At 40.1% G+C, this 144,179-nt stretch overlaps 3 protein-coding genes across 4 annotated transcripts; all 3 read right to left on the reverse strand.

Moving 5' to 3' along the window:
- Positions 1–631: 631 nt before the first annotated feature.
- On the reverse strand, positions 632–4,653 carry LOC101794964 (cystatin-B). The gene is made up of 3 exons (XM_027449724.3): positions 4,521–4,653; positions 1,983–2,084; positions 632–1,336 (listed from the first exon to the last, which is right to left on the reverse strand). Exons 1-3 carry the CDS (start codon positions 4,584–4,586, stop codon positions 1,208–1,210), a joined length of 297 nt encoding a protein of 98 aa, XP_027305525.1. The 5' UTR covers positions 4,587–4,653; the 3' UTR covers positions 632–1,207.
- Positions 4,654–6,218: 1,565 nt separating this feature from the next.
- On the reverse strand, positions 6,219–79,025 carry CASR (calcium sensing receptor). Its single transcript, XM_027449712.3, has 7 exons — positions 78,798–79,025; positions 44,334–44,778; positions 35,386–35,692; positions 31,231–32,112; positions 16,578–16,808; positions 12,228–12,351; positions 6,219–9,372 (listed from the first exon to the last, which is right to left on the reverse strand). The coding sequence occupies exons 2-7, from the start codon at positions 44,516–44,518 to the stop codon at positions 7,922–7,924; spliced, it is 3,180 nt and encodes a 1,059-aa protein (XP_027305513.2). The 5' UTR covers positions 44,519–44,778; positions 78,798–79,025; the 3' UTR covers positions 6,219–7,921.
- A 23,093-nt stretch (positions 79,026–102,118) lies between these two features.
- Positions 102,119–118,752, reverse strand: CD86 (CD86 molecule). Of its 2 annotated transcripts, none has more exons than XM_038173079.2 (7): positions 118,629–118,752; positions 116,304–116,635; positions 114,243–114,292; positions 112,509–112,850; positions 107,710–108,021; positions 105,256–105,387; positions 102,119–104,525 (listed from the first exon to the last, which is right to left on the reverse strand). In XM_038173079.2, exons 2-7 carry the CDS (start codon positions 116,450–116,452, stop codon positions 104,506–104,508), a joined length of 1,005 nt encoding a protein of 334 aa, XP_038029007.2. In that variant the 5' UTR covers positions 116,453–116,635; positions 118,629–118,752; the 3' UTR covers positions 102,119–104,505. The 2 variants fall into 2 exon arrangements, with proteins under 2 accessions (XP_038029007.2, XP_038029006.2); XM_038173078.2 differs by having other exon boundaries at positions 116,304–116,455; positions 118,629–118,747.
- Between the last annotated feature and the right edge of the window lie 25,427 nt (positions 118,753–144,179).

The following is a 144,179-nucleotide window of genomic DNA, read 5'->3' on the forward strand; positions in this document are numbered from 1 at the left end:
CCAATGTTCTATGTTGGGAGTGTGGGAGGACTCTTTGGGTTGATGTGAGCAAAAGAATATATGCAAAAAAGTAGTCTGAGCTCCCTGAAGTTTCCCTTAATGCTTTAGGAAGCAGAACATGCTCTAAACCGTGCTAGTTCCATGCTCACACAGCATTCCTGCCCCAAGAGGCATAAGAATGTGCATGTGTAGTTTCTTCAGTGTGGAAGCAAGAATCTGCCCTGGTGTCATACACACGTGGGCTGTTTCTTCTCAGTTCAGAATGCAGCACCACCTCTCCCAAAGTAAAATATCAAAATTTCCAACACACACACACATACACCTGACCTCCAACCCCTATCCTTCGTCCCCAAAGCCTTTGTTGTTGCCTCACCCAATTAAAACAAAGTATTTCTAAGTAAAACAAATATTCATGTAAACATAGATGTGGTGCTTAGTGGCACGGTTTAACAATGGAATTGGCAGTGTTAGGTTAAGGGTTGGACCAGATGATCTTAGAGGTCTTTTTCAACTGAAATGATTCTTATTTAGTCATTTGGAATGTGAAAAAGGCTCACGGAAAAAAAAATGAAAAAGATAGCAACTATTATTGAAAAAGCAGTAAAGAAGACAGAGAAATGCCAGTGAAATATACCGTCTAAATTTGAGAGAAGTATTTATTGTTGTCAGTGCAGAAATGCTTGTACAGTTCGAATTTCTACGACTTTCTACGACTTCTCCTTAGGACTCAGAAAATAAGCAAGTTTTTTAAAAATCTCATACACCCTCTACTGGATATTACATCCTACTGCTGCAAGAGAAAAAAAGATTAAGGGAACGTTCTAAAGACTACAGTACTCCTGATCCTCTTGCTTTCAAAGTCTTTTCTGTTCAAGTCTACCTTCCACGAGTGTTACTGTCACTCCCCTGCAACTTCCAGACTAGGGAAGTCCACAAACACGACTCAGGCACAGTATTCTGGTTGAGGTGCACTGTAGCCAGTGCAGCTCCTTGGGTTTGCATTAGCAAAGGGTGAAAGGAGAGCTATGTGATTCATTTAGATATTGCACTGTAAGAAAATGGCAAAAAGAGAAATGGATTTTCTTTCCAGCTTTGTTAAAAAGAAAGATATTTTCTTGTTCTTTGTTGGAACAGGAATCAACATTTTGCAGCCTATAGAAAATATACATAAGAAATCATTAGGAAGTCACATAGTCACATAAGTTTGCTAGAAATAAGTCAGTTCATCATGCTTCAACTTGCTGCTCTGGTATCCGTGGAGACTCAGTGGCTTATTCTCATGAGGAAGGCTTTTGAACACCCGCAGGTGCACAAACTCATCATTTCCAACATGGACCTGAAAGGCATAAAAACAAGTGAATGCTATGGAGTAACAGTCGCCTTCATCGGGAGGGATGATTTAGGTTGGTGTGTTTGAGGCTGGGGAAGCAGAGACACAGTAAGGGAGAACATCACCTCAGAAGGTGTGGCCTTGCTTGAGGCAGACTGAGAGTTGTGACTTTGTGGAAACACCACCTGATCTTTCTGTCTGTTAATCCTCCCTTCGCCTGAGACAGGGAATGTGTCTCAGAGTTGCTGAGAAGTGATTAAATACATGAAAAATACTCTAATCTTATCCGGAAGAACAAAGACTGAAATGCTTTGATCACAGTTGCTTATTTTTTTTTGTGTGACATCACTATACACAGAGTCAAAGCAGGTTTGATGCTTAACTGTATCCTTCCACATTTGGACTTCACTTAATACAGTATCAGTGCTCAGTGTCATGGATGTGTAATTTTTAAAAAACAAGTTTCACTAAGTAAGACAGGCTGGGAGGTGGGGGTGATTTTTTTTTTTAATTTAAATGCACAGGTATATTCTTATTAATGCCAAATCACAAGAGTTCCTGTGTAGGTAAAGTAAAGGAAAAACGTGTTTTATAAAAAACAAAAAAGGACAAAAAAAAGGGGGGGGGGATTCCACTGCTCCATGTCCTTTACCTTGATAAAGTAGTTTGTTCCAGCAACCACCTGAGTCTTATACTCCACTGCAGTGAAGACATCAAAGGTTTTCCCTTCTTTTTCTTCTAGCTGAGGCTTCACCTTAAGGAAACAACAAGTTACTAAGACTGATGCAATACTCAAGTATTTAGGACTTTCGGCTCACACTATCAGTGTGCCTGATTACGCTGAAGGTCTTTTTTTGTGTGTTAAAGCAAGGCCAGGAGTCTAGATAGGCAGCACAGCCAAGACAGTGATGTGGTTCCATCACCAGAGACAGAAACCAAGTCTGGAGACAGCCTATACCAAAGAACTGTGTTGTTATTCTGGAAGATTTATTTTGATGTTATTCCCACTGTTAACGTCTCAGCTTCCCTTTCTGCCCTGTATTTAACAACAAATGTAAATTGGTTTACTATGTACATGCACAAGACTTTAGGTCTTTTGAAAAGAGAAGATTTAAAACATATACAATTTGTACAAAAAGAAGAGGGCTGTCTTCAGCGTTAACTCCCTCTTCAAACCACTCAACAGACAGGACTCCAAAAAGCAAGCTTGGAAAGCAACACACCTCGGATTGAGGCTTTACAACACTTGACAGTTCTTCCAGCATTTAATAACTGCAATATGAAGCGTTTCAAACTGTAAACATTTCCCTCCCCACAATAAGAAGCATTCTGAGTCATTGTTTCCAGTTTCCAGAGTGTGAAACCTGTGCTGAAGAAGTCAGAATAACTTGCCCAGTACCCCTGATAGGGACATAAGCTCGCATGAGTTGCATGCACCTTTTCTGTCCCAGACTTGTCTGCCTAGAACATCATGGCTTCTTGGGTAGGAAAGCAGATTTTAGGCTTTGTTTACAAGGGCAATATAAATTAGTCTTAAAACCCCTGCTGCAAGCTTGGTGGTACCCAGAAGGCCTTCCCCAGCTGCAGTGCATCATTACATAACCCTCACTCCACTCTCAACGCAAGAGTAACAGCAGCGAATAGTTTTTCTCTTTTCAGTTATATTACACTTCTTCTTTGTAAATTAATACATTTGCTGTCCTGCCTGCATCCCAACTTGGGGGAAAATGCGTGCCACTGCCACCACTCAGCTGCTGGACCAAACCCTTGTGCTTTTCTGTGTACAAAAGTGGATCGGTAGCCACCCTGTCCCTTGGAGCTGTGACCATACTCTACATCTTCCCTCTGAGGTCACAGCTCTATACTTCCTCCAGGCTATAAGCAGTACATCAAAAGTAAGATAATGATGTTTGGATGGTTGTGTACACATGCTTTTTGGCATATAGAAATCAAAGTGCACCCAATAATTTTGCATTTGCAAATGCATGGAGGGGTGAGTCCCAGAAAGCACAGTAATTCAGTCCTCCCTGCTTCTTCCCACTGAGTCAGAGGATGGAGCAAGTGGTTTCCTTTCTCATTCCTAGTAGAGCTACTGTTCCAAATTTTAGGAAGCACAGGGGAGGGCAGATGTAAGTGTACCACTGCCTCTATCCTGTCCTGTGCTCCCTAACTAAGCCTAGGTGCTGTGCAAGTTTGGTTCCACAGGTCTCAAAATTGCCCCAGATCAGCACATTTTCTATTTCCTCCACAAAGCTTGGCACTAGGCTCGGTGGCTACAAACAGCTCAGAGTCACATGCAGCTGTAGCTTGTTGGGGTATCATGGCAATGACTCACCACGGCGTATGACAAATGGACATCCTGACTCAGTACGGAGTAATGATGGCTAACAGCACACTGGGCTGCATCACCACTCGTCAGAGCACATTTAGGATACTCTGTCCAGTTTTGGGCCCCCAAAACAAGAAAGAGAGATGTCAATAAACACAGTGAGCTCAGTGAAGGGCCACCATGAGCTAAGATGGCTGCAACACTTGCCCTTTGAGGAGAGAAAGAATTTTTTTTTGTGAATGAGGACAGTCCAACAGCACAACAGGTTGCCTAAAGAAGCTGTGCAGTTTCCATCACTGAGTTTTTCAGGACCTGAGTGAACAAAGCCTCAAGCAGCCTGGGACTGCTGACCCTTCACTGAGCAGGAGGTGTAGCCCCTTCCCAGCTGAACATCTGCAATTCAGTGACAGGGCTGAAATTATCACATCTTGGCAGCTCTTGGATGATCTGCACAGCCTGTTTGCGTACTCCCCAAACAGCTACGAGAAAGACGAGGGTTCAAAATCACCCTGACTAATCCTTGGCACAGCTTCCAGCGAGAAGCCAAAGATGAGCAAACCCGGGAGGGAATCCTTGCTCTTACGAAATAACACCGCGGAGGCGAGAGCTGGAAAAGCAGGAACAGGAAACGCACCCGCGTTCAGCACACCGGCAGGCTCTAGTACAAAGATTCGAGCAAAGAAGATCATTTGAGAAGCCTATCCTGATTTCACAGAGCATGTTTTTCTCGATATCTATCCCTGCAGGCAGCGACCCCAGCACCGTGGGGGCGCAGGGCAGCCCCCAGCAAGCCCACGCCGGGCTCAGGCCCTGCGGGAGCCGCCCGGGCCCGCGGGGTCTCGCCGTGCCCGTCCCCCTCACCTCGTCGGCGATCTTCTGGGTCTCGCTGGTGGCAGGCTTGGTCGCCGAGGCGCCCCCACACAACATGACGGCGGCCTCCCCTCCTTCCCTCTCCTTTCCCGGCCTTTCCCTCTCCTCTCTCCGCCGAGCAGCGGCCTCCACGCTGGGGCCCGCCCCGGGGCCGGGCCTGCCGCCGAGGCGGGCCCAGGGCGCTGGGTGTGTGTTTATTTCTAGCTGCTCTGAGCAGGTTACATAGAAAAACAACAGCAAACCCGCCTCCCCCTGCGCATCCCCAAGGCCCCTTTGTAAATTTGGTAAATATATCCATGAATTTACCAGCGGTGGGTGTTGCATCCTGCAGGGGGTAAGGGAGGACACACGTGAAACAGAACAGGGAAGGAGAAATTCTGTCCCCTTGCATCGTCCCTTTTCTGATGGTCCTGCAGATACCAACCAAGGGCACATGCTTTGATGTAGATTTTTGAGCTGTGGGGGGTGTGAAGGGGCAGCCATTCACACGAGTGACTTCTGATGGGGAATGCCAGTGAAGTTCTTGGGCTTGAGCTTTCCACAGAAGCACGTAACCCAACTTTTTTTCCATGCATGGAAAAAAAGAGTTTGGTTGCAAATCACCTTCATGAAGGGGTTCCTTCTTTACTGATTTCCCTAGCCTCTAGTGCGTGCCTCACTCAAATAAGGCTGCAGCAGAAGTACGCACATAGCCTGTGTGGCTTGAGGCTTTCAGCGCAGGGTAAGTGTGCAGTGAAGGTGGATGGGGCTTCCCCAGGAAACTGAGCATTCAAATCTGTCACAAGGAAATTATGGCAGGCCATTGGAGCCTCATTGTGTGCCAGGGTAGAACTTCCTTTTAAGTAGACGTAATGAATTAAAAACACCCAACAAGCTTAGCAAACAATATCAACATTATCTACTGTGAGTGTAGCCAGTGAATATTGTCCTCCAAACAAAGCAGGCAGGGATGACTTCATTTCTCACATTACATGTGTTTGTGCACAGTTTATATCTTGTGTTGTGCTCATTTGATTCATGGAGAACTTCTATACTTTCAAGGCTGTCAGCTTCAGGGGCTACTTACTGGGTCTGGCCTGTAGGAGTGGTTCACTAGCCCTAAAGTTATTTGGCTACTGAACTTTTACTGAGAGTGAACTGTAATTAAAGTATTTTTTTAGCCCTTTTGGCATCTAATAGCTATCTGCATTCACATGTTTGCTTAGACCCAGGAATCCATGGGTTTCAATTAGCACCTTTAAATTAAGCCTGGGGGCTGCAGTCAGCAGCAGCCTGGGAAAGGGACCTGTGTTTTTTTCAGGAACAATGAGCAACTCCCACTTGGTCCAGTGTTTTCTGAAAGTGTGGCCACAGTGACTTGTGTTTTCAAACTCTTTTTCTTTCCTTTAACCTGCAGTACCATAGCTTTAATCACATATTCTTATTTGCAGGCCAAACAGTTAAAGTTGGATTGGTTCTTACATTGTGTAATTAAAATTTGAGCCCACTCCAAGTAGAATATAGCAGAGCAACAGAAGAGTTAAAATAACTTGTCTCAATAGCATTCTTCATTGGGTTCTGGATTTCCACTGTGCCCCCGTAAAGCAAAACTCCTCAGCAGCCAGTGGAGGTTGCAAAACAAAGTTTTTATGCAGTAATGTCACCTGTAAGTTTTATTTTCCTGCCCTGGCGAAAGAACAAACAAGCAAAAACAGTAACAAGAGAATTGTATTTTCCCCAACACATTCACACAGTCCTTTCATCTCTGCTCACGCTAAGCTGCAGGCCCGTATACCTTTCCACAGGGGTCTAGACTACCTTCATGTCTGATGAGTGAAGGTACTGACATCTTCACAGCAGATGCCTGTTCTTGTATATGGGATCTGTAAATAGGTAAATAAATTTTGCAACATAGCCTCACCCTTCCTGCTGGACTGCCTAGAGGCACTCTTTCTTTCATCAGGCTGCAACAAAATTCTCTTCTAACGACTCTCTTACTTGAACCTTTCCAGCATGGATGGAGAGGAACCAGGCATACCCTGCACAACCAGGAGCACTTATGTCTGCTTTTGGGGGTGTAGAACAAGAGTCAAGAGTAATGAAGGTCAACTGTGCTCTCTTCTGAAGTCCTTACTCTTCTCCTCTAGGTACAGTGCACCCTTCCTCTTCTAAGTACCCTCTCTTCAAGACGGGCCAGGAGGGACATAACCAAGTAGAAGGCATATAGGAACCAAAACATACACAATTTACTCATTTGTCTGTTGGAATATCTCAGAGCCCAGGTCTGTACATTTTCTTCACCCCATCATCTACCAGCATGCACACTTGCAATATTCATCTGAAATATTACCAAATTTTGGGGCTATTTCTCCATCCCTAACTCCTCCATTTCACCTTGTTTTATTGGCTTTGTATCAGGCCCACGAGTACTGTCATGACTAGCGCAATGCTATGTGTGGGTGTGAGGCAGATTAATATGGCAAAGCACAACACTGACTATGGTGTGAAAGGGTTAGCCATGTATGCCATGTGGAATATTACAGCAGCAACACTTTGTTAAGCATACAACTACTAGCAACATAATCAATCATGAATACATGTCATTGTGCTCTCGCAACGTTCTCCAGGGGCATTTACAAGCTGTTCTCCCCCTCCACCGAAGCAGGCAGGTTGGAGGTAAAGCCACCTCAGCCGGAAGAAAACAGTAGGAACCTAGTAGCTTGGTCTAGTGCAATGGAGTCTAGGAAGGGTATAGTCCAGTATTTCCTGCTGGGCGGAAAGGAGAAATTGGGACATTACTAAATATAAATAGCAAGGCGCTCTGTCACATTAAATACTTTACATGTTCACACCCTTGGCTGTACACAGCATGCAGGACGTTGGGGGCTTTTTTATTTTCCCCCTGACTGTGCTTTCCCCAAGTGAAACTGTGTATCTTGCTTTTGAAGAGCTGAGAGTCCTGATGCACATGGTTACAGATCACATATACTGGGTAAAGAGGGAATATTATACATAGTGGGGAAGAGGAATATTATACATAAATGTAAAAGCAGAGTATAGTGGAATTGCCCAGTGCCTCCCGTAGTCAGCTGAGTTGCAGTCTGGCAGGAAAAGCTTACAGAGGCAAGGCAGCATGCAAAGTTCTGCTTAAGCCCCACCAGAGGCAATCTTCACTTGTCCTTCCAAGATGTCCTGATTTCAATAAAGCAAATGCAAATTCAGTTCAAGGCTCCCCAGACACAGGCTTCTGACAGTCCTTCCTCTGGAGGCATGTGTGTTACCCTGCCGGCACTAACAATAACGTGTGGTGGGGCTGTGTCACAGATATGTATCTTTGTTGTCTTTCCCATTCAGAAGCAAGAGGTGAGCAAGTTCCTCTTGGGGACTGGTGCGCTTTTCATGATCTTCTTTTGTTAGGAATGTACCGTGTTCTCTGTGACAGAGCCACCTCCAGTGCCTATAAAATTTCGAGAATTAGCTGATGGCAGGGAAGGCTCTGCCTCAGGGCTTGGTACCTCTTCTTTGGTGTCTCCCACCACTGATTCCTGCGAGCTGGACTCTGGGCTGGAAGCTGCCTGGAAGCCAGGCTCAGCACCGAGGGACTCACTGTTCTGCAGGGGAAGCAGGGCCCGGTGCCGCATCAGGCTGTCGTCACTGTTCTGGGCCTCCAGGGAGTTCCTGCGCTTGGTGTTCCTGTTGGCCATGGCGTTCTTCTGCGGTTCCTCGAAGCTCAGGGACAGGGTTACCGTGCCGCTCCCGAAGCTGACCTTTTGCTTGCACCCACGCTGCTGCTGGCGCTGCCGCTCAGCTGAAGCTGGTAGAGGAAAAGGGTCTTCATGGTTGCTTTTACTGCTGATGGAGGAGGAAGGGGTGGATCCAGTGGAGCCCCCGAGGCTGTTGGAGCGCTTGCGTGACACATTGCTCCGTCTCAATGTGGCCCTGGCAGCCACCTTGAAAGCATGGGCAGCTGTGCTGCAGCGCACTTCCTCGATTGTGTTGCGGGATGGCTTGAAGAGAATAATGTAGACTTTGTTGAAGAAGATGCAGGCCAGGAGCCCAAAGCTGGCAGCCAGTATCGCAATCACCTCCACAGCAGAGACAAACTTGCCATATGTGCTGGCATAAGCAGGGATGAAGGAGATCCAGACAATGAAAAAGATCAGCATGCTGAAGGTGATGAACTTGGCCTCGTTGAAGTTCTCAGGCAGTTTTCGAGACTTGAAGGCGAAGAAGAAGCAAATGGCTGCCAGAAGGCAGGTGTAGCCAATGAGGAAGCCAAGGGCCATCAGGGAGCCCTCATGGCAAGTGATGAAAATAATCTCGTCCTCCAGCTCGTGGTTTCGATAACTGGATGGTGGGGCTGTGTAGAGCCAAATCACGCAGATGACAATCTGTACAAATGTGCACAAGAAGACCAGGAGGAACTGGAGGTTGAGGCCCCACCACTTTCGGTGGAGGCTTGTGGGGATCTTTGCCTCGAAGACAAGCAGGACACGGTTGGTTTTCACCAGGATGCAGGAGATGCAGAGCACGAAGCTGATGCCAAAAGCTGGCTGCCGCAGACGACAAGTCCAGTTCTGGGGCTCGCCAATGAAGAACAATGAGCTGGAGAAGCAGCAGAGCAAGGAGAAGAGGAGGAGGTAGGACAGCTCCCGATTTGTAGCCTTGACAATGGGAGTGTTGCGAAATTTTGTGAAGACTCCCAGGACAAAAGAAGTCAGGAAAATTCCCAGCACAGCAAAGAGAGTCAGGGCAATCCCAAAGGGCTCTGTCCAGGATAGAAACTCTATTTGCTTGGGGATGCAGGATGTGTGGTTCTCATTGGACCAGTAATCCTCAGGGCATTTGTCACAAGCACTTGCGTCTGAAAAAGAAGTGACAGGGAGAGGGAAGGTTTGTCAGAATAAGAGACTGAAGTGGGAGACAAAGTGCATGGCAGCTACGCCCTGTTCTTCACCTTAAATACAGGAAGTGTTCCCTTCAGATGCCTGCAGGTTCACAATATCATTTATTACTGTCTCAGAGTGTTCTACAGTGAAACAAGAAGCCTGCCAACTTAAAACAAAACAAAACAAACAAACAAAAAATGAAAACAAAACAAAAAACAACAACACGATAACAACAAAAAAAAATCATGCCCATGCACTCTGCTTTTTGGATCCATTTCTTGGTAAAACTTTGCAAAGCTTGTTTGATTACTTTTAGCTGTTACACAAGCTGTGTCCAACTCTGTTTCTATCATCTGCTTCTCTCTGTCTTCATACCTCTTGCACTCTTATCATCATGTGAAACATCCTGCCTGTCTCTACTAGAGAGAAAATGAAAAACGTGCTTGCCTCCTTAAGTGCTTGAGAGCTTATTTCTTATTCCTTGGAAGTGAGTCTTAGAACTGTGTAAATTGCTCATCTCTGAAGGCAGGAAATGCCCTTGACTCCCAGCACACTCTCATTTCATTCTGGAACATCATGGGAAGATGTGTCCTAAGGATACCACTCAGACAAGCGTCTCACTGATAGTTGCAGGGGGAAAATTCATGCCTCTGTCTCCTTCTTCTGCATAAAAATAATTAGAACCTATTGGGATGGCAACATCTGTCTCCAATGGCTGCCATAATCAAAAGGGAAGAGCCTGCTGCTCCTGCTTTTCAACCCAGACAGGTCTTGTGCTCCGTTGGTGAGGGTCATGACTCCTTTGATAGCAGTGGAAAGGGGTTGAGAGCAACGAGTTGGAGGTTACATCCTGCCTCTTCCTTTGGGATCCCATCAGGATAGCAGTGCTAATGAAGAAGTCGGGAATTGAGTGCAAAGTATTTCAAGCTCTCTCTTCTGGAGGGGTGACTGTGGGGAGCATCCACTGCTTGATATGATTCTACTCTCCTAATGACTGCTTGTCTCTCTCACCTAAGTTGTTCACCTGAAAAACTTGCACTGGATGTAAAAGCACACTCAGAAGCTCCCATCACCATGACATTTCATTGACTTTTGTTCAGCCAATCTTTTTTTTTTTTTGGTGTGTCTTTTACCCGGAAGCCTATTGCAAACTGCATGTACAGCAAAGCTAACTTCACATGCCAGGGAATTCAGCCACCTCCACCTGATACAGAGGCAACTATTTATCACTGCATCCTAAAGAAGTACTTTCATTTTTGTCTTGAGCTGACCTAGAGACTATGCTGCCACATAAGGGAGCAAAACAGATCTCCCTCCTCCCCCAGGGCTGCTCATTCCTTCCCCTCTTTGTGTTAGCACGAGAATTCATGCAGCTTCTTGTTCCAGTTGGAAATGCAATCTGCCAAAAAATGAGATTGTTTTCAGGAAGACCACAGACCTGATCCAATTTGCTCTGTGGTTGCACAAGTACTAGACAATGGATGAAAGCAAACAGCTTGGGGAGGAGACGAGAGATTGTCTCCTTCGGTAGTATCACTATGTCAGTTTGATGAGGCTGGTTGTGAAACTGTTCTCTGTGCCTATAAAACTGGTAAGTACAGGAAGTAAAGAGCATTGCTGTCAGCTGAAATTGCAGCAGAAAACTGAGGAGTCAGAAAGCAGTCATGCTCTCAGCCTCACAAATTTCACAAATGTACCAGGGCCAGCTCCCAAAATCTTGTGAAAAACACCAAATGACACCTATTAAAAATGACCAGGATTGCTTCTATTTAATTAAAATATGTTGCATGTAAGCAACTTGTAATATATGTTTATGTACCTATAGTGTTTTAAAGTGCTATGTGTTTACTATGTGTTCTTGTAAAAGTATTACAATTCCTGTCTGATAGGATGCAGATTAGATTCTCTCCCAAAGGAGAATACTTCTTAAGTTTTGCATGCAACCTACTGGTTTTCATCTCAAGTAAGGTCTGCAGTATGCGCTGGGGCTGGTGCTGCTGGAGAGGGTCCTGAGCACTCTGCAGTATGTGGGGGACTTCTGCTTGGAAAGGATTTACTTGCCTTCATTAGCCTGGGCATGTCCAACACCAAGGAAAGTGTTGTTGGTGTTGGAAGTTGGTGAAGGAAGAAGATGGTGTTGGGCATTCAGAAAATTTCAAGCAACTCTAAAACTGGAGTTAACTTTTCCCTTCACTGCAGAACCTGAGTGGCTTGATACAAGCTCCCACCTCAACCAACAAAAAGAATGCTGTGGCTGTGGGTGTTTGATAGGACCCAAGAGATTCTGCTGTCTTGCAGCACCAATGTTAAGAAGCTGTGGTTGGTGACCCCATAAAGGGAAATGTTCCTCTTTGCTTTTGAAGTCGGGAATGGAATGGTCTTTATTTCTCTGTAAAGCATGAAATAAGAAGCTAATAACAAGAGGAAAGATGGAGGCAGACAGATAATTACAGTACTTAGGATTAGGGTAGAGAGTGTCTCTTTCCTCCAGGTTTTTTGAGAAGCAAAAGCTATTGCTACAATGCAGTGGAGTTTGCCTGTGGCCTGAGAGGCTTCCTATGTGCAAGTCCTTTTCAATTTCTCTGCCTTAATTTTCCTAATTCAGAGCACGAGTGACAAGCAGCTTAGCAGAACACAAGACCTGAGGACCACAGGACTCAATTCCCGTAAAATTCTCAGGAGAATGTCCTTCCAGGCTTTCTGTGAAGGCCCCTGGCAAAGCAGCCTCCAGCTCAGTAGTGCAGGTAAGTGACTTCAACAGAACTGTGGGTGATGGACAGAGGGCTCATATGGTCCACTGCAAACCCCAGAGCAACCCTGTGGGTATTACCTGTTTCATCACTGTACTCCCCGTCGGGGCAGTCCACACACTCGAAGCAGCAGGTGGGCTCTCCCTCAATAATACCTTTTCTGGTGCCTGGGAGGCAGTCCCTGCTGCAGTTAGAGAAAGGTACCTGCAAGAAAAGAGCCCACAGAAGGTTAATGGTAGCAGTGCCCCATGTACAGACTTCCCACAGCAGGACCTTGGGATTACTCCGAGGGTGTTGCTGCTTGGTTAAATGTTGGAGAGCCTCAGACAGTCCCCTCTTCTTTCCACAGAAGAGACACATCTTGCATAATAGTCTTCCCTTAAGCCTCTGAAGTGATACCTGTTTGAAGGATTGCATCAAGGAATGATAGGGAAGATCAGCAAGAGCTCTGTAATCTCTACTGTGTTGTGTGCACTGTGAACTGGTTTGTGACCCATGAGACATATGCCAAAAAACAGTCAGTAGGTGATTAAAAGAAAAGACAATCCATGTCTACTGGCAGGAATTTGAGTCAGCGTTGGAGATGATGGGCTCTGACTACTGATCCCCAATCCCATAGACTGCGTATCGACTATTAATGATTTATGGGGCTTAAAACGGTTCCCCGAAACCTACTTCCTCCCAATGTCCTGAAGACCCTCTCTGGCCTAGAAACAAAAAGTAACATAACTATGCGAGAGAAGCCTTCATATTAAAGAGAGAAAGGCCCAATTTTAACAACACTGAGCATCTACAGATGCAGATCAGCAGCTATATGGCAGATACAGAAAAGGGGATGTCCACAAGAAGTACACCATGTTGAAGTCCATAGAGGAGACTTGTAAACCCCCCATCTCACTTTCATCAGAACTTTCAGCAGAAAGGTTACTTGGATTTCAAGGCTTTTGCTGCTGCAAATGACCAGAAGTGTCATCTTCTGACTGCACATTTATCCTATGCATGAACCCACCTGGGCATGGTCATACCCTGTCAGTGAGTGGTCAGATGAGCATGCATGGGCATGTAAAAATGTTAGTTAAACCCACATTTTCCACTGCCAGCAGAGTGCCCTGACCTGTATGTAGCTAAGGGCTGCTCTGGTTGAAAGCCTCCAATCATGTTTTTTTTGCAGGTTTTCTGCTATGTGGAAAGGAATGAGCCTACCCTTCTCCATTCCTTACTGTAGGATCTAAAACCTACCTGAATCCTTTAACTTCCTCGCTTTTCCTATTGCCTGGCCCAAGTGCTGCTAACCTTCTCATCTCCAGAAAGCTCCTCTGTGGATATGCTTAGGCAGCGACCCTGGGTTTTAGTCTAGAAATTGCCTGTGTGCAGGCATAAACCTCAGCCACAGGGTAAGCAAGTCATGGGAAGTGGCAACTCCTTTGTGGAGATGCCCACCTTTTGGCTCTGGTATTCACATGCAGCTGAGAGCGGTTGCTGCTGCCTGTTGCTCTGAAAAATAGTTGCAGCACAGTTTGGGAATCCTGGTTCTAAGCTGTTAATCAGGATTGCAAAATCAACTGGTCAGTTGCATATCCAGGGCAAATTCCAGCAGCTCCCCACCTGAAGCACTCTTTGCAGTGAATTGTTAATACCTATTCCCTGGGTCAGTTTTTCTGCACACTGTGCATCCACCAAGAGGATTTGATCACTCTAGACTGTCCTTCCCTAGGCTGCCAGTGATGAGCTTGAACAGGGCTGAATCAAAACCCCAGCTGAGGCTGCGTGCTGCTTCTCCATTATCTACTAAGCTGAGTGTGCTGCCAAGGAGGAAAATTAAATACGTTTGACATGATTTCATCTTGACAAATCCAGGTTGCCTTTTTCTTATCAGTTTACTATCCTCTAAGTGTTTATAAATTGTTTAATATATTTTTTATCAAGTTTTTTGGGTTACTGAAGCTCAGCTCAATTGTGTGTAATTCCCTTGGCTCTCCAATATCTGCTTTTAGAAGCAGGTATTATGATTACCCTCCCCTAATCCTTTGAGACATCACTCGTCCTCCACATTTCTCAATGACAAATTTCTAGTACTTTTGAGATTGCTTTGGCTGTCTTCTCCAGTATTCTGTAGGAAATTTCATCAAGTTCTGCCAGAATGAATCTATCTTACCTACTCTTTAACTTGTTCTTTTGCAAATCTGGCCAATACTGCTGTTCCCATGTTAAAATTAATTATGTTTAATCTTTTTTTTTTTGAGGAAGATTGAAGGCCAGAAGTCTTCAATGAGTAGTGTACTGGATAGTCTTTTGAGCAGAGCCTTTTATCTTGAAGAAATTCAAATTCTATAAACTGAAAAAAAAAATACCTACAGTAGACCTAAAGATCATGATCCCTTCCTGGTGGCACACAATTTACCTGTCCTGGCATGAAAGTCATCAATATCCAGCTGCATAGGACAGTGAATAGAGATAAATGTTACACTGTTGGAGGAATACAGACCAAAAAAACCATAATTACTCAGTTTAAGTGGAAAAGAGGAGAGGAGAGGAGAGGAGAGGAGAGGAGAGGAGAGGAGAGGAGAGGAGAGGAGAGGAGAGGAGAGGAGAGGAGAGGAGAGGAGAGGAGAGGAGAGGAGAGGAGAGGAGAGGAGAGGAGAGGAGAGGAGAGGAGAGGAGAGGAGAGGAGAGGAGAGGGAAGGGAAGGGAAGGGAAGGGAAGGGAAGGGAAGGGAAGGGAAGGGAAGGGAAGGGAAGGGAAGGGAAGGGAAGGGAAGGGAAGGGAAGGGAAGGGAAGGGAAGGGAAGGGAAGGGAAGGGAAGGGAAGGGAAGGGAAGGGAAGGGAAGGAAAGGAAAGGGAAGGGAAGGAAAGGAAAGGAAAGGAAAGGAAAGGAAAGGAAAGGAAAGGAAAGGAAAGGAAAGGAAAGGAAAGGAAAGGAAAGGAAAGGAAAGGAAAGGAAAGGAAAGGAAAGGAAAGGAAAGGAAAGGAAAGGAAAGGAAAGGAAAGGAAAGGAAAGGAAAGGAAAGAAAAGAAAAGAAAAGAAAAGAAAAGAAAAGAAAAGAAAAGAAAAGAAAAGAAAAGAAAAGAAAAGAAAAGAAAAGAAAAGAAAAGAAAAGAAAAGAAAAGAAAAGAAAAGAAAAGAAAAGAAAAGAAAAGAAAAGGAGTGTCCTGAGTGTTGGAAAAGGTGCCAGTGACATTTGTAACAATCAGAAGAAGGGGTCAGAATATCAGGGTTTTTAACTCCACTTGCAGTTTAGGCTCAGTCTGTAGCTGCACTTAGAAAAGCCAGGGCTTGGTATTTCTGCAGTGGTGAGCTCTGCCTGATTAGCAGATCCTGATTAGGCAGAGAGCACTTAATTTAATCCGTAAGTGAAACTGGTGTAGCTGGAGCAAAGGTAATGCTTAACTGATGATGTAAAGGTATAAGGCAAATATAGTTGTTCAGACAGAGTTACTCAGTCTGCCAGCCAAAGCGAATAATCACCTGGAAGCAAATTGCCTTATTCATCAGGTGCCAATTTAACACATCTAAATGTTGCAGCAGTGCCCGATGGCAACATTTTTAAACTAACACGCCCTGTGTCACCTCTCAGGCCACAAGCTAGATGCCTGCTCAGTAGCTGCTCCAGGAGCCAAGCTGTCTGTTCTGTCCAGTCTGTACACTTAGCTCTTGTCTGGAGATCTCTGCACTATCATGTTCCCATCATGTGAGGAGACAGTACTGGAGGCTAGAGAAGATACAATCATGATAAAAAGGTCTTACACCTACAACTAAGCAGAAAAGGACCTAGGCCTAATGAAAGTCAGTGGTTACATCAAGTACTTTTGAGACATATACCTGTACATATACCTTCTGGTAAATTAAAAAAAGATATCAGGTTCTGGTGTGTTCCACCATTTGAGAACCAAGTCCAAGTTAACCTAGGACAACAAACAGGAGTTGTGCTGTTTGTTTTGCAAGGCAAAGGTATGAGGAAGGCTCTGGGACATGGAGGGTAAAGATAGCAGAAACAGCTTAACTTGGAACAGGAAGAGACAATTCTTGTTTCAGAGATACTGGAAGCAGAAGAGATGTCTGTTTTCAGTGATGAAACTACTGTGCTCAAGAAACCTTGACCTAGTCAACAGCCAGGCTTGGGCAATGAATTTCTCATCTTTGTAGAAACAGCATTACGAAAACCTAAGCTAACTATTTGGGCCAAAGAAAAGGCATTATTTAAAGCATTCGTGCATAGGCTTATCAAATGTATAGGAAGGGAGAAGCAGCCCATTATTTCCAGAAGTGTGTACTGAGGGCGTGAAGGACTGGGGCAGAGAATATGTATACAATAAGATGAATGGGTATTTTAATGAGGCATGGAGCAATAATATGAGGAGTATGCAAGGTTGGTTCAAATTACATCTTGAAGCAACTTGTTAAATACTGCTGTGAGGATTTAAGCACTTACCTCCTTTGAGAATCCACTCCACAGGATTTTGTTTTCGTTGATAAAGAGCCTCTCCCCTTTCTTGGCGTAGACGTTGTAGTGCCCAACCTCCTCAAAGACGACTGAGCCATCCTCCGGAGAGAGATGCCAATTTATTATTGAGTAATTCCCTACTAGGTCTCCAAACTCATCAAAGTCCACTTGCTCCCCCATATTATTGGTGAAATTTAAGTGGCGTAGGTGCTTCAGAACCTAGAGAGAGATATAGAGACACTGTGAACACCTGTGTCACAACCCTAACACAGGACACGTCTGCTATTGGGACAAAACTGGAAATAATCACTTTACTACAGTGCTTAATCTCTTAAAAATCACTTCATTACAGCAGTAGCTGACTTTTTTTTCATGGACATCACATGGAAACAGAAACTCTGTAGAAACCTTGTAGACATCGCAAAGTATTGTGGTCCATTGGATGGATGGCAGCCATCTGCAACTTAGCTTACTAGTTGCTGCCCCTCTCAGCTTTTTGGTACCCATCTTCAGTCCCTTCCCACAACCTCTCCAAACCCACAGCTCTTCTTTAGGGGCAGAAAAGTGATGGCAGCCACTAAAGTGTTTTGGTCACCCAGGCATCCCACTCACCCTGCTCTTGCAAAAGTTATGCTCTAAATAAAAACAATCTTAGAATCATAGAATATCCCAAGTTGGATGAGACCCACAAGGGTCACCTAGTTCAACTCCTGGATCCCCAAAAGACCACACAAATAATTAGACCATGTGCCCCAGAGCACTATCCAAATGCTTCTTGAACTCTGGCAGGCTCAGTGCTGTGACTGCTTCCCTAGGGAACCTGTTCCAGTGCCTGACCACCCTCTTGGTGAAGAATCTTTTCCTGATACCCAGCCTGAACTACCCTTGTCGCAGCTTCAAGCCACTTCCTCAGGCCCAGTTGGCATCATTCATCTCTGAATGATTAATCACTTAGAAACATAAATGCTTGTGAAGCAATTCAAATTTGTCCTTTGATTTAAAAACTCCAAATCCAATGTACTTGAGAATAATCCAGCAAATCAGACTTGTTCACCACACGGCAGGTCTGGGCAGTTCACAGCACTTTTTTTGACTCCTGTCTCCTTGTCACATGGTTTCAGGTAATCACATTCTGCCTGTCCCCACGTGTTGACTCCTGTAATTTTCATGCCTTAAGCTGTCGCATGGTGTGAACAAGAGCAGTTTAAACCAGGAACAACTGCAGTTGCAAAATTCATGATCCTGATAGCTGGACAAGTAGAGAAAAGGAGCAGCAGCATAGAAGAAAACCTGTACAAATGACTGTGAGACAATTCTTTTACATAGTAGGTACTTTTCTAATCTTCAAGAATAAATTGCTGTCTTACGCATTTATCATTTTTTTTTCCCTAATTTAAATTGAGATTCTTAGTTTTACAGTTTTCCTGTAGAAGTCATGTATGGATTCCAGCTGTTGTGGCTCTAACAGCAGCTGGATGTCAGCTGTCCCTAGACCACTGCTGCTCTGGTTCTAGCACCTACAACAGCTTGAGCCCAGTTCTCCCTCTTTTATCTATGGGTGCCCAACCATACAATCCTGGATGGCAAAATGTAAAACAAAATGAACAAGCAAACAAAAACCCAAACTAAATCAATCTATGGGCAGGCAGAGACCTCCTCACCCCATAGACATAGAACAGATAAAAATGTTTTGCTGAAGCCTTTTCACTTGGAAACATGGGGACAGAGGAGCAGAATCACTTCATTAATTCCTGTCAGTTTTGCGAAATTGTCTCATTTTTCTCTGTTTCCCCTTAGGATCCTTCTATCACAAAATAAAATCCCAAGAGCTCCAGAGATACCCTTGTCTCTTTTCACACTTATATTAATGCCAACCTGAGAGAGTCTGGAACAATCAGAGTAGTACTACACAGGACATGGCTGGCTATACTTTACTACATAATCTTTGTGTAATGTTGATGGAAGTATACTGAAATATTAACACACTATTTAGTCTTTGAATGTTGAGTTAGATGGTGGAGGGAAGAGTTTTTTCTGTCTTTCTCATCCCCACTGTCCCTCTTCTGGAGGGACTCCTCCATACTGCATCATCTCACTTTGGCCTTTTTTTTTTACAGTAGGGCTGCAATCCTGGATGTGTTTGCAGGAACTTTGCCCATAAGGACGGTACCCAAGCACCTGATGATGCAGGAAACCTGCATTCCTCTTCAAGTTCTAGCACCTACCCCAGGGTAACACCTCCAGTATTGACATCCAGACCAGAGTTGTCATGATGAGCTGTGTTTCATCCTTCTCCTCACTCCAACAAAATCATAGAATCAAATGTTACACTCTCATGCAGTACTGCAGCACTGCTGAACTACACTAGCCCTGAGTGGGTATCACTGCTGGGTTGAACTTTATCTGTATAGGCAGGAGGTGCAGAACACGCATTTCTTTTGATTAAAGTTACTACACACATTAAGGGACAATCTTGCAAGAGCTGTATTTAAGATGCTTCAGTTTAAGTCCTGCCTCTCCTGCTCAGCTGCAGAGGCAGGAGGCTGGCTGTTCTTACTGTCAGTGAGATAAATGATAGAGAAACTTCTGGATCTCCTGGATATATATATATTTTTTAAATCTATCTTCATAGCATTAATCTCAGTCACTCTGTTCCTTAAAATTCACAGCGGAGGTGCATCAGGACAACGGGAGTAACAAAATAGGTTTCTCCTCTCAGCAAATACCAAAGTTTGCCTTCAAGTGTGAATTTATGAGGGGCAGCTTGTGAGCCAGTAACTGAGTGACTGCTAGGACATGTTCTTGTTTTAGATGGTAATAAAATCCAAGGATGTCACCTGTATATCACACAACGAGTTTTAATGTCTATGGGATGAAAATACAGTTTAAACAGCCAAGAAATATATAAGCACTAAACTTCAGAAGAGGAAGTTGTAGACTCTACGCTTGCCTAGAATTACTGCTGCACTCTTATAGGCAGCAGTCTGTTAATGATTAGCTAAAAGCTTTACAGTTAAAAACATGTCACTATGTTTTGTAACTAAACATAGAAACATAAATACCCAAGACTCAATGCACGAAGACTTAAAAGACCCTGCTTCAGTGAGGGCAACGACATGTGTCATGGGTGTATGTATAGCATTCTGGAACCAAGAGTTTACAGAAAGAAGTGTTGACCTCATAGCTTGAATACACCTTCAGCAGCTGGTGGAAGCCTGTGGGGAGCCTGTTCCACAAGCTGCTGGCTTCAGATGTTTCTTTCTGTAATTTCTCCCCCTTCTCTTCTGTCTGAATTACAATGCCTTTTAATTAAAACACCTGTTATCAGAAAGGACTTGTAAGGTGCCTTCTAGTCCACCTTCCTAGGCCACTCCTAGCCAGGTAAGGCCATTCCCATGGTAAAGCCATTCCCAGCCATGTTGCCTCCCATGCTTTATCCAGACTGGATATTCTGAGTAATGTTATTTCCACTGCAAGGAGCATAAAAACATAACACGCATATAGTTGTAGTAGGTCAGACTAGCAGCCCATCTCCGCAGGACCTGTTTCTGACAGTAGCCAAACAGCAAATGCCTAGGCAAGAGTCAAAGGGGACATGATGCTTCCCCAGAATACTCACACATTTTGCAGCTCAGTGACTTCCTGGGCCTAAGCTATTTGTACTTTATAACCCATAGTGGATTATTTTTCCATGATGCATATCTGTTCTGCACCTGTGCAAGGTTTTCACATCCACAACCTCCTAGCAAAGAGATCTACGTTTTATGACAAAAACTACTTACTTGTTGGAACAGAGCAGATGCTAATCTCTTTTGATACACTTTGTGCTTATGTTGGAAGAGACAAAGAATCATGATTTGCAAATCACCTTTTCCATACATCTCAGGATTTTACAAGCCTTTGTCAGATCTCTCTTCAGCTATTTCGTTCCAAGGCTGATGAGTCCTATCTGACTTTGCTGCTTCTTATACAGAAGCTGCTCCATTGACTCTTCTCCAAATTTTCCCAGTCTACCTCATCCATTCAGAGACCTGCATATTTTTGAAGTGAGATGCACCAAGGCTTAATAAGATGGCTCCAGCAGTTTTCCTCTCCGCCCCCTTTCCAGTATGACCATTCTTAACACTCCATTTGCTTCTTTGATTATTGCTCAGCCAGAACTGAGCAGTCCACCTGAGGACCTGTTCAGTCTTGAAGATATCATTTGTGATTAGTCAGAACCAACCATTTATTTTTTCCTTTGCTCATTGTCTTTCAAACAACAGTTAATCCATGAAAGGAATGAATTTTGTGGCAAACATACGAAGCCACCTAGAAGCCTGAGCTGTCACTACAAACAGGATCTCCCTTATCCACATGCAGCCTGATGCCGTCAAACAATTTCAGGAGGTTTGTAAAATGGGACTTCTCTTTACAAAAGTCATGCTGACTCCTCAGTATATTCTGTTTTGCCTCCATTCTTTATTATTACTATCATTATTATTGTTGTTGTTATTATTATTATTATTAAAGTACTATTTCTAATAATGGTCTCAGTCAGTCTTTGCTAGTTGCTTGGATCTCCTCCAGAACCTTTAAAAAATGATTTTCACACCTGCTATCTTTGTAGGCCTCAGGGCCCAACACAGTTTTAAACAAGAGTTTGGGCACCATAGCCAGGACTTCATCTACTTCATCTATGAGTTCTGGCAGAGCTCTTGGGATAATGTTATTCACTTGCACGTAGTTATTAAGTTTTGTATGCTCCTGTGTCCCCTAGCTTCTTCTACATGCACTACAATATCAGACAGATCCTCTAGAAATCCCCTATAAATGAACAAACTCAAGAACCTTCTCAAGTTCTCTCAAGTTCTTCCATAGTGAACACACATATTTTTTTTTTCTCTTTCCTGCTATGGCCTTACCTTTTCTTTTGCAGTGATTGTCTATGGTCAGATTATCTATGATTATCTGCATTCACTCCTACTCTTTAAGTGTTTAAAGAAAGATTTCATAGAATCATAGAATGGTTTGGTTGGAAGGGAACTTAAAGGTCATCTAGTTCCAACCCCCCTGCCATGGGCAGGAACACCTTCCTCTAGACCAGGTTGCCCAAATCCCCATCCAACCTGGCCTTAAACACTTCCAGGGATGGGGCATCCACAGCCTCTCTGGAAAACCTGTTCCAGTGCCTTCAGAATAAAGAATTTTCTCCTTATATCTAATATAAACCAGGATATGGCTGGCTTTCTGGGCTGTAAGACTGCTGTATTAGCCCAGTGGTCATGGCATACAGCATTTGATTTCCAATTGGCAAGTACCAGGAAGAAATATGTGCATGGCACTTCTGAAAGAACAACTCATAAAATGCCATAAAGGCAATGTTCCCTGCAGCAATAGGGTTTTTTATTTCCTCCATTCCTTCCCTTCTATGTATCTATCTTTATCCTCATGCTAGCAAAGCTCTAATTTTTATTGTGTATCCCAATGTATAACTCCTGCTGCTTTCTCTATTTTGGACCATCTTGTTCTTGCTGTTTTTTTATGCAGGACCAATTGGTCATTCTGTTGGAAAAGATCCTGGGATGTCTCTCTGTAACGCATTTTCAGCCCCATGCACAAGGTCTATAGGTGGGTTACCGGGCACCTCATGCTAGAATAATGAAGACTGGTCATTGCCTACTGTACAAGGACTAGGCTATGCTTCAGGATGGAAAGTGTCAGGTTGCCAGCACTGCAGATTAACAAAAGGAGTTTATCTCTGGGCAAAGGGCTGGTGCCAGAGTAGAAGGGAGGGAATACTGATAGTCAGAGACTCACTGACAATACTGCAAAGTAATTCAGGCAAGCTAGGGTGGACATCCCAGCTCTGGTGAAATACTAAATCTGCCACAGGCTCAAAAAAACATGAAAGGAAGCATTCAGTTCAAGATTCAGGACTAGCTGTACAAAGGCTGAGAATAACTCAAAATCATTCAAAGTTGTTATGCTTCAATAAGAGCTGAATGACATCCTCATAAAGCTAGGTAGGTCAGTAGACAATGTGACTGAATACTAAATGTATATGAAAAATGCAATGTGCCATATATTAAAGTAAGAATTTAAGCTATTTGTGATCCTTACTGGAAGCTAAATTAATTGTAACCACTTAAGACAAAGACCCATTCGTTACTGTAGGCAGCACAGTAAAAAGCTTTGTATTATGTAGTTGAAAAAGCAAACAAAATGTTAGAACAGACTGAGAAAGATAATAATGCTGAGAATATGGTGTCAATATGTACCTCAATAATACAGTTTTCCCTGGAAAATGCATTTAGATCTAGTTGCTTAATCAGAAAAAAAGAATAAAAGAAGATTAGAGCAGTCCAGAGGTGGTGATGATAACTCTTAGACAGCCAGTTTGACTTCCATTTGATGAGAAATTAAAAAGTGCAGAATTATTTAACTCAAGGGAGGAGGCAGAGGAAGTTTATGACACATGTAGTGATTTGTAGGAAAGAGGTGATTTACATTCATACAGAAGCAGAGACTGCTGCAAAGCCAGCTGACTTTATTCAGGGATTTAGACAAGTGTAGGATATCAGACTGTTGTGAAATTGGACGATAGAGCAGCTTAGATGGAATGCGTTGGAAACACCTCACTTACTGCTCAGTGGAAGGTTCTTGGTGTTCTCTGTATCTTGTGCTATGCTTTGAGCGCTCAGTCTGCTTGGAAACTGAGGAAGCCTTAAGTTTCTTACAACAAGGGCTGTTTGTAAGTCTGTTTGACTGCAACTGGGCTTGATGGGTTAGTTTATGTGTTTTTGTAGCTAACAATCAAAGGACGCTGCTTTGCCGATTCAAAGCTGTAGCAGCTTTGATGGTTTATTGATAGTGAGAGGGGACAGAAGTAACAGCAGTGGAACAGGTCACTTAGACCAAACATGTTAAAGACATATGTTTCAAAATGAGAAATGATATAAAATAGGGCCAATCTGATTTAGGGTCAAATTTACTAAGGTACTATGTTTACAAGGATGACCAGAAAAAAACTCAAACGCAGAAGCCTAAAAGGGGTTGGAAGGGGATGGTCTTTAAGGTCCCTTCCAACCCAAACCATTCTATGACTCTGTGATTCTGTGCTTCAGAAAGAACTATCTGCCCAGTCACAGAAGTTCCCAAAGGAATCAAGAAATGATCATACAGTATGATCTTACAGCCATCGTGTGGCTGTTTTTTCAGATGATATAACTATCAGCTAGGAGGGCACAGGACATAATAAACATGGGACCAAGATATTTTGTTTCCTGAAGGTCCTCAAAAATTAATGCTGGTCATATGCAGAACAGCTGTACAGTACATTGTGTTTGAGCATTTGTGAAATTGTTTTTTTCATTCTATGAGCACTTGTCCATAGAATGCTGGTACTGAAATAATGCAAAGCTGGTAGTGAATAACACATCATTTAAGGATGCTATGATAAAGGATGATGATTTTGCTCGAAAGCGTAGCAGGAAAATTTTCATTTGCTTAGCTTTGATTGAATGTATGTAATATAAGAGCAAATAAACAGAGTGGCAACATCCTCTGCATTACATCTCAACCCCGGAGTTTTCAAAGATTTATGTAGGAAAACAGCATGTGAAATCCAGTCAATTGAAATTCAGTGCAATGTATTTTTTAAAGTCAGACTTAAAAATGTGACCTTCAAATCACAGTTCTATTTTTAATTGTAATTACTTTTTAATGGGAAAAAGACTCACTTCATTTTGAGTCTTTCAAAATGTTTATTTGGATAATGTTGTTGCAACTAACTTGGATTTAACTGAAGCTAGTGAATTTGATTAACTCTAGGGGAGAATGGAGGTTACAATAGCAATATGTTTTAACACTATTTCAGAATAATCTTAGGTTAATTCTAAGGGAAGAGTTTTAACTCTGACATTTTTCCCTCTTTCTGATTTAAATGAAAATCCAGCTGTATGATGGTAACTCAAGATATTTGTATAGCCCACAGCATGAAATTGTATGATCAGTTCTGTAGAGTCCAAAAGAGTCCTTCCTAGGAGTAACTTCAGAAGTGAAGGCATCTGAGGTAGCCTTGGTCCCAGTTCAGTGCCATCCCAAGAAGACTTCATCTGATCCACCAATGAAGAGGAGTGCCTGTAGGATTTAAATATGCATCTGGAAGTCTGTGATCCTATACTTCTGGAGAAAAATGCCTGTATTGTCAGCATCTTTCCCCTCCTTACAAATACAGTGGGAATTAATGTAGTTGCTATTACTTAAGACAAAAATCATGTCAGCAAAAGGAAGAAATCATGTCTATGGGGAATCCCTAGGCCTGGAATATAAGGATACAAAAAATCAAGCAGTTTTCTGACTAGTCACCTGACTCAGTAATGTGCAAGTGTAGGCCAGTCATAATGGAGGTCTCTGTATCCAACAGAACAGAGAAAATCCACTGAAAATCTAGAGGAAATGATGGAATGGCTGTGCCTGATCTGCATACATGATAAACCCAGTATCAGTTCAGAGGTTTTGTCTGTGTTCATTAAAACGAAAGCTCATTAATTAGGTGGTAATGATATGTCACTGACTTCATCATACAAATAAATCTCAAAGAGCACTGTTTATTGTGGGGTGCTCTGAGTGTTGCTTCAACAGAGATCATTCAAACAAGACTGTGAAACACAAGTATTATACTAATGGAAAGTAGAACACATATACAAACTCCTGGAGAACAAATAGGAAAAAATCATTCGGTGTATTAAGAAATGTCTTGAATGTATTAAAATGAAGAGGGTGTCACGTATGCCAGACCCTCATGACGTAAGATTGAAAGAGACAGATAAAGAGGATGGTGAAGGAGCAGGAAAGCAGAATGAGTGATGTGTTATTGCACTCGCTATCAGAAAGAAAAACACACAGGATGTTCCTATCCCAAGGGCACTTGCTTTGAAGCCATAATATGACATTAATGGAAGTGGAAGGTCCTTAAAAAGAGATTAGAGAACAGCCTGAGCAATTTAAATTGGATCTAAAAGACTGACAGAAGCAGACAGTTCTTCACAGCATTCTACTAGCAATAAGAAGAGTGCTAATACAGCTGGATTACAATATACACATAAAAATGCCACTGGCCTTGAATGACAAAGTCAGTATGCTACCTAATATTATTCCACAGCAATCACAACCCACATTGCTAGTATACATTCAAGTGTAATGCATAGCCAAGAGCATGTCTGAAGTTTTCCTCTGTATCAGCCCATGTAGGACATGCATCACTGCTCAAAGGGACACTCCAGAGTCAGCCTCTGATGGGCTTGCAACAGGGGCCAAAGGAAGACAATAAAAGGCAGAAGAATGTCCTCTGTAACCAGACTGGTTAACCTGACCTCAATCCCAAGAAAAACAATGGGAAAACAAGAGTTAGGGGTTGAGGATGAATTAATACAAAATTACAGGACATACACATAATTGCTACCAGTCAATAAGGCTTTGAGAAATATGGGTCTTGTTAATACAAGTTTGGTTGTCAAACACATCCCTTTGGAATTGAAATACCAAGGCTTTACATTTAATGTAAAGCATCCTCCTAAAGGTTTACCAGCAGATTTCTAAAAGCAAACCATCCATTCACAGAGAATTCCTCAAGGCTCAGTAAACAGCTCAGCTATCCAATATGTCCTTCAGTACTCTGGCAGCAAACACAGAAATGCTGCTGGGACAACTTGCAGAAAACAAATGGATTAATGTAAGGGTAAATAACAACAAAGACAAATCATTCCCCCTAGGTTGCTCTCTCACATCTGGGTTTAATGTGGTAAAATTCAGACTTACGTGTTAAGGCATAAGAAATTCCAGCCACAGGCACAGAAAGGGTATCATATCCTGTAAAGCATTACAGGCAATTCACTGCAGCCTTTCCACCATGGTAAGGAAGGCTAATGTGACTTGTTCATGTATAAATGAGGAAGTAATACGTGTATGTAAATGTAGGACTTTTTTTCCACTGTCTGGCTGTGCTGAGGCTGTTATAGCAATACTGAAAATGTGTCAAAAAGGATGAGTAACTGGACAAGATACAGAAATAAACCAGATAAAGTATCTTAGGAACTAAATTTACTCTGTTTAAATTACCAAGATAAGACTGAGGAATAATTTATCAATGTGCATAAACACCTCACTGAGAGATATGATGGACTTTAAAATCTAATAGAGCAAGGCCAAGTAGAGACCAGTGGAACTAAAGGCTAGTTACAAATTCAAACTAGAAATAAGAGACGATCTGTGACAGGAGCTGTGACCTGCCATAGACTGTACTAATAATGAAAAAGCTCTGCTAGGTAGCACATCTGCTGGGGATAATAAATCTTGTTCAACACAAGTATGCTGGCGAGCACAGCCCTTCAGAAGTGAAATACCCAGGCTTTACATCTAATGTAAAGCATGCCTTAGATGAATCAAGATTACTCTCCTGAATGTGATATATATTTACATGGTTTATTATACAAAGGATTATAAACTGCACAATCATTTAGCAAGTGGCTCTATTTTAACATTTTTGAGGTTCCTATTAAGGTTTTGTCTCTGTACAGACAAAAGCAGCAGCACATGTACAGGGAGAGCTCATTGTCAGAGCTATTGGATGGTGCTCTGTAGTGTATATGCTTCTATCTGTAGCTAGAGCCACCATATAAAAGGACCAGTGTGGACACCTAGTCTATACCCGATGCCATAGTTGCTTTGTTTTCCACTTTTAACAAATGCAATATGAACTAATCCATTGCACACATGGGCCCAGGGAACTGTGTTTACTAATGGTGAAGAATCTATCGTCAGAAATCCTGACTGAGTAAATGATGCTTTAATGCTCTTGGGATGTCAACAGACCGCACAATAACTGTTATGGCAAAATATCTAAGAGCCTAAAATAGGGTTCTTTTTATTAATTTAAGTCTAAATTTAGTTCTAAGTAGTATATTGTGAATTGTCCAATTATTAAAGCTCTTAGTAGAGCCAATAGTTATCCTACAAGCTCAGTGTTTTTAGGTAGCATAATCCACATCTGATTGAAATGTCTCTTCTGGGAGGTGTTTAATGCCATCTTTACCCATCTGTGCAGAGATCTAATCAATATATGAGGCTCTCTGCACCCATTTGCTGTCACTTTCCAGTAACAACTCTTTATAGTCAGTCTATTCAAAGTCCCAACAGGATCTGAAACTGCCTTCAGCAATTCTTCCTGAACGACTAAGTTTCATACCAGCCTCAGTTAATACCTGTTTTGAAATTATCTTGCTCTCTATTTCACAAAGCAGTTGTTTTCAGTACACCATTTTAATTGTCCAACTGGCCTATATAGTTCAACAGACACAAAATTGATTAGATAAGCGCTTAGGTTCAAAAGTCTGGAGAGACGTATGTCATCTAAGGAAACACTCGCTTCTTTAAGGCCTCACAGAATCAATTGACACACAGCCAGGCATACTAAAATGCAAAATTGGAGAAGGCACCAGTCCATTTTTACCTCTTCATAATGGGTATCACCGAGGAAGGAACTGTTGGCTGGGAGGTACACAGTCCTGTTATAAAAGACTTCAGCTGATCCTAGTTGAAGCCAATTCATATATGATTTTTCTAATTAATTCTAGGCATTCTTTACCAGGCATAATTTACTTGAGTGTGTCCTTTATCTGCTAACCATTTGGACAGAACATTTTTCAGCATGTACATCTTTGCCTTGGTGACTAGAAGAGCTATCTCATTTTTTACTCATGAGCCTGCCAAAGTTTACAGCTCCCAGTATAATCACAACTTGAAAATAGTCCATCTAAGGATGCTCTGCTCCATGACCCTGTGACTGCACACTTTTGCCTTCTCAAGAGCCTTCTCAAAACCCTACTGAATCACAACAATTTTATTCTGAGACAGAAAGAGAAGCCCATCAGCTGTTTGTTCAAAAATGTGGATTTGTTCTATCAGAGAAGATGTTAAGAAAAGAAGGGCTGTAACAGCAGACTATTGGAGCTGTTACTGATAAACAGGACGGAGGTAGGGAAGAAGCTTCAGTGCAGGAGGCCTGAGCTCATGTTGTACCCTTGCCATACTGTTCTATAGCTTATGGGAGAGCCTGTGTCTGGGGAAAACAAGTCCATGAACCAGCAAAACAAACAGAATTAGCTCTACTCAATACACTCTTCTAAAAAAATCACAGTCTACCAGTGAATGAGAATGCGTATCTAGCTGGCTCACAGTTCTGTGCCAGGCCTCATGCTATCCAGTTCAGATGAACTGATCACTGAGATAAAAATGTTATTTCTACACAAAAATCCACACAAACACCCTGAACAAAATATATATAACAGTTCCTCCAAAAGGTTTGTATTCTGAGTACATAATATACTAGCAGACAATAAAAAAATAACTCTTATGAGTTAGTGGGATAATATCACTGAAAAGAAACAAATTCAAACTATATGAAATTATAAAGCAGAACACACTATTTATCCTCACCAGCCACTGACTCTGCTGGCAAAGACAACCATGGAAAGGAATTCAGGATAATGGAGCCACAAGTTCACAGGGATTGCATTGTCTGTCACACACACCACCTGGTCAGTGATTTCAGACACTCAGTGGCTGCTGCCTCCAGTGTCTGGCAGGGAGGCTTCCTAACACCTTTCTCACTCCCGCTGATTGCTTTCTACTAAGAAACCCTTGAAGTGATTGTGAGAAAAGGGAGCAGTCACAGAACTGCTTTGTTCCAGGAAGTTAATTTCTGCAGTAAGGTTTTCTTCAGTCTTAGATTCTGGTTGTTCAGAAAAGTGTTCTCTGGAGATGCTGGAGGATGGAGGTTTGTGAGGTAAACTCATTACTCCTGTGGCTAAGGAAAACTTCCTGAATGTAATGAACTACAATGAGCTACAATGAGCTACAATGTGAAGTAGGTGTGCACACAGATTTGGCATTTACCTGTTATTCGTAAGTTTGATGTTGAAATGAAGTGAAAAAATGCACAAATATCAAATATGCTTGACAGCCAACGCCACATAATGGTGGTCATATCAAATATGCACTGCTCCCTTGTAGCACCTGCTATTCCTATCCAGCTATGTTCTCCCCCCCAACTCTTTCTTGGTGCTATAAGGCAGGAAGCCTGTATCAGGGTGCTTTACATTTTGATATAGCTATCCTTAAGTACCAGACAAGAAAAAAAAAAAAAAGACATTCTTCCCTATTTTGGAATCCTCAACAAACACGTTACTACAATATATTGTGAATATCCCATTCTTTTTTCTTTCCAAGGTGACAAAGCATGAGGGAATGGATTTAAAAATATATTTATTCTGAAACACTTTTAGCAATACAAATTAAAGCTAAATCTGTCTATGACTTGCCCAATTCTGCCAGTATGCTCCTGAAAAGCAAAATAACATTGAAAGACAGAAACCTCAGAGCCAGCAATTGCAGAATTCCTCTACACTAGGGTCGAAACCTGCACTCAATAACTCCAAGTAAAATGTCTTTGGCAGACCCAAATTAGGTACCTAGAGCTAAAGAGTGCAGTTTTCAAAACTGCCAAGAAAAATCTTTTACTTTGTCTTGACTGATGTTTATGCATTTACCGAGAACAGACAGAAACCAAACTGCAGTTCACACATGTGAATGCTGACCCAATATCTGCAAAGTCTGTGGCATGGGCAGCCTCTAGTTTGGTTAGTCTATCCCAGACAGAGGGAATTACACAAACAAGCATGGTTGTGATCCTCTTTTCATTCATTAGTGTTCTTCTGATTTCAGAATCTTTCAGATTTCAGTTTGGGATCCAAGTTTTATGTCATGACCAGAACTGGACAACTAATTTGCTGCATATTTGGCATATTTTCATTTGTTAACCTTAAATCTAATCCTTCTATTTGAGAATGTACTGGATAGTCTAAACACACAATGAATAGTGCATTAGATAGCACAGTCAAATTCATGACAGGATATAGAGTATTAATAAAGGATCAGAAGACCAGAATGCCAGAATATTATCCATAAACCAGTGAGCAGAATTTATCAACTGAATTAGTGAATGTGTTGTTAGTATCATTTTATCAGTTCACAAATACCATTGCCATCTATTATTTATCTATTTGCCCAACGGCCACACATTATTTTTCTTCATTATTCAATCTGCTTTAGTTTGATCCTATATAAGCTGAAAACTGTGGAAAAAAAATATGGCCTGTATGGAAAATTGCTGTGGGATTGCAAAACCTGTAGAGCTTGCCAAAGACAATGAACTCTAAAAACTGTTTTCCTTGTTTATGTGTTCTCTCCAGACCCTCTTGTTTATGTAAGGGCTTAATATATGATCAAATTACCTTGCGTCAGCCAAGCTGTGGTAATTGTCTGTGTGTGCACTTTTGGCCTGTAGCGAATACAAGAAAATTTAACTTAGTTTAAACCCCTTCCACTGCAGGCAAACCTTACACAAATTACTTTCACTGCAAGGTGGACCTAAATTGCCTGCAGTGATATGCTAAATCCTAGGAACCTGACTGTTTGTCCAAGACCCAGGATTGTGAAAGGCACCCCTCCCCAGGCAGCCTGGAGGCGCTCCAGGACAGCTTTTCTTTTTTTTCTATGAGTATCTTGCACAGGTATGCCTTAACGGCAACAAAGGACTTACCTGCCATGCCTCAACCTTCTTAATGTCTGCACAGGATCCGTTAGTGAAGAGCCCTTTCCCAGGGGTACAGGTATATATATCCTGCAAAGCGTGGGCAATAGAATATACTGCCAAATACACGTTATAGGATATCCGCAAGTGTGTGTAGTCCATGTATGGTGTCTCCACACTGGTGATGTTCTCATCCCCTGTGCATGGAGGTCGAAAGGCAGTTGTACTGTTTCCAATGCCCAAGCCCTCTTCATGGGCCTTGTGGAAGGAAGCTGAAGCTGGAGAATTTTTGGACCCATCAGGGAGATAGCAGTTAAATGTCTCCTCCCAAAACTCCTTGGCAAAGCCATTGTTGGTGGATTTCTTGGGATGCACCTTCTGCAGGAACTCACGAAAGCCTGGGATCTGTCCTGCCTTCAGTGCAAACCCAATGGTGCTGCCAATGACGCGGAAGAACTCTGGCATGGCTATCAGGGAAGAGCTGGCCCAGGCCTCACTTGCCAGCCAGATCTTGCCAGTGATGTTTCGCCTGACGATCTCTTTGATGAGTGGTTCCAGGTCCGGGCCACTGGAGAAAACAACAATCACTCTTGCTGTGGAGTTCTGGATGACCTCCACCACCTGCTGGATCTCTTCTTCGTCCGAATACTGGGAGATGAGCTCACTAAAATCGATGCAGATGTCTCTCTCCTCCGCCTCCTCCCGAAACTTTTCAATCCCTGGCCGTCCATAGTCATCATCAGCTGCAATTGTCCCCACCCAGTTCCAGCGGAAGTACTCGATGATGTCTGCCATCGCGGTGGCCTGATGCTCGTCGTTGGGGATTGTGCGGAGGAAGGACTTAAACTGGTTCTTATTGCTCAAAAGACGACTGGATGAGGCATAGCTGACCTGCAAGAGCACAGCAGACAAGTAAAAGAGACTATGAAGTGAACTGCCTGGGAATAAAATGCCAACATTTGCCTAGATTAATTGTCAACCTGTACAACCTCAGATGGGATGAACAGAAGACTGGCACCACATGGTCATCCATGTTCTCTTGGCCTGTGGTTGCACACGATCTAAGAGACTGAGTATGTACTTGTACCTCTGGATGTCCTACAGAGACACACAGGGAGAAGCAGCTGCTCAGACCTCAGTGGATGGAGCAAGTGTGTGCCCTCCTGTAAGGCCAAGGGTCAGAGGGAGCATGACATTGACACCATCCTGGGGGAATGACGAGGAGGTGAGCCATGGGTGGCACTGACTCTCCTGTCACCTCTGTCCCCACCCTTAAACAGGCTCCATCAGGAACCATAGGCATATTTACATAGGCCATATTTACAACCCCTGCCAGCTGGAGAAAGGATGTGATGTGCATCAGTGGCCTTGACCCTGGGGAGTGTTGAGGTAATGCTAGTCATTACCTTAGCATGATTTCCCGATTGCCGGACATAATCAGCAAAGAAGCCAGTAGACATTCCTCACTCTATGAGCCACCATGTTTTGCCATCAAAATTTTGCCTTTACTAAAACTATCAAGAAATGTTTTCTTTTTCATATTCAGAACAAGTGCCATATGCTTTTAAGATATAATTTGGATGTTCCGTAAGTAGGGAAACAATAAAACCCAAAAGAGAATAGTTTAAAGATATGAAGAAGTTTTAAATCTCACTTATCTTTGCATTTTGAGATTGGTATCTGAACTCTTTAGGACTGCCTCTCACTTTGAAAAATCTTCTATAAACAGTTCATTTTGTACAAAGTGGAAATTTACATAAAACCTTATCTCTTCCTTAAAATCTGGCATTTAGTGCTTCTGCAAGAAGAAAGAAAAGAAGGAGGTTTCCTAGTGCAGTTTCAAGGGCCACAGGAACATATTGTCCTTTCACAGAGCTGTGCTCTCCCCTGGACAGGCTCCTACCCAGAACTACCCTCATCTCCTGCAACCTCGTGCCAGAAGGTACAGGCAAGGTACCCCAATCCTGCAGGTGCTGTAAGAGGTGAATTTCCTCTCCAGGGATATTTGTGTGCCAGAGCAAGGCCTGGATTCTCCAAGGGAGGTGACCCTAGACGAGGTCACAGTGGCTTCCCTGTTTAGACCTTAGCAGTGCCCATTGGTTTGGGAACTTCAGCAAATGTCCTGGCATCTCTTTTAAATGTGAAAAAGTCTATCTTTAATGAGGCCCCTTATTCTTAACCACTAGCAATTTAATAGGGTACACTGAAGTAAGATACTAAGAAATAGAACAGAAGCCGTAACATTTTCAGTTTCTATGTCAACAGGGTGAGTAATGAGCCTTAGATTAATTGTAAAATATACTTCCATCTTATACTGAAATGTAGGGTTTATTAAACATGGATTTGCTAATGGCTTGCAGTAAATGGCAGTGATAATGCATATTCTAATGTTCCCCAACAACTCCCAGTTTAAAAGCCTGCTTTCTGTTGTCAGACTCCAGCCACCTGTCTGAAATTTCATTCCACATTGCAAACTGAACCTACTGACCTCTACCCATTTCTGTAACCACTAGAAAAGGCTACTTCCTTATAGCATAAACATCATTCCCCGTTCAAAGAAAAACTCCGAGAACTGCAAACATCTATTAGGTACAGTCAAACCCACCGACCCTTCTCAGTAGCCCTCGTTAACCTGATAACATGTTGCGTAAATTAACAGTATGCCTTAAAATGCCACCACAGTGTTTATTATACGCCACCTTCCAATGCTGCTCTGGGCAATATCTAGGCAGCAGATGTTGGTCGTAGCTTAAACCATTCTTTCCTGCTCAGACACCCAATATCCATTTCTTCAGATTCCTGCAAGGGAATCAGGCTAATAAGAACATTAAGTAGACAAGATATATTACAGTGCACCAGGCAGGCAAAAATTCTTCCTTCTTCATTTGTGGTATAGATGGGAATTAGAACCCTGGCCGAAATAATGATATATCCTTTCAGGGCAGAGTAAGAGAACAGTGTGATGCAGTCTTGTCACAAGGCCTTCTGTAAGCTCTGGCACCAACACTCATTTTAGAATGGGAACAAGAAAAGTTAGGCTATACAAGGCAACACCTAAATGCATAAAGCCAAGCACTTTTCAGAAGTTGTCTTCAGTGTGGAAACCTAAAATCAACAACAGCAACATTAGGCTATAATATGCCAGCCTCTAATTTTGCTTAGGGTCTTGGCAGAGCAACAGCTTTGCCAAACAAAAGCGTGGGACTGTGGTTACCGTCCCTGGTCCCAACAGAGTCAGCAAACTGCATGAAGGATGCTATGGCACAGCAGCTGGCACAACTACACTGCCACACAGATGACCCAGGAACAAGTTGGGACATATGCACATACTCTCACAAACCATGTTTTGGAGTCCCTAGGTCAAAGAAAGGCAGGCCAGCCCAGAACAACCCTTACAGCACCTGATCAGCAGAAACAACAACTTTACAGATCACCTACTTGAATAATCAGAGATACTGACAGAAATAAGTGTGTCTGGCAATGAATGAGGTCTCCTAGGCTACAATATTGCTGTTGGCTGGATGTCATTACTGGCTGCCTGGCAATCTTTTTTTGGGGGAATTACAAATTTCTAGCAAGAAATAGTTCTCCCATAAGAAAACAATCACATATTTTGTATTGTCCTTCTCCTTGAGGGTCTATGTGAAGTGGCAAAGATCTAACTAGCCATGGAGGCTGAACTTTGCTTGAGGCCTTCTGGTGGGTGGCAGAGAGTGGAATGGAGGACCTGTCACAGCCTCTGAATATGCCTGTAGTAGTCCAAATATGTATCTGACACATCTGAGACCAAAGGCTTGTATCTTTTACTAATAAAAGTATTCATTTTGATGTGACACAGTACTTTTGGAGGTAATTAAGGCTGTTTTCTGTTATATAAACCATTGTCCCACTCTGAAAGACAGTGCTTCCCATTATTGCCTTGCCCCTTAACCCTCCTAGGATGTATTCAGTTACTGTATACAGTTAGGGCCTCTCCATTTCCAAACCTTCTTATGTTTGAAACAGAGACAGAGCACATAAGCAGCAGTGTGGTTCTCCATCCTTGTTCTGTAATGTACCCCTCTCCAAACAGCAATATCCCCAGCTGCGCCATACACCTGGCAGCACTGCAGAGCAGAGAGGCAGGCCACACCTGTAATCTAAGCAAGACAAGTGAAAGCATACCTGAGGTATGTAAAAGAGTCCCAGCAGATTGGCCACGGCGGTGGAGACCCCAGAGCCGGTTGCCCCCACAACTGCAATGGTGGAAGGGATATGTTCTGAGCAGTTGCAGAATTCGTCCAGGTTCAAGGAGTCTATCTTGTTCTGAGCCACAAAACTCAGAGTGGCCTCAAGGGCTTTAGAGACTGTATTGCAAGTGTCAAATATCCTGTATCCCAAGGTCATGTTGGGAAGGAGATTTGGGCTACTGTTTATTTCTTCTATGGCAAAGATCATAGCCTGGAGCCAGCGGAAGCCTCGGAAATTATACCTGGGAGAGTGAAACAAAAATAACACAGAGTGAGAAGGGGGGAAACAGAGGAGATGAGACCAGGGCTGAGACAAGGGGAAAATGAAAGATTCTCGACACAGAAGGCAAAAGCAGCTTATGCTATTCATCTCAGTCTCTCATCCGTCTGAATTCAGAAACTTTTGCTTTTGTCTGTTCAGTGGTTGTAAGAGAGGTGTGCATATGCAAAAAGATTTTGTTCTGCTTTTCAACACATCATTTTGGGAGCTCAGTTAAGAGGTCATGAGGATAAGACGACCTTTTCTAAGTTCCTTAAATTCTGGGAAAGTCAAAAGAGAACATGCCTGGAGGGTTGGTTCTCCTGAGGACACTGGGCCTGGATCTCATGATTCTTCAGAAAATGCTCTAACACAGAGCTTCTCCTACCAGATTTCCTTCCAGCCTGCCTCCTCTGACACATTTCTGAATGCAGATGGCAGTGTCTGCTAAGCCTGACCACGATGCTGTCAGGAACTTGGGCTCAGGGATGCCTAATGTGCCAGTGCCTGGTGGCTTTAGGCAGGCAATGTGAGATAAGCCACAGCACTGGCATGCTGTTGGTGCTCTGCTCAGGAAAATTTAGTCATCTGTAACACTGGGCCTCGTATCACCACTTCACACTGTGAGAGAGGGCACAGCCATCCTGTTTATATCAGCAAACAGAGATATGTTAAGCATAAATCCTAGTGTAACTTGTTAACTTGCTAATTAGGTACTTCATTGTTCTCATTGAAACAATAATATTCTCTTTATTATGGTGTTTTCATACATCTGCTTTAGACACAAGCTCAGAAGTTGCCACCAGAGCTGGCCTGTGAAACTGAAACACTATTTTTTGAAGCTTTCTCTGTTCTCTGAAGTGGAGAAGCTGTGTTTTCTGACATGGAATAGGAGCTGATGTTGGGTGAGTGACTAACCCAAAACAGAGAGAGGCTTCTTCATGGAAAGCAGCAGGAAGAAAGTAACTTTGTCATGTGCTATTCTCTTACAGTAAAAGCTGTAAAACTCTGAAAGCAACCAGTTGAGTGTCTATTAAGCTGCTACATTTTAGGATAACTCAGCTGGAATGGCTAACTCGTCTATGAACTGACACTTGCCTTTCCTTGTAATGCACTATAGATCAGGTTAGCAGCTGGCTTACAGTTTAGTGTTGAGTTGCAGTTGGAAACAGGAAGGTTTCAAAGCTGTTATGCTTGAGATTAATTGGAAAAACTGATGGGACCCAGAACAGGATGAGCCTGGGGAAATGGTTGACCCTAGAATAGATCCTATATAAAATGGTAGATTTTGGGTTTCAAGTAAGTGCTATTTTGAAATGCTTTTCCATACCAAGGTGAAGGTTTCTAAAAACGAGGTTCATAAAATCATGGCCTTTCAATTTCTGAGATATATGACATTTTTTAATTACTGGATTAAATGGATTGCTTCCAAAATTTATGTTTCCCATGACTGATTTCTTCAAAGATGAATGAACATACCAAAATTACTGCTTTTCTAAGAGTTTTATCTGACTTATCTGGACTCAGAAATTCTAAAGATATCACATCTAAGGTTCATCTTTAGGTCTTAAAAAACTTAATTTATCCAACTTCATTTCACCAGAAATCTTTGGATAATTTCCAAAAGATGTTCTGCTCTGATTCTGTACCTCAAACAACAGACAGCATGGTTTCAGCACAAATCTCTTGAGCAACTTCAGGTCAGAAAGGTTGAGGCCAATAAAAATCCTTAGTTATAATGTATGACCAAAGGGACAGCTAGCTTTACTAAGATCACCCTTTAGAAAATGGACACCATTTAGAGCATGGGAATGTGGGTTACATTTAGAAGTTGGTCATTTAGATTTTTTTGTTCTCTAGTTCCAAACCATTAAGGAGTGAAAGGCAATGGGAGAGCTCTGAAATAAAAGGGCAAGTCTCAGAGTGAATGAGGCAGTTGAAGTACAAAAACCAAATGTGCTGGACATACCAAGCTGCCTCACGCTGTCTCTGATGAACTCTGGGAATCATAATGGCAGCAAGAAGGGGTTTTATGGTACTTCTTTTTAAAAATCTAAATCTGTGCACAGATATTTTTAACTAAAATGAAAATAGGATTTGAAACAAGGAACAATATTCAGGCTTCTGGTGTGCAACAGAAAAAAATAAAACATTTTTATATATTTAAAGGGGAAACTCTTGAGAAGTTGGGAAGTACAACTGTAAGGATTTTCACACACTCTAGTATGTGTAAACATAAGTATAAGCGAGTTCACATTAAATTATAGAAGTGGATAAAAAAAGTTAGATTGAGTTTTCTGTCCCTTTGACAGCAATTCGTTTTAAATTATTAAAATGCTGCAATATTTCAGGTGGTATCGTCAAAAGCAGTAAGAATTGAACTGTCTTCTTCTTGATTTCAAAGAATGCTTGTTATTCCATATGGCATGTGCATCACTTAGATGCAGAGTGACTAGATTTTAGATTTAAAACGAGTGCCATTTTAAAATACTTTAAGATATGTTTCCATTACCAAGGTGAAGATTTCTAAAGATAAGCTTCATAAGATTGTGAACTTTCAATCTCTGAGGTACGTGGCTGAGATATAACAGACCCATGATACACAACTGCTTTTCTTTTCCTTTCTGACATACATGTATGTTCCTGATGAATATTTACTTATAGCATTAGGCCTGCACTTCATTTGCTTGAGGTTGGGTTGGCTTTCTTTTGGAGGGGAAAGGAAGGGAAGGAAGCCTTGTCTAGGAGCTAGATTCCAAATGTGTTTGAAATGCTTTTGATAATTTAGCTCATACCAACATGGACAGCAGGCATGCAGTTCTTTCCAGTTGCACCTCTAGTAATAGCAGCATCGGCAGATCAGCAGAAGAGGATCAGATGGGATGGAGACAAACACATCTCACTCCATCTTTTCTAATACCTCTTAGATCTTCAGACAAGGTCTCATTTGTTAACTGAGAGTATTCTATCAGTACTATAGAGCTAACACTGATATGGTCAGATGAACGCAGTGACACTAAACTCGTCTTACTGAAGCAAGATTTCAGGATTCCTTCAATCTCCATGAATGGAAATTGTGTGGATAAATACTTTTCCATTCTACTGTAAGACTCCAACAAAAGGTTGCAAATAGGTTACTTCTGGCTTGGTGTGTATGTGAATGATGGGTAAAAATGGCCTTTGAACTTGGCAGCAGGTTACACAGATCCAGCTGACCTCTTGTTGACCTGCTGTGACTAATATTACTAGTCACTGTTATATTCTTTCAACCATGCAGAAATTTGACTGGTAATTTCCACGAAGAAAACACAACATGCAAAGCATTTACTAATAGAAGCAGACGTTTCATTAGACTTCTAGAATCTTTAAATAGCTACTGGTATTGTTTTAGTGGGAAATAAGCAGACTCCAAAACTTATTTTCTGACATGTTATTTTTACAGGAGCATTGACTTAGTCTTGTACTTTAGCATTTCTGAGATGTGCAGCTATGAAAAATGGGCATTAAGATCTAAATGGAAGTTTACTGTAAATAATTCAGTGCCCAAAGGTGTAGAATTGAATTTTTATGTACACTCAGTTCTTTAAATGCTTCCGCTATCATGACCATTCTCCCACCTGTCCCTCAGACCCAGAGCAATCCACTGTTCTTTCAGTTCCCAGGCAGGAACACAAACAAGGAAAAAGATATCAGGAAAAAATCTTCCACAAATCTTAATCTTAATCTTCACATCCCCAGAGGAAAGATTATTTTTGCAGCAGTCCAGTTTGCTAGACAAGATTGCAAACAAGATTTTTTGCTAGACTAGATTGCTAGATGATATTGCAAACAACATCTCACTAATTCCCATAGGTGTCTTTCTAGTTGGTAGAAATGTGTCTGTCCAGGGATGCTCAGGATGCACATGCTACTCCTGTCACGGGCTTATGATGGGACCCTGCTCAAGCTATTCTCTAAGTTTCTCCATCTGTAAGATGAAGCCAAAGCCAATAAATGCACAGGGGAGTGTCAGAAAGGATGAAGGATTGCAGAGCCTAATGACTGCAAGAAACCCTGAAGAGAAACCTGAAATAGTGATTGTTTGTCTGGTTCTTGATAGAACAGCTCACATTATCTGGATCCAGCAGGAAAAGGGAGATGTGCTAGTTTCCATGAAGGAGAGACAGCTTCATGTGAATTCATGACCTTCATTTATCAAAACCTGCAAGGCATGAAACTGAGACCTATACAATATGAAGGAAAAGGAGAAAGCAATGTGAAACATTGCTAAACAGCTAAACAACTTCCACTTACTCTCCCATATCTGACATAGTTTTTGTTCAAGAATGGTGGCAAAGGTTGCATATGCCTCTTCACTCATACCAGTGCTCCTCTTGCTGTAGTGGTTGTACACACATACTAATTTCTCTGTCCTCTCTAGATTTCCAGTACATTAATTACATGTTATTGCTGCTACTACCACTGCTATTACTAAGATATGCGAAGGGGAGACCTTCAGTCATTTGTCAGATTCCTGCAGTCAGGAGGTATAACGAGTTGCTTACCACCCTTAAAAGTTAGAACTTTGGTGAAGGGAATTAATTGTGCAAGCCAAAGCTCAGGAGGCTGAGAAGGAGGGTAGAAGAGAAAGAGGAAAAGGAAGTAACTTGCAATTGGAGGGGAAAGAGAAGATCTAAATAGCATAATAAGCATACAGTTCTGCATTTGGATTATCAAACACATCCACGAGAGAGTGCATCGGGGTAGCATTAAAACTCTGTTCTCTCAGACATGCTGACCCAGTGAGCTCAAGTGTCCTGGAGACCTGCAGTGTGAAGCCATACACTATGACACCAGGACAATGTCTCACCATGTAGTGTTTCACAGCTCAAAGGCTGTCACAGTGTGGGACCTTGTCTAGATCTCTGATCAGAATAAAGGAAATATTCACAAAAAATCACAACCTTGTTACACCATATTGGCTATGCTGTATCTCAACACGGTGAAGGTATGTGCACATTGCAAACAGTCCATTACAGTGAGAAAAATCCATGGGTATGACCAATCTGTGCCTAATGTATGACCAATATATAAAATATATTGTTATACTATCAATAACATTGCTAACAATAACACTAACAACACTACCACCACTAAAACTGCTGATCTACCTGGCATCAAGAAAGGACAGAGAAATCAGGTTATGAATAGGCCTCTGTTGGTGCTGATAGGGAACAGGGGTCAGGGATCGCTTGTGCTGCAGACTCTGTCTCCAACCGTACACATCAGATATGCATCAGCAAATGTTATAAGGAAAGTTGCTGTGACAGCACCTGAGGTACACAAAGACAGAAGGTGTATTTATATCAAATGCGGGACACTTGATTGTTTAAACAATAAACCCTGTAACTAATTCTGAAGCACAGGAAACACATTGCTCTCACTTCTCTATGACATTTGGTGTGGCAAAATCATGAGAAAGTTTACAGTTTGGACTCTATAACCCCTTGCTCAAAATGCAAAGATGCATTTTCAGTATCAGTATGAATCAGCATGAAAGGAACTATGAACAGGTCATTATTGTTCCCTTTTCCTTTCACTGCTGGGTTATGGGAACAGTTTTTCAAATAATCATGTGCAAGGTATGCACAGTAGGTTTGTATGCTGAGCTGGGGACATAAGCACAGTACCACAACAGTATGAAGATTGTGAAAATTTAAAGAGTGGAGGGAAAACTGTCCTACCCATTTTGAGAGGCCCTGTTCAGGAGTATAGGTATGGCACTGACCAGAGCTACATGCGTGGAAAAAAGTCCAAACAGCACAGATCGGGTTAAATGGTTCTCAGATGAAAGGAAAGCCACATTCTCATAAATCATTTGATACTGAACTCCAGAAGACACAGAGGACAAACCACCTGTAGAGTTTCAGTGGGACCCTTAGTTTTTTTCCTGGACTCGAGGCAAGGAGCCTGTCATGGACTGATGACTTGTTGCTGTTATCGCCTAATGGTGGAGAGAATTATGAAAGAGAGAGGAGAGAGGATGCCCACAGACTACTCTACTGACTTGGGTCTAATTTTCCTAATGGATATGTGACATATTTTGCTATTCAATAAAGAGATTAAAGGCCATCTAAAAAAGGGATGGATACAAAATGAATTAGCCTCAGCTTTGAAAAGATACAGTACCACTGAAGAAGGCTCAGAGAAGTGTGAAAAGGGCAGCCAAAGTATCAAACAGATTTTGCACTGTTGGTTTTACCAGATGTTGCCATGCTTATGCTACTTTAGTGGATTTGCCATCCTACAAAAGGTTTTGGCTCTACAAGACTGGGGAGATTTGACTTTGGGAAGAAACTGAAGCCTATAATTTTATTGTCCAGAAAGTATGAGTTTCATTTTTCTGGACTAACCAACTGCCCAGAACTGAGGAAACTGAAGTGTGATATGAAAGACTCTAGCTCATGACTTGGAGAATGTATTGAGTCTGCACACACAACCCTGCCCCAGGTTGCTACCTAATAATAGGGCCCAAAACCAAAAAAGACCACCTTTTGGTTGTGGTCCTGTCTTGTGAGATCTCTGTGCAATTCCAGACAGAGGAATCTTCTGCTTGAGATGGCAAATCATTTCAGGAAAAATATCTGCTTTCAATTTAATATGCACTAATAACAAAAACCTCACCACAGCACATAAACTGTCTCATGGATTAAATATCTTCATCATTAAAATCTGATGACCAGTCTCAAAAGGTCTGCCCAACCTAACCATTTTTTGAATTAAACCTTTCCTGGAAATAGGCATTTATTGGTGAAGATGTACAATGAAAGAGCTTTGAGCTACCTCTAGACAAATTGCTCCTGTTGTAGTTGCTACTACCTCTGCAGCTAGATTTTTGTCTTCCATTAAGTATTCTTTTGCATTATGCTACCAACTCATAACTTGTCCAGTTCCTTGAAGAAATATGGAAAATGGCATAAGTGCCTCTTCAGTCAACTCCTTCATTTTGTGCCTGCAGCTTCTTGGTGCAGAGGTAAGAGGAACATAGATTTTACCCATGGAAATTTCAGGTGGAGTATGCCTCTTGGCAGATCAAATGCCACCTATACGGAGCTCCCATTGTGTCCATAAAACAGCTGGTCTACTTTTTCAGGATATGCTTGTTGTTGGCAGTACTGCCTAGTTAACAAATCTTTTGGCAACCACACATTTGCGGTACTTCTGAGGGAACATTCTCCTGTGATGCATTCTAATAATACGTCCTTGTCAAGACTGTCACTGAGGCTGACCCAGTACTAGCTGAAATGAATGCTATATTCAGTTTGCAAATACTGGCATGTGCTGCCTGTCACATGGAGCAGGTAAAGAAGACAATGAGATGAAATATTCCATCACTTCTCAGCATTCCAGATTTAAATTGCTGCATCCAGGAAAGAAAGAATACTAATACAAGCTACCTCTTGCTCCATGAAGACATTCTACACATATTTAGTTTTTGTTTTTTGTGTACACGGACTTAAGAAGGCAAAAGAACCCCTATTTAATTACTCTCCTTTCTGTGTGTTCCCTATGAGAACATCTGGGTATGCTCTCATAACCTGGATGGATACATTCTGCTGAATATTTCAGTAGGAGACTGCACCTGGAATCTGTGAGCATTGCAGGAATGTTGTCAGTTATTCTTCATTACCATTGCAACAGAACTGAACTAGGATGAGAGGTCCAAATAATTCTAGATATATAATTTATTACATATGATTTCAAAAGAGGTCCTATGACACTGAAGTGCTTTCCCATGCAAGGTCATGACAAAATTCCCTATCAACTGTTTTTTTGGCTGTATGTATGTATTTCAATTGCAATCAGTTTCTGTCAGTTCCCAGTTGTTATGTGTATTATGTGCAGAGCTGTAAAGTGTCTCGTGTTTCATCATAAAAATGCCTACACTTCAATAAGAGAAGCTGTTTTTATGTGCATTTCTCCCTCCAGGGTTAACTGACAAAGATTTAGACAAAATCTATATGTACTGTTTACACAGAAGAAGAAGACTGAGTGAGGAAAAGCTGAGTAAAGAGTTCAAGTCTGGGATTTGTAAATGTCCTAAGGGGACAGCTATGTGTTCAGTGGGATTTTTTCAAAAGCAGTGACCTATGCCACTCTCACCTATTCACTTGTTTAGGAAACCAAACAGTTTGTAAAGTTGAGAGGCAGACTGTAAATGAAACTCCAAATCTGATTTCTGAGCTATTTTGTCATGTATGACTGTAATCAAATGAACTCAAAGGTACTACATGTGATTTTCTGTCTGTCTGCTAGGAAAACTAGTTTTTGGATACTATTCAAACGTCCACTGTGAATGGCCAGATAGATCAGCATATTCCTGGTTTGGCAATGTTGAGTAATGCAGGGATTGCCCTCTTTTACTGTCCAAATATTACTTGTGATACTCTTTTAAAATACACACTTCAGTCTTCCCCCCCCTTTTTTTCCTATTATTTACACCATATCTTTCCATTGCCTTGTAGAGCAGGTCTCTACAAGCACTGGATTACAGACTGTATGTATACAGTTTATAGCATATCACTTGCAGTTAGCTGTAGTACTCCCCCACCAAAACTTTTTTGTTTTCTCTTTTTGTGGCTTACCTTATACACTCTACTGATTCAGGTCTTGACTTTAGATCCTGGTCTTTAGCAGCCACTCCAAAATGGATGGGGAACAATCCACCAAGAATAATGTCTCCCTTCTTCTGTGCCCGTTGGTTTGGCCCATAGGCAGCAGTGTTCCACATAAATAGCAAAAGAATCAAACAGCAGCTATATAAAGTCATTGTTCCTCTTTTCACCAGGGGTTATAGGATGTGAAATTGGAAAATATGACGTACAAAAGCAGATGTTGAAATGTCCAAGCTTTTCTTTTCCTTAATACAGCACAGGGAGGATTTGGGACACATGACTGCAGGGAAGTAAGCAACAAGGTGGAAGCCACAGTGCTGGTACTTCTCCCTCTCTCTTCTCCATTGCAAAACAGCAATTCAGCAGTCCTTGTTTCTTCATGGCCAAAGCATTACATAGGGCCCATCTCTGAGAACTGCAAAGGAAAGAAATGAGAAGTGATCCCAGCTACACACCAGGGCCCTGTGATTCCAGGGTGGTTCTACTTTGACAAAGAAACCTCTCAGTATGCCACCCTCCAAGGCTGTCCCCACTCAGCAACCTGCCCAGGACACATACCAACTTTGAAAGAGGTTCAGGCACCACAGAGATCCTAGCCATGTCTCCTCAAACAAGTGTCAGGGATTCTCTCAGATGCCCTAACTCTCTATCACACCTGTGAAATGTATTACTAAACCTACCCACGATTCTACATGACTATGGCCACAGAAGACCCTGCAAAACTTGCAATCAGACCTCAATGAACAGAGCACATTGTAGGAGATGCTTGGATGGGAAAGCTGGAAATATGGAAAAATCAAATGTGTATTAGGAACTAAAACCTTCTCTTAAGCAAATAACGAGGATGAAGTTTTGGTGTATTTCCATCCTATCCTTTCCATTGATCACTCTTTACTTTCTGTTTTGAACTTATTCTTGCTAAAAATTAAACAAGGTCAGAAGAAAGACATCTAAAGCAAGAATAACTTCCAGGGAAGCATCTGAAGTCAAGATACTTCTCCATAATTAATTGGGAAGGCTTGAAAGGTTCAGTCAGCACGTCACTCCAGGTTTACCTGAAGTGGTTTGAAGCTTGTGTCCTACTAGGACAAGAAATACTGCAGCTTTTCTGTGCTCAATACATTTTCCCTTCAGCACATCTACAGGCCTGCCAAAAGAAGAGCTAACTTAATTATAGCATACAAAAATGCCAGTGGCTCTAAGGGAGGAGGGGACAAGAAAATTCATCATAAATGGCTCTTCTGCCTATTGGGTACAGGTGCAAAAACTAGCAGTAAAACTCTGAAGTTGGCCAATTTTCAGTCTACCCTGCTAATCCTGAAGATGGTTTAAATTTCTGAAGCAAATCATCAACACTTTTCAAGTGCTGAGAATATTTTTATGAGGATGGTTTATAATGCAGTAGATATACCTAGAGGATTTGACCTCTACCCAGGTCAAAAGAGGAGCTATTGCAGGGAAACACTATTATCACAGAGGTTCTTCTACTACTCAGCCCTAATGATTGTGCATGCTTTATAACCACCAAGCACATGCAAATATTTCACACATTTTGGTTAAAATGAAGGTCCAGAAGCAGCAGTCAACAAAAGCAGAGAGACAGAGCTCACATCATTCTCATGCCTCTGCAGTCAGCACACTTGGAGGGCTGGGTATATGCTGCTCTTATCTGTTCTAAACTATGCTTTGGTCCTGGCTTAAACAAAGACATTTTTATTGGCAAGGAGAATCAAACCTTTGGCTAGAGATCAAAATACAGCTAGGCAAAAGATTTTCTACCAGGAAATGTGGAGTCACATTGAAAGATCTTGTAGGAACATACTGGGTTTTGTATGAAAAAAGACATATTTCATGTTCACAGCATCAAAGGGACTCAGTCCAAAGTCTGAAACTCCCATTTTTGGCAAACCCGACAGCTAGATCTCTATTGCTGAGTGGGCATTTCATCTCCATCCCCCAAATCTGAAACATGTGCATGAAATGTCCAGCTGCTGCTGACACTGTCAGCTAGAAAACACTTTGGGACATTATTCTGGCAAGCAATTGGAGTTATGTCACACTGCTCTATTCAGGGTGCAATATATCTTCCCACCTGGCTGAGGCTAAGTCTGCCAGCTCCTATGGGACATGTTACTGAAAGGCAAGCAATCACTGCAGTCAGCTGCAGACTCGTTTCATTCTGCTCTGGTTCACAAAGGCCTCCTGCTGTCTGATGCCCCATGGAAGTATTTACAATCATCTACAGAATGGATATCTGGTCTCATGGCAGGAGAAAAGGTATTTCGTCTCCCTGCTACAGAACAGAGCTATATGCAATGATCTTGGCACATTGCCAGCCTTTCTGTGCATACAGTCAAGCACCTAACAAATGTTCAGCAAGCTCAGTGCTTAAGGAGCACATCAAATACATTGCAGATTGGGAGGGAGGTCAAGTGTACCATGCACACTCTCTACTGCCCACCGCCACTCCCTGCCCAATTGAAAGAACCGCTTAGGAAAGTTCACACCTGCATGGAGAACTGTGGCCAGAACATCCTTATCACTACTCTGCTTGTCCTTTTTCCCAAGCACCCCTCAAATCAGGCAGCAGGGAGGCACAAATTCAAATGAACTGGAAAACTGGGACCTCTTCTGAACACTTCAGTAAGAAATTCTGTAATTCTGTTCCAAAAGAAATAGCAGCCAAAAGGTATGCAAAATGGTCTTCTGGGGAGCACAGAGAGATTTAAAATTGAGAAGTAACATAACAGTATTATTGAAGTCAACTTCAATATGCTTGCAGATAGTGTTGATTCAGATACACGTCACAATGTAGAATATAGAATATATGAAATCAGCCCCCCCCCCAAAAAAAAAAAAAAACAACACAGTGAAAAAGTTGTGTGTCCAGGAGAGATTTCATGGTTAGAAAATCTGGTACTGTTTAAATTGAAAAAGGACATGAAGGAAAGAGGAGAACAGAAAAGATGTGAAATTACAGGCAGTATATGGAACCTAAGTTAATAATCAAGAACTCCTGATGTCTGTGGACATAGGAAAGAGGGGCAAGCTGGAGCTTTGGCAAGAGGCTACTTTCCATAGGGAGCATTCTGCCAGCATCTCTTAGTGAGCACGGACTAGAGGAGCCAGCATCACTGGCACAGCAGTCATGCTATTGTTGAGCACTCTTGCTTAAATACCACCAGTTTTGAGGTGGAACAGAATATCACTCATCACCTCCAGTATGGACAAAACATGCTGTACCCAGACTAAGGGTAGGCTGCGGAATCACTCCTGTGCTGAGGGAGATGAGGAGTTACTCCATCCAGCAAGGCAGCTTCACAGGAGAACAGGGAGGAGTCCTCAGAAAGGGAAGCAGGAGGAAGAGTTATCTGAATTTTTATTTCTTTTATACTTAAAAAAAAAGGAAAAAAAAAGCTGATACAGCATACTGAGGAGAGGTTCAGCACCAGCAAGGCTGAATTTAGAGTACAGTACTTAAAAATGAGGTGTCTGAAGCAGGGAGCAATGATTTCTTCAGGTGGTTGCAAAGAGATGAGATGGTCTTACTATTTAGCCAAGGGCATCCTTCCCTCTTTACTCCCTTCTGGATGGCAAAGAGAGCTGGAGGTATGCATGCTTCTTCAGGGGGCACTGTGTGTGGGACTCGGCCAAGGTGGGAAGGGATCAATGACTTCCACATCTTCTGTGGGAAGAGGGTGAGCTTAAGACCACATCTTTCTGATTTAATAATCTGCTTTTCCCAGTTTTCTGTTTTCTCTTTAATATGGCTTTCTTTTACCTTTAGGGTTCTTTGCTTATGAAAAGGAAAGAGTTTTCACCATGAACAGACAGATAATGTAATTTAGTTTGCTGGGATGCTGTGAAGGGGTTTGAGCTGATGCTACTAAATATTTAGGAACCTCTCTTTGACACCCAACTGTACATGCCTGAAGTATTAAATGCAGGAAAAGTGAATTCACATTCTTTATCTTTCTGTGCAGCAGACAGAGTTGAAAGGTAACAGATTTGGACTGATAAAAAAAGGTTACTTTTAAAACAGTATTTACAGAACTCAGTACTCCAAGATGTCATCCAAGAGCATGACAAGGCATTAGACAATGAGAACAAAGTTACTCATTCATGGTATAAGGTGATAATTAGCATCTCACTGAATAATTTGGAACTATCTATTCACAGGATTGGGACTCAGAACTGAAATAATATCACATGTCCTGTCTGTAATAGGCTGTGGATGTATAAGTCACATCCCTGTGGCAGCAAACTGAGGCACAGATGTACAAAGATGTACTGACAAAAAAGATGCAGATGTCCTGTAAGATATCCAGAAAACAAACAAACAAACAAAAAACACAAAACAAAACAAAAACAAACAAACAAACAAAAACAAAACAAAACAAAAACAAACAAAGAAAAACAACAACAGACAAACCTAAGTGTATGTCCAGCTCCTTGTAAATCTCAGTCTATGGCTGTCCATAAATAAATACCTCCTACTGCTCAGACATCAGGTATCTTCAACTCATTTAATATGACAAAAGTCTCCCAGCTGCTTTCAAGTGCCGTCTGTGCCTGAGGTTGAAAAAAAATTAAGATACTGATTTTGTGATGAGCAGCTATTTGCTCGGTGCCAGTAACAAGAGCTAATATCCTCTAGCATCATCTTTCATTGCAGCAAATTTTCCTTCAGGTCTCTTTTCTATAATTGCATTAAGATTATGGGCCTCTTCCTTATTAAAGGAGAGTGTTATGCAGCCAAATATTGAATTACCTGCTAATGCATGCCTGAAGACATAAGAATTTAGCAAAATACAGGTGGAAATTGTACCACTGATAGAACAAATTACTGTGATCCTGCAGTTTTCAGCTAACAAATTAAAAAGATTAAATTAACAAACAACTAAATTTAGAAAAAAGCTTTGTTACTATTTTATTTTCTTTGCAAATAGTTTTACATTTAAAACATTTAGTATTAGCATGTAAACATTGATTATATGTTCTCCAATGCAGAAGACTTTAAAGTATTTTTTTAACTATTTTTTTTTTCTTCTGTTTTGTCAGACCTTTTGATTTTAAACTCTTTTGGAAGTGGAAGTAAAATAGCAGCTATCTCACTTAAACTTCAGTTGAGGAACTTGAAGGGGCTCCAGGCACAGGAGGAGACAATGGGACACTACTGTCATGGCAGAAACACTACCTAAGGGAGAAGAGGAGGTATCCTTGGGCAGGCACATGTATTTGAGAGATTTGCAGCAACTGGCACTGTTTTGCTAGTTGAATCTGGCTGTCAGGAATCATGCAGAAAATTCAGAAATGTTCAGTTTGTTCTTTGTGTGAAAAGAATATGAATGGCACTTTCATAGTACGTATTACTTCTTAGTCGAACAGGAATGAACCACAACTTTAAATGGCAGCTTCTCAAAAATAACAGAGTAGGAAAGGATCTCAAGGGGTTATATAGCCTGTCCCTTAGCCAAGGATGGGCACAGCAATGTTTGTACTAGTCCCAGCATATGTTGTCTAAAGCCTTACAAGGAAGGAGATGTGTCGGACTGCCAGAGCAACCTATTCCAATGCTTCCTCTACTATTTCCAGTGCAAATTTTTCCTTACATCTAACTTGAATGTTTTTTGTTGCAGCTTAATCCTATCTTCTTTTCCCATTATATATTAGCACCTTCCTCATTATAATCACCTATTTGAAATTTGAATTCCCTTTCTCTTATTATATCCCCTTATTTTAGACCAAACAAACTATATCCTTTTTTTTTTTTTTCCTTTTTCAAAAACAATGTTTTCCTGAACTCAGATTATTCTTGTTTCGTTCCTCTGAACTCTCTCCGGTGTGTCTCCATTAGTGTAGACTAGTGCCCAGAGATGAACATAGTGTTCTTGCTGGGCCCTTACCAGAGCTGAGCAGAGTGGTAGGATTACTTGCAGGCTACAGCCCTATAATGTTTATACATCTCAGCATGGCACTTGTCTTTTTTGGAACAGCATGACGTTGTTAACTTATGGTAGATCATCAGCTGAACACAAATCAAAGTTGAGCCTGTTTATATCCACAAGGCCTTGAAATTTCAGAAGAAATTCTCATCTTTCAGAAGGTTTTCTCTCCCATTCAGAATAAAGGTAGAACTTGCTGAACTGCATGTGGTCAGCCTGGGTGCTGCAAGGTTGCCAACATGCTCAAGCTCTGCTGTCTCCTGGGCTTGCAAGACCTTTATACAGCAGGGAGCTGGAGAGCTGGGGAGGACTTCTGGTCCTGGCTGTGTACCATGGCAATAAGCCTGTCCTCATCCACAGACCCCAAAAGACCTTGGACTGCCACATAGTCTTGCTTAGCCAGTCTGCCCTGCCTTTGTGAGGCCTGGATGCCCCACAGTAAGCAGGGCCTGTAGGTGAGATTGTTCCAGAGCTGTGGTGTTGGTTGGTTTGGAGGAGCCGAGCTCATCACTTACCCACTAGAGTCCTGTTGAGCAACATGCCTGCCATAAATTAACGTGGAAGAGATTCAGGTATAACAGAGATTAGAGGATAAATGTGGTCAAGTTTGTGTCCAATCTCATTGCTCAAGACAGCTGAAGAAGGGCATTCCATAGAGAAATGGATGATGGACACAGAACACAAAACTTCATAGTACTGAGACCAGACAAGACTTCTAGCTCTGAGGTACCATGATACTATGAGAAGTAAATTGTTCATATATGTCATCATGGCAGGCATTAGCACAGCATTTTTTCACCTGTTTGGTCAAAATGAACACATCAAAAATATAACCAAATCCAGACTGCTACTATGCTCTAACAGAAGATCTGTATTTGAAATCACTTGGTGGAATTAAACTGTTCTGTCTTTAAAGTAGAAAAATGTTAGGTGAAAATAAAACAGTTTTTGCCAATGTCAAAAGCAACAATTATTACCTTCCCTTATAGTAGAGAGATTTTTGTCTGGTAAAGTGACATGATTCAGAATGGGATCTCAACCTCAGAAAAGCATGGAGAGTTCAGAGACATGCGGTATGGAAAGGAAAATTCAGATCTAGAATAATGATTTCATTTAAAAACCACTACACACACATTTGGTTTCAAATTAAAAAACAAACAAACAAACAAAAACAAAACAAAACAAAACATGAATGCTACAAGTTTTACTAAGAATGAGACTATGAAATCATCAAGACTATCAGCACAGGATCTCCAAGACAGTGTTTCTGTGCCCTGTTATTAGCTTAAGGGGGTGATATCTGGTATAAATGGAACTCTGTTGGAAGGAATCAGGATGCAAATATCCTATTATACTACTGAAAAAACATGTTAAAAAAAAGATATATCAGAATCACATTTGGCATTAGAGAAGCTAAAGCAAGGCCAAAAATATTTCATACAAATCTGCCATGATACTGAAGAAGCTGCTGAAGCTCGTAAATAACAAAAGCTCTCCAGGTCAGATTAAAAAAGAAAAAACAACACATATTCTTAGCACAGGGAGGAATAGCCTGCAGAAAGAAAGTAGGCCTTAGAACATGTTTAAGTTGGTGAAGAAAACCTAAGAAGTTGTCCTAGATTAACATTCTTAATTCTCCAGGATAAACTAAATACAAAAATGTATATAGTAAACCAGGCAATTGTATCACATTTAATTCTGCTGCATCAGATATGCCCATCAGTGTGAAGTTTGTCAGGGGGTTACCATCTGCTAGGTGTTTAGAATAGTTTTCATATCTGTAGCATTATTTTCATGTAGCAGTCATATCACTAGTTTTCCTTTAGCACTAAACTCATGTACTGGCATCCAAGTAATAAAGAATAATAAAAAGTCACACTCTGATCTGTGTTCAGGACTTCTAAATTGCAGGAGGGGAGAAAAGTGCCTAGGGTATCACTATTGATAATCTGCACAACAGAGCAATTTGAGAACAAGGAATCCTAAACTGTTAGAGACTGATGCCTAAGCCTCAGCCAGGTCTAACCAGAGCACTGTTTCAATGAGTCTCAAACAAATTTGGTGGTAGCAAATGGCAGTTTGCAAGGGCAGTTAAAAGAGCATCAGCTCCTGGCTTTTGCACAACCAGGTAAAAACCCACACCTTCTCAGCTCATCAGGCAGCATTTACCATGATTTAGTAGAGAGACTATGAGACTTTACTGTCTCATAAAGAGAGTATGATTCCAGGCTAAGCAATACAGGTGGGACCATGTGACTTCATAGCAACCTCCATTCCATCAGGACTACGCCTGATTTAGGGATTCACATAACACTTTTGAAATAACTTGCAAACCAGGAGTAGCATGTTCAAAATCCTTGATCAGTGTGATTTAGGTCTTGGGAACTGATACCTGTTTGTAGAAATAACCCTGTGTTTGCTGATGGTGGGAAGCAAAAAAAAAAAAAAAAAAGCGAAAACAGAAGTGGAAGTAGAAAAAATCTCAGAGACATATTTGGCTTTTAACATTGAATGGTCTCAGCTAACTCCATTAGATGTTAACAGACATGGGTCTGTAAGTGATTTTTGGACAGAAAGAGCCTAGTGGATATCTATGTGGTGGGTGACATTTGTTTTTGGAGCCACTTCTACACAGGCAAGGTTTCAGGCTAGCTTGTAAAGCAGCTCTGAGGACCTCATGGACATCTCTTTATTCCTCTGAAGTGTGAGAATTTTCCATAAGAAGAGCTAAACCCCATTTCTGAAAGACATACCACAAATCTCTGAAGCAAACTCCAGGAGGGAATAAGACAATCCTGCAAATTTTCATCTTTCCACTCCTGTTCCTGTTTCAGTACAATCATAGCAAAAGTGTGCGCGTATGCGTATCAGAAAACATTGAAATGAGTGAGGATATCAAAGCATCCTACCAAGCAAAACATTCTGCTGTGCCTGCAGTGCTTACTGGGAAATGACTAGACAAGAAGCAATGTGATAAAGTCATCAAACTGTTTAATGAATAGCTAAAAAATCCTTAGGAGCTAAGCACCCACCATCACCACCCACTAGCCATGGCAGAACTGCAGGGCTTCAAGTGATTTCCAGGCTTTAGGGAGTTCTAAGAGCTCAACAGCCTGTCTCTAGCCTTTTGGAAAGCTGTCATGAACCAACCAGTTACTGGTTACCCTAATTTATGCTGGGAACTGCATTGGGCCCTCAAGCAATCTCAGATTTAAAGATTTTAGGTGCCAAAGAATTCATGTGGTCTGCATCTGCTGTGTTTTTCTTCTCTATGTTTGAAATTCTTGCCTTATCATGGATAACTTACTTGGCTGTTTCCTACCCATCCTGTTAAAAACCTACCATCTTGTAAGTTGTTTAAAGTGGGTGAAAATATGACTTAGATATAACAACAGTCTGAGGATCACAGGTAATTTGGGCTGTGGATGTGGTCTACCTACATTTCAGTAAGGCTTTTGACACCATTTCCCACAGCATTCTCCTGAAGAAGCTGACTGCTCATGGATGTATGCCTTACTGGCTTAAAAGTGTCTGGGTATCTGGGCCCAAAGACTCGTGGTGAATGGAGATAAATACATCTGGAGGCTGGTCACTAGTGGTGACCCCAGGGCTCAGTACTGGGGCCAGTTCTCCTCAGTATCTTTATCAGTGATCTGGACAAGGGGATTGAGTGCACCCTCAGTAAATTTGCAGACGATTGTAAGTTAGGCATGAGCGTTGATCTGCACGAGGGCAGGAAGGCTCTATAGAGGGATCTGGATAGGCTGGACCCTTGGGCTGAGGCCAATGGGATGAGGTTCAACAAGGCCAAGTGCTGGGTCCTGCACTTGGGGCACAACAACCCCATGCAATGCTACAGGCAGGAGAGAGTGTCTGGAAAGGTGACTGGAGGAAAGGGACCTGGGGGTATTGGTCAATAGCTGGCTGAACATGACCCAGCAGTGTGTTCAGCTGGCCAAGAAGGCCAATGGCATCCTGGCTTATATCAGAAATAGTGTAGTCAGCAGGACTAGGGAAGTGACTGTCCCTCTGTAGTCAGCTCTGGTGAGGCTGCACCTCAGGTACTGTGTTCAGTTTTGGGCCCCTCACTACAAGAAGGACATTGAGGTGCTGGAGTGTGTCTGAAGAAGGGCAACAAAGCTGGTGAAGGGTCTAGAGAACAAGTCCTGTGAGGAGTGGCTGAGGGAGCTGAGTTTGATGTGGAGAAAAGTAGGCTCAAGGGAGACCTTACTGTACTTTAAAATTACTTTAAAGGTGGTTGTCGCAAGATGTGTATCAGGCTCTTCTTCCAAGCACCAACTGATGAGGCAAAATGGCCTCAAGTTGCTCCATGGAAGGTTCAGGTCAGTTGTTAGGAGAAATTTCTTTGCTGAAAGGGTTGTGCAGCATTGGAATAGGCTGCCCAGGGAAGTGGTTGAGTAACCATCCCTGGAGACCTTCAAGAGACTTGTAGATGTAGAACTTTGTAGCATGGTTTACTGGTGGACTTGTCAGTACTAGGCTAAGGGTTGGCTCAGATGATCTGAGAGATCTTTTCCAACCTGAATGATTCTGTGATTTTTGTCTTCATTTAGAGGGGAGATTGGGACCCTTAAAAGTTACCATAAAATGAGAGGTAAAGTACTTTACTAAGATTTTTTTTTTTTTTTTTTAATGATGGTCTCTCTAATTTTTCTTTTCTTTTTTCTAAAGATAGTCCCAGCAACCATGCTAAAGTGTGTAAGCATGTGCAATCCAGTGACAACTCTGTTACCCCACTCCATGTTTTTGGGAGGTTACTAGACAATCCTGGAGAGATGGAAAAAGCAAGCTTGAGGGGTGCTCTGCAGAATGAGGGCATTACAGCTTTGTGGGATGGCACTAGATATTCTTTGCAAAGTTTGATTAGTTCACACTTCTGCCTGCAGGTGAAATGGTCAGGCATTCAATCTGTGTGCTTTTCAGGGTTTCTTACATTCCTGTATATTATATATACCTCCCTGCATCTCAAGCAAGTCTTTTCTTCTGCATCTAAGCTTTGCAAGCAAGTATCACCCAACTGAATTTCTCTTAATTCCTAATTTGCAGGGTTAATAGCTTTTCTGAGGTTGTCCTTAGAAGATACAGAAGTGTAAATGGGCATTGTGTTCACAGCCCACAGAAGAAAATCCAACACTGCCCTACAGAACAACACTGTAGGTAACTGGAAGTTTCTCCATCTTTCTCAGATCTTAGTCTATCTTCTTTATTTCCTAAAAGAAGCATGTCTGGGGTTGAGAAGAGGGCTCAATCCCTTTAGCACAATCTTTCTTCCTTTCTAGGCATGCCCATAAAAAATACAATTGTGTTATACACTTTGCATCAGGGCATTTCTTAAGACGTTTTTCTCTACAAGCAAATGAAAAGAAGCTTCAGATCAGTTCTTGTATATGAACAAATGCCAATCCATGAACATAATTTCTGAAACTGTGCTTCTTTAATCTGTCTTAGAATAAGAAGTAAATATCCTTGTTATCAAGTTTTGGATGCTTTGTACCCTACATCCTTTTTTTTTTTTTTTTTTTTTTTTTTTTTTTTTTTTTTTTTTTTTGTCTTTCAACTGCTTAGAAAATAACTGTTTAGAAGGACTGGTCAAAAGGACTAGACATTTTTAAGTGGCTTCCTCTCTATGCTATGTCATGAAGCAGGAAAGAATTGGAGAGTGATGTAGGAGATGCCAAAGTAGTCAGTGGTCTGTAAGTAGTTAAAATTACATGATGTAGTGCAATATCATTCAAAAGAGATCTCACACTTTCTGACTGGCCAGTGTAAGATATTCTGGTTAGCAAGATGAAATGTCAGAGAACATGAAATTATAGAATAAGAACACTAGAATAAAGAAAAACATAAGTATCTTTCTGTATTTTTCGGAGTTAATAAACTAGCTTTTCATCATTCCTTTAAAAATAGCAGGAGCAAAATAAGCTTGGATCATCTAAATAAATATGAGAAGAATCTGGGTTGTATCAGTAAAATTCTTTCCAAAACTTTCTATGATGCATTGATGTTCATTGCAAGCTACTAGAAATGTCAATCTGTCTGTGAAGTATAACTTTAAAAATAAGTAGGATAACAGATTTCTGATAACAACGTGGTATGGCTTTGTCAAAAGTGATGTTTTCCTGGAGGTGGCATGGGCAAGGGTCCTTGACATGATACCTGCTTCTTTCTCCTGACTAGGTAGCCTTACTCCAATCGCTTTCCTTGTCTGGGACTTGTCTTCCTGACTTGTAAAAGTAGCTAGAAATTATTTCAGAAATTTCTTGCAACTATGCTTCCTCAATGTGAAACTGACAAATATCAAACTGAGTATCAGCTGAATTAAGGTTGATTCAGACTTTCCTCTAGGAAAAAAAATATAAATCATATTTGAGAACTGAACATTTTTCCCAATTCAACTTTGTGAAATTGCTTGCAAGGGAGAAACATATTTTGCCTAGTAATTTCCTTTAATTTTATTTGAATTTTTAAAAAAAATCTCAGTCTGAAGCAAAACACATTTTTGATCCCATTTTTCCCCTGCAGAATCCTCAGTGAACCAAATAATAAGGACAACTGTAATTCTGAGCCAATTTCAACATAAATCCAATTCAGAAAAAACACTTAAGTATGTGCTCAACTTTAGTGAGATTGACTGTAATGAAATTTAGTAGATTCTAAAAGCTTACCATGTACTTTAGTGGTTTGCTGAATCAGAAGCCAAAGTAGCCCCTGGCTGGCTGCTCCATTCTCATTTATACTCTTATTAAAAACAAATAAACACTTTCTTTTTGTTGGATGGTTTAATTTATCATTGTCCAAAGTGATTTATTAATAAATTCTTTTAGATTTTTCTTTTCTTTTCTTTTCTTTCTTTTCTTTTCTTTTCTTTTCTTTTCTTTTCTTTTCTTTTCTTTTCTTTTCTTTTCTTTTCTTTTCTTTTCTTTTCTTTTCTTTTCTTTTCTTTTCTTTTTTCTTTTTTTTTTTTTTTTCCCCTACACTTTCTTTCCTTTACACTTCTAGTTCTCTACTGTCCCAGGATGTCTTCCCCTCCCCTCCCCCATTTTTCTATTACCTATTTTCTATTTGTTATGATTTTTAAACCGAATAATTATTCCTTCTCCAGCTTTCTTCTCTCTCCTTTCATTCTAATAGCAAAAATCTCTCCCATTTTTGTATTTCTTTTGCCTGTATACTATGTGTAACCTCTTCCCATTAAAGAAGGCAGGGGTGAATAAGGACCTAGAAGGTCCCCAGGAAAAGAAAGTATGATTAATATACAGAGAGTCTTGATAAGTTCATGGGAAATACTGGACTCTTAACAAGGACAGAAGTTCTGCTGAACCCATGAAATTCACTAAACATAGATCAGTGGAAGGCAAAGAAGAAAATCAACAATAGAAATGTAGGCATGAGGAGAGGTGAGTGACTGACACAGACAGGCATATGTCCTGCCCTAGTCCTACAGGGAGAGAAAAGCAGGTTTTGCTGACTCAACCCTGCAGAGCTGGCTTGTGCTAGCATGTCTCATGGCAGCAGTAGCACAGGGTGGAATACAATACCATACACTATATGCTGATCCCTGAATAGGACCAATAACCCTTATTTTCATGTGCAATGCACTGGAAGATCAAAGTGATATGCAAGTACTTGTTTATCTTCTATGGCTTTATTATTCACCTAAGAAATGCTGGCTGGGTCTGTGGAGCTCCACTTCCCTGCTAAAGATGTCAATGAGATAACAAAGACCCATGACATGCAGTCAGTACTGGCAGTACCAAATCCAAAGCAGCAATGTGCAAGCACCCAGCATAGCTCTCCCCTATTGCTACACCTGCCCTTTGCAGGGATGTACTATATTTTTTACAAGTTTGCACGGAAACTTTCCATGATTAATTGTAGAAGATGAGGAGGACTAATTCAAACATTTTTTCAATATTCTCTTAAAGATTATTTACAGAATTAATTTTGAACCCTACAGATGCATGGTTTCTGCTCTGTAATGTATGAGAGTTATAGAAATTGCCATCTTTATTCAAAGCAGAATCTCATTTGGTCTGAGACCTCATATCTCATTTGGTGTGAGATCCTGCAGTACCCAGTGATATATGCTTCAACAATACTGTGCTAGACTATTATAACATTAGTGTCTCAAGAAATATTTCTAGCTCCACTAGTTAACAGTTGGTTAATATCCTAAACAGTTTTGTGAATATCAACCCTATAAGTCAGTTCTAGAATAAAATAATCAACATCTTGCTCAGTGTGAGTGAAGGCAGCAGAACTGAGGTGAAGTTGTGGACAAGGGAAAATATTCAAATTCTAAAATAATCTGCACTTTGAGCTAAGGACTTCATCCAACCCTTCACTGTACAAAACAGGAATGCATAAAAGTGCAAGTATTATTTTTCTTTCAGCACACAAAAACTTATGTGCTTAAAACAGTATAGGACAGAAAATCATCATCCTTTCTGTCAGAGTTCCTCTCTGAAATAAAGCAGGGGATCCCAAGCTTGTCTTTGGTGAGTCTAATTTCTAGAGTTTGTATTCCTTATTTTTCCAATGGAGCCCTTTCCCCCCCTTCATTAGACACATAAGTTTTTCCAATTTGTTACTGAAGAAAGATTGGCAAGGATTATCAATGCATCATTGCAGGACAGATGACCCTTTCCTCCGCTTCCTTTCAATACCTAGCACAAAAAATTCCCATAGAAAGATAGAAGCAAATCTATTCTTTTGTGTCATGGAAAGTGCTGAAGAACGCTCTGCTTTACTGCACAAGCTGGCACAGTACAAATGACCCAAACACTGTCAGATGGAGCCTGGCTGCTGTACTCATCATCCCCCCCACGCAGTGGGATTGCCCAGGAGCACTACAGGCCTATGGGCAGGCTCTGGTAGGGATGGGGCTCTTGACCAGTGAGGAGAAAAATGATGTCAGAAACCCAGGAAGATATATTATGGCTTTCACAGTCTTTGCTTTCACATTCTTCACATTCACAGCCCTTTTTATTTCCCATGTCGTTCAGAAATCAGAAGAGACCATGGATAGGAACTGTGAGCTGGCACTCCTGCCAATTAGCCACTGGGCCTTGAGTACCACGTCCCAAAGAATCTACATAGGCCTGAGGTAAGCAGGATCATCTATGCATCCCTAACAAACACAACCACATCATTTGACCACAACATTGCAACCCCTAGTGAGCACGGTGCTCTTTTAAAGTAATATTTTAATTTGACTTCTCCCCTCCCCACCTCGTTCTGAAGGTGATCTTTCTGGAACACAAAAACAGTCAGGGTCACACTCCAGTGAGCCCCAGCCACCTCACCTGCCTGCCAACTCTGCAGCTATATGTGCTTCATCTCCGGGACGACGGTGTGACTTTTGGAGGCTCCATGCCTCATTTAGCCGTGGTAATGGCCTAATTGGGTTGGAAAAATGCAGGAGCAGGAGCGTGATAAAAAAAAAAAAAAAAACAACAAAAAACACAACAGCTCTGTGGTGCTTATTTAAGCAAGTGGAAAAAGAAAGAAAATAAAAGAATAGAATAGAAATGTAAAAATAAAAAATAAACACATTTCCTACTAGATATTTATGCATATATCTTTGTTTATAACAAGGAATTAGGCTGACTGGTGGTGCTGCTGTCAGGGTTAACGTAGCAAATGAAGGCATGCCAGGACAGGGCCAGACTTAGATGTGCATTTCACTTCCAGTAATGGTTTCCATGGGCACAAATTCACCCCAACCCCTGCCCCCATCCATGGGTTTTCACTCTATCACTGAATGGTTCTCAGCATCGGTAGAGTCAATGGGTGCTTTCAGCAACTACTTGGGAGGGGAAACAACGCAATTCTGGTGACAGGAGTGACTCCTCTGCAAGCTCAAGTCATAAAACAAATCGTAGAATCATAGACAATTTGAGTTGGAAGGAACCCACAAGGATCAATGTGTGTTCACCATTTCTTGGCCATACTTTCCCCTCATCTAGTTGTTTTTTTTTTTTTTTTTTTTTTTTTCTCCTTACAAAAGGAGAACCATCCAGCTTAGTCTTGAGTTGCTCCTATAATTATTCATGACAGTCTATAAATCTCCCAAAGAAGGAAATTCAGAAATTTTATCTCTGCCCTCTGGAAATCTCAGGAAAAGAACTGGAGGGAGGCAAGAGACAGACCATTATTAAGCTTCAAAAGGTGCCTCACCCCTTCATTTAGGGATCTGTTCTCCAGCAACGATACAAGTGCAAGACCAGGGCATGACCCATGCTTTCCTGCACCCAAAGACAAACCTGAAGATCAGAATGTATCTTCACTGATGATGTTTTAGAAATGCTGTGATCCAACAACAAACAGCAAGCACAGAATAAGAATGCAGCTGGTAGGACAAAAAAAAAAAAAAAAAAAAAAAAAGGGGGGGGGGGGGTTAGGCAGCCTTTTGCCCCCTTTTGGAATCTTGCTGGAATCATTCCTAATGACTTTTTACTCATCTCCTCAGTGAAAGCTTTCTTCTTATTATCATTTACTTCTTATTACAATTTCCTCGCTAACTTGAAATAAACTGTGTCATCAGGGCTGTACTCTTGCTAAAAAGTATGTGCTGTATCTTTCAAGTGTACAATAACAAAATGACTGTTAAGTTTACCAGGGCTCCTGTGGTAACGCAGACACTTCCCTGTCAAAGCTAAAATAGATCAGCCACAAATGTGTTTCTGGTGGAGTAGATGGTGTAACTGCTTGCCTTGAACTGGCAGTTGCCTAGGTAGTGGTGATAGTCACCACGTGCAAGCAGAATGTGTCATCAATCAGTAATAGAGGATCGGTTCCAAAATATAGACTTGGAACTTTAAACAGGACAAAATTCCGAAGTTTAGGATGATTGTTAGCCCAATTGACTGGTAGTGTAAAATCAAATGGGAAATGTAAAATAAAGTGCTAAGCATATCCAATCACAAGCCAGAAATGCACTTCTAAGCACAAAAATATTTATACTAAACCAGAAGCTGTCTGGGCTAGATGATGGCAATAAAACAGTAAAACTCACTTATCTGCAGCATGGAAGAAAGGGAAAAGTAAATGTTAATAACAATTTATAAGATAAAATATGCAGCAAACTTATGAGGGAACTTAATAAAATCAAGGAAATACTAGTAGTTAACAGAGTTTTATGAGAGAAAAAATATATTTTTATAAATATTAGAAAAAGTTTCGGACTGGCCATGAGCCCATTACTAGGTGTGGATGATAAAACTATAAATGGCAATCCAGAAAAGGCGGCAATACCCAATAAACATTTTGTCCTTTGCACAAGGACAAAATTGTCCTTGGAATGAAGCTGGAGAATGTATCATCCCATATTACGTCAGCCCAACAAAATTCACTGTAGGTAATAAAAAGAGATGTGAGATGAGATCTGCTAAAATTAAATGTTTTCAAATCAACAGGCCTGGAGTCTTACATAAACTGTATGAGGAGTTCTTCGAACCACTGATGTTGATACTGAACATCTCATGGAAAACGGGGAAAATTCCAAAGGGCCAGAGAACTGCAAATGTATCTAGGTGTTAAATAATTACTAAAGAAGGAATGCCCAGGAAATTTTAGGCATTGTACCCCAATATCAATGTGGATACAACAATGAAATCAATTAAATTAGCATTCTTTCTAAAAAATCAGAAAGGATAAAGTGAAATTAACATGAATTGCCTTGTGTCCCCCATGTCCCCCTATTTTATTATGAGAAACTGCTTGATAAATGTGACTGTATAGAGTACCGAATGGACTTCTCCAAGGTATATGAGCAAATGCATTTGAAAATTGCAATTAACGGAGAGATTCAAAACTAATTTATGGAGAAATCTCAAAGGTTTTTTAAAGGCATTATATCAATGAGTGGGGGCATTTCTATAGAGATCATTTGGACATCAGTCTCATTTTGAGTTTATTTACTCATTATTTATTAACTAGTCATCTAGATAGCAAAATAAAACTGGTTTTGTTAAAAACTGAGAAGAACACAAAAGCTAGCATTGAAGAGTATAATTTTCATGTATAAATGATCCCTAATGTTGGAATATATAAACTACAACTCTCCAATGGTGACTAGTGGCTTTCTGAATTGTACTCCATATACTCCTCTTTCTGGTAACTCTGCATTGAGATGAACGCTACAACCAACTCTCATGTTTCAAGGTCTCTATTGACAGCCTGAAGGAGGTAGAGAACGGCTCTTTTTTCTGATGTCCAATTTACCCACACACTCTAGGATGTTTGAGGGAAGATAAAGCTTCATTGATCGGCAGCAGCCAGTCTAGGATGTTGGAAAAGTTGCACCAGTGTCCTGTTAGGACACAAAGAATCTTTCTTTTCTGAAGTGTGTGTGTTGGTCTATCTTGCTCACATGCTGAGGGTCAAATTTAAAGTCAGATATGGAATTAGGAAGGAATTTTCCATCTCACAAAGACTGGCGAGAATCCCAAGTGCAGCTAAGTCACTGTTTTCTCTTCTTATCTCCCTAGACTTCCACAGGGAGATGCAAACAACAAACTTAAACCCAGAGATTTGATAGATTTACAAGATCTTCAAATATTCAAACACATTTTTTCAGGAGATGCAATCACAGCCTTGTTTATTGTGATTATATGTGCAGCAAAGGACATGCATAGCATCTGGGTAAAGGAAGGGTACATATCCATGACAGTTTTGCTGCAAGCTCCTCAGAGCATAACATTTTTAAAAGCCAACATGTATGAGTGCCATGCTTATCACTGTCATGAAATGAGAACAATGTGGTAGTGGATTATGCTGCAGATTGTCTATACTTTGGCTGTTGAGGAATTAACTCAGTGGAGCTTTCACATTTCAGCTGTTTAGGCAACTGTTTTTGAGTATCTAAAAAAGTTAACAGAGAAACTGAAAAAAGTTGCCACTGGTTTTAAGTGTTGTAACTAGTGGTGTTGACATATCAATTTACTGACAAGGGAAGCGTTTCCTATAGTGTCAGCATTGTAAAAGTTGAAGTCTAGGTCACGTGTATACTTGTCTTGAACATAAACAAAAAGCCCTGATAAATTCCAGATCCAGAGTGCTTGTGCTGTGGGTGCTACTGTAGTGAAGCAGAACAAGCCCAGCTTGATTTTCAGATAGTAGGCTAAACCTGCAGTGTTAGCAATGGTGTTTTATTTTGTTTTGACTTAGAAACTGAATAGAACAAAGACAAAGCCTCAAAAGAAGAATAAATATAGATTAGCAAGAGGTCATTTCATTGATAGTTCACTTTTAAGAGAGCTAACTACATTTACAATGGGAAGCACAAATGCAGCACCTGAAAACACATTCTCTAACCCTCCTGAGGCTTCTCAATAAAGTAATGTACAATTTTCTTTGCTTTTTAACTCCACAGATTCAATATTCAAAATGTGCCTTTGCTAAGCCCAAGTCTACCAGATCTGCAGTTTGCTAAAAAAAAAAAAAGCTAATGTGATACAAAGCAAAGGGAAATAATCTTAAAACCAACCTGTCAATGAAAAAATGGTAATATAATTCCCCTTCCCACTATTAAAAAGAGAGATCTAAGATGTACCACAGAAATTCACTTGAGCAAATCTGCATTTCTGCAATCTGGAAAACTCTATGAAAATACCAGCTAGGCAGTGAAAAAGTACCATCACAAAAGTACCATCATAAACATTTAGAAAGTGACTTGGAGCAGCTAATTTTAATCAAAATTTTACCCTCTCCCATTTATTTATTTTTTAATTATGTCTGAAAACACTGCTAAAGAGCCTTGCAAAAGACCTAGCACAATCATCATTTAATTATTAAATGTCAAGGCTACTCCTAAATCTTAAGAGGACAGCATGCTCATTTCTCTTGATATTTGCAAAGCTGAAGGAAACAACTTCAAACAAAGCAAAACACCCCCGTATTGGTCCTTCTGCAAGGAATCAAGGAGAACACAAATCTAACATTAACATTTATAACCTCTTTCTGAGCTTAACTTATTAACAACAAAAACATGGCTATGAAAACAGTAGTAGAAGGTACACTGCATCAGTAAGATTTCCAGTGTTCACTGTATATGCCCTGTTTCTTGATAGCTTGATTTCTTGCTTGGTCATTTACTCCTTGTATATTGGATGCAGCAAAAGAAACCTCTTCTTACCAAGGCAGTAAATAGAGAGATAGCAATTAGCTTTGACCTTTTCAGTGGAGGATGGATTATACTGAAAATGAATCATTGTTTCTCAGTAGAATAAAGGAAGAGGATGTTATTATACATACCTTATAATGATAATAATACTGCATACACCTCTCATAGTTTCTCTCCAAGGATCCACGACTTCCTAATGAACATTAAATGAAGTCTTGCCTCACCTCCACACTCTTGGAAGACAAATAGTTCTTCCCCACAATGTGCAAGTGGGAGGATATAATGAACAGCTAATTCTTATGCACCTAATTAAAATAAATGTTTTCATGATTTTATTTGTAAATGTTTATTTAATTTCTGTAAAGTGAAATCAGGAAAAGTATACTATTCCATGCCAGACTATCTCCATCCTTTCAGCTCTTTGAAGCCTTTGAGCAAAGAGCCTGTAAATTCAATTTCTGTGTCTGGAGGCTCAGCACTAATAACTCTGTCTGGAACATCAGTATCAAGGGACTCTAAGTGTTTTCAGAGTTTATAGGAAGCCACAAAAGGTTTTCTGAATAGATAGAAAAGTTTCCTGTTATCTTAGGAATACTATCTTAGAGATAGATTAATAAGAGGGGAATATTATAAAAATATATTATGTTGATTATCAGACTCCCAGTAAGAAAACCAAGATTTATATACAGATACAGAGAAAAATAGATCCACACCTCTACATGACTTGCCTAGACCCTTTCTTCAGTATAAATTATTGTTGGTTATTTCAGAACTATATACACTGAGCTGTGATAATTAACCTTCCACCTTAAGTCTCATCTTCATCTTCTACAGTTTTAAGTTGTTGAAGCACTGATGCAAAAGGACTTCATATTTCTACCAGTAAGTTTCATCATTAGCAATGAATATTCATATTGCTCTTATTATTTGTCATTACTTAAAAAAAAAAAAAAAGATAAAAAGATAAAAAGATAAATCACTTTTGTAAGCTTGCTATATTCCTGGGTTGAAAAAAAAATTATCTTGTGCTTTAGTTTTCCACCAGTTGACACCAGTCACACAGTATCCACTCTGTACTGCTTTTTTCTGTCTATCCTGGCTGAAGGATGGAGATGGGAGAGTGCTCACAAACATATTGTTATGTACATGGTAAGACCATCAGGAAGAGACCATGCTGAAACTGTATTTAGGGGACAAAATGTAAGGAACACTCTGTTGAAATCCAGAAATGCAAGTTCAGCTGTTCTTTTTCTTATTTCAAAGGTAAGCCATTTTTGACTCAGTTGTCTTTACCATATTTGCTTGTTACTGTATCTTCTGTCAAGAACTATCAATTAGATACCATCACAATTCTTATTTATGTACCTGTATGATTATTTCTGAATTTATAGTTTATAAATGGATATTTATACTCAAAAGTTTCATTAATACATTTATGTATTTAAAATCATGTGAACTCAGCGGAGAAGCACTGTGTCTTTGTCTGCCTGTCAATCTGCTGTTCCTGGGTTTGGCCTCACTACTAAGACTATCACCTATTCTGTGTCTTCTGGAATCTAGCCATGTTGGATAAAGTTAGCATCATATAAGCCCTGTAAAAACATGCAAATTGAGCTTTACCTGCAGCTTTAAAACAATACAGTTTTTAGGGTAAATTCCGATGTCTCATTTGCAAGAATACAGGTGCCAAACACATATAGTTACACAGTTCCATCACCTTCAGAAGTTCTTGTATTGAGAGAGGTGCCTGTTTAAACACTTTTAATACATTTGACACACATTGAAATGGACCAATCATTGCAGGTAGTACAACTTTTCCTAAGCCATAACATCTGTAAAATATAGACCTATACCTGAAACAACCACTCTCCCCTTCACCCCCCATAAAAAAGTTGCTGAATGAACAGTTACAATGTTTGATAACAACAGGGCATGGAAATAACAAATGAAACTAGGAACTGGAGATTTAGTGAGAGAAAACACATTGGACTACAGTTTGATCAAATAAATGCTAATTGTTTATGTCACAACACCACAAACACTTGCCGTTTCAATAGACACTATAGATGAGGGTCCTCAGACCTGGAAACTGAAGTCAGAAAGAGCTGGATAATTAGGTGTGTTTGAAAAGCCCAGTAACTTCCTAATCAAATGCTTAGGTATTAATTAAGTATAAAAATCTCACCCTTGAGAATCTAAGTCTTGCTGAAAAGCAGCAGGAGCTTGGCTTACACCTGTCCAAGATGTATTTATTTACCATGTAGGTGTCATTCAGTTTCAAAACCACTAGACAGCTACCCCTATAACAAAGCTATGTCATAAATAAATAAATAATCCCTATGTAGTGAATGCTGGCAGAACTTAAGATATTTTTCCATTCAGCATCAGAAGAATTACAAAACCTTTCCCAGTTTTAAGCCAGAAATGTCAGAAACATTGCTCAGGACAAACATGGACATTGGAGAGGTGGACACTTGTCTATAACACAGTTTCTGGAGATATGACATCTGCTCAGCGTTGACTTGGCTGGAAGACTTGAACCAACCAAACTTCAGATTATTGTAATTCAATTGTGAAGTGGGTCTTTGTTTTTTGACCCCAAATCATACTGTGTTTTTGCAAAACCAAACCAAACCAAACCAAACAAACAACAACAACAACAAACACCACCTTACTGATACAACTTCCATGATTTGATTTAAATAATTTAATTTTCTGTTAAATCCTGCCCTCATTTATCTTTCAGATGAGTATCACTGAAAAGACCTCCAATCTCCCTTATCCCTGTTCACACATGACTATAGTAATCTACCATTTTGCTCATGAACACACCCAGACAAGCTGGTGAACTGCTCAGACCCCCAGATGAAGTCTCCAAAGCTAGGCTTTTAAAGTAGACCGAAGAACATGCACTTGCAGAGCATGAACTTCAAATGTGGTCTGCCACTGGTCGAACCACACAGCAAGAAGTCTGAACCAAATTTACCAATACTGAAAAGGTTTGACAATAGGAAATTCAGTATCCTAGTGAGAAAAATGCACAGTACCAGAAGCCAGAAGGTAGATAAAAAGAGTACACAGCTGGAATCTCGTCACAGAGGAGGAGCATCCCAGTCTCTTTACTTGCCATTTTATTCCATGGCAATTTATGCAGCTCCCAACTTAATCGCTACCTTCAAATCTTTCAACAGGTCATTCATATGTTATGTAGGAAATCTGTAATTCAGGATAAAAAAAACTGATGAGCGGTTAACCAGACAAAACTAAGTGTTGACTTGCTCACCAGAGAGCATCAATTCTCTGACTTGAAAAGCCTGACCTGGAGTCAGTTTTGAAAAGAGAGTTCAGTCTCTGTCACTCAGGTCTTGCAGTGCCAGTTGGCATAATCTCTAAACTATTTTTCAAAGCATGTTCAATGTAATGCATTCATATGATTGTTATATGTACATATATTTTATTTCTTTCTTTATTATTATTTTAATACTTTTTTTTTTTTATAACATAGATTACCAGAAATGCTCAAAATACAGGTAAAGACAAAGTTGAAGTAGCATGTCTGGTTCAAGCTCTATTCTATTCTGTCAATACAAAAGAGTTGCTCAGACAAATAACATATAAGAAAGTTTCTTTCTCTTGGTATCATTTAACCTTGAAAGGATCCATTAGTTGCATACATATTTTCTAACTTCTAAACTAATAATATTTTAAGACTATGGAATAGTGAATAATACATGAAGAACAGCAAAGGAAATTTACTACTGATAAAAATTTCTAAATAAGTATTAAATCTGTGTAAAGTTGATTAAAATTTCAAAATCTGCTATCAATTTTACTTATATTCTATTAGTAATAATCTGATTACTTATGTGTGATTAAATGATCCCAGAATCAGGATGCAAGAGCAGGAGCTTTTCTTCAAATCCGAGCTGAACCTGAATGATTATTTTTCCTTTTTGTTTAAATGAGCTGAAACAACTTCTGTCATGGCAACACCTGAACTAGAACTGAACTAAAAAATTAGCTAGCTCAACCCCACAGCACGAGCTAAAGTCTGTACAGATCTATTTGTCCATTGTTTCATTTTTCAACTAGATGAGATTTGCATTATCATGTAATCTTTATTTATACATTCATACAGTATTCCTAGAATAATATCATATCAAGAAGCTGTTATTATCATTTTGCACATATCACTGTAGCATCTTGGAGCATGTAGAATTTTTTGGAAGAAATGGTTGTAGGATAGTTCATTTAACAATCTGCAGAAGAACCACAAGATCTTTCTGTTTCTTCAGTCATAGGAAAAATGCAGGTATATTGAATCAGAGTTAGGATAAGACCATTTGATATAGTTATAAATTTTGTTCAGAGTAAGGAAATCTATATATTTTTTCATAAAATGATTATTGTAAACCTTTTAAGTTGTACTGCAAATATGCACCAAGATAAACAGATATCAGGACTCCAACAAACTGTCAGGACTTGCAAACTAAGTAAGCAGTGGAAGACAGATTTATTTTTTACCTTCTTAAGATCTACACAATCCATGTATAAAAGTATTTTATTATTTTATTAATGAAAAAATAAAGATAGTGGAAAGCAATGCATCTCAGCATCTGTTACAACCCATAGGTTAAACATTTAACTGAGGAGGAACTACGAGCTGCAACAATTACACATAAGTAAATGCTGCTGTACAAGTCATGCCCAGATTCTCCAAGCTGTTCTTGGCATAAGGCCAGATGGGACAGGGTGAAACAGAAATAACTTTATGACATTTTTGCATTTCCCCAAATCCAGTAACAAGCAGGGAAGCCAGCTTCAGCCCTGCATGCTGCTGTATAACTACAGGACCACTCTGCATCACTCAGTTGCCCATGATTCTGACAGGGTTTTTAACAACTGAGTACCACTGGGGGAAGGTTATCTTTAACTCCCATGGGTATTTTCTCTAATTACAGAAAAAGTTAAGGAAGTTAGCAGGTTCTCAGGAGATTGGTCTCTAAATTTTAGAAACAACTTAAAACTGTAATCCACAAACTTTTTGGAAGAAAAGTGCCAAAATATTAACATGAGAGCACTTAAATTTAATGTGAACAAAGTACATAGGAAAAACAGAGAGATCCCTTAGGGTCACTGTTCATCTTTGACTTCTATCAGTCCACAGTATCAAAAGAAAAAGATTAAAGCATGAGTTATCTAACCCTACTGTCAGCTCTATTAGTGAAACTGTGTTCCTTTAATTAAGAGATATGTATCTCATAATCCCCTTCTCCAACAGGATGTGAATTCTTGCTCACCTAAAATACTTAACGTAGGAGGAAATGTGCATTGCTGGGTACACATCGGCACTGCTATGTTAGATGCTTAACCAAGAATTATGTCCTTTTCCCTTCCTTGTTATTGTTGCTGTAATGTTGCCTGAATAACTTTAGTAGTTGCTTTGCTTCTGAAGAAGACGCTACATTATTAGCTTAAGCATCATAGGGCTTTGTTAGCTGGTGACTACAAACTGAAGCAAAGACAAATTATTTAAAGCAAAAAAGAAATTTAAGAGCACAGATACCAGTGGGCAAAAATAAATAAAATAGGCTTTAAAATGTTTTATATGCTCACGGAAAATTCTCCCTGTCATCTTTGGGTCTGGAAATCATATTACTTTGAAACTAGAATGCAAACTGCCATCTAAACCCATATTTAGACCAATAACATGAATCATAAAATGAACATGAGTACCCAGCAATAGAGATCTGAAAATTATTGTTGTATATTTTTTATATTTTGATAATCCTTGATACAAAATGGAAACCCATTATGCTGTAATTATACATTTTTAAAAGCTCTTTCAGATCTTTTGATGAAAGACAATATCTGGAGGCCAAGCCATTGTCAACAGTTATTACTGTCTAGAATTTTATGTTCAAATCCTGGATCAATTCAGCCATACCTTCTTGTTTCTGAGGCAGCTATTTAAATATGCTGTGATTTACTACAAGGATAGCTTTCAGTCAAGGCCACATAATGTAGAGCTGTTTTAAAAAGCTATGATAAAAACAAAATCTTAAAATTCCATGAATTGTGTGCAAGTGCATTCACTTCATAATTTGTAATATATTATTATTTTTAATGGCCATTGCTCCAAGATTACCTTCCAGTCTGCAAGTTGTTAACAACAACAAGTTGTTACAATGAATTGTGCCCTCTGTGTCACTTAGGCGCTTCCATATTTTCCTGTCTGGTGTTACAACTGTCACTTAAGTCAGTAATTTTCTAGGCAATACTAATGAAGAGAGAGGGTACAAATAGTAGTGTCAGCTCTGCTAGTTTTGCAATGTTAATAGAAACCACAGTGCTCAAGATTTGTTTTTGTCTTTTGTAAGTGCAGCTCTCACCTTGATAAATACGGCAACAATTGTATTGAATAAGAAAACAGGACTATTAGAAATCACATCCCAGAATAAAATTTCACTCTAAAAATTGAAAATGGTAAAGATATCACAGTATTGCTTACATGAGAGATAATTTGACAAAACCATAAAACTTTCAGGAAGAAGACATTTCAGAATAAAATCTTTAAATTACTTTGACATAGTGGCATCACACTACTCTACCCAGCTACCTTGTTCAGCACTGTAGACATAATGTCAGACATCTGAATTCAACCAGAGCAGTTCCAGTTTGACAAGTACTGAAATCTGGCTAGATCCAGGCCCTACCTAAGTTCTTTCAGCTCTATCATTTCATGGACGGTGTCCAACAACATGAAGAACCACTGTATCTCTTCTCTCCATATAGTTCATCCATGACACTCACCACACTCATCACATGAACATATCAGCATTTCTAGTCGTGTTAAACTCCTCTCCATTCAGAGTGCCTCGTGCCCAATATTTGTTGGTCTTCCATCATAAAATACTTCCTTGCCCCAAATGAAAACTTAAATAAACTTTGTGAAAGCAACAACAATAGCTACAGCAAAACAACCCCAACAGAAAACAACAGACTTACTCTGCTTCATTCTGTCTCTTTCCAATAAAAGTTGATAGGCTCTGCCTGTATGAGATTCCAGACATAGAGCTACAGATACATCTATGGTCAGAGCATGAACTCAGCAAAAATGTACGTATGACTTTGTTGATCGGCAATCAGGTGTTTTAATTTGAATCATGATTTCCAGCTAAATTAAACACTTCTAGCTCTCATGGTTGTGGACCAAAATGTCAACACGTAAGTACAGAGAAACAAATACAGTAAATGTGGCAGACAATCCAGAAGAGGAAGCCATTGCAGTTATTAATACCAAGAAACTGAAGTTCAAATGCTCAAATGTTCCTGAGATACTCATTACCCACTTCAGGCACAGAAATTTTTCCACCCTCAAAGTATCATTCAGATGCTGCCTAGCCTTGGATAGTCAAGGTATCTTCTCTGCATGCTAACACATTGACGCTATGCCTCCTGCATCATTTCATAGTGAGACTCTGCTCAAAGTTCTCAAACTGAAAGCTCCAAGACAGTGTATTTGAAGTACATGCTCTGATCTAACTGTAGAGAGAGGAGGAAAAAGGCTTTTCCTTAAGATTAAGCAGAGATTTCTGTTTGATAGCTTTTCAGAGGTGTAAATATGCAAATGCCCATGAAAATGGACATGATACGTCAGATATATGATACATGATACCATTAAATGTGCAAACAAGCCTTCCAAGATATGGAAGCAGCAGTTTACCTTTGCTAGCTGGTATAATTACTCAACCTAACACTGTCCTGGGAAGTAAAAGAAGCAGAATCTCTTATTGATGTATTTATTGAAGACATAAGTCTAAATCATACCAAAAAATCATGCCTTTGCGTTCACCTATAGATTCACGCCCCACTGTTACTATTAATGTTTGTGTCCTTATTACAATGTTTTAGGCAAGGGTAACATATAGAGTGATGTATTTAAGGATGTTGTGGTGCAATGGGTGGAAACTATTTCTGCTGTTTAGAAACCAATTTTATATCTAGTATGTCATTTGTTACCTGGATCCAGCCCCTTCAATCTCTAATTCATAAAACAGAAGAATTACAGTTGTTTTCCTATGGTAAGATAAGGACTGTAGGCAGGTTGCCTGGAATCATGATAAAAGCAGCGGAAGATTTAGGATTACATTTTGGTTTATAAATCTGTGCTTTTTCCCGAGACTGAAGGCTACTAAATGGAGAAAACTCATCAGCAGCATTTGCTGTTTTATCATTTATGCAAGAATATGACAGTCTTGCAAAGTATATGACTATGAAGAAAGACTCATGGTATTTGTGGGACTTAAATGTGATGTAGATAAGTTGTCCTTAATTGTCCATTGAGAACTGCAGCCTTTCCAATATGAAGTCTCCTGGAAGGAACTACTTCCATTATTAAAAATACTTTCAAAACCCTTGTGTAGAGAGAACAACATCTGAGCAAGCTGCCCCAGTGCATGGCATAGAGTGAGTGTACTGCTTGGTGTAGACATGGTACAGTTTAGTTAAATTCCTCCTCAAAGGCTAAATGTAGAATGTGTTGTAAAATTTAAACAAAGAAAGATAGATCTGAAAACTGGTTTAGTATTGCAGGGCTTAGATGGCTGGCTCACTCAATGTTAGTCAGAAGTTCCTTGCAAATACCAATTATGATATGTTCAAAATATTTAAAAATGCATGCAGCTAAGTAGTTCACCTTGAAAACAGCTACCATAGTGGACTGCATGTAGTACATGTAGACCCACAGAGCTTCCCACAACTCTCAAGTGAGGCCAAAGAACAGAGCAGAAATGTGTATTGTGTGTGACAGCTATGAGGTGAGAGGTGAAAAATTATGGGAATAAGAAGGCAACCCCTGCCAAAAGCACCAACTACTGAGGCACTGTTTTGGATATTTAAACCTGCCCACACACTATGCTGAGAGAACTGCACCAGGCTAGCAGACATAACACCAAACCTACAGGTCCTTACCCTTCCAGGACATAACAGCTGTGGGCTAGGCAACTTACTGTTTTGCATCGAAAATGACAGTCACTATGTATGTAAAGGATCCTGAACATTTTTGGGAAGAGGGAGGGGGCTTGATGAAATTGTCTGCAAGCTCTACATCATCTCAGGCTTCTCAAAGATGAATTTAAGTAATGCTGGATGAACATGAAATCTGTTACCTCTATCCCCAATCCGTAACTTCACTGGTGAATACCATCATCACCAAAGCCCATGCTTGCTTTCTGCCTTGCCTCTGTGGAGATCCGTGTGCAATGGACCATGCAAATGCAGCCATGAGTGGATACTCCTGAAGACCTTCTAAATTTGCTGAACACTTTGACACTAAAAGCTGGTGTAAGAGGCACAGATCTGCTGCACACTCACTGAGACAGTTGCTCTCATCTCCATCACCTGCTCATGCTTCCAGTTGGTGCTAGAGGAGCTAGGAGTAATGGGGCTGGAGGAAATCTCCCCATAATACTACATGTCTCCAACAGCTTGTCTTCAGTGGTGCTCCTTTTGCACAGGCAGTTTCTCAAACAAAGCAACTTCTCAAACAAATGCTTAATTAATGGTGTCATGCCACTAGTAAGACAAAGGATGGAAAAACAGAAATGGGGAATGAATGTCACCATTTCAAGCAATGTTGCAAAATGAAAACAAAGAACAGAGAACAGAACGCAGAAAATACAGGTTATTTGGTACTTCTTGGAGAAAAGGGCTACATCTGTTAAACTCTGTCTTGAGATGATGATGACAGGAGATGAAAAGATGAAATGTCTTTCGTCTCCTTAACCTAATCTCCTAGGGACAATCTCAGCACTTTATAGCAAGGACCAGCTCTTTTTCTGTTTGCAGAGCACATTATAGATGAGTATTCTGGTTTCTGACATGCCCTCCTAAGAGAAGTAATGGTAACAGCAACATGTCAGCAGCCCTGCTGCTTGCAAAACCCAGCACACTGCTCTGAGCAGCATCACAGTGCTAGAAGGACTTGCAGACTGAAAGCAGAAAGTGGGGAGGGCTTTTTACAGCAGAGGTGATTTACACTGACAATTTAATGTTAGACTTTGCTTTGGGTTGCTCCTAAATGTTCTGTTTCTCATAAGAGGTATGTAAAGGATCCTAAAGAACCTAGTTTCCCAATATTTTAACTCACAATATCAAGTGTTCAAGCATATTAGTGGCACAATAAAGAAATAGATGCATCAAACTCTCAAGTTACAGCAAACTTTCTGTAGATACGTAGAAATGCTCTTTGATTATTCATGATTAACATCTGAAGTCAACTGATTAAAGTTACATGAATTCTTGCATATTTGGTTTGCTCAGAGTAGTTGGTGCATCTGTTAATATCTCTTAATTCTCATATATTGCTAATTGCAAGTTCAAAGTGCAACTATTACAATTTACTAACAATTTAAACTAAGAATAAACTAAAATTTGCAGATCCTGTAATTTAAGGAAGTGTAGAGAATTTCTTGTTATTCATTATGGGCCATTTAATGCATTCCTACCTTATTAAGCTGAAGTAACTGTGTCTCTAGATGCTGACTACGAGTAAAAATCTCAAAAATAGTCTATTTGTATACACTATTACACAAATCAAGCATACACATGAATTCCTGCAGGCAGTAGCAGAGATAGTGAGCTAGTTTCAACAGATGCCAACATTTTAGTTGCAATGAGCAGTGTATTCAGATGGCTTATCTATTATTTTGGTGGTGAGATGCCTCTGAACAGACTGAGTTTTTATTATTTTATTTTATTTTATTTTATTTTATTTTATTTTATTTTATTTTATTTTATTTTAATTTCAGGACCGTCAGTGTACCTTCCTAGCTGACTCACAGCTATGTATTCATTTTTGGAGAGGACTGAATTATGTTTCATGACTGTTCATGGGCTGCATCATAAATTCAAGACTACACACTCCCCTCTTTCCACTGATCTCCCACAGATGCCAAAAGGAAGCTTGCACAGAGATCAAAGGAAGAATCTGGGCTCTGTGTAGTAAAATAAAACTTTCAGTTGTTATTTTTTACATCACATTCAGAATTGCTCACTGGAAAATGTTCCCTTTGCTAGAATTACTGCTACCCTTGCTCCTGTCTCTTTTCCCTTCCTTTGTTCTTTCTTTTCTCTGGCTTCTTTTCCTTTTTCTCTTTTTATCTGCCACCACAAGTTCCCACTCCCAATGCAATGCAGCGAAATGGTGGGTGTTGGAATGGACACTTAGCATGTGAAGTGCCACCATAGCCATGAGTACTTACACTTTGAGAAATCCTGGGGAGCAATGGCTCAAATCTACCTCCAGACTTAGGACACAGCACAATGGCCCTTACTCTCTGCGTAAGACAATGCTGCAGGACTGTATCTACAGTGTCACAGTTGTGTTAAAAACAAAACAACAAACCCAAAGCCTCCTCCCACCCCAGCCACGTTTGCCACATGAAAAACAAACAAAAAAACAACAACAAAAAAACAACCCAGGCACTTACTAACTGCCATCCCCATATCATACACTCACCCAGGTGTTCAGCATCTTGTCCACCAAAGTACTCAATATCAGTGCAATGAATTGTATGCATATGTTACTATGTCAATGCCAAGTGCCCCAAGCTAATGATTAGAAAGTGTCAAGTTAAGTATCATGAAATTTTCCCTACGACTGAAAACTTCATTTTGATCAATAAAGCTAGTTTCAGATACAGGGGATCCAGTTGTAAGATCCACTTGAAGAATGCAAAACAGAAGCAGTCACATGATCCTATGCACCACAGCAGTCGATTGAAACCTCCTGAACACGGTGGGAAAAAGGACCAGAAAATTCTGAAACTTCCCTTTGCTTTCATCTTCCCATATGGTAATTAGGCTTTGAAACAATACAGAGTTTTTGGCATGGAAATTCCAGTGTGCTTTAAAAAAAACACCTATTTCTAAATGAGACATTTCCAACAAGACCACATAAAATGCTGTCCTTCACCCCACTTTTGAAACAGGAAAACTGAAAGGAAATAGTTTTTTCAAGGTCGGTGTCCAAACCCAGAACAAGTTCTGGAATCATCTTTAGAATTAAGTCACTGGATCATATTGCACTCACTTGCGTTTCACATACACATGAAAAGATTACAATCTCTCATATTTTGTGAGCTGAGCAGTTCAGTTATCCTAACTTTCTCAACTGAACAAAATGTGTTCATATGGAATAGCCCAGATACATTAGAAGAGAAGATTTTGATACTAGAGCTACCAATGCCCTCCTCAGTCTACTTTGAGTATCAATAACGTTCTTGCAATCCTTGGCACAAATTAGTGCAGGTAAAGCATTCCTCACTCTTGCAGTTAATAAGTGACCGAGAAAGTCCATCAACTTATGCAGAAGAGGTTGTTTGCAGCCACCAGTACACATGCAGATGGAATGGGAGCTTACTGGAAAGCTCTTACTGTCTCATTTGACATTTTTGCTTATATTTCAGAAGATAATTCTAACAAGGTAATCTAATATCAAGAAAGCATTGCTCTGAGAGTGGTGCAAAGCATGTCAGACTGACAGACCTGGAATCTTCCACTGAGCCTTAAATTTAGTGTGGAAAGTAACTGTACAATCTTCTTCAACATCACTCTACTGCTGCTTTGAGAACAATGCCAAAATGTTGCCTGGATGTCACCCATTCCACCACTAACCGTAGAAAAAATTATAGGTTGGACAGTTTGGTGTCAAATACTGCGAAACACACTTTGCACAAAGTTGGGATCACCCTATGAAATATGTAGGTGACTCCAAATGCTTCCTCTGAACAGCCATCAGCTCCCTTCACTGCCACTCAGTACACCTTGGCAAAAATATATTTCATAATCATCCTAACCATATTTTTTCCCCTCTCACAACTAGAAAGGATGTATGGATACAGAAACCATAACGCTGAGATCAATGACCACATCCCAGAGAATTCACTGGGAGCAGGACTGGATCCTGTTCCCTGGGCTGGAACTTGCATTTCTCATTGAAAGAAGAGCTTAGTAATGCAGCTTGGTGAGGCTGCAGAAAGGCAGGACAGAGAGGAAGGAGTCCACAGCTGCCTAGCCCCAGCCTAAATCAAGAACGGGAGTTAAGGGCTCTAATTCCCACTACTAGCATAAACACTTTCAGGGACACTACACTGTCTGGAAATTAGCCTTAGCAATGCCTCACTAATATTCCCCTGACCTCGCCCCTCCCAGCACATCCTCTTTACATTTACACCAGTTAGTGAAACTCGAGTAGCTCGCAGGAAAGTCCTGACTGTGATAGAAACACAACCCAAATGGGGAAATCAGGGAAGGATGCAGATGCAAAGCCACTCTCCTCCACACCCATGATAGAACAGGAGCATCACACTGGTGCTGCTGGGATATGTAGGGTGACTGGCTTATTATGTCCCCTGCCCGTTATGTCCCCCGCTCCTCTAAGTGCAGCCTGGGTTGTCCAGCACGGTTAATTCTAGTTTGTGCAGCAAGCACACAGGCAGGTTTGGGGGGCAAAACCTGACAGCAAACAGGAGGTCTGCATATATTGGGCCGTCTGTTTCAGGTTGGAAAAACATCATCAAAAACGGAAACACTTCAAACGATTAAATGTATCAAAGGAATTCTAAAGATTGTATCCCCAGAAGTAAAAACGAAGGTTTTAAGAAAAGACTCTCTAGTTTTTTGAAATCTCTTCAGACATACGGTAACATTTTGAGTAGTGTTTGGAGTTCCCCAAACAATACTTATGATTCGGTATACACGATATCGCTATTAGTTGTTTTCCATCGGCACAACTTGAGGCGATTTTTTTCCCCACCACGTGTGATTTCAGTGAAACGACCTGTTGCTCTTCAAAGTTTTGTTATGAATTACGGTTCTTCGCCTCAATATTATTTCTAGATAACTTCAGCCAGAGAAAACACCTCTGAGCTGTACGGCGATCTCTCCTTTCGCCGGATCGTAGCTGTACCACAAGCCATCCTGCCCCAGATTTGGGGAGGGGAGGCGGAGGGGGTCCCTCCGACGAGTTACGTCTGCATCCGGCATTGCCGGCCGGGCTCAGTCAGCCGGGGATGCCCCTCGCTCCCCGTCGCCCCCGACTCGCGCCCCCACCCCGCTGCTCCTCCGCTCTCCCGCACCCCCAAAGCCCAAACCCGGCGCCGCGCTGCCCTGCGGGCTCCCCCCTCCCGGGCACGGAGCAGACCCCGCGGGCTGCGCCCCGTCCCTTCCCCGTGCGCCCCCAGCCCCCAGCAAGGGCGGGCTGCTCCCGACGGCAGCGCTGCCCGCCCCGGCCCCGCTGCCGGGCGCCCACCCGCCCCCTTGCCCCCGCTCCCTGCTCACCTCGTCCCTCCGCCGGGGCTGCTCCTGCCGCCACCAGCGCCTGCCCTTACTCCGGCGCTGGGCAGGGCGGCGGCAGCATCCCCCGCCGGCCCCCCAGCTGCCGCGGCGGCACTTGCAGCCTCACGGGAACCGGCGGCGAGGGGAGGAGGGGGGTGGGGGAGAGAGAAACCCCTGGCCAGGGCCCCGTCCCAGCCCTCCCCGCCGCCTCCGGCACCCGGACCCGCTCCCACGGGCCACGCAGGCGGGGCGGGCGGCGGAGACCGCGGGGACCCGCCCGGGCGCGCCCCGCTCCCAGGCTCGGCAAAGCCCGGCCGGGGCACCGGGTGTGGGGTGGTGGGCGAAGCCGATACCTCTGCGAGGCTTCACCAAGGTTTTTTGCAGCGGGGCTGCCCCCACGGGCAAGTTCCCACGCGGGGCAGCGATGCGCCGGGATGCTCCGTGTGCCGCTCCCCTCCGTGTGCCGGCACTGGCCGGGCTGACACCCGAGCCCGGAGCCCTGTGGTGGAGCATTGCCGTGGGGAAGGAAAGCATCCCTCGCTTCGTTTTCCAAAGGGTAGAAGCGGGGTCGGACTCCAGTTCACGCTGGGAAATCTCCAGCCTTCTTTTCTCTGTTGTTCCCCTGTGGCTTGAACCTGATGCGGTGAAGACAGTGCCAGAGACCTGGATCTCCGAAGCAGAAAATCCTCAGCTCTGTCTGTACTGTGTTGTGTGGTTGCGTGCATACATATAACCCCACATTTTCTTTATTCACCTAAATGGACAATTTATTTGGATCTCAAGAAACGAAATACAGAGAAAAAAATGTTTTCATCAGTATTTGCTAGCACTTACCTTACACTTCTTTTCACATCCAAAGTTCAACACTGGTTGAGAGCCACACTGTCTTTTGGGATCATTACATAGTTTGTATCTGAAGCTCATCTCTTAGGCGTATATCTGAAGCTTATCTCTACTGCTTTTTTAAGGTATCATGCTGCGTGTAGCTCTATACTCAGATTTTTGTGCCATTCTGCAGCTCAACCCCAGTGGTCTGGATACGTTCCAAAAGTTTAGTTTCAATTTTCCGAAGATAATAACAACGAAAATATTGTTAGAGTTTCAATGTACTTGTGAGAGTGATGCTTAGAATATATTAAAAGTGTATGGTAGTTTTCATCCTGAAGAGTTGACACAAGACCTTCGCTTCTGAAAGAGATTCACAAGGCCTAACTTTAGTAAATGACTAGTCCACATATTTTTGCAGAACTACCAATGCTCTCAAACCCACCTGGATCCTCAAATAGCATTGCACAAATCAGGAAGCAGTTAATTTTGCAGTTAATTTATTTTCCCATTTCTACTGCAGTACAATATATACTTTTTTTTAAGAAATAGAGCAACATCCTTAGGAGTTTTTAAAGTATAATTGTATAATCATAATGAGAGGACTACAGTTTCCAGATTAAAAAAAATATTTTATAGATTGCAAAGGTAAATGAATAACTCTGAATCATGCTTAATTGGAAGAGTTTCTAGAGAAAAGGTTTACAAATGCAGAGAATTCACTGTTAAGGTTAAACTAAAGATCTTTAGGCACCCAAGCAAATCTAGCAGTTCCAGGCAGCACTCTAATGTGTTAATATTTTGAATCCCAAATAAAAATAAAGTTTTCTTTTAAGAAACATTAGAGATTTCTTAGTACACCAAGTTTATGGAATTATATTTTCCAGGACTACACCAGAGCATAGCAAAAAAACCCTTTTTCTAAAGGCTGTTCTCTGGCTGTGGAGAAACTGTAGAAGAAGAGAGAGTTGGATATTTGGAGCAAACACACAACTATAGTTATGTGACAGAGGCAGAAATGATGGAAGAAAACAAAACATTTTAAGTAGGAAAGGATCCAGGCCAGATGTCACAAAATGCCTGTGGTGCCTTTCCAAACTTCATCCACAATATCTGACAGACAGATTTTGCTGTATTCATCGCTGAACCAGCCCCACCTAGCCAGTGGTGGAAATTATGTCATAGATTTTGTCTAGCTCTGTGGAGGAGACCATGGACTGGAGTAGCATCTGTAGCCACCTAGGCCTAGCTGTGGATTTATGCATGTAGCACAACTTATGCCCTGCACTAAGGCAAACAGAGGCACAGTTGAACCAACTCATGTAGGTTGCCAGCTCTTTTGATGCTGCCTTTGATGGCCTCTAGTCAGGGATAATATCTCTGTTGCAGGACTTTGCAGACACATTGGCTGTGAGGATGACTTTCTCCTCTCCAAGTTAATCTCCTACTGAGTAACGGGAATAGGGAATGTGCAGATGCCATGAGGTGATGGAGCCCCACAGAAGCATGGGGAAGGGTAAAGTTGTGTTGATTTGAACCAGGCAGGTGACAGCTTATACAGAAGAGAAGTAAGGGTCGCTTTCTGCATATAGTAATTTTGTTCTTGCATTGAAGGTCCCTACTGGGAGCGAAGGACAAAATAATACCACAAATGGGGCTACAGAAGGGTTTCCCTGCAGAAACTCTGCAGAGGGTTAAGAGGACAATTACATCCATATCTCTAACTAGCAAGCTCTGGACAGAGATGTAGGTGACCTCCCAAACAGAACTCTTGCAGCTCTCAAGTGCAGCAGCTAGGCAGAAGGGTGTATTGGCACTAGGACTGGCTTGGTGCTCCAGTGAGTTAGCCTATTATCTGTGCCTCTTACAAAAGGTGTGCATGTGGCTGGAGAAGAAGAAAGGGCCAGGAGTGAGGCATGAAGGCTAAATGGCAAGGTGCAAAGTCAGATGGCCTGACTGGAAAGTCTGATGCTGGTTCCAGCAAAGCTTGCTGATGATGCAGCTGGTGCTTCTCAGAGGTATGCCTAATGCTACAGGTATGGGTGCAACTGGCTTGAGCCAGTTGCCTGGGAAGCTGGAGTCCAAATTTGAACCACGTTACCAATGGCTTAGCCTTGTGACCAGGCCCCAATGTGCTGAAGAGAATTATAGATATAAAGCATAAAACAGGCTCTCCTTTGTTTTGTTCTCTTACATAAGTTCAGGGAAGTACATGATAGGAAAAACAACTATGTCTGCCGTATCTTCTTAAGTTGTTTTTAGTGCTAATAAAAGAAGCTGAGCTGATAGTGTAAAGACAGCACTCTGAAGATTTACAACCCAGAAAACTGAGGTCTTCCTTCCAGTGGACAGACACATCATAAAAGGCAAGGCATACTCCTGTCTCCCTCTATCCCAGAATGTTCCTCATCTTGGATTTTTATAGAAGAAAAGGCTTCAAGTCTTCCTCTCTGCTGAGACTGAATGATGAGTACACAGAAGGAATACGTGCAAGCTGAGATTTGTCTAGGATTCAGAGAAAATTTGAGTTGTTAGGCTGTGAAGGAAATGACAGATAGGGGCAGGGGCAGTTAGTGGTGTGTGAAGCTGACATACTTTGGCCGTGTAAGTGAGGCTATATCACTGTCTAGTGGCTGTCCCATGGAACACAAGTCCCTTCACTACAGCTAGACTTTGTAGATGCACCACGTGCTCAAATACAGAGCTCTGTGTTTTTTAAATCAAAAATTCCTCTTCCCCTGCTGAGGATGATGAAGTCTTTGTATTTGCAACACATGGCTCTTTTGCAGAGGAGCAGATTTGCTGTTGGAGGATAACTGATGTTGTTTTGTTCAGTGCAGGAATGAAGAAAGAAATCAGCACTTGGTGTAGTTTCCTCTGGGTGAGTAAATGCAGCAAGGACTGGACTGGTATTACACTACCCAAAACGATATCTACTGATCCAGCTAAGGAGTGAAATACAAACAAAGCTAAATCTGAATTAAAGGCTGCTAGAGAGAGACAGCACCCAGTGTGCACTGGGTAGAATCAGCAGCTCTGTGGACTGAGAACAATCCAACAACAACTCCAGCCCAGCTCCATAAATGTTATTGAACAAGTCTCATGAAGGTGTGTCCTATGTGAATTAGCCTTAAACAAAGAGGACTAAAAATCTTAAGCCCGTTCCTTCTTCCTCCCTGCTGTCTTGTTTCAAAAAGTTGAAAAGTCATGATTAAGTTGGCTGAACTTGTTATTTAATATATTTTATTTAGTTTGTATCTATGATTTTTTTAAATATTTACCATATTTCTACAGAATGGTGACTGTTTTCATAGAAACTGGAGATGGAAGAGACCCAGAGTAAGTTCACATCCAGTCCATCCCTCCTGCTGCCACTGCAGAATTGTTCTGCATGAACATTTTCCAGGATCACCTTCAAACTCATTTTGTAATGTTCTGATTCCTGGGGAGGGAGATCTGTGTTCCTCATGTAAAGATCTAGAAATAGATGCTGATGTCCATTCTTTTATTTTATTTATTTTTTTTTTTGTCTCTTCGTCTTTTTTGTTCTCCTTTTCCTTTTTCAGGTACAGGCACTTATTATTTTGTTGTCCTACAGGGTTTCTTCTCCCTCCTTGGCTTTCTTATAAAGGATCTGTGTAGCTGGGCAGGGCTACTCTGGCAGACACAAGCAGCCTCAGCGGTATCATTTCAGCAGTTATTTGTTGAGCAACCCTGGAATAACCTGCCCTGGGGAGTATGAAAAAACAAACAAACAAACAACAAAACAAAAGCTCCAAGGTATTTGCTGAATACCAAAGCAGAAGCACACAAAGAGCATTACTCTATTAATCATGTCTAAGCACACTCTTCTTAAAACCTTTTATTGCTGTAATTTTCAGCAATGAATTTTCTATAATATGATTTATAACTGTTGTATCTCCTTTGTTTATCACTCTGTACTTGCATCTGTTGGATCTGTAAGTCACATTTAGCCTATTCGGGGCAGCTTAGCGAGCAAGCTGTTTTCCTTCATGATAGAGTTATCTTAGTGCTTCAGGATCATGGATCAAACAATTTCATATCCACATTTTATGACTGCAAAGAAAACTTTTCAGATGTGAGCCAGTCAAAATGGATGTGGTGATTGATATATGCCCCTGAATACTGCAAGCTTCAAAAAATAAGTCTGAGAGGTAGGAATTGCTTTTCGTATTTCATTTCCAGAGCCCATTAACAACTATTTAAAAATCACTGTGGCGAACAATATCTGTGTTTGCTCATAAATGAAAAGAGACAATTAGTGTGAAAAGACAGGATGCTTAGCATAAAGCTTTCCCATGTTAGCACAATAACTGAACTGAAGACAACATTTACTAGGCTTTGGCTGCCTGCTGGCTCCTCCTGTATTCTCTGATCTTCTTTCCTCAGTTTTCTCCCCCCTCCTGCCCCCCCGCTACCTCCGTCCTTTTTTTAAATCCTTCTAATATTAGTTCTTTCATTGTCTTCCCTCATTTTCACATCTGTATTTCTTCTCTATATTTCCAAAATTTGGTTCAGAAGAGCTACAGAAAAAAAAAAAATTTCTCACACATACTGCCTACTCTTTTGCCTCAGACTGAAGCACAGGGGTACCACTTTTCCCTGAGGCAATAGTGATTAGTAAGTCCACAGGTCTGCAAAAGGTTACTCCTTTTGTGCCAGCCTGCAATTAGCGCAAATGTAGTGTTGGGATGGAGAACTGTCAAACCTAATTTCAAAGGAGGGTCCCCAACATCCCTTCAGCACTGACAACCTGAGCAAAATTATACTTTAAGATTAAAAACAAAAATGAAAACACATTGAAATTAGAAGATTATTAAGTTACAGCTGAATACCTTAAGAAATTCACACCCCACACCTGCCTCCTTTTAAAAGTGCTTTTGGAGGACCTATATATGTGTATTCAAAAATTTCAAGGTCAAAACTGAACTTGAGTGCTTGTTTACTCTTGAGAAGCCTCTTGATCTTCATTCATGCATCCCTAGCTTCTGTCCTCCCTGATTTCCTGTTTTGTTTCTATGAAGAGAACATGTCACTGAAGTGCTGTATTTTAACAAGATTTCTAGACACAGTCACATGGTCTTGCCTTTCTGGATTCTTCTCACAAATCCTTTCTCTTGTAATTTCTGTTCCACATTTGTGTTGCACACAGGATCTTTCCCCAAATTGTAACACTCTGTATTTGCACTCCAAACAATAAACAGCCTTCGAAGAGCTGTAGGATCTTAATTAGCTCACAAGCAAAAAAATAATTTTAGAATGCTATTTATTTAATGAGTCGATTCTTTTTCATGCAGTTGGACATGTAAGCAGATTTTGACAGATTGACTTCGGTGTGCCATGGGATTTGTGTTTGGTTTTGGTCAGTTCAGGTATTATCCGTCTGGATAAACATTAACTGAGAGATGGATCTTATGTACAGCTGCTATCATGGTTAATTATTTATGATGATGAAGGTTAATAGCTTCTTTTTTCCTACAGTCTTTGTAAGTGAAAGTTTTTACCATAGTAAACGCTGAATGCTAATGCATTCTTCCATAAAAATCACAGATCTGCCTTTCTACAAAATAGTTGCTTTCTCTCGTTTTTTCTAATAACATTAGTCAGATGAAGATCTGTCAGTGCAAGCTGTGATCTGTAACACAGCTCCTTTAGGATAACCAATATATAACATATAACAGAAGGTTAGTGAAAGTGTAATGTTCCCTACCAAGATCTGAACCTTCCCCTGGAAGTGCCTGTCTCTAACTACTAGAGAGGGAACGTGAAGCAATTTTGCTCCTAATAAAGGCATTCCAGTCAGGGCCTTAAAGTCTGGATGGAAAAAAAATAAACCAGAATGAATCTATTTCTCATTATCTTTTTAGATTAACACAAAATGCCATTCAACTTGCCTCAGTAATTTCACTCATTCATTCAGAACTACTCAATCTCTTCATCTCTGCTTGGGTTATTCACGATAAGAAATCCACACACATTGACACTTGCACATGTATTCACTATGGTTTATTCCGGAACTGCTATAAAAGCAGTCGGAAATCTCAGTAGATACGATGAACATCAAGTTCACCTGAACAATGCTTCACAGAAAATAGTTAAGTTATAAATCGAAGATATTCTGCCTTTGTATCTGGGCGGCTGTGACAACAGATGGAATGGTGTATCAAGTGCAAGTGTTCTCACTTTAAGACAGATGGCCTTAAAACTGGAGAGGAGCAAGAAAAAGGGCATGAGAATTACTAAATATTTGGAAAAAAAAAAAAAAAAAGGTCTCAGTGAAATTTTTAAAGAAACAGGTTTGTTTATAAAAAAGGAAGGTGAAGATGTTCGTTTATCACAGTCTTCAGATATCAAAATAGGAGGAAAAAAAGAGTTAATAGAGAGATCTTCAGTTTCTTAGTAAAAGACGGTTTTATGGTAGTAAAGCAAACACACCTGTTTGGTATTCCAAGCTAAGCAAAGATATATGGGTATACTCCTGACTCCTCAGAAACGGGCATCAGATACATAAAAGGACAAAAGTATGACAAGAGACATTTATTGGAATTTGAATTTAAGCAAAATTTGATTTTTGAAATCAAGTACATTTCATAAGTATTATTGACAAATTGTTGACAGAACAATAACCAACATCCTCCTGAAATGAAAATCTCTTCAATTTAAAACATTTTTTTTTCTTTCGTTTTTAAAAGCCAGACATTTATTTCAAACCCCACAGTCTCTATTACAGAAGAGGTCAAACTACACATTTGCAGTGCTTACTCCTGTCTTTGCATCCTCCCACACTCTGAATTGATGCCTTTATTACAGTATTGTTTCATCATCAGTCTTAATGAAGTTCTCATTAACCACCTCTGCTTTCCTGTCAAATGGTCACGCAAATGGTTCAGCCATTACTGAATAAATCTAGTCATTAAGGAAAGGAAATATTTAATCTTGTCTTTTGAGCCACAGCTGCTAATGGGATGATATATTATCTGTAATGTACATCAGAAAGTAGATTCTGTTTCTTTTTAAAAACATAAAAATAAATTTAAAATGATATGATGTTGCAGTGTTTTTTTTTTTTTTTTTTTTTTTTTTTTTTTTTTTTTCTTTTACATTCATCTTGTTAGGTTCTATGACAAAACTTTCTAAATTAAGGAAGTATTTTACTTCTTGGAAAGTTCTCTGCTCCAAAGACACGCTTGATTGAGTATTGCCTCATCTTTGCAAATAGAACTCACCTCACTTGAATTAATATCCATATTCAGTATTGCAGAGACTACTTTCAGATAGTTACAGGACTGAGTAATTCCACTCCTCCTAGGCAGTGATTTATTAGACACATCTTTAGTGCTGGATATTCGAAAACCATTTTCCATATAACCAGGTCTAATTGTCTGTAACAAATCTTGGTAGGATCTTGTTTACCTCATTATCTGCCAGCGACTGGCCAGTTTAACTAACTGATTTCACGGCTTCATCCAGTTGAAGCCTGACAGGTAATTTGACAACTAGGTCACTATTGAAATAAAGTATATGGGCCTATTATTGTGACACCAGTCATTCTGGATATTTAATAGACAGAAAGGGCCTAACAAGATACACAGATGAATATCATATATCACTAAGCATTCAAGTCTATTCCTCTTGTGTCCAAAAGGCACTATGACAGATGTATCTCCTTCAGTGTCTGTAGACAAGACTGTGGCTCCTTGAAAATCCTCCTAGCGGAGGCACAAAATTAAGAAATTCTTACTTTTCTCCCTTGGCCCTAAGCACTCATCCTTATTGCCCTTCCATCCTTATTACCCATCCTATTTACCCTTCTTTGCTGTGTTAGTATAGTTGCAAGGATGGACAAGAAACTGAGCAATTCATCTGAATGAAGAAGCCTAATTAAATACATTTATACATATATGTATTTCTTTTATACATATATATATGTATATATATATATAAATTTAATCCTGTTCCCTGTACTGCCCTACAGTCTTTAGTATCATCATAACTGGGGGGCCTAGATGGGAACAGAAAGGTGGACATACCTGCATCAGAAAAAAAATATTTATAAATGGCCCTAAAGAGTGTCTTTGTTCCTTGAAGGTTCCTGAAACTATTCTGAGAAATAACCCAGAACACTTGAATTAACTTGAGGTAGATTCTTGCAAGTGGCTAGCCCTTGCTTAGGGGTTCTCAAAATTCTTTTGTAAGCTTAAGTTATTCTTCAGCTTGAAAGGTCCTCTATTTGTATAATCAAATTTCAATCAGACATTAATTCATGCTTTCGCTTCTCAATGTTCACCTCAAATTTCTAGGATTTTGGGTTAGAAAGAATGATACAAGTGCATTCATAATCTAGCTACTCAATTTGTTACGCATTTTCAACTTTAAAACTACAGCAAACACTTTACACATAACTTAATTGTTATTACAGAGGGTCAAAAATCAGTATCATCACTTCATAGATTTTTTGGCTGGGATGACTGGAATGACAGCACTCAGATATGATGTTTCAGTATTCTGTACTCTTAACATTGAAATTGCACCTTTTGCTTTATGTTGATCATTGTGTAGTCCTCCATCAGTTGTAGTCATGCTTACTGCTTTTACCACTTGTCTTCTCTTTTAGTCTTTTATCATTAGACTTGCTTTGCATTATTTGCTGTTCTGTGTAGCACTTGCCACACTTAGAAAGTATTTTAGCTATTAATTTTTTGACTTTCCCAGAACCCAAATTACTTTGTTTGGAAGTTGAAATAAAATCAACATACATCATTTTGCAAGGCAGAAGAAAACATTTGGCATCATAGCTTGGCATTAGCAATGTTTTTCAAATTTATTTTTCTGCTGCCTATTTGTTTAGGGTGATGGCAAAGATGACTGTTTTGCATGTTTGTCTTCATTTTTTTTTTTTTTGGTGGTTGCTAATTTTGTTTATTTTATTTTGTTTTACTTTTAGAAGTACTTGTCTAGTACAAAAGGACTTACAGTGATTATACCTGGTTGCTATTCAGCTACCATTTCTTTTCCTTTCAGCTTCTTGTTGAGTCTAGTAGACTTGTAGATGCCATGGGAAGACTATAACATGCCCACATCTTGAAAGTTGTCCTCAGCTCTGATCTTTCCCACTGCAAAAAGAAGTTAATGGAACTGAGAGGGGTAGAAAGTAAAGGATTAAGAATAATCAGCGGACTGGAATTATGTAGTTATGGAGAGACTAAATAGGCTGTCCACTTTGCAAAAGAGATAGCTGAGGGCTGTTGTGATAGAGGGCTGCAAAATCATGAATGGTCCGGAAAAAAGCAAATAAGAAACTTCCCATAAGACAAGAAGTAGACTGGGAAGCAAGTAAAACAATATGGAGAAGTGCTGAACAGACAAAAGTGTGGTGTACCTTTTCTGAACACATTGTGTAGTTCAGTGACAATGGATGCAACTTGAGAGGCAACCTCATGAGAGGAACCTTATTATGCTCAATAAGGGTAAGTACAGGATCCTGCACCTAGGGAGGAATAACCCCAGGCACCAGTACAGGCTGAGAGGTGACTCGCTGGAGAGCAGCTCTGAAGAGAGGGACCTGGGAGACCTGATGGACAGCAGGCAGACCACAAGCCAGCAGTGTGCCCTTGTGGCCAAGAAAGCCAATGGTATCCTGGGCTGCATTCAAAGGTGTGCTGCCAGCAGGTCAAGGGAGGTGATCCTCCCTCTGTACTCAGCCCTGGTGTGGCCACACTTGGAGTATTGTGTCCAGTTCTGGGTTTCCCAGTACAAGAGGGACATGGAGCAACTGAAGTGAGTTCAGAGGAGGGCTACGAAGATGCTTCGAGGACTGGAGCACCTGTCTCAGGAGGACAGGCTGAGAGAACTGTGCCTGTTTAGCCTGGAAAAGAGAAGACTGAGGGGAGACCTCATCGATGTGTATAAATATCTGAGGGGAGGGTGTTGAGAGGATGGAAACAGTTTCTTTTCAGTTGTGTCCAGCAGCAGGATGAGAGGCAATGTGCACAAAACTGAAGCACGGGAAGTTCCAGCTGAATATGAGAGGGCACTGTGAGGGTGACATAGCACTGGCATAGGTTGCCCAGAGAGGTTGTGACATCTCCTTCTCTGGAGACATTCAAAACCCGCCTGGATGCCATCCTGCACAACGTGCACTAGGTGATCCTGCTCTGCAGGAGGGTTGGACTAGATGATCTTCAGAGGTCCCTTCCAACCCTGGCCATTCTGTGATTCTGTGATGGCAAGAGGACAAAACTAGGAATGGGTTCAAAATGGGATTAGGCAATCTCATGAAAGAAGTCTCCACTGATGACTGCTCTTGACTGTAAGGAGGACTTGAACTAGTGGAGAACTGAACCACACTCAGGCTATTCCCATGTTTACCACTGGCCTACAGAGCTAGTATGCTGTTTTCTTAAGTGGACCTACAATATAGAGCACGGCTGTTCTTACATTTGGAGAGCTGGGATGGGGGAAGGAGAGGGAGATGGAGTGGTGCATTGAGTGCATGAGGATATGAGACTGATTCATCAGTAAGAAAGTGCTGACTGCTAGTTGACTGCTAAATGGGGAAGGTAGAGATGGAGAGATGAGGGACAAAAACCTCTCTTTTCCTCTCTTTGTCCTGTATTTTGAAGTGACTTTGCAGTTTTCAAAGTGTGAGGCTACTCTTTTGTTTCATTTCTCATGTTTTCATTCTATTTATGTCCATTTGGCTTGGGTAAAAGGTCTTTGTTTTTTAGTCTTTAAAGCATAATCACTATACAATGCATATGTAGCATGCTCATTAGTACCTCTATTCCTATTTCTATTCCTGCTCTTTTTATAGCCCCACAATGTTCCCTAAAACAAATACAAGAATCATAGAATCATAAAAACAAATAGGTTGGAAAAGACCCTTAAGATCATCAAGTCCAACCACCAACTACCACTAAACTACATCCCTGGGCATCACATCCACACGTCTCTTAAATACCTCCTGGATGGTGACTCCAGTTCCTTGGGTAACCTGTTCTAATGCCAAACCATCCCTTCCATTAAGAAATTCTTCCTGATATCCAGTCTACACCACTCCTGGCACAATTTGAGGCTGTTTCCTCACATCCTATCCCTTTTCACCCGAGAAAAGAGATTGATACCCACCTTGCTTGCAATCTCTTTTCAGGTAGTTGTAGAGAGCAATGAGGTCTCCCCTCAGGCACCTTTTCTCCAGACTAAACAACCCAATTTCCCTCCAACACTCCGCATATGTCTTTCCTAGTCCCTTAACCAGCTTAATTCCTCTTGTCTGAATACATTCCAGCAACTCAATATCATTCTTATAATGAGAAGCTCAAAAGTAAACACAGTTCCTGAGGTGTAGTCTTACCAGCAGCAAGTACAGAGGGACAATCGCTTCCATAGTCCTGCTGGCCATACTATTTCTGATTCAGGCCAGGATGCCACTGGCCTTCTGGGCCACCTGGGAACACTACTGGGTTGTGTTCAGCCAGCTATTGACCAGACCCCCCCCAAATCCTTTTCTGCTGGGCAACTTTCCAGCCACTCTTCTCCAACCCTTAGAGGCAAAATATCCTTCATATATCTTCTGCCCTGAAGTAAACCTTCTACATTCCATACAATCTCCTTTGTCACCAGAAGTCCTATAAAAATTTAATTTCTTCTGTAGGCTACTGTTCTTCTCTTCTAGACATCATATTTCTTATTTTAGACCAGCTGCTTAAATGTTGCTAATGGTTTCCCCTTATTGAGCACCTGATGTATAAACAAAGGTCTTCTGTACAAAACAAAGTCGAATTATCATCTTTGATCAGATTGTTTGGATCAGGTTCAGCTGACAGCTACAGAGTTGTTTTTCCACCCCTATGCATTTTCAACATGCTGCAAATCCCTTATGCTTGTGGGATTTCTTGTTTGTTTGCTTAGGTTTCTTCAAAGGTTAACTTCTTCAAAGATTAGTGTTGAAAAGAAAGGAATGCAGCAAATTTCCCAGATCCTGAGGAGCAAAGCATATGTGTTGCTGGCAGAATATGAATGCTAAGAAACACCTTGGATGCCATCAAGCTAAAAGCATAAGGGCTGTGAAGTCAAAGAGTGTATCCACAGGAAAACAGTGAAGCTGAAGCTGTTAGGCCATTGAGCATATGGTGCACATGTGAAACAGATCTTCAAGATCAAAGGTTAAAAGTTATTTTTTAACTCATGTAAACAGTTCTTTTGTGCTTCCACAGTGCCTTTTGTCTAAGGATGCTAAAGCGCTTTTGTAGCTTGGGGGACCATTACCTTATCTAGCAATCAGGGACACTAATGTGCAGAGAGTTGAGGTGCAAAGCCAAGTCACGCAATCAGAAAGTAAGGGCTGGCAACAGTGGAGACTGCTCCTTTTTCTGTGGACCTTGTTTTTATAGCAACAAAGATCTAATTTTAAAGGGGACAAATACTTTGTTATTAGCATATTAATTAATGGACTAACCCATCCTATAGACAAAAAGACCAGCAAAATGTGACTCTGTAGCGAAATCCCTGTGATTTCCCAAAAGGGAGACTAATAACTACCCAGGCTAGGAAGTATCATTATTCCCATTTTAGAGATGAGATACTCAACATTCAGTCCTGTGTTCTAATGAATGAACATTTGCAACAATTATGTATTTACAGTCCTGCTCTGTCCACCTTTTTAAGATCACAAATACTGAAACACATGAAGCTAGACAATGCAGCAACATTTATTTATTTATTTAAATCTGGGCCTTACTGCAGACTCTGATTGACTTTCTGAGCCCTAAGAATCAAATCTCCCACTGGGAAGTTGTACGTTGCTGTACTGAAGCAGTCAGTATAAAAGAAACTCTTTACTGGTTACAGAGCCTGACAACAGCAATCCAAAAATGTTTTGTCCAACGTATAAGTGCTCGAGGTTCAAATTCAATTTATGCTTTTAAGTGTTTACATATTTCTTCATTTGCCCTCATCAGGCAGGAATGAAACTAGAAATAGCATAATACTACTGTATGGATAGATCATATTGCTCTTGCAGTATTTCATACCCTGGAACTGAAATATGAAGTGGTTCTTTCTTTGATCTAGAAAGTCTGAATAACACCTAGAGTACCAAAGTACAGGAAAGGGCATGATGGAATGCATTCATTTTGCCAGTGCCTGTGATTTTAAATGAATCACACTAAACAGAAGCAGATGTTTGGAAAATAGGCAAAGTTATTGGCAAAGACTGTAGTATGAACTGCTTTAGAAGAGTGCCTGTGCCTGATTTGCAATATTTGGATAGGCATCCGTGAGATAACATTTAATTAAATAAGTAAAGTTTACAAAGGAATCTCAAGTATTTTTGTTGTTGTTGTTGTTGTTTTATTTTTTTGTTTCTATGAAGGTCTGTTTTTCAAGTATCTTTTCTTCCTGGCATGAAGACCCTCAGCTTATAAAACATAGTGAATAGAAACTCTGTGGGAAATAGTCTCTGGGAAAAAAAAGATTGGGGATATTTGAAATGTTGTTATGCTGATTTTGAAAACCACTTTTTTTATTTGAGCTTCTGAACATTTTAAGCCTTTTAAAACATAAATATTGGAAACAAAAAAAAAAGATTTTCCAGTTGAAAAAGAAGGCTTCATTATGAAAACATTAAATTCAGCTGTCATAACCTCGTATTTTTTTTTCACAGACTTTTACTGAGTCAGTTTATGAAAAGCTGTTCTTTCTCACTAGCGTGGATGGTTACAGTAAATTAGCTTTTTCTAATGAACAATGTTACTTCAGAAAATTCATAAGCAGTTTTAAGGATTGTGCTTAAAAGCAATGCAGTATTCCTCAGATGAGGGCCTGGCAGCACATACTGCTTGTTGGTAATGAACACTTCATCACCTGGTGGTAGCTAGCTTTTATCAATAACTGCCAAAGGTATGGATCAGCAAGACCAGCACAGAAAAAAAGGTGCTGATGCAGGTATCCTGAGTAGGAGGCCTGACCATGTAAGATAAAGAGGAGATAACATGATTTATTTCTATTTTTATTATTTTTATTTTCATTTATTTATTTATTTTTTTACAGGGGATGGAATTGCTGGAGGCATCAATTAACAACACGGATGTACGCACAGAGAAGCACATTCCTCATGGATGCAAATGACTTAAGAAATAATTTACAAGGCAAGCTGTTTATTTCTATATTGTCCCCATCAAAGTAAAATTTAAAAGTTCCTGATCAGGTTAGTAAGCTGGTTCTCAATGCCTACTGACAGCTTCCTGGCACTTCCTACCAGCTGTATCTGCACTATACTGCTGATGCAGTGTATTTTTTTAGGTGGCTGGGAACTGAACAGCGATGGGATTGCTATGGAAAATCTATTAACATCGCTGTGTACTGACTGTATGTGTGTTATGGTCTAGGATCCAGGAGCCATGGAGATGCCAATGGCTTGTTTAAGAGATGCAGTATTAATAAAAGATTAAGTATTCTTGTTTAGATGTCTGACAAGCAGGGATATTTGCTCTAGATAGTAAAAAGCATATTCTGACAAGAAAATACGATACTTAAACCAATAAATCAATACTTCCTTTAATCCACGTTTGCCAAATTGCTACTTCTAAGCTTCTGACTTATTTGTTTCCTCCATTGGGCTCTTTTTCCCTTGCAGATCAAAGTTCACTCAGATTAAAAACTTGCTTGTAACAGATTTGCAACTCAGAGACATCTACATCCTTTTTTTAACCTGGATTAAGTACAACCTGGAACAGGATTTCCTGTTAAAAAAGCAGTTGCAGTGATTGAGATCAGCTGTTGAACAGCTGGCAAAGACAAGGACAAATGGCCTTGTGGATCAGACACTGGCGTGATTCTCAGACCAAGATACTGTACCTTGCTCTTTTAAAGACTTTCTGTATGCCTTCAGTCAAATTAGTTAACTGTGTTTTAGGTCTGCCATGGGAAAGAGTGATATTACTTGTCTAATTCTCTTGGGAATTAGTGATGCTGAGGAAAACAAACACCTAAATGGCTAGATAGCTCCAATCAAAAATTTTAGGGCTACAAAGGTGGTGAAGGGCCTAGAAGGGAAGACATATGACGAGTGGCTTAGGTCACTAGGCCAGTTCAGCCTGGAAAAGAGGAGGCTGAGGGGAGCCCTCATGGCGGCCCACAGCTTCCTTACAGTGGGGAGTAGAGGGGCAGGCGCCGATCTGTTCTCTTTAGTGACCAGCAATAGGACCTGTGGGAATGATGTCAAGCTGCAACAGGGGAGGTTCAGGCTGGACATCAGGAAGAGGTTCTTCACCAAGAGGTTGGTCAGACACTGGAACAGGCTCCCCAGGTCATGGCACCAAACGTGTCAAAGATGTGTTTGAACTGTACTCTTTGTATTATGGTCTGAATTTTTGGGTAGACCTGTGTGGAGCCAGGAGTTGGACTCGATGATCCTTGCAGGTCCCTTCCAACTCAGGATATTCTATGATTCTGTGATTCTATGATTCTGTATCTGCCCTCATACATACCTCAGTGCTACAAAGACAACAATGCTTTCACAGATGCCTTTCTGCAACGTTAGTTTTCTAAATGTTTCTCCAGCTTTTCTTTGGAGAATATTCCAAACTTTGCCTATTGCTCATTTATATCAGATTATAAATCAGTTTGCAGCTAGTTGTAACAGCCATTTAATTTAATTTAATTTATTTTTTTTTCTCTATCTATTTTCAAAAGCAGAAAATGAACTCCTTAGAATTTTCAACTAGTCAGCAGTCCTTCTGATTCTTTTTGAACCTTTTGTCTGTAGGCATTGTTAAACATTTGCTATGGTTCTTGGATATTTCAGTAGTGAGTTGCTCCTCCCTAGAATAAATATGACACATACAAAATTAGATGTACCCTCACACTGCTCCCTCACTGAAGGTAGCAATCTCTTGGACACTTTTCCTATTGCAGAGTCATTTGCAATTCGCAGGATTTTTTTTTTTTTTCCCCATAGCAAAGTCTCCTGGAAAGGCAGTAGGAAATAACTCCAGGCCAGATCTCCATTCAAAATTTTCACTTATTTATTTTCAAGTGGGAGCCACCAGAACTCTAAGGGTAGGACATTTCCTATCCTTTTTGTTTGTTTGTTTGTTTGATGCACATGTGAAAGGGAGAAGGAGGAAAAGGGAGTGTAGTTTTAAAGTACATTTCAAATATTGCCGAAGCAAAAACTTCAGTAAATATTGCTTGCATGAAAACAGAATGAATGTACACAAAGACAAAATATCCCACAGAAGACCTATACAAAGTAGGTGACATTTTTGTATAAAGCCAAATAAATTGTCATGTTTATGTATTCAAAACTGTAAATCCAGTGTGCCCTTCAGTTTACCTCCTAAAATGTGCAGGGAGAGCAAAACTTGGCTGCTAAAAATCCATAATCACAGGAATACTTGCTTCATTCCGATGGAGCCTTACATCTGCTCCTTTGCTTGCTACCCTATAAGTGCCATTAGGATTATCTTTCCTAAAGGTGTCAGGGTCCCCAGTGAACATGACCTCAATGTAATTTTGTAGGTTGATTTTTTTTGGCCTGCAGTTGCAAAAGAGTGCTTCAGGTGTCACTGTGACACCCCTACCCAGTGTCACACTTTCTAGCAATACCACTCTACGTTGCACAATGAGAGTTATTATGAGTGTGTGATAAAAGAGGTGCAGGATCCTTCCCCTACAGGAAGGATTAACCTACCTGGATGGTTGGAAATTGTAATAGCAGCATGTAAGAGAATGGATTTTTCATGTCTCAAAAGGCTGATGTTCTATTGTATAAAGTGTTAGAGTATAAACTGAAAGGGTTTAATGCTATGCTTCTTGTTTTTTTCACAGCTATGCCATCTGAAGACTCTTAAGGTGCATTTTGTTCTCTGACCTTCTTGCTTTTAACAGCAATATTTAATTACCCATTCTTTTTACATTGTTATTTTTTCTGAAATTATACTTGAATAAAAGATTCAGAAAATACAGTTGAAAGAGTATACACAATAGAGTTGCACTGTACTACATAGCTTAACCAACACAGTACTTATACTGATACTTGTCTAAATATAGCAGAATTGCTATTTAATCAAAGCCAACAGACCTCTACTCTCTGGTAGAGCAGTCTCCCAGTGTTTCTCTTTAGGTCTGTTAAAATTAGCTCAGAAAAAAAAAAAAAAAATCTGTTCAGAGAAGCCTTTAAGTTTCAGTAGGAAAATTTCAACAGACTTTGAAAATGGTGAAAATAATTTTCTAAAACTGTCTTTAGAAATTGGGGGTGGGGGGCATGGGGAGTTCTAAATAATTAAAATCCAAAACGGATTATTTTGATTTTTAGTATGTTCTAATTGTGATCATTATTTTGTTTGGATTGTATAGTACTAACACAATTGAAATTAAAAATGTTGACTGGATTCCCCCCCTCCACACTTTTTTTTTTTTTTTAAACAGATATGTTCCTTTCATTATTTGTCTTTTAAGAGCAAGATTATACTTTGAATTATTAACATTTTCCCTCTGAGGAAAACTGCTTTCTATTAACTGCAATCTTCACCTGCAGAGTTTATAAATTTAATGAAAAAGAAACTTCTCCCCTTAGGGAGTTTTTGTCCCTGTCTCTGATATGTTATCATCCAGGTTCTCAAGTGCTGTATGAGTTCAATTCTCCCTGTTGTATTCAGTTGTCTGAATATCTTTCTACTTTCAAACATGCCTTATAATTCCTTTCCTTTCTTTAAACCTCAGTCTCTCAGTCTTGTGCCATGGCTTTTTTTTTTTTCTGTCTTTTTTTTTTTTTCTTTTCCCACTTGGGCTGCTTTACTGTTCTGTTGATGCAAAGAAATCTCCTTTCCCTTGTATCGTCTGAGTACCTTCTAGTTTTACATGAATAGTTCCTAAAACTGTGAACAGAACAAATTACAAATAATAGGTTGAGGATGGCCTAGGTTTATGGTATTGGCTTCAAACCAGTTGGAAAGAGGAGAAATAACAAGAAAACTGTAACAGGCCATCAAAGACTGGCAGGGTGAATGCATAAATTCTCAATACCTCATGTCCCAAAGTGTTAGCTGCTGCTGTCAAAAATACTAAAGAGAGGGAGGAAGATAATGGTGAAATGTTCTCTGTCAATGAAGTTAATGACAGAAGAGTCATTTTTCTCCATGAGCATAGGCAATCAGTCAGCTAGGATTGCTCCAGGAGGCTGACCAGTCCCCATCCATGCAGATTTTTAAGGCCTGGCTGGACAAAGTCACCAGGCCTACCTGAGGGCTGACTCTCTCCCAGGGTGGCCAGACCTCTCTAGACAGCAAGGGGCTGTCATCATTAGATGTGACTGCATCTTCCTTAGTGTGTTCATTCTGTTGTGCATGTGCATGTCAGGTTTTAGAAAGGCTAGTTGGATTCTGCTCCCCTAAATTCCCCCACCGATGAATGCCCAAAACGCAATACACTTGAATCTAGTTTTCCTCTTAATTTTTGCCAATAAGAGGAAGATAAGGAGTAGTGAAAACAGGTATGAGAAGACGAATATTCTGGGATCAATAAATTACTCTGCTTTACTTTAGAGGAAGCTTGGTTTTGATATATCAGAGTGTCATCCTGATAGAGCATTTTAGTATTTTGTTTAAAACCTACTCTCTTCTTGTATTGCTGTTATTTTTACACATTTTCTGTTCTAGGTGTTTACATAAAATTGAAGGACATAAATATTGACATGAGCAGAAAAGCTCTCCTTGTGCTTATACTCTAACAGAATTTCTGCAAAGGCTTAGGTATAAAATCTAGTGTTCACTTCTGAGCACTTCTAACCTGCTTTCCCATGACTTCAAAGACATAAGAAATACCTTTACCTTTTAAGTGTAATGAACATCTCTTATTGTAGTTGAATTAAAACAGTAGAAGGAATTATCTGTTATTGAGGTTCATTTTAAAAAATGATCTTTTCAATACACCTGGTCAAAGATGACTGGCCATATTTTCTGTTGTTATTCATCGGTATAGTTGTACCAATTTCACTTAGTAAGATCTGACCAGACCTCAACTGAAACACTCTTCAAACAGTAGTTGGAGAATGGATGTTGTACAATACTCCAGAGAGAAAAAAAAAAAAAAAAAAATCTGCAGAAAGAAGGTTCCTGAATATTAGTCATTCTCTACTGGATGTCTGGTCTTACAAGAAAAGCTTGATTTCTGCCTTGGTGACAATGCACTCTGCTACCACAGGCAAATTAAGTAATGGACATTGTGAACCAGACCGCTGCTATTTAGTTCAAAAAAGCTATCTAGTGATAAGTGTATATACCACCGAGCATCTTTTCTTTCCTTATTGCTCAGCTCCACAGTCTTGGATTTATGTAACAGCAGTACTGAGACCACACCTGGAATACTGTGTACTGTTTACCCAAAGAGCCACTTGGAAGGAAGGATCTCTCCCATCTTTCTCATCCGTCTAGTCATTCCAGTATCAGAATGCTAGATTGATTCATCAAGTCCATTCTCTGTTTTCTCCTTCATCATCTGCATAGGTCAAATTCCATAAACTTCACTTAAAAAACTTGCTTTCTGGAGCCATAGTCACTTCTTTTCACTTCATTTCAATTTTTACTATTTTAATCTCTTTTTGAAATATTACTTATTGTTCTGGATACAGTATTACATTTAACAGTGCAAGTAAGCTCTCCTCTGTTTCAGTGTCACAGTCCATTTTCTATCTAGCACATCCCGCAGGGATTGCGTTAGCCCTCGCAGGTGTGAAACAGACTGTAGTTTGGGCAAACTGAAAGGCAAGTGAAAGTTAGTTTCACAGAATCAATAAACTTGGAAAAGACCAAGATCCAAGACCATCTGATCCAACCGTCCCCCTACTATTAATATTACTCACTAAACCATGTCTCTAAGTAGCACATCCAACCTTTCCTTAAACATCTCCAGGGATGGTGACTCCACCACCTCCCTGGACAACCTGTTCCAATGCCTGACTGCTCTATCTGAGAAGAAATTTCTTCTGATCTCCAAACCGAACCTCCCCTGGTGCAACTGGGGGCCATTCCCTCTTGTCCTATTGCTCATTATCTGCGAGAATAGGCTGACCCCCACCTCACCACAACTTCCTTTCAGGTAGGTGTAGAGAGCAATGAAGCTCAACAAAGGGAAATTCAGTCCTGCATTTTTGGAAGAGTAACCAGTATAGGCTCAGGCAGGCCAGCTGGAAAGCAGCTTTGCAGAAAAGGACAGGGATGTCCTTGTGGAAAGATTGAAGATGAGGCAGCAGTGCGCCCTCGTGGCAAAGGCCAAGAGTATCTGGGCTGCATCAGGAAAAAGTGTTGCCAGCAGGCTGAGAAAGGTGATCTTTCCCTTCTGTTCAGCACTGGTGAGGCTGAAGCTGGAGTACTGTGTATAATTGGAACTCACAAGTAGAAAAAATATTTACTGAAGCAGATCCACTAAAGGGTCACTACAATGAAAAGGACTGGAGTATCTTGTATGAGGAGCAGCTGAGAGAGCTGGGATTGTTCAGACTGGAGAAGAGAAAGCACAAGGAGAATCTTGTCAATGTGTAAATATATCTGAAGAGAGGGTGCAAAGAAGGAGAGCCAGGCTCTTATCAGGTGCCCAGTGACAGAACAAGAAGTAATGGACACAAACTGAAACACAGGAGGTTCTTACTGGACATCAGGAAACCTTTGTTTTTAGTGTGAAAGTGTCATAGGTCACCCAGAGAGGTTGTGGAATCTCTTTTCTTGGAAATAATTAAAAGTTATCTGGACACAGTCCTGGGCAGACTTCTCCAGGTGGTCCTGCTTGAACTAGGCAATCTCCCTAGGTCCACTGCAACCTCAGCTATTCTGTGATTCTGTGATTCTGCCATTTAATCAGTGAACCTGAAGCAATCTATTGCAACCTTTAGCCTAATGATGGTATTTTTCTACCTTAGGACATTGGATTTTCTTGTCTTTTCTCACATTTTCAGTTCTGTAATGTTACACCTAAACATAAAGTTTTTTTAAATGAAGCTCTTCCGTGCTGTGGTATGTAATGAGTGTCTGCTCATTTGTTTGTTTGCCATGTTTGTGGAGTTACTAAATGACTTAACACATGCTTCCAAAAGGAAAAAAAAAAAAAAGAAAAAAAAGGGAAAAAAAAAAAAGAAATCTACAAAGCAGGTAAGGAAATCTGAGTGTATTGCTGTGGAAGACAAAAATGCAAATACCTCAGCTACACTTTTCTTGTGCCTTCCTACTGTGCTCACTACCCATGATGGTGCAGAGGATTAATGCATTTGAATCAACACAAATTAAGATTTTTCCTAAAGACTGTCTGCTTTTTAATACCCTTTAGGTACAGGAGGCAATTAGGGATCATTAATTCAAGAGCAAGAAAAGAAGAGGTAGGGATACTGAGAAGGTAATAAAAGGAATTTGGCAGCCTCAAATAGAGGGATGGCAAATTATTTCCTCCTTAGAGAAAAGGTGAAACAGACAAGTTCACTTATTATGAACAAAGAAACCTAACCCACTGTGTGACTTTTTTTTTGTGTGTGTGTGTTTGTGTGTGTGTGTGTGTGTGTGTCTGGTTATATCTGTTGGTAGTGATAGTAGAGTGATAGTAGTCAATGAATTGTGGTCAAAAGCCCCTCTGAGGGACTTTTAAGACATGTTGGAAAAGCTGTTGACATGTCTTCTTAAAAAAGACATATCTTTTTAAGACATCTTGGAAAAGCTGTTGAATTGCCATGTGCTAGGATTTTTATTTTTATTTTTATTTTTATTTTTTGGTTAAGCAAATATGTTTGAGAAGGACTCTGAGACATAGCAAAACTTTCCAGATATCTTCCCCATAAGCTGGCTATTATTTTTTACTGTGGACAAACATGAAAGGCTGGTAATGGTTTTTTCTACCCTCCGTGTTTAAAGCTGACCAGCTCTGCAGCACTTCAGGACTGATGAGAGTTCTGAGGCTGTGAGTTCAAGAGTGTATAGGTACATGAGTGAGTCTAGTCATATGGAAGATGGGAGACCCACAGGGCTTGTTTGTAGCAGTAATGTGGGCTCTCTGTGTTGTTCAGACAAGACTCGATGTTAATGAGGATTTGAGGGGAATCAGTTGAGTGGGAAGGGAAATTTTGGAAGAAAAAAAAAAGCAAAACAAAACAACAAAAAATGAATTCCAGCATGAGTTAAAGAGATCAAGAGGGACAACAGAAACCTACTGAGTATCTTCCTGAGTTAGTACACCTGACAGTTTAATGCATGCTTTGTTTAGGGAATCAAATGTTAACCAAGAGTTAGAGGAGATTGAGTGACACACTGGAGATGTATTTGACAACCTACCAAATAGAATCAAAAGGCCAAGTTTTCAGGCTGTAATTTTGTATCTTATCTTTGAAGAATATAGGTCAGCAAGTCAAGGATGTGTGCATACACAGAGTTGTGCATGTCCATGAATGAACATATGAAACATTTAGTTGTATCATTCTTGGTCATTGCAGCAATATTTTTTTATTCACTTGCTTCTGAGAGCAATTCTGGGAGCATTTCCTCCCCTAGAACACAGGATATCATTATTCCCCAATACACTGCTTTAATGTCAGGAGATTAAAACACCGGCACACACACACACAAAATAATATATATATATATATCACAAAAATAATACACATATGTATACTTTAATATAATTAAATAACTTTGCTAGCAAATATAAACTCTTACATAAAAATAAAACCTTTGACTTTTCATATAATTTGAATGATACTAATCTGAATGAAAGTATGTGATGTTAGTGTAAATAGCTTAGTAAACAGACTCCCAAATGGTTTTGCTAACTCAAAAAGACATGCAAATTCTCTTATCCACGTGAAAATGGAGGTAAAACCAGGTGGAATCTAGCAACTCTTAACATCATTTAACAGAAAATATTTGTAATTGGCAGAAATGATAGAGAATTTATGTCCATAGAGTGTAACTCTAAGCTGAATTTTGTCTTGTGAATGTGATGTTCATGTCCTCGTTTATGTTGAAAATGTCAAGCTTACAAACACAATCAAGATCTCAGAAAATTTTATCTCAGTTCTACTGCATTCTTCCTGAAAGACGTCAGTGGTGTTAAAGAATATAAAGTGCAAAGATTGTTCAAAATTGCAGAACTAGCACATTTTAAATGAAACAGAGAACCTGTTCTGAAAGGTAAAACTATACCCTATAGTTGAGCACAGTATCATGTATGGATTGGTGCATCTTTACATTTTGAAACACAATTAAGAAAGGGAGAACATAGTCAACCAAACTGGAACACAACCTACTTATAAAATGTTTTCAGTATCTGCTTAGCTTAACTTTGTATATCTAAATTTATATTTAGATACATTTAGATAAATTTATATACAAATAAGTGATAACTCGAGCTTTAATTTCCTTACATCCATCAGAAAAACCTGCAGTACAGCATCTGGTCAGAATACAGATGAACAAAGTGTAAGAGATACTAACCATCTGGGCATAATAAGCTCCAATGGCAGTAAAGAAAAGTAATTAAAATAGCCATAAATTATATTCAAAACAAATCTTTCCTTCAGCTTATTTCTAGTTTCAAATATCCTATAGGAATTGCATGACTTTCTCAGAAGGTGGGGAAGTGTCCTGAAGTTCCTCTTTCCAGTGTGGAGTTTTACAAGAAAGTTACTAGTACAAAGCCACAATGGCTCTGCCCAAAGCATTTATGGCTCATGACTAATACACTGCCTCTGTTCATATTTCCAGTGAGGGTTATGGTTCACAGACTGTGGCCCAACTCTTTCTCAATTTTTGAGACATTTCCTTCTGTAATCCACCCTGTTCTGCTTTCTTCATTGACTTTCACTGACAAGATTTAATGATGTTACAGTGCATAATGAAGGGTACAGCAAAAAGGTCACAGGGATCAAACTCAACCATCCAACTGAAGAACTGCACAGGTTTGGGGAATTATTTGATTTTTAAACAGTTTCTCCTTATGCAGACACTCAGGATTTTTCCAAGTCAGCTCCTGCCCTTAAAAAAAGCTGCCACTTAGCTAGTAATAGTAGTGCTGCTAACTGCATAGCAAAGTTTTCTGTAGTCCTGTCAAGACTGTGAAGGAGTCCTAGCAAAAATAAAATGAGTCTCTTTTGTCCTTATAACAGTTGGAGCAGCTCCTGCTGTGCTTCTCTGGATATCTGTTACTACTGACAAAGTGGGAAGATCTCTGCCCCTCAGATCTCACCATCCTCCTTCCAGTCTGGTTGCTAAAGGCATTGTCTTTGCATATCTCTGTGCTGAAAGAAAGGAAGAATCCTTCTTCTGTGGGATGTAGATGGCAAGGGGTTCATCTCTTCTTTCCAGTTTTCATGGGTTCATTAAATTCAGTTCTTCATTTCTGAGCAGTATCACAGAAGGCAAAAATACATTAGTCCATGTGGCAGTGAAACAAAACACTGGGTGCAGGACGCTCCAAGGTGGCATTACCTCTACTCTTCTGTTATCAGGAGTTCAGACAGAGTAAGCACACCAAGAGCCAGGAAAATTCTTGTGCTTTCCAATGAATTATGTGGAAGACTGAGGAGAGCACTGGCACTTGTTTGGCCTAAAAGCCCATTAAATTAGCAGTTTTCCCAAAGGGTGAAAGAAAGTCAAATAGGCAAGCAGAACATTGTACTTGCTACCATTCTGTAGCAAAAATAAAAGAGAACACTGGATAGTAGGTCTCAGTCATCAGACAAACATGTTGCATGTTGTTCTGCAGAGTACCTGGAGAGGATTCTTGTTCTGGCACAGCATCCGATACTATGGGACCTCGGGCCTCACTGTATGCAGAGATAGTTCCCAGTCAACACTCTGGCTGTTGGCCTCCATTTCAAGCTTGATAGCTTCTAGACTGGTAGGCTGACACCTAAAATAAATGAACGTGTGATTTACAGAAACATGAGAAATAGGAGCTGAAAAAGTATTGATAACACATGTCCATTTATCTTAGGATTTGGAAGAATGAGGTTGGCCTCAGGATCTTTGTCTCTGTGAGGAATGAGGACTGTCTGTGACGAATGAATTTCCTTCTTACTACAAAGGAAGGATAGACTTTGATGCCAGCATAAGGGCCCTTTCAGCACAGAATAAACCCTGGACTGCTGAGACTTAGTGTTGCAACAAAACAGATAAATTCAAAACAAAGATCACATTCTGTTCTGGTATATGATAATTTTTCCAGTCTAGTACTGGGCAGCCTGTGGTGGAGCAATGCCTTGGACCCTTCACCTCAATGATGACAGTGATACTTGCATTTGACAGAAGCCTCATCTCATCCTTCCTCCAGCTCCACTTTTCTTATAAATGTTGATGGACAATAAAGATTTATAAAGTGCCAAATCTAACAATAAGCCATTAAAAAGATGAAAGTGCAGGAAAAAATGGTATGTTTGTGCCATGACAATCTCACACAGCACAAAGAAGAGGGACAAATGGTTGCAGGAGGAGATAAGAGAAAAATGTTTGGATATGCTGGATAGACTAAATTGTTGCAGGAACTAAATTGTCCAAGGAAGTTTAATTTAAGTCCAGCATAAAAGCCAATTTTCTGTCAGCAGCTATATATAGGTAAAGCTGAATGAGAAGTAATTACTTACTCTGGCTGGTAGATGAGATATTTCTGTTCTTCAATATCACAAAACCCAGAAGAAGTGTGATCAGTATAATTACAGCTATAAGTGGGCCAAAGAAATTTACCTTCCCTTGTTCCGTTTCTTCTCTCTGTATCTCTGAATAAGAAAACAGAGGACATGCACACAACAAAGATTTAATTTGGTGACAATTGGCTTAACCAATCTAACTCAAAATTAATATGTGAATTAAAAGTTTAGGGAAAGGCCCTCAGTATACTTTACTTTTACAGTACTTTAATAATGTTAAATAATCACTATCTATATGGTTTATTTCCATTTCCAATAACCAGCAAGTCCACCAAGGCTAAATGACATCAACAACAGTAAGGCAAAGTATTATTTCTGAAGTTTGGGTAACATGAGAAATCATCAGCTTGATTAATACAAGGGCCTATGAGGCCACTGCTGTGCTACTGCAGCTCTGTGCTACTGTGCGAATTTCAAGAACCTGGGATTTCTCACTATTTGGTATCTGTTGGAACTGATGATTGAAGCCTAATGAAAAGCCATAAGGGATGTGAAAGAAGCAAGGAGTTCAAGGGAGTTTCCCTTTATTTCTGATTATTGTCCTTTTGAGTTCTTGGTTGCTAGGGATAGCAACAAATACAGCGTCAGTTGTCATCAAATAAAGTTGTTTTTTATCTAGAATTTCTGGTTTCTTACCCACCATCACTATTTATCAAGTGGCTTACTTTCGTAAAGCAAGGGAGGAGAGAACTGAACAGGGAAGAGGGGGATGCAAAATTATGGCTAATACTATTGATGGTATTACTCTTGAGCAACACGTAGGCTATGCAAACCTCAGAAGATTTCTGAATTGTATTTTAATGTTAATTACACTAAAATTACGTATACATTTATATTATTTTACAATTACAATACAATATGTTGCATTATGTATATATTTTACAATTACAATACAATTTTACATTACAATATTTACATTACTTTAATGTAAGGACTTCAGAGGCAGTTTACTATATATAGCACTGATGACTTAACCCTTTAGCTAAAGATAAATGAAGAAAATTGCTCTGTGGAACTTCTTTAGGAACGAGTTGCAATCCTCTTTTACATCTGCAGTAAGTGTTAAGTAGGGAAGCCTGTACTTCCCTAGCAGACTTTCTTGCAATGCTACCAGCATCTCTGGGCTCCATGTTCCTGTGAGTTGAAGCACAGCTTCAACACTAAAGGAGATGTGCAAGGCGAATGACCAAAGTGGGAAACATCTTTATTTTTATGTGTTTGTGCTGTAGCTTATGAATAAAAAATAATAAATAAATAAAATAAATAAATAAAAATAAAAGATGTTGGATGTTTTCCTATCCCAAGCAATAAATAAAATACATTTTTAGTTGAAAGAAAGGTTCATTCACATGGAACCCTGATCCATGAGGGCTCACTGTGGCATACAGTATTCAGCTAGAAAAGTGAAAGTAGCAAACTGTGTGGCAGACAAAGAATACCTAAACACAACTGACACTGTAGTCATTAATAAATCAGGGAATATTTAGAATGGCACAGAACATACATATCTTACAAGAGGTGTCTGGAAAACAAACAAACAAACAAACCAAAAAAAAAAAACCACACCACAATCCCAGAGAAAAGAATCCCTAAGTGGTCATTTTGGAATACACACTCTATATGCCAAATATTATGAAAACCACCAGGAATGCTTCTGAGACTGGTCAAAGTTTCATGGTCCTTACATTTAAGCTCAGTGCAGTCTATTTGGCTGCCTGTGAACTAAATTTGGTCCAAGGGTCTTTTCTGTTCAACCTTCAGCCTTTCTATCAAGAGAGGTTAGGAATAGCAGCTCAAGCACTTCAACATCAGAAAAACAAAACAAAACGTATTTACTGTGAGAGTGGTCAAACATTGGAACAGATTGCTGAGAGAGGTTGTGGAGTCTCCATGATTGGAGATACTTAAAACCAACTGGATGAGGCCCTGAGCTACCTATTGACCCTGTTTTGTGTGGGGTGATCTCCAGGTGCTTCTTCAAACCTCATCAGTTCTCTGATTCTGTGATGCAGCAACCTCTATCTTAATAGTGAAATGTCACCTCCAGAGACTGGTTGAAGCCTAATACTGGCATCCAGGTTGCTTTGTTGCTGCAGCAGCATTTAGGGAAGGGATGAACATCCCCTGTTCTAAACAGTGTATCAGTCGTCTTCCTTCCCTGTGCCAACTCCCTGCTCTAATAAGGCTTCCTATGGTAAGATAAGGAGAAGGAATTTGGTGGCCTTGGCTATCAGTGAAAAGGATGGAGAACATACAACCCTTGTAACTAGACCATACTGCTGCTTAGAATTTATTCTCTGCCTTGACTATGCTGCCATCTGTGATCATTTCTACTACAGTGTTCCCATCTCCTACCCATGCAAAAATCTGAACTGGCAAATGAAAACTCACCGATCACTAGTGGCGCTGAGACAAGGCTCCCCAGCTCCTCTCTAAGGTGAAGTAAGCAGCTAATATTAGTGAGGACGTTTGTAGGAACTGTGATATTCAGCTTGCTGGTAACATTGTACAGCTTTGTTACAGCATCCTGTGAGATATCCATATGATGTATATGCCTATTTGTTGTGTTTTCATATGAAATTAGCCAAATCATCTGTCTGGGTTCTGGATAACCTCCGCTGGAAGAACAGGAAAGATTCAAGTTTTCTTTGGGCTTTAGTTCCCCAGTGGGTAGCTGTGTTATCTCAGGTTGACTATAGTTGGCTGAAACAGAGCAAAGAAAAAGCATCATGAGTTGGACACACCACATCTTGTGACAGTTCCTGTCAATTATTTGAGATTTTCAGGCATAATCAAATCTAAACAATCTTCCCAGAAAAGCAATATGGGTCCTAAGAAGGGTTTGTTATATTTTTGTTGCATACACTGACTTGCTTCTCCTTCACCTTGGGACTTTTCAATGGCATAGGTCAGATCAGCCAGAGAGTGGGCCTCCATCTCTCCCATCTTCTTTGGACCAATTGACACTTTAGAATAATCAAAGCTGGACAACTTGCAGGCCTGCTTAAGCACAAAATTGGAATGAGATACAGTAGTACCTACCCTCAACTTCTTGATTAATTATGAGTTGAAATACAAACCTCTAATTTTGAAATGTGTGCAAATAAATTATCTGAGGGATTTCAGATGAGGTAAGTTGAAGGTCCAGTGTTGTCATGGGTAGACACATCCTTGGTGTCTGTCAATATTACGAGTGATTGTTTTGCAGCTCAAAGAAATTCACTCATCTTAACTTGAAACGTAGGCCTCCCTTAGCTCAGCTTAAAATGTGGAAGTGACTACAGTACAGGTTTCTTTACTCTGTGACACTGCATACTCTTCCCAATCAATGAAAAACAAGCCTGTTGCTTTAAAAAGCCAAGTTTCCAAGTCAAGAAATAACTGGTAAAAAAGGACTGTGTAAACATAAAACATGAAGGATAAGCAGGATCTTTTAATGAAAACAAAAAAGTAACAGGCTCAGGACTTCATTGAAAACACTTAAGTATTTCAGAGTCAAAGTATTTTTGTGCTAAAGACAACATGGAGAAATATTGGAGATGGGCAAAATATTCTTAGAAAAATATGAGCCTAAGGGGTCTGACTCTTCTATATACATACTCAAAGTGTTGGATCCATGCTGTAATCCTTGCCCCAGTGAATCCTTAATGTAAATGGAGGAAGAAATATGATTACAGAATGTTAGGGATTGGAAGGGACCTTGAAAGATCATCAAGTCCAATCCCCCTGCTGGAGCAGGAACAACTAGATCAGGTCACACTGGAGTGCATCCAGGCAGGTTTTGAATGTCTCTAGACATTCAAAAGGAGACTCCACAACCCTCTGGGCAGCCTGTTCCAGTGTTCTGTCACCCTCACCGTGAAAAAGTTTTGTCTCATATTTAAGCAGAACCTTTTATATTCCAGCTTACACCCATTCTGTCCTCCTGACGCTCACCTTTTACATATTTACAAACATAAATAAGGTCACCTCTCATTCTCCTCTTCTCCAAGCTAAAATCATGTTGCTTTTGTTTGTTCATAGGGAAACAGATTTATTCTAGTCAATTGAATGCCTGGAAGAGTCCGGAAGGAAAAACAAAACAAACAAACAAACAAACAAACAAACAAAAAAACATATTGTTTGCACCCTAAAAAAATGTAGTTAAGTTGTCCCTTGGGAGGGTTCAAGCCTCCTTTTTCTCCTTAAGGTCTGACTTGCTTATCTGACTGCTCACTTTAGCTCCTGGTCTGGAGTATTTATTCTTAGTATTTTATGGGGAGGGCAGAAAGGTAATCCATGGCTGTGAAACTTGCCATATCATCTAAGTGATTTAAGAGTTTCAATCTTACTGACAGTAAGCAACTGGAAATAGGGGAATATACCCTTATCAAAGCACTTTCATTTTCATGGCTTCTGGAAGGGAAGCTTAATTTACTGAAAAGTGATGATGCTTGCATGCAGAGTGTGCACTACTTATGTGTGAGTTTTGTATCTGCATTGCTAACAGAAAAGCATATTTCAGGACAATATTTGTAATTAAAGATAACATCTTCCAAGTAGGCTACCTCAAGACACAGCAGATCCATCAGGCCTTTATTATTTTTCCCAATGGCTTAATCACCCTACCTGGTTTTGTTTTTGCATCCTAAAGTGACAATGCAGCTTACTCACTTGCTTCCCAGCCACTGACTTTTTTTATATCTTCAATGAATTATTTAGCCTTTTAAAATATATATTATTTTATGTATATTTTGGGTTCCCATACTTAGAAAACAAGACTCTTTAAAGTCTTCTTTGTTAAAAAGTAATTGATTAATCTTTCAACATCTCTACTTGGACATCTCCACTTGGACTTCAGTCTACAACTTCCTCGTAAGGGGGTGTCGAGAGGCAGGAGACCTTTTCTCCATTAACACCAGTGACAGGACCCGCGGGAACGGGGTTAAGCTGAGGCAGGGGAAATTTAGGCTTGGCATCAGGAGGGGGTTCTTCACAGAGAGAGTGGTTGCACACTGGAACAGGCTCCCCAGGGAAGTGGTCACTGCACCGAGCCTGTCCGAATTTAAGAAGAGATTGGACTGTGCACTTAGTCACATGGTCTGAACTTTTGGGTAGACCTGTGTGGTGTCAAGAGTTGGACTTGATGATCCTTAAGGGTCCCTTCCAACTCAGGATATTCTATGACTGTATTTTTTCCCAGCCCTCAGATAATTCTAGTACAGCTTTTGTTCATGCTTTTAAACTTTTCAGTGTTCCTTCTATAAAATGAGGACACAAACTCTAGTCTGTATTCTGGCATTGGATCTACCATCAAGAATTTGAAGAGAGCCTATTTTTAAATAGCTTTCCTAGTCTTCTTCCCTTGTTGATCAGTCCAGAGTAAGCACTACATACATGTAGCAGAAAGATCAGAATTTCCAGTTAAACAGCTTGTCCACAAAATCCCTACCTTGTCTGTTTTAAGAGTCAAAGTTTTCCATTACGAAACCCACCTTTTCTGGAGAACGATCTGTGTTCATTGTTCTTATATAAATAATCTTGGCTTTATAAAATTCATATAATATACATACCTTTACCTATGTATTGTCCTGATGTAATATATATAATCTAGATGCATAAACTACATTAGAAGGTGCTTGGGTATTTTGGAATAGGTTTGGTCATCAAGTGGTCTAGATAGTTTTCTGTGACTGTCCTTTCATTCCTGTATAGCAGTCAAATTTTCTTATGTCCATTTTAAGAGTGAAATTCCATAATACAAAAAGTGTGAAATTCCATAATACAAAAAAGTTCTCTATGCGTGCTGTAAGTTTCTAGTTAAGAAAGTGTAGATAAGCACAGGCACATTTCAACATTTGTTTTTTTTTTTTTTTTTTATTTTAGTATTTTTTATTTTAGTATTTTTTATTCTCATGGAATTCCATATTGTTCCTTCCTTTGGGAGCTTTTTGAACAGAAAGTAATTTGAAAGAAACACAGCAGCAAATAGTGTAAAACAACCTTCCTAAATTAAAGGTTTGGAAAAGTTTTAATGCTTATTTATAAGACTTCTGGAACATGTTGAATTAATTGAATGGTTGATACTAAGCAGCTCTTAAATTAGAGATCTTGATACTGAGTGCCAATTATGAGGTCTGAAAGTTTGCTGAAAATACTTGTCATGGAAATAAATTCTGGGAGAACCAGAATTAATCTAGACTTTCTATCTGTTTGTGGGCTGAGAAAACATCTGCTGGTAGCACAATACTAAATAGGCTCAGAAGTCTTGGTACGCTGTTTCTGGCTGCTGTTACACATGGCCTGTTCTCTTTTGAAGCAGTATCCTGAGGTCTGAGAACACCAGTGGAAGTTAGAAGCTCTTATTACTAATAACTACCACTATCCTAGCAGTAGAGAAAACACAGCCACATGAACAAAGGTTGCCAGGAGAGCAATTTAAAATAGAAAAACATTATGAAAATATATTAGGAATTACTAAAATATTATACATATTAGGACAATATTGCTTCCTCACTGAACCCCATCCCTCTAAAGATTTTCTGTCTTTAACATGAAAGAAATCAAGTTAAGTCTCATCAATGCCTGCATTTTTTCTTCAGAGATATTTTCACTCCTCCCTTAACTGAGCATATGATTTTCTACTCCTCCACATATGAGCTGCTCTTTTCTTAATTTTCCCTACAATTTATATCTTCATAAAATAGCTGGGTGTTTGCAGAGATCTTTTTGTTTCAATTGTGATTTATCTCCAACAATGCTAATACTATGTTTTAGTAGTAAATGCTAATACTATTGCTTTTAATAGAAGACAGTGCATCAAGTGTAAATAAAACATGTATTTTCTGGGGTTCTAAAAGCCATAAAACTTGTAGGAAGCAACAGAAAGAAGGCAGAATGGTTTTCACTATAAAATGTGATAGGGTGGGAGTCAGGAACGTTCAATGTTGAACAAATTATTTCTTTATTTTCTACTTCTTCTGATTGCTTTCACCATAGTACTACTAATACAGAGCTAGCTAATTCAGAGATGAGGATTTTCTATTGAGAATGATATTTAGAAATTCTGCTCCAGTGCAGGTACATCTCCAGTGGCCTGGGGACACAACCACAAGTTTCTGGACTAAACAAAGTGACAGAGAATCAACCAACCAATCAACCATCGAACCACCACCAACAAAAACAGATGTCAATTAGCAGAGATTACTTACCAATGATGCTCAGTGAACACTCAGATTTGTGTATGACCTTTGGTGATTCTTTGTCTCTGTGCTGTATAATACAGGTATATTGTCCCTCATCCACAATCCCTGCATTTAACAACTGCAAGGTCCATTTGTTCATATCCATCTTGGTGCGATTTATGTATTTGGGACTAAGGTTGTCGTGTTTTTCCTGGCCATAGTATACTTCATGAACCACTTCAGCAATGCCTTTTTGCCAAAAAATTCTTAAATCCTTTATGTCAGTTTTCTGAGAGTTTGTAAAATAGCAAGACAGGTATGCAGTGTGATTGAAAAATGACTTCACCTGATGCCCACTGGCAGTAATACCTTAAAAAAGAAAGATAAGAAATTAAGATTTTCATCAGCTGAAAAAGAACACCAAGTATTTGAAGTCACAGAGGCAACACAACGACAATAGCAACAAAACCACCAGCATTTACACACAAATTCTCCCACTAGGTGTGGGAGGATACTTACTTCTTCAAACTGACACACTTAGTCCTGTGGAGTTCAGGTCACAAAACTGTTACTTATATTCTTATATTACTATATATATATTATTTATATACTGTATTACTTATATGCTATATTATTTTATATTATTATACTATGTTATCCTACATTATTATACTATATTATTCTATATTACTTATATATTTATATTACTGTTACTTCCTATATTTCACTTTCCAAGGAAGGCCTACCATACAGAGGTTGCCAGCAGGCAAGAGGTCAAGGGTTCTTGCATGTGTATGTAGTGAGATTTTGCCACAAAAGAGATAGTTGCATAATTTCTTTTCTGAAAGTTAAGTTCATTCTCTTCATACAACAACACAGCATTACAGTTTTGAAGAAAATGTAAAGTGCACACTGTGTGGTAAATATCGGTGTCTGAGGATAATATGACCATAAAGTCAGAAACAGGTAAACACTTTCTGTCTCACTGAAGAATTAATCTAGAGTTTAATGACAAATTATATGTCAGATTTAACTGTTCTGTAATTAATGTAGAATGTAATGGCAAATTAAATGTCAGATTTAACAGTTCTGTTGCTGATCTTGTTAACAGAAATAGTCAATATACACAATTACATGTATGTCTTCATGCAACAAAAGTATATACTGTTATTACACAGGGGATGATTTTTCTCCCACTTTCACCACAGCATGTATCCATTGTTATAATGGGTGTTGATGGGCTAGGAGAACAGTCTTTTCTTGCAATTGAAAATGCAGTCCTCTGTCCAAGAAGGTGCAAATACCTCTGCTGTGTTAAAAAGGAGGAGTATATTCACAGTCTCTCTCCTAAAGCAAAGTTTTCACTGCCTTTCTGGAACACCAAACTGCAGAGTGATCTCTGCAGCTGCCAAAAACTCCAGTTGTTCCTTATCAAACTGTCCATTATCAGTTTAATACTGCTGTCCTCTATGGTATACAGAGGTGATATACACACATTTTTAAAGATTGATTTAAACTGAAAATTTAAGAGCAACATAAAGTATATATAATGTAAAGATATAAACCTGGAGAAAATACTTACTAGATATTTAATAGAGTCTCTGCACATAATTTAAATATATGTCACATAGGTTCTGTGACTTTGATTGTACAACTGGAATGTTTAATTACTACTAGGGAATGGGTTTCTGAGTAGATGAAAATGTATAGCAGGACACAAGTAATCAAAACAGGTTTTACAATTTAAAATGTTCCTCTTACCTGGGAGAAGTATTATTACATGAAGAAAGAATATGCAGACCTCCATGATACTGTAAGAAGGAAGAATTAAGCAAGTATTTTAGAGTTTGAAAACACTCCAGTACCTTCTCAAGTACTCCCAATGAAACGGTAAAACAGGAAGTTTTCAGAGTGATTTTTGAGAAAGTTAATCTTACATTTTCCCCCTGACTGGTGGAAGTATTTCTGTATTCTTCATAGCATTTAGCAACAAGAATCATCCTATGACAGGCCTCTGGTTTACAAAGAAGGTGATGAGGTTCAAGATTGCTGCAGACAGGGTATGCTATGGGAGGAACGCAGAGCCGCTGATCTGCAAAGGGCAGGATGAATACCTAGAATGCCTGGTACAGAGGAAAGAGGAATGGGGAGCGTGCTTGCCCTTGGCTGTGTGGGGAAGAAAATGGGGTAACTGAAAGTAGAAGGGGAAGAAAGTGACACAGAAGGAGGAGGTGGGGGAGACTTTATGATGATGTCAGCTACCAGAAGCGATGAAATGTGTGACCTTTAGTTTTGCAACAGGAACGTATCCCTCACTACAGTAAAAGACAACTGAGAGTAATCCTACATAGTTTAAATAGTTGAGAATACATATCACACAGTTAGCTAAAGAAAAACTAATATCTTTTTAGAAATAAACAAACAAATACAACAACAACAACAAAAAAAAGAATCCTCTTATAAGCAAAACACTTCTATGACTGCTTGGGTTCACATGATGTAGGGGCCTTTAATCCTGTTTAAAAGCCTGGGCCCTTTTCTCATGTCTTTCTCATTTATTGGTGAAATAGCAGCTCCTTCATCCGACTCACTTGTGGCTGCTGGTTAGCAGCACATTTGTCTATCTCCTGTGCTATTTCCATGTATTTGGGAGAAGTCTCCACACCAACCCATTCAAAACATCTATCACTGTCCTGAATGATGCAGAGAATCCTCTTTTGGTGGAGCAGATGTAAAACTCTTCAGCTTTTACAATACTTAAAAACAGTGAGACTGATGTCTGGTGTCCTGACTGGTAGCATAGCTTTCTGGTGGTTTCCATTTTTTTTGTCAAGTTTTATATTAAGCTTGTACACTTTGGTCTTTACCTTTACCCAGATCTCTGGGAGTGCAGGTCTCTTTTTCTGTTTAACACAGAATTTCTCTCAGTCAGCTGTCTTTTTTTTTTTTTTTTTTTTTTTTTTGCATGTACCATATAACACACAACTAGTAATTACTTACTTCTAGATTCAGACTGCCTTTTCTTAGGAAAGAGGAGAATGAATCCTAAGTGTGTCAGAGGGTATAAAAAATTTTCTTTGTGATCAGTGAGACTCATTGATTTCTTCCTTGGAAAAGGAAAGGGGGCTCATCCAGAATTCATTGCTGTAAACAGAGATCATTCTCTTTCTGCTCCAGACTACAAGAGCACAAACCAACCTGCTATGTGGTGGCAACTTTTACTGAGCAATTTTCCTCCTAGGTAGGGTCCCACCAAATTAAACTACACAACTGATTGCCTAAATTGCCTGATTGCCTTTGGACTATGCTCTTAGTCATATGGACTGAATTTTTGGGTAGACCTGTGTGGAGCCAGGAGCTGGACTCAGTGATCCTTGTGAGTCCCTTCCAACTCAGGTTATTCTATGTTTCTATGATTCTAAATAAAATTGCCTGTGCCAAGTCATAGAAACCTACAGAAAGTCCCTCTCAGCAGGCATATTTCTCTCCTGTGAACAAGAAGTTTTGCTTTCAGTCAAATAATAATAAACAAACAAACAAACAAACAACAACAAAAATGTGATAGTCCTATAGCCGTGTTTTTTCTTTGATCCAAGGCAGGTTTATAAGAGTAGGACTTAAAATAATTTGGTGACTGGAAACATAAATGGAAGAGACAGAGTATACTGCTATAACAAGACGTGTTGCAATGACTGTCTCAGAGCAGCAAAAACCCAAACCAGAAGTGAAAATAAGAGAGAGAAATAAAACCCAGGGGAAATAAACAAAACAAAACCCACCATCACCACCAACAAAAAACACACAACAGATAACACTCCTTGCCTTTCTTTATGGGTTAGAATTGGAGCTGAGGACAGAAGTCTCAAAGGTCCCTCAGGCTGTCCTGGATGCTGTCTTCCAGGTGGTGTGTAGCTGGGGGTGGCTGCACGATGAAGGATTCTGGGAGTCTGTAGAGGGACATACCTCCACATACCCTGGCAAGAGAGGTAACTGTGTGTGACAAACTGCTTCTCTTATGTGAGCTGATTTAGAGGTAGTTGCTGAATCATGAAGTGGGACAGAAAAACTTCAGTGCTGTGAACGGCTTCTCTTCCTTTTTTTACAGGATGCCTTTAACCAGCTGATGCAACTCCTTGGAGGCAGTCTCCAGAAGACTGTGGGGACGAAGAGGAATTAAAGAGTCTCTGTGTTGGCTACTTATATGATTTCTTAGGCATTTTCAAGGACACTTTCAATACAAATTCTGTGCTCGATTCTCTTTTACAACTTCAGGCCATTGAAAGAATGGCAATGTCCCAGAATTGTTAAGGAGTCAAAAGGGACCAGGTAAGAGGGGAAAGATAGATTCTACTTCATGGCATGGCCTGCTACTGGCTAATGGTGGAGAATGAACTGCCCCACTTTGTGGTCATGGTCCAGTGCATGAGCACTCCGCTTCAGAGTGTTGTGCCTCTGTGTCCGTGGCACTTTTTCAGGATGCTAGTAATAATTGATGAGTTAGGAGTGCTTTGAAGACCCAGGGCTTAAAAAATCATCTCTGACATTCAGAAGTATGTGAAGTTGGTCCTCAGGGAGGTAAACATTTTTCCTTGCTAAAGAAGTGCTACAGAAAAGGCACTATGTAGCTAGTGTTTTTCTTGCCTTTTGAAGCTCTGTCAGCCATTCCCAGAGATGCCCTCGTGACTCAGGATTACAAACTATTTGTGGATGTCAGAGATGAAAAATGGAGAAGTATTTTAATTGAAATTATGACAGTATGCACCAGTAGTTACCTTCAGCTCTTTATTTACCGAAAGGAGAAGAAAACATATGAGTACATGTACTCATATGTGTTATTGCCCTATTCATGACTGCTTTTATTTTGGCTAAAGCAGTTTGAGAGGAGTCATGAGGCAGCTCCCATTTGGCTGAATACAAATTTCTTCCTCCCTGAAGAACTCTAAGATAGAGGTTTGAGAAAAAGAGGTGACTTTGCTCATTTTACTTTTGAGGGTAACTGTGAGAAAGCCCTCTGGGACTTGCTTTGAAATTGGCTTGTGCTTTCTGTTTCTTCTCCCTCTAAATTCAGTGTGTAATATATGCAAATTGAAGCATCACAGACAATAGTTCCCCCTCCTTCCCCCCCCCCCCCCCCCCCCCCCTTTTTTTTTGCCTGAATTTTCATTTGCTCTCTTTTTTTCCCATTTTCACTTTTGGATGTAGTCATTGTCTTTTGAAAGATACTGTCAAATCTGTGGTCTTTGACTCAAACTCCTTCAGTTCCTTTCAAAATTTGCTTTTAAAGAGTATCTAAGAACATGCAGTTAATTTATTTTATTACATCAGGTACATATCTTCCATGGGAAGACTCTCCTCTCCCTTATTTCACCTTATTTTGATCTCAAAACAAAACTGTCCACTAAACTAGTAACCTACTGTTTTGACTTTTCTTGAGTAGGGACTTTTTTTTTTTTTTTTAAATTTCCATGCTGTGCAACACTGAGTAGCTCCATGGGTAGTGTTGTGAGCCTCCTGAAGACATCTGTAACTAAGACTTTTCATCACTGACATGAAAGCTATGCTAGAGAGTTCTAAATGAAATTGTGCTCAAATACATTATCAGCCTTCTCCTTCGTTGGAAATACAGGATGATTTGAGCAAGTGTTATCAAAGGGATGGAAAAAATTAAGGAAATTCCTTTAACATAGCAAAGTCTGAGAATGGTAGTATTCCTTCCACCCAAATACTCAGACATGCAGTATAAATATCTGGAATGGACATTTTTAAAAACATAATATTGCTCAGACAACTTATGTTTCCTATGTGTTTCTCCATCAAGAAAGTGTCACTGTTGTAATCAATAGCTATTTTTTTCCTATTGCTCATTCTATTTTAGAAAATTATTTTACACTAAGTTAAATTTGTAAATACTGGATTTGTTTAATTACGTTGTTGTTACATTCTAAAAAATCTGTCTCCACAGTTCTCAATTTATGAATGCATTTTTTTTTCCTTCTCACTATCCCCTCTTTAAGTAACATTCTTTCATTATTACCATATTCAGAGAACTATGACTTTCTCTATGATTCTGGGATTACTTTGTTCTAACACCCACAATCTGGTCTTTTAATAGCAATGAAACAACACAAATTATTATTTAAATAATACCTTTGGTCCAAAGATCATGGAGTATTCCACTGCCTCTGCAAACAGAATTCTTCATCCACAACTAAAAGAAAAGTATCTCTGAAGGAGAGCACAGAGTCTGCCTAACAATGCTCAGTGCCAGAGCACGAATCACAGGACACGAACAAGTACTCCACGTAACTGAAACTGTGGGGGGAATTTGAAGGGGAAGAACATCATCAGCCAGAATAAGACAGTTGTTGGAATTAGCTGTGGTATTTGCTCTGAGTTCCACCTACAGGTCAGGCTGACATGTTTTTCCACACTCTAGGCTATATCTGGCTGCAGAATTGACAAATTTGTTGAACCACCTCTCCTGCATCACAGGTAACCACATATGATGACATCTGTCCTCCTTTCCCAGCCTCTGCCCTTGCTTTGACGTTAGTCATGCAAACTTCTCAGCTGGGAAGTAGCAAGTGGCTGATTCTCTTCTCCATAGTTCATACTAACCCGATTGACTTTGCAAGGAAACAGAAGGAATGCGCCCCTGTTCCCACACAGGTCACAACTTAGAGACGGCAACTGGTTAACAGATTAGTCAGCTGCTGGAGTTTCCTCAAGAGTCAGAAGAGTGAGTAAGAAGAGGAAATTCAGATGCTCACTCACAGGCCATCCCTCTTCTAAGACTTCTACAAGGGATGCTTTGCCTGGAAATGGTAAGTTAATGGGTTGCTGTTAAGGCTAAAACTCTCAGCTCAAGTCAGGGCTACACAGGGTGTCACAGACACAAGCTCAAATAACAGTTTTCTTTTATTAGAAATTCTGTTATTCTGTTATTTTGTTAAAATACATTATGTTATTCTGTTATTTTGTTAAAATAACAGAATTTTGTTAAAATTCTGTTATTCTGTTATTATAAACAGTTTTTCTCTCATGTCAAGATAAAGGCCATATACAAAAGAATAAATTCATTATTGATTCCTAACATATACCCAAATATGTATAACAAGGATTAGCAGCCATGCAACATATTATATGTTTGGTTCTCAGGTATTATATGCTTGATTTTTAATAAACCTCATTAAAAAACAGCTGTGAATATGATGCAAACCTCGTTCTGCTTCTTAAATGAGAACATCACTGATCAGGAACTACCTTTTTCTTCTTGCAATAAATTAATCTCAATTATTAAATTAAGATGTGATATTCAGAAGTGCAGGTAAATGAGCCAAGCTCTGCTACTCCCAGTTTTAGTGCAGAAATCACTGTGGGGATACATGTTTATTTTCTCATGGTGTTTCTTACAGCACATTAACTGATTTACAAAGCTAAAGGAAGAGGTTTTGGATACCTTCCCTCAGCCACCAAAATTACAGTAGTTCAGAAGAAAGGACCCAAGTCTCCTACCTACTGCTGTAAAATAAGATTGCCATTTTTATAATGTGCATAATGAGAAAATATCCTGCAGTTCTACATTATTTTCTTACCCAGTTTCTGATTATATATGTCCTACCCTAGGAGTTCAGGAAATATTGTGCTGATGGCACTATAAAAAGGGTTCTGTCTCACTCTGTTATGGGTTGGTCAGCTTGCTTCAGGGAATAAGAGATGCGTGTGAAGCTGCTATGATTAGCAACTGTGATTCAAATGAAACAGAGAACAGCTGTAGAGTTACTTTACTAATAGAAATTTCATCTTACAAGTGTATGCTCTTATTTGTTTATAGGAGTGTTACAAAGGCTTGCCTCAGTAACTGCTCAAATCTATAAGATAACTAAAGGAGGTGACAGTCAATTGAAAACATTATCACAATATTAGGGAGTACCCTATTTCTTTCTCTAAGCTTCCTGTCTCAGACACGGCAAACTAGTCCTGTACAGATCCTGACAACAGTAACGTTCACTTTCCTTTGTCCTCAGAGCCTGTCCTTCAGTACATGCAGAACACCTTGATCACAGAAAATCAACCCTTTCATATCACAAATATGCATGTGCTTCTTATAGCAAGCAGCCTCTGTCTAAAAGCTTCCTCTTTTGAAGCTGAAATTCCCCTTGTTTCCAAACATGTTTAATTCTCTGATAAGCATTGCTGTTACTCAGAGTGTTCCTGAATTGCTGTGTTAGCCCTTGTCTTCTACAAAACCTTTGCTTGGATTTGGATTTTGCCTTCAGGAAAAAGCCCTTTGCCTGTAAGAAATAGCCCTTTTTGAATAAGGCTTCATTTTTTTTATGGTTGGCAAGTTCTATTCACTTCTGTTTGCTTAAACTATATTAACAGAAGGGGAAATAGTTTTGTTGGCAAGGACTGAACTTTCTCCAATGAGATTAAACAAAACTGTCTGTCCTTCCCCAATTCTCTGCTGCTGAAAGCTACTAAATTAATCTGAGATCAGATGTCACAATAAAAATAGAGCTTAATAGATTTTTGTATAAGAATGCTGATATTCAGATTGATTCCATAACAATTATGGAAAATAAAAGAAAGTTAAAGCCAAACCTATACCACAACTGCTATGCTTGTCATGTAGTGGTTAGTTTTCTATACGACTCAGTAAATATGTTATGCATATATGTTTGACTATTTATACATATAATTCTTCTATCAATTGATAACTTCATTCTTCTGTACTGTCAATTTATTTACATTTCATTTGATTCTCTTGTAACTTCATTTTTATTCTGATAGCTTAGTAAAACTTGTGACTTTATCATCCATTAAGATTTGCTTCAAGTTTGCTTATGAACATGCTGTGAGCCTCATAAAAGCCCAGTTTAATGACTGCAATTGTGCTTGCCAGGCATAAATCAAATATTATTCACACCTGAGACTCTTGTCTCTGAATCACATTTTATACATGGCATTCAAAAAGGAGCTGTCTGGGGAGAAAAATCCAGCCTGCATCTACTACCTATTAAACATTATTAGAAATGAATTTGAAATCAGTTTCTATACACATCCATTTCTTTGCCCAGGACAAACTACTCATCAGATCTGATTAAAAATAGAGAAAAAGGCTGCTATGAGTGAAAAAGAGGAAGTTGTTTTCTCGAGTCTGTAGCAATCAGGGAGCTATAATTTGCTTTTAACTTAAGTTTCCTGTGAAAGCAGCCAAAAGAGTAATTTCTTCAACTAGATTGATTAAAAACTAATTAGATCTAATTTATGTGTTTTTTAAACAAGCTGAGCAAAATCTAAAACCTAAGAGCTTTTACAAGCTTGTTTGTTTGTTTTTCTTTCTTTGGTTTTATTATTTTTTATTATTTTGTATTTGCTTGCAAGTCAGTGTTGTGGTTAACAAGAAAAAACGGTAGAGGTGCATAGGTTTTTGGTGTTGATGGAGTATCTTCCTCCCACTCTAAGATTTCACCAACAGTAATGATGGAGGTGATCTAAACATGCTGGAAGCAATAAAATTGTAAATGTTACATATTCTTTGACTTTCTGCCTACAAAGTCTCACCATTTATACTCATTGTCACACATATGTGTTGCATTCAGTATTCATTTGAGTCAAATCACTGGCCAGACAGTCTGGCTGCAGTTGGATGAAGAGGCAGTACCCATATATGAGCCTCAGGAACATCTGATGTGGTAGAATTTGTTTCTTTGTTCATGGTGGAAGTTTTGCTATATGTTAACAGATTCTCCTTGTCTGAACTGTTATTGATATAACCAATATTTGATGCTGATACTCTGTTGGCAATGTATTCACTGTGATTCTCTTGTAAACAAAATACTTGTTGAGTGAGAGCTGAAATAGGAAACCAATGTGGCTAAATCAGAGGAGCATCTAAATACTAACCACCCCAGCATATGCTGGGGGTATCTGACTGGAAAGCAGCTCTACAGAAAAGGACCTAGGAGTCCCAGTGGACACTAAGTGGAACATGAGCCAGTAATGTGCCCTTGCTGCTAAGAAGACTAATGGTATTCTTGGCTGCATTAGGTAGAGTGTCACCAGCAGGTCGAGGGAAGTGATCCTTCCCCTCTACTCAGCATTGACAAACCACACCTGGAGTATTATGTGCAATTCTGCCTTCCCCTGTCAACCAAGTCCCTGCCAACCTCAACCATGCTCTGATTCAGTAATTCTGTAAAAGGTTTGGTGCAATACAGAGATGGTGATTAGGCAGGGAAAGAGAAATTAAATTAGGCTTTAACTGAAACACAAAAAAATACATAAGAAGGACCACAGAACACCAGGGATTTTGTAGAACAGTACTAGGAGTTAGTAGCAGCAAATAAATGTTTTAAGAATAAATTAGTGAAAACTTTAATCATGTTCAGGGAAAAGAATAATACTTGATGGGAGATCATGAAGGGAAAGGTAAGCAATTATTCAGAAAGACTGAACTTGAAAGCTCAGGTTTAAGAGTGAATTTTCAGCAAATATTCAACCACTCTTTTGTCTCTTGCTGGAAAGGAAAGGAAAGGAAAGGAAAGGAAAGGAAAGGAAAGGAAAGGAAAGGAAAGGAAAGGAAAGGAAAGGAAAGGAAAGGAAAGGAAAGGAAAGGAAAGGAAAGGAAAGGAAAGGAAAGGAAAGGAAAGGAAAGGAAAGGAAAGGAATAATAAGAAGACAAAGTAAGGACTGAAAATATATTTCCAATGTAGCAGTAAGTGTTAGGGTTAGTGAGTAGGGTTGGGGATCTCCGTTAGGGGCAGGGGTTAGGTTTAGGAGGTAGGGCTAGGGCAAGGGGTAGGGTTAGGTTATAGTTAAGGTTAGCCATTAAGGCTAGGGTTAGGGATTCAGGTTACAAGTTAGATTTAGCATTAGCCATTAATGGTAGGGTTAGCCTTTAGGGTTACAGTCCTTAGGTTTAGGGTTAGGGTTAGGGTTAGTGCTAGGGGCCTTAGGGTTAGTCATTAGATTTAAGATTAGTATTAGGTGTAGGATTAGGGTTAGATTTAGGGCTCAAGTGAGGGTCACGGTTAGGTTTAGTTTTAGGGTTAGGTGTTTTTAGGATTAGCCAATAGATTTAGATGTAGTGTTTAGGTTAGTGTTAGTCATTATTGTCAGTGTTCCAGTTTGTGTTTGTGGTATTAGGGTTATGGCTATGGTTGGGGTTAAGTGGATTAGGCTTAGGGTTAGTGTTAGAATTACAGCACAACTTAATGATAGGGTTCATTAGCGTTAGGGTTCAGGTAAGGTTAGGGTTAAGCTAGCCATTAGGGATAGTGGTGGAGTTAGGGTTAAGGTTAGCCATTTGGGTTGATGCTATGGTTAGTCATTACAGTTACAGAATCATAGAATGGATGAGGTTGGAAGGGACCTCTAAAGATCATCTAGTCCAACCCCCCTACCCAGTAGGATCATCTACATGTACATGGTATTGCACAGGATGGCATCCAGGCGGGTTTTGAATGTCTCCAGAGAAGAAGATGCCATAACCTCTCTGGATAACCTGTGCCAGTGCTATGCCACCCTCACAGTGCCCTCTCATATTCAGCTGGAACTTGCTGTGCTTCAGTTTGTGCACATTGTTTCCCGTCCTGTCACTTGGCACAACTGAAAAGAGACTGTCTCCATCCTCTCAACACCCTCCCCTCAGATATTTATACACATTGATGAGGTCTCCCCTCTGTCTTCTCTTTTCCATGGCAAGCAGGCCCAGTTCTCTCAGCCTGTCCTCCTGAGAAAGGTTCTCCAGTCCTCGAAGCATCTTTGTAGCCCTCCTCTGAACTCACTCCAGTTGCTCCATGTCTCTCTTGTACTGGGAAGCCCAGAACTGGACACAATACTCCCCGTGTGGCCTCACCATGGCTGAGTAGAGGGGCAGGACCAGCTCCCTTGAGCTGCCAGCAACACTCTTCCAAATGCAGCCCAGGATACCACTGGCTTTCTTGGCCACAAGGGCACATTGCTGGCTTGTGGTCTGCCTGCTGTCCACCAGGTCTCCCAGGTCCCTCTCTTCAGAGCTGCTCTCCAGCAGGTCAGTCCCCAGTTAGTCATCAGAGTTATGGTTAGCCATTAATGTTAGTGTTAGGGGCCTTGTTGTTAGGGTTTGAACTAGGATTAGAGGTCATAGTGTTTGGATCAGGGTTAGGATTAATATTTAGGTTTTGGTTTAAGAGTTACATCTTATTTAGGGTTAGCCTTCAGGCTTACGGTTTGGGTTAGGGACATTACAGTTAGGGCTGGGGTGAAGATTAGCCTTTAGGGATAGGGTTAGTGATAGATACTTGCAATAGCATTAAGTTTAGGGTTAGCCATTAAGGTTACCGTGAGGTTAGGGTTAGCCATTGGGGTTAAAGTTAAGGTTAATGTTCAGGGCTTTGTGGTCTGGTTTAAAATTAGGGTTAGATTTATGGTTAGCCATTAAGGTTAGGATTAGGGTAAGTATTAGGGATAGTGTTAGCCATTACATTTAATATTAGGGTTATGGGCCTTCTAAATAGAATTAGGTTTAGGATTAGGAATTCGTTCTAGTGTTAGAGTTAGGAGTTAAGTTTAGGGTTAGCTGTTAGGGTGCAAGACACTTATATTATGATAAAATGAAATGGAAGAGATTAACTACAGCATATGTTGATGGATGTGTCTTGCCACCCACAAGGAGCACAATTTGAGGACTTTGAATAGTGTGAGCAGCTCAGGCTGCATTCCTCAAAGTCAGCAGGTTCCAAAAGCAACACACGGCTAAAGTGTAGATGGCTGAACTGATCACAGTACACACATGTAGCAATTTAAAGTGATAAGGACTTTGAGGCAAATGTTTTTTTAGGTACTTGACGGAGTGGGAAAAGAATGGGATGAAATGGTCAAAAGCGGATATACTGAATCACACAAGGTTTGTGTGCTGTGCTGTTATCTCAGAAAGCTGGTCTTGGGATTTGCTGGGAGGGAAGTTAAGGACGTCCTGAAGGAAATGATCCTAGTGTCATAGGAAATGGTGTGGCCTCCAAATAAGTAAGAGGTGTCTTCCTTGGAAATCCCAGAGAGCTTCTAGAGGAACTGCAAGATCCATTGCCTGAAACTGAAGTAGTCACTAGGGGGCGGTGAAAAATCAGACCAGATCTAAACTGTGATGATGGCAGCTGTGAGGAAGACAACAACCCAGTTTACAGTGGGAGAAGTCCCTTAGCTCTGTTTAGGACCTCAGTTTTCTGTTAAAGGCATAAAGGATGCTAAAACATTCTTCTTCTGCTCCAGAAAATTAAATACTGATACAGAATCACAGAATCACAGAATCACAGAATTTCTAGGTTGGAAGAGACCTCAAGATCATCGAGTCCAACCTCTAACCTAACACTAACAGTCCCCACTAAACCATATCCCTAAGCTCTACATCTAAACGTCTTTTGAAGACTTCCAGGGATGGTGACTCCACCACCTCCCTGGGCAGCCCGTTCCAGTGCCTCACAACCCTTTCAGTAAAGAAATTCTTCCTAACATCTAACCTAAAACTCCCCTGGCGTAACTTTAGCCCATTCCCCCTCGTCCTGTCACCAGGCACATGGGAGAACAGGCCAACCCCCACCTCTCTACAGCCTCCTTTAATGTACTTATACAGAGCAATAAGGTCACCCCTGAGCCTCCTCTTCTCTAGGCTGAACAAGCCCAGCTCCTTCAGCCGCTCCTCATAGGACTTGCTCTCCAGGCCCCTCACCAGCTTCGTCGCCCTTCTTTGGACCCGCTCAAGCACCTCGATGTCCTTCTTGTAGCGAGGGGCCCAAAACTGAACACAGTACTCGAGGTGCGGCCTCACCAGAGCCGAGTACAGGGGGACGATCACCTCCCTAGCCCTGCTGGTCACAGTGTTTCTGATACAAGCCAGGATGCCGTTGGCCTTCTTGGCCACCTGAGCACACTGCTGGCTCATATTCAGCCGACTGTCCACCATCACTCCCAGGTCCTTCTCTGCCTGGCAGCTCTCCAACCATTCCTCTCCCAGCCTGTAGTTCTGCTTGGGGTTATTGCGCCCCAGGTGCAGGACCCGGCACTTGGCCTTGTTGAACTTCATACAGTTGACCTCAGCCCATCGGTGCAGCCTATCCAGATCCTCCTGCAGAGCCTTCCTACCCTCGAGCAGATCGACACACGCACCTAGCTTGGTGTCATCTGCGAACTTACTGAGGGTGCACTCAATGCCGTCATCCAGATCATTGATGAAGATGTTAAAGAGGACCGGCCCCAGCACCGAGCCCTGGGGGACGCCACTAGTGACTGGCCTCCAACTGGACTTGGCTCCATTTACCACAACTCTTTGGGCCCGGCTATCCAGCCAGTTTCTAACCCAACGAAGTGTGCGCCAGTCCAAGCCAAGAGCAGCCAGTTTCTTGAGGAGAATGCTGTGGGAGACGGTGTCAAAAGCCTTGCTGAAGTCAAGGTAGACCACATCCACAGCCTTTCCCTCGTCCACCCAGCGCGTCACTTTGTCGTAGAAGGAGATCAGGTTCGTCAAGCAGGACCTGCCTTCCATAAACCCATGCTGGCTGGGCCTGATCGCCTGCTTGCCCTTCAAGTGCCGCATGATGACTCCCAAGAGGATCTGCTCCATGAGCTTCCCTGGTACTGAGGTCAAACTGACCGGCCTGTAGTTCCCCGGGTCTGCCCTCCGGCCCTTCTTGTAGATGGGCGTCACATTTGCTAGTCGCCAGTCAGCTGGGACCTCCCCCGATAGCCAGGACTGCTGATAAATGATGGATAGGGGCTTGGCCAGCTCCTCTGCCAGTTCTCTCAGTACCCTCAGAAATAATGCTTGATTGATTGATTAAAAATCAAGAAGAGCTTCCCAACAAAAGTGTATTAATACCCAAGTTACTGTTGGGTGGCATCTAGGAACTCAAGAAGCATGATTATGAAATTGTTCCAACATAATGCCTCTAGAGTCTCTGGGTACCACTAAGGCTAAAATCTCTGCTAAGTGGCCTGATGGCACAAAGTGCAAAAAGATCAGGAAACAATATTGTCTTGCTTATAATTTCCCAGTCACAGCTCACTCAGAGAAATAAGATCAACTCTGGCAGGTAGTATTCTCCAAATGGATTGTACAGAACAAATTTTGAAATCTAGGGAAATTTTGAAAACCTAGGAAAGGAGTGTAAAACTTTTTTTTTTTTTTTTTTTCTCCATAAGTTGATAAAACAACTTTTATAGACAGAGAAATATCTTTTATTAGATTAAAATATTTGTGAAAAAATCAAGGAGAGTTTTCAAAAATAAGTCTTGAAAAGGGCCTGACAACCTGCTTTCTTTTCTCTGTATGTGAGTTGTTCCAATAGCAAACTTCATCTCTACAAATCTTGCTTAGCTTAGACTATCCTGGCTACAGCAACACTGCAATCATAATTAAGGATTTGTATGCCCACATCCAGAAACTAAAAGGTGCTAAACATAGAGTTTGTACAGTTCACAGGGAGAATTTAATGGTTCCAAATGGAAATTTTGACAATTAGCACACTGCTGAGGGAGCCACCTACACAGGTCTATGAGAAAAGTCAGGATGTTGTAAACCTAACCACTTTCTAGGATGTGGTTTTCTCATTCTTTGCTAATAGGTATCTCCTTTTCTTCAGGACTCACAGTCCAGAAGCTTCTGCTCACAAGCATCTTCACCTTTTAAAAAGAATAATGTATCACTCCATGAGAAGAGTGCAAGTAAATCCCCTTTCTGTTCTTTGGGAGCCAGGCTGCCCTGGACATGGCAGGGAGGCAGGTTCATAGCTCTTGTGAGGGGATTCTGATTTTCTTTTTGACTCTGTAGGAATTCTGAGTATATCAGGCTACAGTCAGTCCTGGAGCAGGACTGAATCACTTCTGAATCAGTTCCAGTTTGTGCAGAAGAATTGCATAGTCTCTGGGTGAGAGATGGAGAAGGAACAGATTGGCCTCTGTTTTCTAGTGCTTTGTTTGTGACATGGAAGTTCTGGATGCACATTGCTGCCCTTAGGACTATATTTAGAGTTTTGCATTAAATATTATTGTGTTGAATACATCAGCAGTGTCTTGGGGCTGTGAAAAGACCAGGAATGATCTTGTCTATAAGACTGCCCTCATCATAATCTAAAGCAATACTTTTGCATTATAGTCCACAGGTTCAGGAGTCGCTGAGAATTGCTACCGCTCAGGGAATATAGCTGACTACAGCACTATTCTATAATATGAGAGATAGAAGTGTACACATATAACATAGACAGGACTGGGAACTGGCCTGCACTCACTCCATGGAAGTGGAGGGCTCTAACCACAAAGCAGCGGTAAGAAATAGTCCCAGTCTCACAGGCAGAGAGAACGATCATCCTAATTGTATTTCAAAAACTATAAGAATTTACAATCTAATTTTGTGCAGAAACTGATTCAGTAAATATGTTCTGTGTTCTGAGACAACCAACTACACCAAGTCCCACAAACAATACAAACAGAGGAAAGGCTTTCTCCTGGCTTTTGGCTGGGACTAGATCTCGCTAGGGCCTGAATTAATAAACTCTCTCTAAGCACCTCAACTTTTGCCACCTGAAAGCCTGGAGCACTATAGAATTAAAGTTAAGTAACAGCTGAGCAGGGACTTTTCATGATTGTCCTTCTGAGTTTGGGTACCTGCAATCTAGTCCAGGAGCCTTCTTAGGTATTGAGAACCTTTGGTGGACTTGGCTTAAGTGGAGAGACTGCTTCCCTCTTACCATAATCAGATGCAGTAATTGACTCACTTTTGGTTAGGTTATTGGTCAATGGAGATTACCAAAGCCTTCTGAAAATTACATTTCAAGTCTTCTCATCTCAAAGAAGATATCCAGTGCAGCTCTTAGAAGCAATGGACAGCAGTGTCTCGGAAAATATGTTAGCTTTCAGAAAAGACTGAAATTTGAAATTCTGCTCATCCCAGGACCTATTTCAGCAAATTCTAACAGTTGTCCAGGAATGAGAACATCAGAGCTCTCAGGTACACTCTGTTTAGTTTTGATTCAGAGATAGAAGGAGTTATTACTATGGGGTAGGCGAAACTCTATTTAAACTTCATTCCTTACATTTATTAAATTGGCTGTGTCCTACAGGATGTTCCAGTTAAACTGGAAACAAGGTTTATTTAATATACAATGTCTGAGTTTTGTGAGATGAAGATTAGAGTCCAGTGTATTTGGAGAGGATTTCTTTCTCATGGCTTCTGGTCTCTCAACTTGTTTAAACAAAATACAATTCTTTGATGTGGAAGTGATGGTAACATACAAGAGAATTAAATATATCAAATTTAAATTGACAGTTAGCTTATAAACGTTTAACCCTGTATATATGCTGATGTACTGAAGTGCTCCTGCCTACGCCTCATACAGAATAACAAAACATTTTCTACGTTATGCTGACTGAAACAATTACGAGAATTGAGACCAGAGCACAAAACACATCCTTTTTAATTCAGCTCCTCCTAGATCTTAAGAGAATCTGTCAGTCCTCATAATAAGAAAAGAAAAGAAAAACTGGCTGAAAATGGAAGTACATGATTGTAGTATGTTCTGCAGTGCAAGCCCACTGTGTGGAAACATCATTTAACATGTGAAACAGGATTTTGCTCATATATGGTTTCCTTTTTGTATCTAACATAAATTAAATTAATTGCTAAAAAAATACAGATAATAATTTAAGAAGTTAAGCTGAAAATTTACTTTTTTTTTTTTTTTTAAGTATTAAGAGCAACTATCATAGAATCATAGAATGGCCCAGGCTGGAAGGTACCTCAAAGGTCATCTAATTCCAATCCCCCTAACACAGGCAGGGATGCCTCCCACTAGACCAGGTTGCTCCAAGTCCCATCCAGCCTGGCCTTGAATGCTTCCAGAGATGGGGCAACCACAGCTTCTCTGGGCAACCTGTTCCAGTGCCTCACCACCCTCAAAGTAAAGAATTTCTTCCTTATACCTAATCTAAATCTACCCTCTTTTACTTTAAAGCTATTACTTCTTTTACTATCACTACACTCCCTGATAAACTAGTTTCTCTTCAAAGCTTATATTAGCTGTCACTTGAAGGAAGCAGGGAAAATGTGGAATAAATAAGTTCCTTTGCATAAGGCTTTGGTATTTAAATCTCTTTTTCCATATTATGTCATATCTGATAATACTGTTGGGTTTTGTTTGTTTGTTTGTTTTGTTTTGTTTTTGTTTTTCTTAACTAAATTTCATATTAAGGGAACTACAGGCAATGCTTTTGCCAGGGGTGACCTTCCTCTAGCTAAGGTGAGCAAGATGACTATTTCTTCCCTCCTCCCCTCCCCCCCCCCCCCATTCCCCCCATTCCCCCTCTTGCCTGCTAATAGGACCAAGAGTAACTGAAGAACAGATGAAAGAATACAAAGCATTGATAGGTGCGCACTGGAAGTATCTGTGAAGTGAGGGAAAATAATAGTGGATTAGGTCATCAAGGAAACTAAACATACAGGAAATGACAGAAACTGACATCATATTCAACTCATCTGTAATCCTATACATGAGTTTGGTGAAAGAGCTGTGCAGTAATTTCTTTCTTTTCCTATAAAAACTTCATATCTTGAGACCCTTCTATTGCTACTTTTGCAAAAATATTGTTGCAAATATCCAAATTGCCCACAAGAGAGGTCAGTTTTCAGGGCTTGACATGGCACTAAATTGAAGATAATTCTTTCAAGTCAAAGGGGATAACAAGAGTTTTTCAACATATTTCAGAGATGCAATATGAAGCATCCCTCAATATGTTTGGGGAGGTACAGAAAATAACAATCCCATCCCTAAAGTTAAGCAGCACAGGTAGCTTCCTCTTGGACCAGCAAGATGCAGCCTGCTGCTGTCCTGAGGCTAATCCAAAGCAGAAGACAACTCCAGACTGCAAACGCTATAGACACTTGCCTAGTGGTGACTAATTTTTATAACCTTTAGAAACTGAGTGTGTGTGCATGATAGCTTGTACACATCCAAATATATAGAAATTGCTACCCTGGATCATCCTGCATTGCGATGGTTGGAAGCTGTGTTCGTAGAGTATTAGCTTGACAAAATAGGAAACAGAGTTTTAAATCATTTTGAATCAAATAAGAGCAATTAGATTGAATAATGGAAAATTACAGAAGCTGCTCAGTAAACAGCAATCTTGATAAGTCTAGCAGCTGCCTCAGAGAACTGAAAAGAAGGTTACGTTTGTTATATTACCATTACTACAGATTTTTAAGGTTCAGACAGGTAATTTCACAATTTGAAACCCAATTTTGTTCATATAAAGTGCAGTTGTTGACTTCATTATATACTTCTTTGTAAGACACCTGCTTACCACATCATTTTAAGGCCATTACATTAGATGCCTAGATATGCCTGGGTGTACATGTATATGTTAACAGTGTACAAACTAGGAAAAAATAATAATAAATACACACACACACAAAACTACCAAAACCAACAAAACAGCTATATCTGATTATATTATAACTTCATGAGGTTTGATGGACTGTTTATGTAGTTTTGGTCTCCTAAAAATTTATTCAGTCTGTGTTGCAGAGCCCATTGTATTTTGTCATACCTCATCATTATGCGCTATTCTTTGAACAACTTTAACTTCTGTAACTTGAAGTACTTCACCTTGAAATTTCATTACTTTTAACAGTCAATGGATCTTGAAATTTTCTTGAAGGCTGTTTAATGTACTTTTGTTATCTCATTCCAGTTCTAGCAAACTCAAGCTCTGGAGTTTATTAGCAATGCTCTGAAATCCCTAGTCCTTCAGAAGGTCCTAAAAGTAAAAATAAAAATATAATCTACAAACATATATATTAGCCATTTTAGATTTACATTTATATTAAAATACAAGCTCTTCAAAGCTTAGAAATCTCTGCATACTTCATAGTGCCCCACCTGCCCTGCCCAGTGCATTCATTTATATAGGCCTGAAGGAACCATGTACTAAATCAAATATTGTGCAAGACAAATATTGTACAGTTAAAACCTGGTTAATTGAGACACCTGTATCTGCCTATGTAGTACTATTCAAATACGTACTTCATTACTTCTGTTATATGCATTTTTTATCCTGAAAAGAAGTAATGAGCAGTAATAGAGCACTGCAGAATCATACTATAGAATCCTAACATTTGAAATAAGACCTGTTTTGAAAGACTGATTTTATGAAGCATTGGGCTGCAGTCTGGTGAGGAAAAGACCTGAAGGAATGGAGCATCTCACAGACTTAATAAGACATTTTAATTTCACTGACATTATCAATGACAATGACCTGCTCAGATGTTATGACTGGAATGTTAACACCTCTGGTTATTATGTGATTAAGAGGGATATATATAGGAAAAAAAAAAAAAGTTTCAGAGGTAGGACTATACAGGGAAGATACAATTACCTCATATTAGAGCCGTAGATCATAAAACCATGAATAAGCTAGGTTGGAAGAGACCTCTGGGGATAATCTAATGGAACCTCCTTGCTCAGTGCAAGTCTAATTTGTTCAGTGCCATGTCCAGTTGAGTCTTAAACACCTCTCTGGGCAACCTCTTTCAATATTTGACCACACACAAGTTAAAAGAAAATAAATAAATAAATAAATCCTGCTGTATAATTGGAATTTCCCATGTTCCAACTTGTGTCTTTTGCCTCTCGTCCTATTCCTGCACCTGCAAGAAGAGAGAAATCAGAAGTGTAGGACTGCTGGATGCCTGTAGTGTGCCAACTAATACTGTCTAGGAAAAAACAACTAGTGTAGCAGGGTGGAAAGAAACAAAAAGAAGAATATGAAAGGTGCCAATCCTTTAGCTTTGAAGGGTTAGAAAGCTAGCAATTAAATTGACGAGGTAAGCCTATGCATGTTTATATAATGGCCAGAATTCAAACCTGCACCATTATGGAGAAATGAAAAACTGGGAGATTTGCAGTTACCAATTAAACATCAGTAGAGTTTCTTTTTTGTTCAGTGACTCTTCTGGCCAGAAGGGACCTCTGTGTTCATTTGAACCAATCTTTATGTGCAAAGGCTGGATAACCATTTTGTTTTCAAAAGTAGGTCAAACAATGTCTTTTAGAAAGAGATCAACCCTTGTTTTCTGAATTCAAAGTGGTAGTAGCCATTTAATAACTTTCTCCACAAAGCTGGTAAAATGACACCTCTATAACATAAAAGTCAGCCAACATAACATAACTATTTTGGAGTTCATTACAAGAAATAAAGATGTAAGTCGCTGAACTGGAACTTGGTGGTTTTCTAGGGACAAGTTTTCTCATTCTGATTTTTTTTTGTTAGCATGGACAAGCACAGGAGAATCCCAAACACAGACAGCTTCAAAAGCTTTAATTTATCAAATCTCAAAGAAGTTATGAATAGTGTCAATTGGGAAAATACATCTGGCAGAAAAATGTAAATGGAAAAGGGTAGCTATTCAGAAGAATTTATCAGGTTGCCAAAAAAAAAAAAAAAAGAAGTTTGGCCATACTTTTTTCAGTGGTTAAGTGAAAACCATGTTTAGAAATAAATAAGCATTTTATAACAAATAGAAATTGGAAACAAGTCCTAAGAACAACGTAAACAATGTATGAGTAGCCACAAACCTTGGAAAATCGTTTAGGGAGGATAAGACTGCCAAAGAAGGAGGTCTCTGGCTGGAAGGTCTAAGGACAGTATCAAATTATTTAATCAAAAAGGATGATACCACTACATATACGTTATATAGCCTGATTCAGTCCTGAAAATAAAAGGTAAAAGTTTTTAAGGATTTAGCTAAGAAAGACCTGATGGGTAAGATTATAAATTATCCCAATTAGCATATTTTTAAGGAAATCAGTCAGATCAAACACTTGTGCTGGGAGCACCACAGGATACACTGATAAAGGCAGCAACATTGATATAGTCTACATGGACTTTTATGAAGCAGTTTATTTAGTTTGTCATCACTGATCAAAAAGTTTTTACAGTGTGGCGAGATAAGAGGACGTATTAACTAGTTTGATAACAGGTTAAACGACAGCTCTTGGTAACTGTTTGCAAAATACAAGCAGTCATTGAGCAATAGTTTCTTGACTCAGAAAACTATCAGCTGGTGGTCGGATTGTCAGGTGGTACATGGTACAGACTCTTTGAATTTACATTTTGACAGCCACACTGTGACTAACCCCATGCCAATAGGTGGGTTCGCATTCAAAAGGACAATCTTCTGTTGCAGCTCCATGTGTGATGTGAGCAATTGTAAAGCATCCAAAGACTTTAGTCTGAAATAGTGGGTAGAATGGAGCACAGCTTCCACTAGATGAGTTTAAAATCAAATGCCAGCATTCTTAGAAAAAGAGTGGAAGAAATTGGCTGATAGTGCATACTCACAGACAAGTAGCCTGGGAAAACTCAAAAACTCAACTCAGTATAATTCAGGACAAAAGGCCTGGTAACCACAGGCTGGCTTTTCTTGTGCTTGAAAACTGTGTTATATCCTCCCAGGCTGCAGCACAATTGTGTTGACTGAGTGAACCTAGCAAGACATAAGTCCTGTCACTTAATTAAATCAGAACTTTTATTTTACAACTCCATGTTAAAGTTTGAGACATTTAGGAGATAAGGTTGTAAAAAAAAAAAAAAAAAAAAAAAAAAAAAAACCAGGATTTCCCCCTGGTTTCCTGATGAGAGAGGCTGAAACTGTTTTTTGCTTAAACGTAACAGAAGGAAATTCAGCGACTAGATAAGACAGGCACGGGAAAATTTTGTTAGAAGAGTGATTAGAGTAATTATGGGTAATTGAAAACAAGGGATTAGAATTTAAACCCTTATGCAGCCTTGCCTTTATAGAATCAGTAATGATTCTGTAAAAAGATATAGTAGATAGCACATCTTTTATTTAATCTCAACTTTTCAACCTCCTTATTTTATTTTTTTTTCCAAATTAGTAACAAGAAAAGTTTAATGTAGCCACATTGTGGCTTCACACAGCCTGCATCCAGGAGCACTGAGTAAAGGCAGACTCCAGGGAATTTCTGAAGGATTTTTCAGAATGAATATTGGGTGTTTTCATTTTAGGTGTACTTCTCCTTTAGTAATGATAAAGAAGTCCCATGGTGGAACATTTATTCTGACCTGTGGGGAATGTGTAATGATTTGTTTCCTGCATGAAGACTGATAAGCTGCTGGCATATGAAATGTCAGTTGTTGGTCATGCTGGCAAAAAAAGGCATTTGTAGTTTTTAAGAACTAGCATTGATCATACCTTGTGTCAGAAAGTGAAGAGTGCAGCAGTGCCAACACATTTCTAAGAAAAGAAGGAACTGTCAAAAAGGGAAACTGGACTAAAAGATTATGACCAGCCATGGGGCTGTCTAGTGCTGCATCCTGGTGGCAGAGGGGTCTGGTGGGACAGAGAGGTGGGGGGCAGTCTTCTAAAGATGAAAAGCTGAGCTTCACAGGCACATTCAGAGAGTGTCCTCCCTGATGTACCTTTGGAAGAGGTGTGGAAGCAGTGTTGCTTGGCCTAACTTTTGGTTCCTTTGCTTCCCAGGGTCCATGTCAAGGCTAATTTGTACCTGTCTACCTTAAACTACCTTAACCTTTAAAAAGTGCATCAAATTAGTTTTCTAATTCCATTTCAATTCTTAAACAATGTCTGTGAGGGGTATAAAGTGTAGCTGATGACAGAGAATATTGAAGATTTATGTGCTTCCGCCTAATGGGCATGAAGTTAACTGTTGTGTGCTATATTTAAAGGTCGTCTATCTAATCTAAATAGTATATTTCTTCTACCTGTTGGTAATTAGGTAAATAGACATGAAAAAATATGAAATCTAGCATAAGCAGAAGGCACAGATCTATAGCAAACATTATAGATACATGTATTACTTATTATGGGATATCCATTAACAATGGGTTCTTGAACTGCCATGGAGGCAAATCCCACCAGAAATAAATTTCAAAGTTTTTCTAAAGAGAAATTCAGAAAGACTGAATGATAATGCTAGCAGTTTAACACAACATCTGAGCAAGAATAAGTGGCTATATATGCATCCTTACAAATCTGAAACAGAAATTAGAAGATTTCTAACCACCACAGAATGAATTTACAGAACATACTTGCAAACTGAGATGTAGGTGCAACCCAGACTGACCCAAATATAGCCCAAAGGAGGCATAAAATGTGGGCATTGGACACAGTAAACTCATAAAAATGGAGTAGATGAGTTGGGAAGTTGATAAAACTGAGAATAATAGGTTGGAGAGGGTGTCAGGTTAGCCACAGTGTTTCTGCCAAAATTGCTCCTCATTAAAAGAGCAGGCAAAGTAGGAGTAAGTGTCAGGAAGAACCATGCCTGGAAATAGTTAGACAGGTCCTTGTGTCTACGCAGAAATGCAGAACACCTTATGAAAGAGTTTAGTGAGGCAATATCTGCCAAACACATCAAAAGGACAAGTCTTTAGTATTGTAAAAAACAAAACAAAGCAAACACAACAAAACAAAAAAAACCAACCACACACAAAAACAAACAAACAACAATAACAAAACAAACAAACAAAAAATAAAACAGAAAACCTGCAAGTTACAGTGGCCTCTAAGGCCTTCCGTAAATACTCTTTTGGCATTGGGAGACATCTCTTTCCTGTGAGTACAGCTTTATATGATGAAAATACCTTGTTCAGATCTGGGTCAGGCATTTTAAGGAAGCTGATTTTCTGTAACTCCATGCACCTGGTTTAGGCCAAACACATCCACTCCCTCTGAGATTTGGACCAAAACTAGTCAGTTGCCTGGGCATCCCCCCACACCACCATTTTAACATTTTGCTTTTTCTCCTAATTGATGCTGCCCCATTACTCAGTCCTGGAACTTCTCCACTAGCATCGCATTTTACTCTTTGACATTTCAAACTTGTTTCATGTGTGAATAATTTTATTTCAGTTATTTCTGTTTCTGCTTTCACTTTCCCTGATGGCGTAGCATCTGTTCTGTATGTTAGGATATGAACTACTTATGCCTCTTCTTATTAGCTGTTCTCAGAAATTACACTTTCTTCCTTTATCCTTCTTAGGAAGAGCTTATTCCCAGTCGTACTGTCTTCAAAACAAATATTTTTTTTGCCTTGTGCTTATAACTTTGTGAACCAGCTGAGCTCATTGCTGTGCTTTTCCTTGGCATTTGGACATTTTCTTTTTCTGTTTTGCTGACACTGTTTGGCATGTTTATTTCAATTGCTATTTCAGTTTCTCTAGTCTTTACTGAAATACTTTACATGGATTGCTTGGTATAATGTGATCCATGCCTTTTGAAGTCCTTTAGGATTTTGATTCAGTGGTCTTTCAAATATCTCTTCAATGAATCCCAAATTTTCTGATCTTTAATGAACAGTCCTAATCTATCTATCTATCTATTTATCTATCTATCTAAGACTCTTCAGAGTGTGAAAAAGTCCTTCTTCCTTTTTTTTTTCTTTTTTTTTTTTCTTTTTTTTTCTGAATTCTTACAGAAAAAATGTGTAGCATTTCTTCTTATGGACAGAATGTTCTTCCTACTTTTATTTTAACATTTCAAAACAACTTTCCCCTTCACCTCCATAAATAAAATGCAACCAATACTCCCAAAACCACTGCCATTCCTTTAATCATCTTCCATTTTACAAGCCCTGATGATTTTCATGTGCAACTAAAGTGCTAGCTGAACATGAACTTTTTCAAGATTTATTCAGCATCTCATAATTTTTAAAGCTGCCATGATATTGCCACAGAGACTCTGAAACTTTGTTTTTATTGTGACTTTTTCTGTACTGAGTTTAGTTGGTTTCACCCAACATGTTCCATCAATAGAACAACTTTGTTCTGTTTTTCTGTATTTACTGGGACTTGTGACTTCCACTTTTAAGGACCCCTTTTCTTTGCAGTCCTAATAAATGCAAATTTTATGTAACAAAAAGAAAAACATAAACAGTAAGCACAACACTCATGCTGCCATCTTTCATCTTGGCTTTAATTTCTGCCTCTCTCCGCAAAGGAATGTGTGAAAATCTAGCTATGGTTCAACACAATAACCTGCCAGGGATTATTTAACTATCAGATGGAACATAAACCTCCACAGCAGCATTTATTGTGAGGCAGGATAGGCTCTGAGGCATGAAAGGGCTAGCTGTAGAGCTCTGAAGATGTCCAAATAGGGTCAGCAGATCTTTATGCATGCTTGAGAGAGAAGGAATGAATCTGGCTTCATTCTTCCTGAGGGGAGATGGCTCAGTGTTATCAGTTGTCAATGTGTGCGTTTGTATTCATGTGTGTGTGTTTCTGGAAAGGAAAAGAAAAAGAACGTATAATCAGAGTGAATGTATAATCATAGATATAGCAGAGAGGTTCCCAGTCTAATCTGTGTGGGCATTTTCATAAACAGTGGCAACACTGGTCATCACAACCACTGAAGGCAGGAACAGAAATGTTTTTCTTTCTTCCTCACCTGTTGTCACATGCCTAGATTTCCCCAGAGAAGCTTTGTTTTGGCATCCAGAATTTCAAACCTACTTAAACTTCAGGATTTTTAAGTGTATCTAGTAGACACAAATGGCTGCAAGTCTGGCAATGGGTCCTGCATAGCTGTTCCAGCTGGAGTGCTGCATGTTGGATGGTAGGGTGGTTTCAGACACTCATCCATCATGGTTGCTGCATATCCATTGAGTAGAGCTGACACCAGGGGGACTCAATTGCATGGGACTCAATTAGCAAGTGTCTGCTGTCCAGTCAGTTGAGCCTGACTAGCATTTTCTGGAAATGACAGATTCATTATGTATGTACGATATAGATTCATATCTTAAATGCAGTATAATCCAAAAACTCAGGCTTACTACTTAAAGACATGACTATTTATCTGGGAAATCCCAGAGCAGCAGAGAGATGCCAGTCAGCCTCACATGGTACGGCTGGAATACAATCAAGGACCTGCTGGGATTTGTGGCTAGAAATTCTCTTGCAGTTGGAGTGGGGGGTGTTAGAAGGTGAATAACATATCTTGCAGCTTTCCCTGCTGCATGTGTCAGTCTGCAGTTAGGTAGGTAACTGCAGGCTGGACAACAGTGTGCCAGGAATTTGTTGTATGAGCACAAACATCCATGCAACAGTCATGCATTTGCCCACTGTAGATTATGATAGTGCCCATGATCTGTCATTTTGGGTTCACTTATGCCTTTGGAACAAGGGAGCACATGAACCTCATATACTCCATGGGAAATCATGCCAAATGACAGCTACTGTGTCTGGTCAATTTGCCTTGGTGCCTTCATTTCCACCCTCAGGCTTGACCTACTTTAGGAGAGCTGTTGTTTGTGCAAATCCCTTCTTCCCTCCAAATCTGTGGATGGACTAATGAACAGAGCTGCTAATGTGAGAACCAGATCAGTTATATTTATGTCAAATGGTATATTCTCCTTTAACAGCAGATTTTTTCACTGCCTGTCCACAGACTGGTTTTAATTCAGTACCGTTAGCTGAATGACGACATTTTACCTGAAGATCAAGTTTCCAAAGGACTGGCTTATCAGCTTGCAGTATTTCTAACACTATTCAGACCTGAATGTCCATCTCTGTCATGTTCTTTCTCTTTCTAAAGGGAAATGTCTTTTAACAACTCTTAGCAAGTAATGATGATAATGTACAGCTACTAACAATGCAATGATAAAATGTCAAATATATGAAAGGGCCCTTCAGTTTTCTACATATTTATTACTTACTTTAATATAAAACATTTTTTCTTTCAATATGTAGATATTGAATAAAATCTCTTAAAATCCAGTAGTGAAAATGGATCTCATTAAAACATGGAGTTAGTGAAATGGAAACAGATGGGCCCTGCTGGGAAGGAGAAGATCATTGAACAAGACTGGGATAACTTAGTGAGTTTGCAGTTATAAAGCATGTGGCTTTGTAATTTCTAACCCCCAGTTCTGCAAAGTAATCAGTGCAGTTGGATCCATATGCCTGCAGGGAGGCTCATTGAGACAGGCATGAAGATCTGTGTAAAGGAACAGGCACATGCAGCTCTTACAAACACAGCTGTAAGGAAGTGAATTTCTCTCTTTTCTAGCCAAATTTTAATCTGCCTTCTCCAGAATGGAAGAACACTTCCCTATAAAATATGAAGCTGCTTTTCAGCTCCCCTGTAGCTGCTACCAGATCTGGGCTGGAAACTTAAGTAAAATATGAATCTTTCAAACATGGATTGATTAATCTGCCACTGTTGAGTGTTGTCCATCTCAGTACGCCACTGGCAATGGGAAGCAGGTTTTAAAATTATGTTTCTAAGAGGGTTCCGACTTATTCTTAATAATGCTGAAAATGTTTATCTTGACTCATTTCTGTAATAAACTTTTGGTAACAGGAAACCATACTTTATTTACGTAGAAATTTCTCATCTCCATTATTGTAAAGATGTCTTAGCAATTCTATTTTAGGATTGCACAGATAGGGCATTAATCTTGCTTTACTTTTAATGCAGATTGTGCTAGGATATGAAATGTCAGATATGTGAGATTTGTGACCATCCCAATGATCAGTATGGTTCTTATTTCCAGAGACGTCTTCAGTCATCAAGTCCCATCATCTGTAAACCCAGACTACACATGATATACTTAAGTCATTGCACAATCTCTTCCACGTGTTTAACAAGCTCCAATAATTTAAGGTGGTTCTTTCAGTACACACTACAGGCAACCATTTGGTCTCAAGGTCCTGAAGCAATGCAGCTCCTGAAGCTTGCTTCCAAGCATCTTTGGAGCTCCTGAAGCTTGCTTCTGAGCATCTTTGGAAATCTTATTTTCACTTCTTCAGTAAAAGAATGTCAGTGCTGCTTGTCCTAAAATACACACCCCTGGATCTCATATTTTCTTTTACAGTCTGATATTTATGCCTGTTCTGTATCTCTGTACAGAAGTTACCATCCAAGAGTTCAGTTTTCATAGCTGCAGATTTACTGGCAGACTATAATACTCTTTCATGGTACCAAAACTCCTTTTTGATGTGCAAGTCCCTTCATGCCTTAGGGAAGCAAAGAAGAAAGCCTGTGAATCTGTGATACATTAACAAATACACGCTGGAGGCTGATATTATAGGCCAGCTAGGTATAGGAGGAGTTGGTGTCTTGGTAGTGAATCAGAAATTCTAGGAGAGAGCATGCCGCCCTTGCATGTCCAGAAAGAATGGGACAATGCAAAACTTAAAGTGAAACAGCAAGGACTACTACACTCAAAAAAATATCTTTCCAGAAGCACTTTGAATGGACCAGAAAGGTGCAAGTCAGCCTCTGTGAGACCCAGAGTAAAGGAAGCAAGACTATGCCTATGTGGGACAGTTTGGTGTAGGTGATGGATGGGAAAAGCCATATCTTTGATACATTACATTGAAAAAAAAAATCAACAAAGTGTGATTCAGAGCTTCCATGGACAATTCAGAGCAGAAGACCACGCATGAGTTATGGGTCTGAATTAGAATATTGTGTTCTCTACCTCTGTCAAGAAAGGAGATAGGAGAATGAGATTAGTGAATCATCCTGTTACAGCCACACTGAGAATGAGCAAAGGCTAGCCTTTTTCATGCAGATGTAAGGGTAAATGTTGTTTTGAACAAAATGGGACCTGAATTAGAGAGGCTGATCAGAAGGATGTCCACACAGAAAGAACAGTAAAATGTATGTTTACATACATTCAACAACACAATGAGTAGGTACAGAGAGAGCAGAAAATGGGCCAAAGAAAAAATCTTGTGGCAAAGGCTGGCTGTTGTTGAGGGGTCTTTTCCAAAGAAGTGATGATTGGAGGGATAAGATGATAAACATGAAGACAGAGTCACAGGAACCACTAGAGACTTCGTGAAGAGTATGCTCACCTTGGTTTAGTTGCCATCAACGTGAATGCCATTTTGAGCTGTGTCAGACCTACCATAGAACTTGGGGATCTGAGGAAAGACTGGAAAATATTTGGGAGAAAGCTGAAGAAGCATCTTTGAAAATAATGATTGAATACTGTGTGCCCATATTTTCAGGCTTGACAGGATCCCTCTGATCATTTTAAGAACAAAGAAAGACCACACGGCTATGGTATGAGCCACCTGTACTTTTGTAGGAAAATCATACTTTTTCTACCTGTAGGAAACGTGAACTCTCCTAATAATTTTCCAGAAATGCTGGCTTGCAGAAATAAAGTGACTTCAGTGCTGATGATCAAGCATTTTTGCACTTTAAACCCTCAGTTACATAAGCAATCAAAGACAACAAAGTGAGCACAGGAAATTCCTGGTTCTTGTGAAAACGTTTAGGTTTCAGCACAAGGCATTTCTGAGAATGCTCAGGGCATCTGTGAGAAAACATTAATATATGCAGAATCTATGTAGTGTAGCACAGGCTCGTAAAAACAACTAATTCAATATCATTCTATATTTAATGTTGTTCAGCTACAGAGTAACACTACTGCAGTGTGGAAAATCGCTGGCAGAGTTACAGGGATATGCATATTACCCAGTATGACAGAACCAAAGGATGAAAAATGACTCTTAGACTTTGTTAAGAGCAAAACATGCACAAAATTGTAGAAAAACTTCATCCCAGGTTAGACACAGATGCTTTAGAACTTGGAATGGTCATCATAAACTACAAATCTTACAGAAATGTCACTTCCTTGCAGTGAGCTAAACATGAAGAAACATATTATAAAGAAATTGGAAGCTTCTGCTCAGTTTTTAAAGCCTTTAAAGCCAAAGAAAAACTAACAGTTAGTACAGAAGAGTAAAGCAAAGGGCAAAAAGATTGAAGAACAAATATCTTCATGGACTAATTTTTTTTTTTCTTTCTTTTTTTTTTTTTTTCTTTTTTTTTTTTTTTCCTTCAGACTGTGTGTGGAAGCAATTTAACAAATGAAGATGGGAACGTATTTGAAGATATTTGGCTTTAACAGAGCAAAACTAGAAGGCAGCTGAAATTTTAAACCTATTGAAGCTGGTTGAAGCCTGTTGATCAACTTCAGTTGATCCTTCAGTAACAGCACAAAATGTTAGGTATAGTTGCTGTACTGGTTGGAGTGCATTGTTGTATCATTGATAAGGCAGCTGCTATCATTTATGCCCTCTCTTTTGCATCTCTGCCCCACATTGGCTCTTTGGTTTCTATCACCTCACAGCAGAGTTTTACACATTCTTCTGGTTTTGATTAGCATAAGACTAGCAACCAAGGTTCAGGAGTCTGCTGTACAACATCGTTGTAGTTCTGGCTTGTAAAAAACAGCATAGAGGATACAAGTATATTATTTGATGGAACGGTTTATCTGGATGGACAGATGGGAAAAGCCATTATTTCTGGTATGCTATGCAAAAAGATCCAGCTATGTGTGAGTTGCCTTGGATGTGACGACATAAGGATTGTTCTGAGCAGAATTAGTCTCAGATAGAAGATGGTCTCCTCACCTTCAACAGTTAACTTCAGACAAACTGAATGACCCTAAGCATTTATTGACCTGGATTATTTTGACCCACCCACACTCATGCCACTGCATTTGACCATCAGAGTTTTTCAATTAGCTGAGCTCGTTTCCCTCCCTGGAGTTGTCCCAAAGTAGCCTTTTCTTGAGGTTTAATTTCCACAGTATATGACACTCAGACCAGAAGCTGAGCACTAACCTTCATTAATACAGCACATCCTGCTGGATTTGGAAC

Source organism: Anas platyrhynchos, chromosome 1 (assembly GCF_047663525.1).
Source record: "Anas platyrhynchos isolate ZD024472 breed Pekin duck chromosome 1, IASCAAS_PekinDuck_T2T, whole genome shotgun sequence".
NCBI classification, from domain to species: Eukaryota; Metazoa; Chordata; class Aves; order Anseriformes; family Anatidae; genus Anas; species Anas platyrhynchos.

What these genes read in the sequence shown, in the direction of transcription:
- LOC101794964 (XM_027449724.3), bottom strand. Translation starts at nt 4,586, where the DNA reads ATGTTGTGTGGGGGCGCCTCGGCGACCAAGCCTGCCACCAGCGAGACC. An exon ending in CCCAGAAGATCGCCGACGAG is followed by an intron (nt 2,085 to 4,520) that starts GTGAGGGGGACG and finishes TGTTTCCTTAAG; the next exon opens with GTGAAGCCTCAGCTAGAAGA. An exon ending in GAACAAACTACTTTATCAAG is followed by an intron (nt 1,337 to 1,982) that starts GTAAAGGACATG and finishes TATGCCTTTCAG; the next exon opens with GTCCATGTTGGAAATGATGA.
- CASR (XM_027449712.3), bottom strand. Translation starts at nt 44,518, where the DNA reads ATGACTTTATATAGCTGCTGTTTGATTCTTTTGCTATTTATGTGGAAC. An exon ending in AGAAGGTTGAGGCATGGCAG is followed by an intron (nt 16,809 to 31,230) that starts GTAAGTCCTTTG and finishes ATCTCTCTCTAG; the next exon opens with GTTCTGAAGCACCTACGCCA. An exon ending in GGAGTACAGTGATGAAACAG is followed by an intron (nt 9,373 to 12,227) that starts GTAATACCCACA and finishes CTTCTTTTTCAG; the next exon opens with ACGCAAGTGCTTGTGACAAA.
- CD86 (XM_038173078.2), bottom strand. An exon ending in CTCAGCGCCACTAGTGATCG is followed by an intron (nt 105,388 to 107,709) that starts GTGAGTTTTCAT and finishes TTTCTTATTCAG; the next exon opens with AGATACAGAGAGAAGAAACG. An exon ending in TATCTCATCTACCAGCCAGA is followed by an intron (nt 104,526 to 105,255) that starts GTAAGTAATTAC and finishes CATTTATTTTAG; the next exon opens with GTGTCAGCCTACCAGTCTAG.